Here is a 144,179-nt window from a genome sequence, read left to right on the forward strand (position 1 = left end):
TTAACGCAAGAGACAGTCGATTTATCCTGGTTTGGACCCTCAATCTTTGATCGAGTAATAGCCCTACGTCTAGTTGGCGTTAGCCTTTGCATTGGATTGATCGTAAAGTGTTGTGTCGTACAATTGTTCTCTGAACCCCCGATCTAAGGAGCCCTGCCCTCCTTTATATAGTCAGGTGGCCAGAGTCCTAGTCAGTTTACAATGAGAGTTCCTAGTAGGATTATAGAATAATACTACTACTAAGATTATAGGGGAAGAATCCTAGTTAGGCTAGTTCTTCTCCCTCCCTTGCGGGGTATCCCATGGGTCCCGCACCGACAATTACCCACTGGTTCTAGATCCAACTATTGCCGGTATGACTGTCACAAAAGTACTAATCGATGGGGGAGCCGGACTCAACATCATTTTTTCAGAAACTCTAAGGAAGATGGGACTACAACTCATCGGGATGATTACACCAACAAGCACGCCTTTTTATCGCATTAAAGGAACAAGACCAGAGCAAGACATCTTTCATCACTCCATTTGGTGCCTACTACTACAAAACCATGTTCGGGCTTCAGCGTATGCAGAACTCAACGGTTAACGTAAGAGACAGTCGATTTATCCTGGTTTGGACCCTCGATCTTTGATCGAGTAATAGCCCTACGTCCAGTTGGCGTTAGCCTTTGCATTGGATTGATCATAAAGTGTTGTGTCATACAATTGTTCTCTGAACCCCCGATCCAAGGAGCCCTGCCCTCCTTTATATAGTCAGGAGGCCAGAGTCCTAGTCAGTTTACAATGAGAGTTCCTAGTAGGATTATAGAATAATACTACTACTAAGATTATAGGGGAAGAATCCTAGTTAGGCTAGTTCTTCTCCCTCCCTTGCGGGGTATCCCATGGGTCCCGCACCGACAATTACCCACTGGTTCTAGATCCAACTATTGTCGGTATGACTGTCACAAAAGTACTAATCGACGGGGGAGCCGAACTCAACATCATTTTTTTAGAAACTCTAAGGAAGATGGGACTACAACTCATCGGGATGATTACACCAACAAGCACGCCTTTTATCGCATTAAAGGAACAAGACCAGAGCAAGACATCTTTCATCACTCCATTTGGTGCCTACTATTACAAAACCATGTTATTTTGACTCAAGAATGCTGGTGCAACTTACCAAAGAGCTATCCAAACGTGCCTTGGTGATCAGATCGGCGAAAACGTAGAAGCATATGTGGATGACGTAGTAGTAAAAACAAAGAACCTGGATACACTAATTGAAGACTTAAAGCAAACCTTCGAAAACCTGAAAAGGTGGAGGTGGAAATTGAACGTAAACAAGTGTGTATTCGGAGTTTCATCAGGACAACTACTTGGATTCTTGGTCAGTCATCGGGGAATCAAAGCCAGCGCCAAGCAAATTCGAGCCATAACAGAGATCGGCCCTCCTCGAAGTGTCAAAGATGTGCAGAAACTAACAGGCTACATGGCAGCACTCAATCGTTTCATATCAAGACTGGGCGAAAAAGGGTTACCTTTCTTTAAACTGCTAAAGAAGATAGACAAGTTCGAGTGGATAGAAGAAGCCAACGAAGCTTTCAAGAAGCTCAAGGCATACCTCACCTCCTCGCCCGTTCTCACACCTCTAAAGAAATACGAAGACATGATGCTGTACATTGTGGCAACTTCTACTATGATCAGCACAACGATTGTCGTAGAAAGAGAAGAAGAAGGGCATGTATATAAAGTACAACGCCCCGTATACTACATTAGTGAAGTACTGTCAGAATCAAAAATCCGATACCTGCATATGCAAAAACTACTCTACGCCCTCCTGATCACTTCACGCAAGCTTCGCCACTATTTTGAAAGCCACAGATTACCGTGGTGACAGATTTCCCACTCGGAGACATCGTACACAACAGAGACGCAATAGGGCGCATATCTAAGTGGGCAGTTGAACTTAGTGCTCTCAATATCGATTTCACCCCACGGAAGGCAATTAAATCTCAAGCCCTAGCCGATTTTGTTGCCGAGTGGATAGAAATCCAACAACCTATGTTGATTACATCAAAGAGAATAAGTTGCCAGCGGATAAAGATGAAGCTACCCGAGTTGTTCGCAGAAGCAAGAGCTACGTCCTAGTGGGAGACAAGCTCTATAGAAGAGCCGCATCATCAGGAGTACTCCTAAAATGTGTCTCATTTGAAGAGGGCAAAGAGATCCTAGACGAAATACACTCAGGTTGCTGTGGAAATCATGCTGCCTCAAGAACACTGATCAGCAAGGCATTCCGCACCGGGTTCTACTGGCCAACTGCTTTGAAAGACGCAGAAGAACTTGTCAAAAAATGCAAAGGTTGTCAAATGTTCGCAAGACAAGCTCATGTGCCAGCACACAATCTCATCTGCATCCCACCCGCTTGGCCCTTCTCCTGTTGGGGGCTGGATCAAGTAGGACCTCTCAAGAAAGAAAAGGTGGGTTCGAGTACATCTTCGTAGCAATTGACAAATTCACCAAGTGGATTGAATACAAACCACTTGCAAAATACAGCACAGCCAAAGCAGTCGAGTTCATCCAAGACATTATGCACCGCTTCGGCATGCCCAATCGAATCATCACAGATTTGGGTTCTCCCTTCACAGCCACAGAATTCCAATGTTGGGCATAGGACTGCGGCTTCAGCATAGATTACGCATCAGTCGCACATCTAAAGGCCAACGGACAGGTAGAAAGGGCTAATGGACTCATACTAGCTGGATTAAAACCAAGATTGTATAAATAACTAGTGGACTATGGATCAAAATGGATTGAAGAATTACCCAAGGTCGTATGGGGGCTACGAACTCAAATAAGCAGAGCCACCGGATACTCACCTTTCTTCCTAGTTTATGGATCAGAAGCCGTACTACCTGCCGACTTGATCTGGACGTCACTAATGATAGAACAATATGACGAAGGAGAAGCAAAACACACCCGAAGATTAGAACTCAACAGTACAGAAGAAGTCAGAGTAAATGCTACCCTTCAATCAGCAAGATACCGCCATGGATTAAGACGCCACTACAACAAGAATACCTAGCCTCGATCACTACAAGTCAGAGACCTTGTACTAAGAAGAATACAAAAAATTGATGGACGTCATAAACTACTCAATCCATGGGAAGGTCCTTTTATCGTCACAAAAGTCATCGGACCAGGCACATATAAGTTGATAACTGAATACGGAAAAGAAGTCAACAATACATGGCACATCAGCTAGCTAAGAAGATTCTACGCATGAAAACAACTCAAGGAAGAATATATATACAAGTCACAAGAGATCAACATTCAAGATCAATAGAGATGATGTTCCTTGACAACACATGTATTATTATGGTTTTCATTCAAGATCAATAAAGATGGTGTTCATCGACAACATGTCCTATTATGGCTTTCCCTGAGTTGATTTCACAAACCAAAAAGCAAAATGGCTGAAAAGACGCCTGAGCATACCAACCGAGAGCAAAAGAGCTGAAAAGATACTTAAGCCCGCCGATGAGGGTAGCTAACAAGCTAACACCCGAACCAAAAAGCAAAATGGCTGAAAAGACGCCTGAGCATGCCGGCCAAGAGCAAAAGAGCTGAAAAGATGCTTGAGCCCGTCAATGAGGGTAGCTAATAAGCTAACACCTGAACCAAAAAGCAAAATGGCTAAAAAGACGCCTGAGCATACCGGCCGAGAGCAAAAGAGCTAAAAAGATGCTTGAGCCCACCGATGAGGGTAGCTAACAAGCTAACACCCGAACCAAAAAGCAAAATGGCTGAAAAGACGCCTAAGCATACCGACCGAGAGCAAAAGAGCTGAAAAGATGCTTGAGCCCGCCGATGAGGGTAGCTAATAAGCTAACACCCGAACCAAAAAGCAAAATGACTGAAACTAAGCCTGAGCATAAATCAGAGCAATTTCAAGACAAGACCCTCCAGCTCCTTGTCCCAAATAGAAAGAGGCTCGGGGGCTACACTCAGAAGATCCAAAGAAACGCTACACGATTTCGCTCAAGAAAGCACTCAGACAACGCTTGTACCTACTCGGCAGGACCTGAAGGAACAAGACGAGGCTTCCAGAGCTCTACCATGAAGTGCTCGGGGGCTGGTTGTCGATCCTAGGATGTTTTCACAACTAGGGAAAGGACCAAATGATGACCACATCCTAAGTTAAGCCGAAAAGAAGAAGCTGAAGATACTTGAGATCGCCGGTCCTAAATCTTTTCAGCACTAACAAGAACACAAAGTTTGTCAAGACAATGATCTATACCGAGTTGTTTACACGACACAAAGGAAAGCCAGAAAAGCACTCGATAGATCAAGAAAGTTTGTCAAGACAACGATCTACCTAAACCGGGTTGTTTACAAGACGAAGAAATAAAGGAAAAGTTGCTTACAAGTCACAGACGAAAGCCAAACAAGCACTCGTCAAATCAAGAAAGTCTGTCAAAACAACGATCTACATATACTGAGTTGTTTATGCAGCACAAACAAAAGCTAGAAAAGCACTCGACAGATCAAGAAGACATCAACAAAAATAAAGAATCTTCATTCAATCTTCATTCAAAAAGAAGTTTAGTGTTCTATTACAGAAGCTAGAGTACAAAGGTCAATTACATCAAGCATTGTCATCAGGAGAAGAAATATCAATGTTAAGATTATCAACAATCCTCCTAGCTAAATCTTCGACCTCAGGCTCCACCTTCTCAACAGCATCCAGATATTCTTGACTCTCGGCTTCATCAGCAACCTTGGACAAAGGAAATTCCGGAGAAAGAACCCGGACCTGGGCAAGAACATTTCTGGTACACAGTTGGGCGCACCTCTTCACAAACTCCTGGAAACGGGTCGGCACTTGGGGAATAAACTGAGCCCAAGATTGACCATCATCCACTGAAGTCCGGAGAAGATCGGCTACTGACCGAAAAGATTTCCACAAATCATTCCAGTTCTCAGTAGTCGTCGCCAACTTGCCAGTCAAGGCTTCAACAGTTTTTTGGGCCTGCACAAGATCCCTGTCAGCTCCACGCCTAATCAACTTAACAAGCGCGAGTTCTTCTTCAGCTCGAGTAATTACCTCCTCATCCTTATTGTGGTTAGTACGAACAAGTGTCTTCATCTCCTCGATACCCTCCGAGAGCTTCTGCTTTTCAACTCGGAGAGCTAGACTACGCAACAAAAAATAAGTCAGCAGAAAGGCAAATTTGAATACAAAAGGAAATGAAAAAGAACTCGCGATACCATGGCAGTCTTTCTTCATGACCTCCACATTTTTCAAGGCCTCCTGGGAAGCTGCATCCCTCTACTTTTCTGCCTCAACCACCCAGGCACAGAGAGCTTTCTCCTCATTCTGATGCGTCTGATGCTCGGTCTCCAACTCAGCCCGACAGAGGTCAAGCTCTACCTTTAGGGTACTCACCTCAGAAGACAACTTTTTCTTGGTTTCAGACAAGAAAAAGAAGCTGGTATGATCATGAGAAAAAGACTGAGCAAAAAGAGAAAGAGAAAAAACAAGACATAAGGACAGAAGAAAGACGAACATCCAAAGAAAGAACTTTAGAAAAACTTACCTGGAGCTTTTCCCTGAATGAAGTCGCAAAGGTCACCAAGTTTCCCTAGGCAGCGGTCAGCTCTGACAATCGATGAGTGGCATCAAATTGCTGCACCACATCATTAGCCAAAGGCGGACCACCAGAAGCAAGAAGAGGAGAGGGAGAAGCCGGCCGATGCAAAGAAGGCACGACCAGGGCAATCTCCTGGGAAGCCATGGCCAACCCCTTAGATGAATCCACCGCCATGGCCACGGTCACCTCAGGAGTCAGCAAATCAGTGGCTACGTACTCTGTCCCCCTCACAACCACCTCGATGACCATGCGTTTCGAGTCCTGAGACTCAGTACACAAGGGCGCACCAGAGGTCTAACAAGAAGTCGACTGAGGGTTCAGGGAAGACGAAGGCCTGAAAGTTGACAAGGAAACTCGCCAATAAGAATAAGAAAAAAAGAGAACAGAAGCAAAGAAATAAAACCAGAATTCACTCACTCAACTATCTTCTTCTTCATAAAACCAAAAGAAGACCTCGTAGGTGGAACCACAGCAGCAAAAACATCACCACCACCCTGCGACGGGAGTAGCGCGGCCAGTACTAGAGCCCCAGAAGAACTCGAACCCGATGACCGCTTACTACAAGGGAACAAAACCAAAGTCAAAACAAAAAGCGGGGTTCAACAACAGGAAAACAAGAAAACAACTCACCGATGAGTAACAAGGGCGGCATCATCATCCTCCTCTTCCTCACTCTCGACCAAGGCCACCATAGCACCAGCTGAAAAAGGACAAAAGTACTCGGTCAAAGATAAAAACAAACAACAAAAGGACAGAGCGTATTAATATTCTCACCTAAGAGCATGCTAGCTACAACTGGAGTACCTAGACGAGTACTCGACTGACGAGACTTCTTGGCAGCAGATGGAGCAGAAGAAGAACAATCTGCCCGTCCCCTTTTTCTGCCACTACGAGGAGCTTGGGGAACTGGACGAGGAACATACTCTTCATATACGTCAGAAAATGTGGAAGAAACACCAGGAAGCATCATGGTAGTTTGAAACTTACGGGTCAAGGATGCCCCAGCAAGACTACCCCCAGCCTCCACATTTGCAGGGCAATCATCAAGGGGAATTGGATCAGCAAAATTACGCCCCAATTCCTATAAAAGAGTAAAACAACAAGACAAGGAAGATTAAGCAAAAAGTGGGTACAACAAAAGACACACAAAAGTACCCGCATAAGAAAAGAACAACTCACGGCAGGGGGCAGGTTGCTAGCACTGTACTCAAGGACAGCAAATGGGACAACGCTTACTCCTTTCAGCATCTTCTGAAGACGCTCGAGCACCTCCACATCAGTCAACTCAAGGGCAGGGACCATACGAGAATGGTCCTCCGCCCTAGAGTACTCAAAACCATAATTTTCTCGCTCCTTCAGAGGTTGAACTCAGCGGCGAAGAAAACTAGAAATAATCCCAAAGCCGGTCAAGCCTTGCTATTTCAGAGTACAAATCCTCTCAAGAAATGACTTGATTGCCTGGAGCTCAACCGCTATCACAGGATTCTTTTCCCATCGGTCATTAACCAAGGGACTAGATCCAGAATGAACGGAAAGAGGAGGAATCAAATTGGCGGCATAAAACCAGTCAGCACGCCAATCCCTCACAGAATCAACCAGGTCATAGTCAAAGAATTTGCTTTTAAGACCCTGGCGAAACTGAATCCCATAGCCACCAAGAACATTGGTGTTATCGCGACGGGGTTGTGGCTTCAGACGAAAGAAGTAGCGAAAGAGAGAGAGAAGGAGGAATTCCAAGGAAAGTTTCGCAAAGATGAACGAAAATAGAAAGATGAAGAACAACATTGGGAGCAAGATGGTTCAGGCTAATCCCAAAATAGTTGAGAAAATCGGTGAAGAAAAGCAGAAGCAGGAAGGCAAAGTCCGGCACGGATAAAGGAGACGAAAAGAATAATCTCACCAGGACCTAGAGTAGGGACCCGATGCTCGCCTGGAGCTCTCCAATCAGCAAACTCCTTGCTCTGGAGCAGACCATCACTCACGAGCTCGCGCAACTGGTCCTCAGTCGTGGTCGGAGCCGACTAGATCTTCTGAGCAGCCCTCATGGCCATGACTTCTTGATTTTCAATAACGGAGAGCGATGCTTCCTCGTAGACAAAGGTCGCCTGGGACTTGCTCGTCGACTTCTTCCTACCCATATACTAGCAAAAGCAATGGGGCACTAAGAATCGAGAAGACTCAGACGGTAGCGCTCAGATGACGACGGCAATGGCGATGACGGAGTTTCGAAGGCTAGGGTTTCAAGGCAAAGGCAAGGTACCAAAGAAAAGGAGGAGAAAGACCTTTAAATAGATTTTACACCAGTAAAAACGCGGCCCACCAGGCTCGTTTTAACACGGCATGAGGACGCAACGGTCCATTTACCGACGCAACTAAAATGACAGACGGCACAAATCCACACAACGGTATAGTTCAACGGACAGATTTTAGACTTATCCATCCAGCACCACGGCGGAGTTATCATATTGCTACAAAAAGAACTCATCAACCATGAAGCAACGAAGGGTTACCTCACAAGGAATGCAACAACCCGGTCCTTATAGAAAGAACTCGGAAATCTCATAAAACAATCGGGACATCAGCAGAATAAAGAATGACAGCTCAGAAGACAAGATTCTTTCCATTATAAATGGTTTCAAAAAAGAGAAGATTACACATCTTACAAGACCCAATGAACTCGATACTACGACAAGCAAGGTAGCAAAGAGGAACCCAGACACAGCTAGGCTCTGGAACAACTACGTGTTCCAAATTACTACTCGGTAGAACAAACCGCACTCGGCTACACTGTTTTCTTCAAAGGACGGACGCAGTGCATCCAAGGCAGAAATCAGCAGCACGGCAGGACAACATGGAGCAGAGAAGGCCGGCAGGCATCTGTCTACCCAAGTCCGATGTGATGCTGGATATGGTGTTAATCTACACCGGACAGTCTCAGGGTAGGCGACGAGGATCAACCCAGAACTGCCAGATGAAGAATCGCATCCCACATCACAAGACTCCCTCCAACTACCGCCATGTACTTTCAAGTACAATGCTGCTGCGGGATTAGCCTACCTCTAATCCCTATCACAAGACTCCCTCCAGCTACGGCAAGATACACAAGAACTGCAAAATATGCCCAGAGGCTGCTCTACTTCACAAACTACCATATTCATGACTACGGAGATTTTAGACCACGCAACAAAATGCTCGATGAATCAAAATAGCACACAAGGAGGATATTTATAGGCCAAAGAAGCGGTGCACCTGGACCAGAAGCACCAGCGGAACAAACCTAACAAAGGGCACAGTGAAAAGACAGAATTCAATGAAAGAGGAGTTAGGCATGAAGGAGCAGTACTCGAGAACAAGCATATTTGGAAGAATATACCAATACTGTACAACTCATGAACAAACAACATTTACTATCAACCACCACCATACAACTACATCTGACAACAGCAAACTACCAGAGAACATGCCAAGAACCTATATCCAAGTTCTTTTTGATAAAAGAACCCAGCAAGAGGCTCGGGGGCTACACTTAGAGAGTGCACTTTTTCCTTCAAAAAAGTTCACATCACTCAGAAGACTTCCTCAAGACAGTAGTTTTTCAAACAACATAAGATTCAAGACCCTCCAACTTTTTGTTCCAAATAGCAAGAGGCTCGGGGGCTACACTCAGTGAGTGCACTTTTTCCTTCAAAATAGCGCACATCACTCAGAAGACTTCTTCAAGACAGACCACTTCAAGGCCACATGACAAAAAGAACCCGGACATAGCTATATCCGAGCTCTTTTTGACAAAGAACCCGGGTATATGCTCAGGAGCCCTTCGACGAAAAATCAGGGTGATTTCAAGAGAAGACCCTCTAGCTCCTTGTGCCAAATAGCAAGAGGCTCGGGGGCTACACCCAAATGGGAGTACTTTTTTCTTCAAAAAGGTACACACCACGCGAAGATCTCATGAAGCGCTACATGGTTTCGCTCAAGAAAGCACTTGGACAACGCTTGTTCCTGCTCAACAAGACCTGAAGGAACAAGTGGAGGCTTCCAGAGATCAACCATGAAGTGCTCGGGGGCTTGTCGGTGCGGGACTTACGGGGTACCGCGCAAGGAAGGGAGAAGATCTAGTCTAACTAGGATTCCTTCCATGTAATCTTAGTAGTAGTATTATTCTGTAATGCTACTAGGAACTCTCATTGTAAACCGACTAGGATTCTGACCTCCTGACTATATAAAGGAGGGCAGGGTTCCTAGAGACAAGGGTACAATGCAACAGAACACTTACAATCAATCCAACACAAAGGCTAACGGCGACTAGACGTAGGGCTATTACTCGATCACAATCGAGGGTCCGAACCAGGATAAATCGATTGTCTCTTGTGTTTACCGTCGATTTCTACATACACTGAAGCCCGAACAAACTTCCCTGGGTACCCCCGTGGCAGGCTATCGATGGTGAAACATCAATAGGGACTCGACATGATTGGGCCTTTCAAGCTCATGCCAGACAGTTTTCGGTACGTGTATGTTGCCATCGACAAGTTCTCCAAGTGGATCGAGTACAAGCCGCTTATTTCGGCTACTGAAAAGAAAGCAGTCGAGCTCTTCGAAGACATCATCCACATATTTGGTCTCCCGAACAGCATTATCATCGACCTCGGAACTACATTCACTGGCCACCATTTTTGGGACTTCTACGAAGACCGATGCATCTCCATCAAATACATCTCTGTTGCCCATCCTAGAGCCAACGGCCAGGTCAAATGGGCAAACGACATGATCCTCGATGCCCTCAAAAAGAGACTATACCATAAAGAGGAAAAACATCTGGACAAATGGCTCAAAGAGCTCCTAGCTATGGTCTGGGGACTGTGCACTCAAGCTAGTCGCAACACCGATGTGTCTCCATATTTTTTGGTCTATGGCTCAGAGGCCGTACTTCCCACGGACATTGCCTTCTGAGCACCCAAAGTAGAGCATTATAATGAAGAGCAAGCCACAACTGTTCGGACAGAGGACGTCGATAGGGCTAAAGAAGAACACCTGATCACTTGCATCTGCATGGCCAAATACCTAGAAGGCCTGCGAAGATACTACAATCGCAATATTAAAGGTCGTTCATTTGCGGTCGGCGACCTCGTTCTCTGCAGAAAGCAGAAAACCGAAGGGATGCATAAGCTCTTCTCCCCCTGGGAGGGCCTTACGTGGTCAAAGAGGTTACCCGACCAGGGTCTTATCGGCTATGTGACATGGAAGGAGTCGATATCCCCAATTTGTGGCACATCGAGCACCTTATACGTTTCTATCCTTGAAATACTCTAGATATGTACTCTCCACTCCATGATGAATAAAGTTTTTGTCGCCATAATTTGTCTCCACTATTTCTCCACTTCGGTTTAATCTCCATTTGTGGTCTCCAGCTCTAAGCTACTCCTTAACAAACTCCAACAATTATACGTGATCTCCATAGATGCTCCGCCATGCTCCTCCATACTAAAATATCATTAAGATATTTTGCCAACCATCGGCAGCACACATTTGGCTCTATGTTCTTTGGAGAAAACCCAGTCTCTGATCTCTCCCTACACGTGCTACGGGCATCGCGCTCTACGTTATGGGTGGTTGGCTATGGTTCCTCGGTCACGTCTGTTCCTCCTATACGTGCACGAGCTCCAACGCTCGATGTTATGGAATACGGGCGAGCCAAGGCCAAGAGCCCAGTAAAGAACTAACTGCTCAGACGCTACTTATACCACGTATAAATGTGATAGGATTAACAACAAGTTTCTTTTTCACCGAAAGTGCTAGCAAGCCGCATAAACATGCACATGTCATCTACATACAACATTTATACAAATACATAAATGTTTGCTTATGCCCTCGCGCATCTAACTCTCCTCTCCATATGTCCCATATAGGTTCCTTTCCACTCAGGTTTGGCCCTCACCGTCTGCCTCACCGAACAGATCGACATCGCCGGCCAGACTCTTTGCCGCGTCCTCCACCTCATCCTTCAACTGCTCCTGCTTTGTCACACCCGTCCCTCTGGCAAATCCGACCCCTATTGCTCAAAGATTGATGGCATGGTAGTGAGACTGGACCACCGCCAGGGCACGACGGAGACAATGGCGTCGTGGTTGAAGCTCTTGAAGTTCTGCCATGCCGGTTTGCACCTATCGATGATGGCGTCTGGACGTGGTGGCCTGTCGTCGGGATGAGGCGCTACCTCCATGTTGATACAGTTGAGCACCGGCTTGACTCCGGCCACCACGGCGTCGAGTTTTCCCCTCTGGGTGTCATCCTTAGTGTGATACCTGAGTAAAGGAAATTGTGATGAAGCGTGTCATCCTCAGTGTGAAACCTGTTGCTCTCATACGGACTGTGCCTAGTGATAGCGTTGCCATCTACTGGCCAATTCCCCGCTGGTCAATGAGCGAGCAGTGATTGTTGACCCAAGAAAATATGGACCTACATCCCTGGCTTTAAGGAGCGACAAAGGCAAGAGCTGTCTTAGGGGTTAGGCATTGGAGTGGGTCTAGTCTAGGGGACAAATTCTGTACGGTCAGTGACAAGCAGCAAGGGCATGGTAGGTAGGAGCGCACATGGCGCGGTAAAGGCCCAGCGCGGCCAGAATGGGCGAAGTAGGGCAAGAGGACAGAGGCGAGCGCGCGACACCCAAGCCAATAACGGAGCAGAATCCGAGGAAGGCAAGGTCTGTGAACACAAGGCGTACCTAGTCGTCATCGACGGAAGCAAGATCCATGAGCACAAGGAGTACCTGGTCGGCGGCGGCTGTGTCATGGAGAGCCACCGTGGGCCGCAACATGGTGAGGGAAGTCACTGAGCACAGCCAGAACTACCTCTAGGAGCGCAATGCCGTGGCTGCAGGAGGAGGAGCCGCCATCGCCACAGGATCTCGACCATGTCTTGAGTGCTCAGACGGCACTGTCGAGGCGCACAAGGGCCGAGGAGTACAACTCACATGTAGACAACGTGTGTGCCACCACGGCTGACGCCACCGACTTCCTTATCATCCTCACCGGGCCCGCTGCCGGCTCACCCCTCACCGCCGCCAATGTCATCACAGATGTGTGGACGGACAAGGGGGAGAGAGATTGCAAGGGGGTCTAGAGATTGATGCATAACGGTGGTGAGAGCAGCAGGGGGTTTGTGTATACTGATGGTTGGATTTACTGGTGGTGAGGGTGGTGGATCAGGCGGAATGGGTGGGATTGGGAGCTAGCCCCCAGCGGCGAAGTTGTCATTTCGCCTGGTGGGCATCGGGAAAAGCAACTTAGGCAAGAACGAGAGAATAGTAAAGTGAAATAGTTCGTCGATGGGGTAAATCATGTTGGGGCGATAGACAAGAAAAACACAAGGGAAGAGCAGTGGGTGGGTGGAAGAGGCGAGGAAAATAAGAAAATTAATCGAGCAGTGTTCAACCGACGAAGAAGCAGCGAGCACCACTTGGCTTGAAACAGGAGGAATCGACTGGCGGTTGAACAGAGCCTCACAGATATTGATCGGAGGTTCGGAGCACAGCTAGCTTGAATCAGGAGTCACTCCGATTCAGCTAGAGGCTATGAAGATTGGAGGAGGCATAGCAGATCTGTAATGGGATGGAGGAAGGAGGATAGGAGAGGAACGGAGCCAGCAGTCCGCCCAAGGTTCGAGTAGGTTGGTTGAAAGCGAGGCAAGGCAGGGAAAGGGATGGAGCCAAACCGGAAGGAGGGAGCAGGACGGGAGGAGGAAAGGTATGACAAGCGAGAAGTGAGGGCAGGTCAGAATTCATAGGATGAAGTCTATCTTATGAAGCATGGGGTGACTCCACAAACCAAACACATCATAAATTCTTCCTTCATGGTGTGACCGGTCTCCTAGACCACTCACACGGTAGCCACAGATCCAACCAAATGTTTAGATTCTAATCATCTCTAATATGCCATATCATGCCGTTTCTCACCACGTTGATTCCTCGTAGGATGCTATGCCATATATACGACATTCTACTTCTTGGCTTTACTTGCAAGCATGTCGTTCCCGCATAGTACTTGGCTTGTAAAACTCAGGCACAAAGGGAGCCTAGATCCTGCACCAACCTCCATCCTTGCTTAGCTAACATTGCTAAGTTGAAGTCATATATGTCACGAAATCCCGGTACTCCCTCCTTCGGTCTCATCAACTTGTCTTGGCTCAACCAATGGACCTTATGTTGTCCATCCTGTTGATTCCACCAATACCGACACACCATAGCGCTTATTTGATCTCACAGATCTTTTGTCAAGTCAAAACATCAATGGCAAAAGTTGGGATCATGTGCAACTGCCTTGATCAAAACTTCCTTGCTGGCCCTTGATAGAAAATTTTTCCTTCCACCCTTCAATTATCTTCCACATGCGATCCTTCACATATGCAAAAGCATCGGATTTTTACCTCCCCACATGCAAGGTAAGCCTAAGTAATTCTCATTTGTTGTCTCACGTGCAACATTCAACACCTCCTGAACATCCTCCGTATCTCTTGCCTTCGTGTTCTTGCTGTACAGAACAACCGACTTGGCTCTGTTAATCATTTGTCCCGAGCATCATTCATACAACTCCAAAATATGTTGCAGCTGCAAGCCTCCTCCCTATATACACGAACCAAGATCAATCAGTCATGGATAAAAAGAAGGTGAGAAATGCTAGACGCTGCTTTGCAAATCTTTATTCCCAAGATCTGGCCTTCCCCTTCAGTTTGTTCAGCAGAGCTGAGAAGCCCTCCACATAAAGCAGGAACAGATATGTGGATAAAGGATCCCTTTGTCTGAGCCCTCTCTCCGGTGTGATATACCTGGACAAGTCACCATTCATCTTCACCCTAAAGGACACCGATGTGACACACTCCGTAATGAGGTTAGTCCATTTTTCCGCGAACCCCATCTTGTCCATAATGCTTCTCATAAAAGACCATTTCACACTGTCGTAAGCCTTACTCATATCAAGTTTGATCGCCGAGTGTCCCCTTTGTCCCTTACGCTTATTCAACAAGAAGTGAGTGAGCTTATGATACTATCCAAAATCAATTAGTTGGAGTCTTGACTAAAAAAATAGCTCATCTATTAGTTTTTTAGTTGGATACACTAAAGCTAATTTTTAGCTAGCTAGTAATTAGCTAATGTATCTAAACAAACCCTTATTATTGTTGATATGAGTAAATCCTACCATCACATCTGCCGCTAGTGTCATCTCAAAACATCAATGGTCATATATTGACGCAACTAGTCATCTACCATCTACCATTCTCTTTGTTTTTATACACCGAAATTTGTCCCCTCCTCCTTTGACCACATCGCCCGCTTGTTTGCCAAAGGTTGCATCAATCCGAACCCCAGAAACTTTGCTGCCAACCCAAAAAATAGGATCCGCCACCTCCCTCCACCTGTTCCCTGGAGGCCTCCGCCTGCTGCCCACATCCTCACTCGCACCGCTTCACGCGTGCCCGTCCATGACCCGTCACCTGGCTTGTACTCCCTCCATCCCTAAATAACTCAAATTGTTTGGCTGTACGAATAAGCAGCTGCTGCAGCAACCGCTTATTTTTCTCTCTCACAGTACGGTAGAAATAACAGCTGTAGGATGTCATTTTTACTTTCCGAGAAACAACTTTGACTAAATATATATATATAAAAATATTAATATTTATGGTACAAAATTAATATCATTAGATATATCATTGAATCTATTTTTTAATAAATTTATTTGAAGATAAAAATATTATACATATTTTCTATAAATTTAATTAAATTTAAGGTACGGAAACTAACTATGACACTTATTTTAGGAACGGAAGCAGTATACCAAACTCCTCTGTGACAACACCGGATGCAAACCTATTTACCGCTCCACCGCATCCCCCGCCACTCCTCTGCCGAAGCCAATCCTCTCCTCATGGCGAGCAGCAACGTCTCCACTCTCCACCGTCTACATCTCTGTCATTGATGACATCATCTCCCAGGTCCGCGAGGATTTCATCACCTACGGAGTCGGCGACGCCATCCTAAACAAGCTCTAGGCTGTAAACCTCTGATTTATCGATCCCCAGCTCTCGTCCCCTTCAATTTTTTCTTGATTTCAGCGATTTGACAGTTGTCTCTCCGATCCGGCCGAGAAAACCCTAGGTCTGGGAGATGAAAATGCTGCACTGTGGCGCGAGCTCGGGGAACATAGACCGAACCAAGGCTGCTGCCGCGTGCGCCGGAGGCACCACCGGCACGACACCGCCCGTGCACGATCTCAACGTGCCGTACGAGGCAACATCCGAGGAGTACGCCACCCCGACCGCTGACATGCTGTTCCCGCTGGTGAGATCGAATCCCTCGTCTGCTGCACCTTAATTTTTTTCCCGATTTACGCAATTGGGACACAAGGTTCTGGATGAGTTACTTGTATTTGTTTTCAGACACCATTGCAGACCCCAATCCAGATTCCTCTGCCAGGGACAGACACAGCGATGTACAACATACCCACCGGCCCTTCCGATTATGCCCCATCACCGATCAGCGATATCAGGAACAGGATGGCGATAAATGGGGCAGACCCAAAAGCTGGCCGTCCAAGTCCCTACATGGTATTGTGAATTTGTACTGTGCTGTTATGTGTGACTAGTTTTCCCCCTTGTTTTTTTTGAACTTAGTTTTCCCCCCTTGTTAGCTGTTTGTCATGTTTAGAAGTTTTTGCAGCCACCACCTTCCCCATGGATAAATCAGAGGCCGCTGGGCGATGATGTGAATGTCGGTATGTGCATGCTTATGTCCTCTGTTTGTTGTCCACGACTCCAGGTGCAAACTGCATTCCCAGTTTAGTCTATTTGGAGGTAATATCATTTGGGAAAACAATAACTAAAACGATTTGTGTGACTCATAATGTACAGCTTATGTGGAAGGCCATGAAGATCTGGACAGGGGCGTGCAGCCGTAGCCACTGACTCAGGTAAAATATGAGATCGCAGATCATTTGGGAGTATGGATAATCAGTAATGTTGTATTGGGGATTCCATCTATTATTTGTTTTGGGCTCTCATTTATTTCTATAGAACATTGCTCCCTGATGATATTGTCAATCAGAATACGATTGTGGATAAATAGAATATGTTTCCAGAGTTGAAAGTTGGTTATTGTCCCTTTTGCTAATAATACTAACCTGTTCGTTAATTTTATTATTGATTGGGTTTGTTAATTTTAGGATTTTGAGATATTTGTTATGATTTTACAAACTTTTATTTATAGTAATAATTGGTGATGGGAATTTATAGTAATAATTGGTGATGGGAAACACACTAAGAATCTTGTTCTCAAATTCTGTTTAAACAATTACTTCATGCAACACGGATGATATGTTAGGTCCTGGGTGTGTGTTTGTGTAAGTGTGTGTTTTGGGTGTCTTAAAAGGGTTCTTTACCATTCTTAATACAAAGATACACAGCTCTCCTACATGTTCAATAAAAAACTTACTTCATCTATAATGTGTATATCACAAGTAGTGTTTCTCTTTCGATGATGCCATGTATATTTGAATTTCGGATTGAATGAAGAAACAGTCAGCTTGAAAAGTCCGCTTCCTTCCAACAAGTTATTCAAAAGTGTTTAGTGGAAGTGATTAAAAGTGTGATGTTTATGGAAACTGCAGAATAAATATGCCAGCAGGATTAATTAGTTCAGTTTGTTCTGTTAGCATTATATGCGCTGGTGGTAGTCATGGTCTATTGTTGGACTTCGAGCAATGCTTACTTGTAATAATGCTGCATGGTGTTTCTTGGTAGGCATATTTTGTACTTCTTCCGTTCCAAATTATAAGACATTTTGGCTTTTCTAGATACATTTCTTTTACTATGTATTTAGATATAGTGTATATCTAAGTGCATAGCAAAAGCAATGTATCTAGAAAAGCTAAAAAGTCTTATAATTTAGAACGGAGGGAGTAACATTTTATTTAGAGTTAAACTGGAAGTTCTCATGTTTGCTTCTTTGGTTTTATGTTCTCAAATCTATGTCTCATAATTAATTAATGTACCATTTAGTTATGAGGTTTAGGCGTTTAGCATATCTTCAACATGAACTCTCTTGTGTGGAGTTCAGCTAGTTTAACCTTGGGGCGGGGGGCAAAAACCATTAGGCATTAGCAGCTTGCCAATAGGTTTGAACTTGTTTTACCTGTATTGCTGGTCCAAGGTAACTAATCCATTTGCATTGTTATATTGAGTCCTGATTGTTGCAGTTTCATTTTGGTTCGTTTGTTTTTGTAGGATTTTTTGATGATGTCTTCTAGAAAATGCAAGAGGGTTGATGTCGGGTTCATAAACCCGGGGTCTCTTGGGGTTTCATTTTGGTTCGTTTGTTTTTGTAGGATTTTTTGATGATGTCTTCTAGAAAATGCAAGAGGGTTGATGTCGGGTTCATAAACCCGGGGTCTCTTGGGGACCGGCTTCCGCGTCAAGACTCGGCCCAAGAGCCTAAAAACAATAGGCCAGAAGGACGGCTCAGACGCCTGACACAAACACTATTGTACCAGGGACGGCCCACAAGTCAAAACCACTGTACCAGGATTTACCGTACCGGGTGAACATAGCATTGTAGGGGCCGCTAAAACTGACATAAACTGTATTGTAGGGGCCACCTGACACAAACTGTATTGTAGACGCCGACATCTCCCTCTACAGTATTGTAGGGGCCGCTAAAACTCCCATATGGTAAGACCCCCCGCGTGTCTCTGGACATCGATAGCGGTATGGGCACTAGGATTTACCGTACCGGGTGAACATAGCATGACTCCTCACATGCCTCTAGGTATCAAACAATATTTGCAGGTACCGACGTCCACCATCCCTGAAAAAGGCAGCACGACCTCCCGTGTGCATCTGACATTCTACAACGATAGCAACAGTGTTGTAGGCGCCTACCACTATCTTGTACTCGTCGGTGTGGGCAACAAGGCTCGGTAGGCATGGGCAACAAGGCTCGGCAGCATACGTACCCTCACCCTCTCACTTGTAAAGTCATCCCCTTCATCTATAAAAGGGGGTGCGCTTCCTCCAACAAAAAGACGAAGTCATCCAAGCTCAGTTTCTTTAGATTCATTAGTCCAATAGCTCAACCACAGAACCGCCAGGTTCAGACCTCAAGCACCCGCTTAGCTCATAGCGGAGTCCCCATCGCTCTCGGCCTTTCTGACCAGAGCCAACCGGGCCTCTTGTACACTCCATCTTTCTCTCTCTCGTTTGTAACCCTACTGCAAACTTCGAGCACCTGGGCTCAGGAATAAAGTCACTGACCGACCCCGACTAGACGTAGGGCACGTTGCCTAAACTAGTATAAATCCTATGTCATTGAGAGCTAGGCCACCTTCGATCACAACGTACAACAAAACTACAAATATTCATTAGTTGGTCACTTTCTGCACCGACAGTTGGCGCCGTCCGTGGGAAAGACGTTGTACGTTCAACATTTTTTGGTCATCGGATGGCCCACTTTTTCGTCACCCTCGCCGTGGCAGGCTCGGGCGATATAATTCGCTTCGGCTCGTTGGAGTTTCCTACACTCTCGCCCGTCGGGATGCGGGTTCCACCCATCTTCGAGCCATCCCAGGCCTTCCTCTTCGGTAGCCTAGAATTCGTCGCCGACCGGCTCGGCGTACTCCACCTCCGCGAGGAGACTCGCGACCCGGCACCCATCGGAGAGACGTCCTCCATCTACTCCGGGATGCGCGACTTCGACAACGCGTCATCTACGCTTCTTTTCGAGCAAACTCTCTGCTCAAACCCCGCTATGAGTAATATACACGCTGTTATTTACTTACTATTATCTATCTTCCGCCGGTTACCCGGCAGAACCCTGTTGTCCCCAACGCAACTGCCGTACGGTAGATTCCCCTACGGCCTCGTGTCTTCCGCAGACGCATACACTCGGGGGCTCCAAAGGATGCCTGCATCGCCCCCTCTCGCATCTGAATTCGTGGGAATGGCGAGCTATGCTCCCACCTGTTTTCTCGACCTCTTAGATGACGATGGCGAGAGTGATGGCTCCAGCATCGGCGGTATGGCACCTAGCCACCGTCCGTCTCGGAAGTGCGCCATGGCGGATCCTCTGGGACACCCATCGGTGGAAGCAGAGTCCTCACGGACTCACACCTCTCCAAACCCTCATGCGGAGACCCCCGAGCTCACACGTGAGCACGGGGAGGATCTATGACGACAGTGGCCGCATCAGCCATCGACTGCACCAGCGCACTTAGCGCACGCCACTACATTCCGTGCACATAGACCGGCTAACGGCGCTCGGGGTCACACCCACCAGGTCCAACACAACACCCTAGTTAGGTGGACCGATCCCCCGTAGTTCGCTCGGGCCAGTCAGAACATTGCCGCCGTGGCAATGCTTCTGCCCAGCCTGTCCAAGCCGAACGACCCTCGCGAATGGGTGATCCACCAGAACCTTCGTGCACTACTAGAGACCACCGCCGTTCAACAAGCAGAGTGCTCCGTATCACAACACCGACTCACGACCTCGCTCCCTGTCCAGGGAATAGGGACGCAGCAGATGGGGCACTACACCCTATCACCACAACAACCACAGAGTGCGGCCCAGGAAGCCGCAATGGCACCTCACCTCGACTTGACAACCGCTCTGTGTCGACCGCCTATCCACGTGTGGCTTGGGCTGAACCAAGATACGCACAGCGTCGACCGGAGTACCAGCCCTGACAGCCTAGGACCACAGACCTTTGTCCAACACCTCCAGCAAGCGCTGTTCCCACCGCGCTTCAACGGAGGCCTCGACAAAGGTAAGGCCAAGCGCCAGGATCAAGACGAGGGCCCCTCCACGTAGAGGGGAAAAAAGAACAGAAAGGATCATCGCCGACCAGCCAACTTCGCGTTGGTCGTCGTGGCCAATCACGCGGGCACGCAGCCCCAGCAAGACCCTCCGGGCCAGTTCCATGATCTCATGGAGAGCCCATGCACTAACCACGACTACCCTGTCAAACACCTCTACAAGGACTGCCAGCTCCTCAAGCGCCTGCTGAGGTAAGCTAGCAGGCCAAAGGAAGAAAAAGGCGAGGAAGCAGCAACCGAAGAAGGCACAGTGGGCAAGGATCTAGATGACTGAAGGATGAAGTGATCCGACCGGACGTTTACCAACTGAAGGACAACAACAACGACGCTCTCTCCGAGCACCTTGGAACAGCTATGTCGTTTCTTCTTTTCCTAAGTTTTAGTCTTACCTTTGTTTACTTAGCGAAAGCTCCTATAAAAGCACCCCGACCTGAACACTTTTTGGCTCGAGGCGCTCGTGGGCTCCACTAAGGGGCTCTACTACCTCTCTGTTTTGTTTTTACTTTGAGTACTCTTTTACTTTCATATGGAGAAACTCCTTCCTACCTGAACAAAAGGGCAGTTCGTTCCTTTGATTTACCTTACGTAGCTTTACTTTAGAACATTCCGACTGATCGCACCCCGCTGAAAGCTCTAGTTTGGTTTTGGTGAATTAATGAAACCCTAAGTGATAACCTAGTTTATCAAGTGATCATGAGATAGGCAGCACATTCCAAGTGGTGAAGCAAATGAAGATCATAGCATGATGATGATGATGCCAGGATGATGATCAAGTGCTTGGACTTGGAAAGAAGAAAGAGAAAAACAAAAAGCTCACGGCAAAGGTATAAATGGTAGGAGTTATTTTGTTTTGGTGATCAAGACACTTAGAGAGTGTGATCACATTTAGGTTTGATAGCCATACTATTAAGAGGGGTGAAACTCGTATCGAAATGCGGTTATCAAAGTGCCACTAGATGCTCTAACTCATTGCATATGCATTTAGGATCTAGTGGAGTGCTAACACCCTTGAAAATGTTTGTGAAAATATGCTAACACATGTGCACAAGGTGATACATGTAACACCCTAGGTGTTTGGCTTCCACTAATTACATTTCATTTCATAAACATGTGCATCATCTATCTCATCATGCCATTGTTCCTAAAACATGCATATGCAACATTTTCAACTGTGTGTGTTTCATACTGGATTGTTGTGAATAGTAATGGTGTAACCTGTGGATGCAACATGAATTTCTCATACCTTGAAACATGACAACATGGTAGTAATATGACAAGTATAGAATAACAACAAAGTCATGAAACATGTGAAACATTGAATTGCAACATTTGGGTGAATTGCTTGTTTTGTTGCTTCATCACATGTGATCATTTGAAATGGGTATAGCATTTGTGTAAAGTGGTTGATTATGGTCTAATACACCTTAACTAAACTTAGGGTAATTGTTTGGACATTGTTCATGTAGATCAAAATGACAAAATTGCCCTTAAGGGGAGGTTTGACTTGAAATGATCCCTAGAGTGCCACTGTTTGACTAATTCAAAAGTCCAACTTAGGGATCTTGCATGGCTGTGCACTCTTTACCAAAGTTGTAGCTAATTTATCAAGGAACAAAAGTTGTTTTATGATCATCTCATGAAAATGGCTAGAACATGCTCAAACATGGCCCACAAGTCAGAATTCCATGCTGATTTCACACTTAGAAAATATTCTAAGTCATAACTACATTTTCAGTGGATCAAGCCAACTTTGGCTTGATGTAACTGCTGATCCATGGCGAATTAGATGATGGTCCTTGAAAAGAAGTTGTAGCTAGATGGTAGGCCTACATTTTTCATGTACACAGTTTTTGCAAAGGCGCATTGGATTAGCCGTGTTGACACGTCGAATACTCGCTGTCAGTCATCATCCTCGAGCACTGAATCGCAATTTTCAGAAAACGTTCAGTGAACGTCATGGCCGACCGGCGTAGGAGCCGCTCACCGTGTGGCGTTCATGCTCGGTCGAAGCCTCCACGTCGTGCGTCCGAGCTCCAGAAGAAGGACAGCGCCTGCCCGAACGCACTCGCCTGCTCCATTGCCTCTCTCTCGCCTCCACCGCGCGCAGCGTCGAGCCGCAGCAGCTTCCCCGTTTCTGACCGAGTGTCGCCGTCGTCGTGCGTGCTCACCACCGCGAAAACGCGTTGCCCAGCTCGTCAGTAGCTTCGCAGTGATCTCCTCTACCTCCTCCACCCCACCGTCGTGCCAATTTGGCCTTGGTAAGGGCGAAATCACCGTTTTCTTCCACCGCCGCCATGCCTGACCTCGCTGGAGATGGCGCTCCACGCGGCCAGCTGTCCTCGCGCCCTTGCCATCCCTCCTCTGCCTTGAGCTAGGTCCAGTGCTTGCCACTGATGCTCGTAGGGTCACCCATTCGAGCCGTGGTGCCGTAGTCTCACCGGAGCCGGCCATGCCATGGCCGTGCGCCGCCATGCTCGTCGCCACCCCCGGTAGCCACGACAATAGCATCGATTAAGGACACCGCTAGATGCGCACGGGCAAGGCGAACGGCGTAGCACCGCTGACCTCGCCGGAGGAGCCACCGGCGACGAGCTACGCCGCCGTCTCCTTCTCCTCCCCTGTCTGTCTCTCTATCGGGCGGGTCCCGGTTGTCAGCCGCTGAGGCCAAGGCGGGAGCCAGCCTGGGCTGCGCCGTGTCTGGGCCACGCCAGCGCCTGCGTACGCGCATGTTGTGGGCTGCCGTTCTTCGGGCCGGCCCACCAGCAGTAGAGTAGGATTCAAATTCATTTTTGGTTTTTATTCTTTTCACAGATTTGTATATAGATTCAAAAATATGTATCTCTTAGATGGTAGATCCAAATGATGTAGTTCTAATTTTGTTGAGTTCATGATAATGTCTAGTTTCTATTAAAAATATAATCCATGCCATGTTCTGTTATGAAAATGGGAGTTTCTATTTATCTCTTTTAATCATGCAAGAAATAGGGGTAATTATATCTTTTTCTAGGTAGCTCCAAATGGCATGAAATTTTTATGGTGCACTGCTCATATCATGAATAGCTTGTAGTTAAATTTTCATAAATTTTGGACACTGTTTGTAGGAGATAGAAAATTATCTTGTTTGCATGGATGGATCTTGTGTGAATTTTCATAATTTTTCTATAGATCCAGTAAAGGTAAAATTTGGTGAGTGCTATTCTTATGCTAGAATGATGCTAGGAAAAATACGAAATCTGTTGCTTGACACTTTTCAATAGGGTTTCCTAATTATGCTAAAAATAGACATGCTACCTGTTATTTTAGATACAGCAAGTTCTGCTTACTCAATGGCTTTGAAATTTTTATAGTAGTCTATGTGAAGCATGAGATAGGTACTGTAATTTTTGTAGATTTTTATGAATAGTTTTACTATATATTGCTTTAATCACCTAATTAAATAAATAAATTTGAAAAGGATATTAAATAATTTATTTAGAAGTTGGCACTATACTTTCTAGTGTTCCTCTGGTATGTGCAACAAGTTGGTAAACTTGGTTTGGTCAAATTAGGCTTTTGCATCATCATTTAAAAATTAAGTTAGTAACCCTGTCATTTCTGGACAGATTCCAGATTTACTGGAATTCGATTTGGTTAACGTAAGAATCATGTTGTGATGTTTACAATTGATTTGTAGAGAATTTCATAAGCTTTCCAGAATATCCTCATGCAAGTCATTTGGAATTATAGAACTCTGGTTGTGATTGAATTAAGAGACTACTTGTATGCATATGAAACTTTAAATGTTAATTTATGTATACCTTTACTATTTCTAAGTTTGTGGTAATGTTCCTAGGTGTGAGGCCCTTAATTGAAGATGAGCATCTTTATCTTAGGTTATGCAAGTTAGGTAAGTTGATCTTGTTCTTTAAGTTAAGTTAGATACATGCTTAAAGTGATTTGAATAGAGCTATTTTACTCGGTAAACGGGTGTCCAGTGATGTTTTCGTTAAACATTTACTGTGATTCATTCATCATGAGCATCATGTCATTCCTTATGCATCCATGATATTTATCTTGTGCATCGGCATGCAATAGGTGTACCGGAGGGAGTAACATTGCTGGAATTCGAGGAACCGAGCGAGCAGCAGCAGCCGACACCGGAGGTTCAGGAGGTGCAGCCTTCAGGAGAAGTGCCAGACGAGGTCGCCGTTGAGTGCCCGGATCACCGTCCTTGCAACTTTGTGATAGGCAAGCCCCGAAGCATATTAAGCCTCCTAATTTCTGAAATGCAGTTACAGTATTATTGTTACATATATATATTGTTGCATTAAGTTTAGGTGTTGGATGCAAACACTTGCTGCATTGGTTATCCAATCCTTGTCCAGATATTGATACCCTGAATCCTATGTAGCACAGGCTCGTGTAGTGCTTAGCCCTGCTTAAACACAGTAGAAGTTAGGTGATTTCCTATCACCTGCAAGATATAGGAAGATACATATGGCACGGTTGGCTATATTTGCTATCGTGGAAAAGAACCAGTCTTAATTTGAAATGGAGACCGGACGGAGGCTTGCCGGTTTGCAGTGACTCCGTCTGTGTCGATTAAGGACTGAATCTTGGAGCCTTTCCTGTTCATGTTGAACACATGCCTCTCTCTTAGTTGGCCGGGTCTAGAGACCGACCACGAAGCCGAGTAGCTCACCTCAGGTCGGGAGTCGATAAGTATAAAGTATGCCTCGGAAGGGAGCCGTAGGCGTGAGTCCAAGGGCAGGTGATTTAAAAGTCATGATCGTCCTGGCAGAAGGGTAATCCCTGAGAGTGCTGGCGCTGATCGAACCCGTGAATTTGGTTCCTGAGTTGTCCCAAAGGTGACCCACGGCTACCCTTGCTAAGTATGCCAGGGTGAGAGTTAGGAATACCCCCTCAACTGAGTTGTAATTCGATTCGAGTCGCCGTCTCTCCTGGTTAGTGAGAACTTGATGGGCTTATCTCCAAAGTAGATACACTAAATAACCAAATGGTTCGGAAATGATGATATGATGATGACAGTCTGATTATACCTGCTATGGTTAATATTGTTTGCTCCTAATAAGTGAGTGCTCTAGTATAGGTGCTAATCTAGTGGACAGGTAAATGATGATAAGCTTGATGCTAAGTTTAAATTGGTTACTATAATCATAAGCTCTTTTATGCAACTGTGTCAAGCTAGCCCACCTCATAAGCCTTGCATGACCCTTAGTGTCTTTTATTTCTAGTTTTGACGGGTAAGTCTAGCTGAGTACCCTCTCGTACTCAGGGTTTATCTCTCACCTGTTGCAGATGACTAGTTCTACTTTGGTTGCTGCAAGTACTGCCTTCTCCCAGCTGGGGATGAAGACTAGACCGTTGGGCGCGGTCTCTAGTTCTCGTACCTGATAATGCTTTTGTGGGACATGACTCAGACTTGGCAATGTATTTGAAAACTGTGATGTTTTGTACTAAACTATGTTGCTTCCGCACACTCAAACTTGGTTTGTAATATGTTATTTGGACTCTGATGGATGTAATTCGAATGCTACTTGTGAAATGTTGTAACGGATGATGTGTTGTGTTGAATCACTACGATCTTGGTTTGTATGTCAAGAGTTGGTTGAAATCCTTCGTGATTTCCGGACTACCGGGATTATGGGAGCTTAAGTACAGGAATTTGATCACTTCGGTGATTGTTTTTGTACTTACGTTCTTATGATTTGGTCGGTTCTGTTATAATACACTTGGTGGTTGGCACATTTGAGCAAGGGTTAGGAACTTCACCGGTGGACTATCAGCTCGTAGAGTGCAGACAATCCGATGGTGCCATCGGCGCCCTAGACAGAAAAGACGGAGGTCACTGTAAGTGACCAGATGCTGGTCTCGGTTGGACCGACGTGTTCGGTCAGTGGCAACAGAGGGTGTGTGTTTCGGTCTCATGACCGGATGTTGGGTCGCTCAGCGACTGGATGCTAGAGGCAGGGTTCAGTCCTTTTGTTGGGCAGCGCACAGAGGCTAGGGTCTCTGACCGGACGCTGGCAGGGTCCGGTCGTGCATGACCGGACGCGTCCGGTGGGCAAAATACGTTTCTGGAACCTTACTGGAAATGACCGGTGACTTAGCGTCCGGTCAGTTATAGCGCAGCATCTGGTCAACTCAAGTGACCGTTGAGAATAGGACACGTGGCTATCGTCAGGCGATTGGACGCTGAGGTCCAGCGTCCGGTCAATATGATCGGAGCGTCTGGTCAGCCCGCGTTGTGCCCAGTGAAGGGGTACAACGGCTCTATTTCATGGGGGCTTCTATTTAAGTCCCATGGCCGGTTGAAGCTCACACTCTTAGCCATTTTACATTGACATAGCAACCTTGTGAGCTTAGCCAAAGCCCTCTCACTCATCTCTATCATTGATTCATCATCTTTGTGAGATTGGGAGAGAATCCAAGTGCATTGCTTGAGTGATTGCATCTAGAGGCACTTGGTGTTCGTGTTTCACTGTGGGATTCGCTTGTTACTCTTGGTGGTTTCTGCCACCTAGATGGCTTGGAGCAGCGAGGATCGTCGAGCGGAGGTTGGTGATTGTCTCTGGCTCCGATCATGGTGATTGTGAGGGGTTCTTGACCTTTCTCTGGTAGAGAGCCAAAAGGTACTCTAGTGGATTGCTCGGGGCTTGTGTGATCCTCATCTTGTGTTGGTTGTATGGCACCCTATTGAGGGTTTGGCATGTGAAGCCAATTAGCACATGAACCTCCAAGTGAGTGAATCGCCACAACGAGGACTAGCATGCCGGCAAGCAAGTGAACCTCGGTAAAAATCATTGTGTTCATCATTGATTCCGAGGTGATTGGTCTTCATTGTTATTCATCCTTGTGATTGATTGGTTCCTTCATCTACACGGCAGTATAACCTTCTTGATCACTCTCTTTACATTACCGCAAACTAGTTGTCAAGCTCTTTAGCGTAGCTAGTTGTGAGAGCTTGCTTGCTTGGTTGGTGTGGCTCTTTAGTTAGCCTTTGATAGCACACTAACATAGGGTAGTGTCATAGCTATTGTGTGAATAGATACTATCTAAACTAGAATTATGGTAGGTGGCTTGCATTTTGAGTAGGCTAGCGCAACACTTGCTTCGTCTCATAATTGTCTAACCATTTTGTTAAGTGTTGTTGTAGAAATTTTTATTAGGCTATTCACCCCCCTCTAGCCATTAGGACCTTTCACCCGCCTTTTCCTATGGTTGTGAGCGGCTGAGCCTCACGGGCCATGCCTCGGGCTCACAAGTTTGCAGCCTATGGGACAAATGGGCAGGTATGAGAAAGAAAGAAATAGAAAACAAAATTATGCTAAGGGAGAACTAAGGATCGAAAGGGAATAAGCTTCCCCGAACGGAGCAACTCCATCACAAAGACAAAAACCGATTTCAATCATTAAAACACACAGGGGCTCCCCCATGAACTTGAACTTTTTACGTTTACTATCTACTTTTATTCTGCAAGCTATTAAACCGGCCCGGCGGCATCTGCTGACATCCTCACGGTGGACGACCTTCAGTCCAACATTATCGTGGCGGCAGATGAAGAATAGGCAAAAGAACGGAATGAAAACCCTCACCCTTCTCCTACTTAAGGAAAAGGGAACAGTGGTTAGGGAAGGATGCCTACCGACCGAAGGATGACAATGACGCCCATCTCTCTGAACTACTGGAATAGCTATGTCATTTTTCCTAAGCTTCAATCTTACCATTGTTTACTTAGTATATGCTCCTACAAAAGCGCCCTGACCCGAACACTTTTTTGCCCAGGGCGCTCGGGGGCTCCACTAGGGTACACTACTATCATTATGCTTAATGAGTACCTCCTTGTTTTGTTTACCTATGGTGGAATTCCTTCCTACCCAACCAACGGGATAGTTTGTTCCTTAGTTTTGCTTTACGTAGCTTTACTTTAAAAACATTCCGACCGATCGCACCCCGCCTTTCCCTATGGTTACGAGCAACCGAGCCTCGCGGGCCATGCCCCAGGCTCCCAAGGTCACGACCTATGAGACAAACGGGCAGGTACGAGAAAGAAAGAATAAAAACAAAATTATGCTAAGGGAAATCTAAGGATCGAAAGGGAACAGGCTCCCCCGAACAGAGCAATTCCATCATAGAAAACAAAACCGATGGTAGTCATTAAACACAGTAATATTTACACGGGGCTCCCCCACAAACTTAACTTCTACATTTTCTACTAATGCAAATACTACTACAACCGTAAGGGATCCGCTCGGTTCCGCTCCCTCGACTTCATCAAGCGCAACGGGTAGGAAGCGAAGGGACGCCCCATGTAGGCCATGCCGACTCCATCACAAACGACGAGCGTGGGTCCCGGTTGGACATTTCTGACTGAAGCTCTCCGAACCCCATCACTCAGGTCATCAAGGTTCCGGTCGGACATTTCCAACTGAAGCTCTCCGAACCCCGTCACTCAGGTCATCAAGGTGAGCATGCGTTCATTAATACAAAAACTGTTCACATAAGGGCTCACCCACGATTGATGAGTGCAGGTCTCGGTCGGACATTTCCGACTGAAGCTCTTTGAACCCCATCACTTAAGCCATCAAAGTGAGCACTACCAACCCCCTCTATTTCCTTACAATCATTTCATACATCCATACGCGCATTCATTCCATACGCCCGCGCCTCCCGGACGATTCGGGCCCTGAACCGCCCAGGGGCTTGGGAACTAAGCATCGCACGTGCAGCGAAATGCATCAAAATGCTCTGTGTTGCGTCACAAAGTGGCGGTTGCCTCATTCGACATGAGTAACCAATAGAGCTAGGGGAGAAAACTGTAGATGAGCACCGTGCAGCCCTTGCCCGGTCCGACAGACTAGGTCATCTCAACCTTCTCGTTCGATCCTGAACCTCTCGCCAGGCCCACAGAATCTCCATCGAGGGGAGGCCGTTATGCCACCCGGGCCAATCTTCGAAATGACCTAGGCATCTGCCAGGTTGTAGGTAAAGGAGTAGTGGAATGTCACAAGAGGGCTATGCCGACCCCGTCACGAACGACGGACCTGGATTCCGCTTGATCACACCCGTTAGCGAACCCACCGAGCTAGTCTTTGAGCCTGAGCGATTGGGACAAGTGATGAAACTCAGCCCTATGATTTGTGAGGAACCAGATGGGGTAACACACACAACTCACATCGACCCCCATGAAGGCCCGACAGGGCTCGGGGGCTCAAGACAAACGCCAAGGAAGCGACCTCGAACTCGCCAGATCCATGACTACGACTCGCTCGGTCCCACGACACGCACCGACGCCAGGATCCATGAGCACCGCCTTGTCCGATCTTTAACTAACTAACTACGCTTCATCTACGCTCCAAAAACCCTAGGACCATGACCCTGAACTCGCGTCGATAGGATCTACGACATCCGGCTATGGCTCGGGACCGCGACTCCGAACTCGCGTAATGGCTTCAATTCCGACAGCACTCCAAAATATCCAGGGACCACTGAAAGGATCTAGGCCCCTAGTTGGGTTTCGGTGATTAATGACAATACATGATTACTGTGACTAACGTGTGTTTTGCAGAAACAATTGAGTTAGGTCACATGAATGGAGATCGATTGGGCAATTATGGTTGTCATGCCCCTATGATGGAAATCATTTCAGTTTTCAAAGGATGGACAACAAGGTTAAGGATGAACTAGTTCTAAGTGTCGATTGGAGTTGGAGAGACACTTAGAATAGTTTAGGACTTTGTTTTTTCCTTTGGCCATACTATTAAGGGGGGGGTATGAACGGGTAGCTTGACCTAGGTGAGTCTAGTGAGTTAGGTGTGGTGCACACTTGTTAAAACTAGCACTAGGTAGCTCCATAATAGCCCTTTGATCTAATGGAGCAATCTTCATTCACATATGATCGAGAGTTGGAAGTGAATAGAGGGTCAAATACTGACCGGACGCTGGCTCCGGTGTGACCGGACGCTGGCTCAGGGTCTGATCAGTTCATTTGACCAAGGTGAAAGCATTTGGAAGTGACCGGACGCTGCGAGGTCAAGTCACCGGACGCTGAGGGTCAGCGTTCGGTCGACTCCAGTAAGGTCCTAGAGAGGGAGAATCCTGATCGAACGCGTTCGGTCAATGCTGATTGGACACTGATCAGGTTCCGGCTACTGACCGGACGCTGCTCAGCAAGTGACTGGACTCTAGAAGTCCAGCGTTCGGTCGACATCAGTAAGGTTCCAGTGAAGGGAAAACGTGACCAGACACGTCCGGTCAACACTTAACCACTGGAGTTTGGGGTGCACTGATCGGAGTGTTCGGTCAACATGACCGAAGCGTCCGGTCACCCCATAGAGGCACATAACGGTTTGTTTTTCAGCCAGTGTTATAAATACAACCTCCGCTCGTGTGTGGGGGTACTTTTGCTCATTCCAACAGCTGAGAAACATGTTTGTGAGTGCCAAGAAGAGCAAGGTCCTAGTGAGGTGATTGAGATTTGAGAATCCCAAATAGAGCCCTCATTAGTGAAGATCAAGAGTAGCAAAGTGTGCATCCACCTTCTCATTAGGCTTGTCGTGGTCAAGTGAGAGTTCATGCTTGTTACTCTTGGTGATTGCCATCACCTAGACAGCTTGGTGGTGATTACGAGTTTGGTGATCACCCAGTGGAGCTTGTGGGTGACCCAACTCAAGTTGTGAGCGGTTGTGGGTGATTCACCACGACGGAGTGTCGAAGAATCAACTCGTAGAGAGCACTTGATCCTTGCGCGGATCAAGGGGGAGCTACACCCTTGTGCGGGTGCTCCAATGAGGACTAGTGGGGAGTGGCGACTCTCCGATACCTCAGCAAAACATCGCCGCGTTCCTCCTTATCTATTTACTTTGAGCACTTGCTTTAAGCAATTCAATTCTTGTCTTTACATTCATAGAATTGCCATGCTAGAGTAGGATTGAAACTTAGGTTGCAAGTCTTTTGTGTGGTAGAACATTTAGAAACACTTTCTAGGCACAAGGGGTCAATTGGGCTAACCATAGGATTTAATTATTGCAAAGAAATTTAGAATTAGCCCAATTCACTCCTCTCTTGGGCATCTTGATCCTTTCAATTGGTATCGGAGCCTCGGGCTCACGTATTTAGGCTTAACCGCCTAGAGCAAGATGTCTCACGGGGATGGACCTCCTCCTATATTTGAGGGAGATGATTTTTCTTATTGGAAAATTCGCATGGAGGCGTACTAGAAGCTTTAGATGTTGGTATTCTTAGAGCCGCCTCACAAGGCTTCCCAAAACCTCGGGATGCTACTCACCTTCAAGGCGATGAGGTGAATTATGAGAAGTGGAATGCAAAGGCTCGAAACACCATCTTTAGAGGCCTTTGCAAAGATGTGTTCAATCGGGTGAGGAACCACAAAGACGCCTATGCACAATGGTTGAACGTTTGTGCGCTCTATGAGGGAACTAAGAGTGAGTGTGAGGAACGCTATCATCTTGTCATGAAAAATCTCAACTCTTTTGAAATGCTTCCTAAAGAATGTGCTAATGAGATGTATTCATGTTTGAATGTTCTTGTAGAGGAAGTCAATGGGCTTAGACTCACTCAAATGCAACCATCCGATGTTGTAAGAAAGATCTTGAGTGTCCTCCCCATTGACAAATATGGGCACATTGTGACCATGCTACATCAAGGTGATCTTTCCACCACTACACTGACACAAATCTTGGGAAAGATCAATGCTCATAAGATGTACATGCACATCACACCACAAGATGGCTCATCCTCTACCAAGAAGAAAGATAAGGACTTAGCATTCAAAGCTAGTCAAGAGAAGGGCAAAGCAAGACTTGAGTATGAGAGCTCAAGTGATGATGAAGTTGATGATGAAAGTCTTGCTCCCATGGTGAAGAAGACCGCCAAGATGCTAAAGAAGCTCAACAAGAGTGGCATCAAGTTTGATGGTAAGAAGAAGAAGTTCTTCACTAGCTCTAGAAGGAAGCCAATCTCCGAGATGGATTGCTTCAATTGTGGAGAACTTGGTCATCTAGCACACCAATGCACTAAGCCCAAGAAAGATAAGTTTAAGAACAAATATAAGGGCAAGAAAGATGACTCAAGTAATGAAGAAGAAGAGAAGAAGAACAACAAGCCATACAAAAAGAGAGATGGCAAGAAGAGGGACTTCCACAAGAAGAAGAAAAGTGGAAAGGCATACATTGTCGGTGATTGGCTCACGGACATTGATTCATCTAGTGCCTCATCCGATGATGATAGTGACAACGAGAAGGTGGCCACAATTGTTATCAACTCTTCATCATCTTCATCGCCACCACCGCCATCATCCTCTACACACCTATGCCTTATGGCCAAGGGTGACCGCAAGGTATCGAACAATGATGATAGTAGTGATGATGAAAATGCTAGTGATGATGATGAATATGAATACCTACTTATGATGATCTTGCTAGATTGCTAAAACAATACACTAAGATCATTATAAAAACTAGAGCTAAAAATGAAAAGCTAGAGGCTAAAAATGATGCACTTTTAGCTAAATGTGATATAGCCAAAAAGGCTAGTGTTGAGCTTAGAGAAGCTAATGATGCTATATCATCCAACTCAAGGAGCTCAAATGTTGTAAGAAAGAGCTTAAAGATAAACATGATAAACTTGAGAGGACACATAATGAGCTCATCACTAGCCACAACAAGCTAAGAGAAGAATATACTACTCTTAAGGTTAATCATGATAATCTTGTTATTGCTCAAGAATTCTTATCCAATGAGACACATGATGCTCTAACGATGTTGTTAAGATTGATATAGCTACATCATGTGATGACTTGATTATTGAGAGCATTGAGCAAAGTTCTAGTAGCAAGGGCAAGTAAGTGGTTGAGGCCGATGATTATGATGAGTTTGTCAAGCTCAAGAATGACAATGCAAAGCTCAAGAAAGATCTTGAAGAGATCAAAAGCCACAACACCATTATGCTAGAAACCCTTGATCATGATGGTAAGTTGATGCTTGAAAATGAGAAGCTCAAAGAAGAAAACAAGAAGCTCAAGGAAGAGAAGAACAATGATGCTCTTAAGGAAGAAAACAAGAAGCTTAAGTTGGAGAAAGAGCATCTTAAGATTGGATTTAGCAAGTTCACTAGAGGCAAGCATCTTCAAAGTGAGCTACTAATGAACACCATCATGAAGATGGATAGAAGTGGCATTGGGTACATGGCAAACAAAGAGAAGAAGGCTCAAGCTCAACATAAACAAAAGCCAAAGCCAAAGAAGTGTTTTGAGTGTGGACAAGAAGGCCACTTTGCTCATGAGTGCCAAACTCCACCACAACCCTTGCCCAAGCATGCTAGACCTTTTGCCTTGAATGCTCACTATATGCTTAGAAAGGATTCTAGTAGAAAGATGAAAGTGATGTTCTTAGGTCCTCCCAACAAGAATAGGCCTAAGAAAATTTGGGTTCCAAAGTCACTTGTTGAGAAGGTGAAGGGCCCTCAACAAGTTTAGGTTCCTAAAGCTTGATCTCTTGTGTGTAGGTGAACTACAAGACCGGTGGAAGTCATTGGGTTATTGATAGTGGTTGCACACAACATATGATCGGTGATCCTCGTATGTTCACCTCACTAGATGAAGAAGTAGATGGACAAGAAAGAATCACATTTGGAGATAACTCAAAGGGCAAGGTCAAAGGATTGGGCAAAGTGGCAATATCAAATGATCATTCCATCTTCAATGTGCTATATGTTGCTTCATTGAGTTTCAACTTGCTATCCGTTGGACAATTGTGTGATCTTGGCTTCCAATGCTTGTTTACCGAGAAGGAGGTTGTTGTATCCAAGAAGGATGATGATCATGTGATATTCAAAGGATTTAGATACAATAACCTATATCTAGTGGACTTCACCTCCGAAGATGCAAACTTGAAGACATGCCTATTCACCAAAACAACACTTGGGTGGCTATGGCATAGAAGACTTGCTCATGTTGGGATGAGTTCGCTCAAGAAGCTAATGAAGAATGATTTGGTGAGAGGGTTGAAGGATGTGAAGTTTAAGAAGGATAAGCTTTGTAGTGCATGTCAAGCCGGCAAGCAAGTTGCAAATACCCATCCAACAAAAGCTTTCATGTCAACCGCAAGAGTGCTAGAACTCCTTCACATAGATTTATTTGGACCAACAACATACAAGAGTTTGGGAGGAAATCTTTATTTCTTGTGATTCTTGATGACTATTCAAGGTATACATTGGTATTCTTCCTTCATGACAAATTTGAAGTTGCATCTTGCTTCAAGAAGTTTGCCAAGAGAGCACAAAATGAATTTGAAGTGAAGCTCAAGAAGATAAGAAGTGACAATGGGAAAGAATTTGACAACACAAACATAGAAGCTTATTGTGATGAAGTTGGGATCAAGCATGAAGTCTTCGCAACATATACTCCTCAACAACATGGTGTAGTTGAGAGGAAGAACCGGACATTGATCACTCTTGCAAGAACAATGCTTGATGAGTACAACACCCCCAAAGCTCTATGGGCGGAAGCAATCAACACCACATGTTATGCATCCAACCGTCTATTCCTTCAAAAGTTCCTTGGCAAGACACCTTATGAGTTGCTCAATGGGAAGAAGCCGGACGTCTCCTCCTTTAGGGTGTTTGGTTGCAAATGCTACATCTACAAGAAGCAACAACACTTAGGGAAGATTCAAAGACGTTGTGATATTGGTTTTCTTGTTGGTTACTCATCAAAGTCCAAAGCATATAGAGTATTTAACCATGCCACCGGCTTGGTTGAAGAAACATATGATGTGGAATTTGATGAATCTAAGGGCTCCCAAGGAGCACATGAGAATCTTGATGATGTAGGTGATGAACCATTGAGGGAGGCTATGAAGAACATTCCGATTGGAGACATCAAGCCTAAAGATGATGAAGATGATGTACAAGTGATTGATCCACCTTCTTCATCAAATGTGCCACAAGATGGTGAAAAAGATGGGAGAGTAGAAAATGAAGATATTCATGTCTCCCATGAACAAATGGTGGTACAAGCACAAGATGTTGATGCTCCACAACTTCCCCCTTAAGTGGTCAATAGAAGAAATACACCTCTACTTCAAGATCATCCACAAGATCTCATCATAGGGAGTCCATCAAAGGGTGTAATGACTCGATCACAAAAACTTGCTTCATTTATTACTCATCACTCTTTTATCTCTTGCTTTGAGCCTACTAAGGTAGAAGAAGCTCTTCAACATCCGGATTGGATAAATGCCATGCATGAATAGTTGAACAACTTCACCCGCAATGAAGTTTGGACTCTTGAAGAGCGACCTAAAGGTGCAAGAGTCATTGGAACAAAGTGGGTGTTCCAAAACAAGCAAGATGATCAAGATGTTGTTGTGAGGAACAAGGCAAGACTAGTGGCAAAGGGATTCTCTTAAGTTGAAGGTTTGGATTTTGGAGAGACCTTTGCACTGGTTGCAAGATTAGAAGTCATCCGTATCCTCCTTGCATATGCATCGCATCATGAAATAAAACTTTATCAAATGGATGTGAAAAGTGTATTTTTAAATGGCTTTATTAATGAACTAGTCTATGTTGATCAACCTCCTGGGTTTGAAGACCCTAGATATCCTAATCATATCTATAGGTTGTCCAAGGCATTATATGGGCTTAAGCAAGCCCCAAGAGCTTGGTATGAGTGCCTTTGGGACTTCCTCATTGAGAATGGCTTCACCATTGGGAAGGCCGACACCACACTATTCACCAAGAAGCTTGATGGGCATATCTTCATTTGTCAAGTGTATGTTGATGATATCATCTTTGAATCATCAAATGAAGATTCATGCAAAGAGTTTGGTGAATTGATGTCGAAGGAGTTCGAGATGTCAATGATTGGAGAGCTTACATTCTTTCTTGGTTTTCAAGTCAAGCAAATGAGAGAAGGGATTTTCATCTCTCAAGAAAAATATACTAATGATCTTCTCAAGAGATTCAAGATGGATGAATGTAAGCCAATCAAGACACCAATGTCAATCAATGGACATCTTGACCTAGATGAGGGAGGTAACCTGGTTGATCAAACTCTCTACCACTCTATGATTGGTAGCTTGTTATATTTGACCGCATCTAGGCCCGACATCATGTTTAGTGTGTGTATGTGTGCTAGATTTCAAGCAAATCCTAAGGAAACTCATTTAATTACCGTAAAAAGAATCCTTAGGTATCTTAAGCACACACCAAGCATTGGCCTTTGGTATCCCAAAGGAGCTATATTTGAATTTGTTGGCTATTCTGACTCGGATTATGCCAGTTGCAAAGTTGATAGAAAGAGCACATCCTGTGGCAGAACCTTCTAAATTATAGGGCCCACATGCACCTGTCACTGTCCAATGACCTCTGATGACTATGCATATGTTCCCGGTAACTTAAGAAGACTATCGGGTGTCCTCGGAGAACCCTGAATCATCCACGATTTTTCCGAGCAGGATCCATTACAGAGTCATTGCAGTATTACAACAGTTTATTCATTAATTTACATCAGAGTGAAATAGCGGAAGTCTTACAATAACTTAGTTACAAAATAGTTGTTTCAAGTTTTACAAACTAAGTACGATTATTATTACAAACCATAGTAGTGGAGTGGCATTAGTAACATAAACATGACACACAAAGAAAGTACCATGCCCAAGGGCCACACATTTACTTATCATCATCAATTTGAACAATAGTCATGCAGCACGGTCCAAAGCAGACCTGCTCATGAGGCTCACCTGGAACAAGGGTTTAACGAACCCTGAGTACAAAAGTACTCAATAAGATTTAACTAAAATAAAAACTGATAAGACTCAGGAATGTAGGCTCAGGGATTCAAGGTAAGGCTTTAGCAAGAATCAAAGTTATTTTGCGTAAAAGCTCTCTAACAATATTCTTTCTTTCAACATATAACCCTCATCATGATCATATATGAATCTGCCATGATCCGTATTGAGATCATGAACTTCATATCGAACCCTTTCTCAAATCTTCCTCAAGTTTCATTTATTAACTACGATGATGAACAGTGAGTTGAGTCTCCATAACTGAGGAGCAACGACGATTCAAACCGATTATAACCTAGCTGGGGATTCCCAACCACACGACATATGTAGGTCCTTGACCTACATACACCAACCCACCCTCAGATCCTCTAAAACAAGAACGGGTCCGCGCCACCCGAGAATACAGTACTCCACCAATCCAGCCCATTGCTACATGGGTACACGCTATTCTCGCCATCTCTCCACTCCCAGTACGCGAGCAGCCATTCTCGTAATAGAATAGCCGAGTTAAGGCTTACCGGAGTATGTGGCTAGTACTACAAAGTCTCACCTCATGCAATTCAACAACGAACGGTTCTTAATCGACATAGGTGGAAAGAACCTGCTCACAAGACATCCATGTCCTGTGGCTCTCATACACCGAGTCCGCCCGGTCGAGATTTATTACTCCAGAAGATTATACCTTATGATAGCATACATAACCAGTCATAACCAAAAATCCATTTTTATCTCGCAGGTGACAGGTAATCACCCGACTTTTATTGTTCTAAGCATGGCTAAGCATAATTAGGCATTCACGGATTAAAACGGGTAACAAGGTTGATATAGAAAAACAAGGTCGGTAATGCACCAATTAGGTTTTCACTCAACTCCTAGTCACTTAATGCAGTATTTAAAAGCAAAAGCGATATAATTTTTGTAAAACACAAGGTAGGTTTAAATGCATCCGGGGCTTGCCTTGATTGTCGGAAAAGTCAGGTTCCAAGGATGTTCCACAGATATCAAACACGACCACAACAGGTGGATTAACTTCCTCAACAACTTGGTTGACTACCACGTTCTCACTTTTGTTCACTACATGTAGTAATAATGCCATGTTTAATATGATGCGCGATATAAAACATGATGCTTGACGATGGATACAAAAGTTAGTAACTTGAATACAACTTTCCTTCGCGGTACAGTTGCAAACCAACAACTGAATAACCCTTTTCATAAACTCAAACACTTACTTTAATTGCCAAGGATCATTATATGCTAATGACCCAAGGTCATCACTCAATCCAAAAATTCAAACAAAACCTAAGTCATTAGGGTTTACTATTTATTTTTATTAATTAATAATTATGAAATAAATCAACTTTCTCGAAATGAGCTCAAAATTTTTTGTGAAGACTCATCATATGATAACTAAGTGGCAAAACAATTTTCATAATTTTTGGATAATTATTTAAGCCTAGAAAAATCATGGAAACCAATTTATTAATTAATTTGAGCAATTTTTATCACATTCAAAATATACTTAAAAGTAACATTTAATATTTTTCCTAAATAGTTTACATCTCAGAGAGGTCACACAAAATTTTTCATAATTTTTGGAGATATATTTAATTCTATACAAAATAAACAAAAATTTACACTATTCATTATTTTCTGAAAAAGAAAAATTTCCATTTCTAATTCAAACCGTCACTGACAGGTGGGTCACCCTTGTTGGCACAGTGCCCCGCGCTCACTACAGCGGCGAAGCTCGCTGACCGGCGATTTCTCGCCGACGATGAGGTCTCCGGCCATGGTGAGGGTACCAACGTGATCACCACGGGAAGGCGCACCTATTGGTGACACTAATTGCACCAGTCTCTGCTCAAACCGAGCTCGACGCCGGCCGTGGCGAACACGGCAGTGCGGCTGCGCTACGCCAGCGAAGTGAGGCCGGTAGCGGTTAAACAAAATACTTGGGAATTCTCAGTAGCTCACCCCAAACACGCTTAAGCTGATGGCTGAACCGAAGGAGCAACAGGAAGGCTTGTCGGCGATCACCGTAGACACGGCGGAGCAAGCTGTCGTCGATGGTGGCATTCCGGCAGCTGCAGTGGATGAGAAGGTCATCCAACAAGACACAGAGCATCACGGCAACACAGAGAAGATGGAACCATGCTTAACAAGGACAGAGACGCATCGTAGAGTGCTGGCCACGGTGACGCAAGCTCGACGGCGACGATGCCGGTCGCGAGGAAGAACGACGGCGAGCAGCGTATCACGGCAAAATCAGGCGCTTAGAACTAGTTAGCTGGGTTCGCAAGGAGTAGGCAGAGCTATGACTGGCTTTGCTACGACTAGGCGGACGCTATGGCGACGGCACGAGCTCGACGGAGCTGAGCAACGACGTCGGGAAAAATAGGGGAAAGGAACGGAGAAGAACGGCGACGGCGTAGGCTTTATAGCGCGGCTAGGAAGGAAGGAGAAGCCACGCAGCAGCCTTCCCATGCCAGCGTGAAGTCAGAGGTGGCCACGGGCACGACTAGAACGCGGTGAAAGATCACCGACGGTGAGGTGTCGCCCGCTGGCACTGTTCACTATATTTACCAAATTGCCACTCGATCCATTTTTCAAATTACTCTCAAATTTGTATGGTAACTCAAAAATCTTCAAAAATAAAAGTTGTTCCAAATTCAAAGTTCTACAACTTTGCTTTAACAACCATTCTCAAATTATGTCTACATTTTAAAATGTAACTTTAAAATCAAAAGGGGACACTTTAAGAACTTATCGCCTTTTCAAATTACTTCAAATTTTATATAACAACTTTGAAAACTCCAAAAATAAACTTTGTACACCTTGACAAGCTCTACACTTTTCCTTTTAGGCTCAACCCCAAAATGTACTTAGATTTTGAATTAGGTTTTCCAGTGTAGAATTAAACGCTAGAAATTAGGGTTTTCGGAATTCCAATTCAATACAAAAGTTTTGAAATTGATTCATCCATACAAATCAACACATATAACCATAAAAATAAACTTGTTTTAGTGAATGCATATCAAAGTTTTTACTAACACCAAAATGATGTGCAATACATATGATGACATGGCATATTTTAGGGTTTAAAACACCGAAGGTGTTACAATCTTTCCCCCTAAAAGAAATCTCGTCCCAAGATTTAAAGTCATAGGGTAAGTAATGGAAAAGGAAATGTGTCAAGCAAAAACATTCAAAACCTGACGATAAAACAGCTAAGGTCTCTTTATAAAATACGATTTGTAACGACAGAGCACAACTAACATTATTCTATATTGACGCAAGAAACTCCAGAAACTGTTCTAGCAAGAAATCTTTGGATTTCCAAGTAGCTTCTTCTTTGGATTGTTGATTCCATTGAATCTTGTAGAACTTGATTGTTCTCCTTCTTGTGACATGGTCTTTCTGGTCTAGAACTCGGATAGGATATTCAGAATAGGTCAAATCAGGTTCAAGTTCCACTCCTTCAATATCAATATTTTGATCCGGCACTTGAAGACATTTATTTAACTAGGAGACATGGAACACATCGTGTATAGTTGAGAGATGTTCTGGTAACTTCAAACGATATGCCACTTTTCCACATCTCTCCAATATTTGAAATGGTCCAATATAACGAGGTGCTAACTTGCCTTTAACACCGAAACGGTTGACTCCCTTCATTGGTGATACCTTCAGATATACATAATCTCCCTTATTAGACACCAATGGTCTACGTCGTTTATCTGCATAACTCTTTTGTCGGGACTAAGCTATCTTCAAATTACTTTGTATCTGCCTAACCTTCTCTTTGGTTTCTTTCACAAGGTCAACTCCAAAGAACCATCTTTCCCTGGGTTTAGACCAATTTAGCGATGTTCTGCATCTATGACCATAGAGTGCTTCAAACGGAGCCATCTTAATGCTCTCTTGATAACTATTGTTGTACGAGAACTCAGCCAAAGGCAAACATTCATCCCACTTATTGGAATAGTTAAGGACACAACACCTTAACATATCTTCAAGTACTTGATTTACCCTTTCAGTCTGACCATCTGTCTGTGGATGATAAGCTATACTATACAGAAGTTTGGTACCTAATGACGCATGCAATTGTTTCCAAAAGTTGGAGACAAACTGTGTACCTCTATCTGACACAATGGTCTTTGGTATACCATGTAAGCTCATGATTCTTGCTAAATACATCTTGGCATATTGGATAGTAGGATACATACTCTTGACTAGAAGAAAATGTGCTGACTTAGTTAGTCGATTTATAGTAACCCATATTGAGTCAAAACCTTTAGATGTCTTGGGTAGACCGACGATAAAGTCTATACTAATATCCTCCCACTTCCAAGCTAGAATAGGCAATGGCTGTAACTCTCCAGCGGACCTCAAATGTATAGCTTTTACTTTTTGACAAGTATCACACTTGGCTATATATCGAGCAATCTCTATCTTCATTTTGATCCACCAAAATCTCTGTTTCAAGTCATGGTACATCTTATTACTTCTCGGATGAATAGATAACCTAGTTGTATGTGCCTCTTTAAGAATTGACTGTCGCAACTCAGGAACCTTTGGTACCACTAAACGATTCTTGAACCATAGCACACCTGCATCTTCGATTTTGAAGCATGCTGCTTTTTCCTTCCTGACTCTTTCTTTGATATGGGCTATACCCTTGTTTTCTTTCTGAGCAGCAATAATTTGGTCTCGAATAGTTGATTCAACAATTATATTGGTCAAACTACCTTATTGAATTATCTCTATTTTCAACTTCTCCATCTCTTGACACAAAGTCAGATCCATTGTTTTTACTGTCAGGCAATTGCAATGACTCTTACGACTGAGTGCATCTGCAACCATATTTGCCTTACCAGGATGGTAATGCACCTCCAAGTCATAATCTTTAATAAATTCCAACCATGTTCTTTGCCGCATATTCAATTCTAATTGAGTAAAGATATACTTTAAACTCTTGTGATCTGTATAAATATGGTAAGTATTACCAAGCAGGTAATGCCGCCAAATCTTCAAAGCATAGACAACTGCTGCTAACTCTAGATCATGAGTTGGATAATGTTCTTCATGTTGCTTAAGTTGTCTGGAAGCATAGGCAATGACTCGGCCTTCTTGCATTAGTACACACCCAATACCAATACCCGAAGCATCATAATAAACGTCAAATGGCTTTTCGATATCTGGCTGTGCTAACACTGGTGCAGTGGTTAATAATCTCTTCAAAGTCTAGAAAGCTTCTTCACATTCAGGTGACCAGACAAACTTGGCTTGGTTCTTCAACAATCCCGTGATGGACTTGGATATTCTAGAGAAATCTAGAATAAAACAACGGTAATAACCCGCCATTCCTAGAAAACTCCGAACCTAATGAACAGTGGTTGGTGGTTCTCAATCTAGTATATCCTTAACTTTGCTTGGATCTACTGCAACTCCTTCAGCTGACAAGACATGTCCTAAAAACTGTACTTCCTTTAGCCAAAAGTCACACTTACTGAACTTGGCATATAACTGATGTTCTCTTAGGCGGGTCAGAACAACTCTGAGATGTTCCGCATGTTCTTTCTTGTTCTTGGAATATACTAAGATGTCATCAATAAACACCACTACAAACTTGTCTAGCTCAGGCATGAATACTAAATTCATCAGATACATGAAATGAGCTAGGGCATTCGTCAAACCAAAAGACATTACTAGGTATTCATATAATCCATATCTAGTGGTAAATGCCATTTTGGGAATATCTTCAGGCTTAATTTTTATTTGATGGTAACCTGACCTCAAATCAATCTTGGAGAAAACCTTGGCTCCAGCCAGTTGATCAAAAAGTAAATCTATCCGAGGTAAGGGATATTTATTTTTAATTGTCACTTCATTCAATGGACGATAGTCAACACACAATCTTAGGGTCTAATCTTTCTTTTTCACAAAAATTGCAGGACAACCCTAAGGTGATGAACTAGGTTGGATAAAACCTTTATCAATCAACTCTTGCAATTGAGTCTTCAACTCAGCTAATTCCTTGGGAGGCATCCTATAAGCTCTCCTAGAGATCGGAGCTGTTCTAGGTTTTAGATCTATGTTAAACTGAACATCCCTATCAGGTGGTAGACTGGGTAAATCTTTAGGAAAAACCTCTAAAATTCATAAACTATAGGGATATCTCTAATCTCCTTGATGGAAGTTGCATAAACTTTTTCCACTGATCTCTTTAAGATTGGAAGTTGGATAAGAAGCTGAGAATTACTATCTGGCAAACTCACCCTTATTGTCCTATTCAAACTATCTATAATAGCTTTATGCTGATACATCCAGTTCATTCTCAATATCACATCTATATCCTGATCCTTTAGAATAATCATGGTGGTGGGAAAAATGTGCCCACCTAGGTTTATGGGTACCTGGTACACTATTTCCTTAGTACACAGACATCCCCTAGGCGTCTGTATATAAAAATTCTCCTTTGTTTCCCCAATTGGGATTTCATGCTTTATGACAAAGGTTCTATTAATGAATGTATGAGATGCACCAGAATCAAAAAGCATAACTGCAGGATGATTGGTGACAGGAAACATACCCAGCATCATGAGTTCCCCTTATAGAATCTCCCCAGCTTGAATATAGAAAACCCGCCCCGTCTTCTTTTCATTTTTGCCCTTCTAAGCATTGTTGTTGTTCTTGTCTTGAGCTTGACCCTGTTGTTGATTTCCAAGAGCCTTCTAGAAATTTGGATTATACTACTTAGGATACGAACATTCCCTCGAGAAATGACCTAACCTCCCACAATTGAAACATGGGTAATTGTGGCCATGGGGTGTTAGAGCACGAACACCAGGAACATTTGACTGTTGTGAGTTTGGATAAGTCACAGCAGGACAGACATTTGGTTGTTGACCGGCTTAGAACTATGGCGGACGATAAGGAGGACGATAGTGATTCACTGGATGATAGATTATCTTCTGTCTCTTTTGATTGCCACTGAAAGACCTAGATGGCACACTCTTCTTCTTCTTCTTTATTTCCTAATGCTGTCGATATTTCTCCTCTAAAGCAATAGCAATATTAACCGCCTCATGATACATGACATTGGTGCAGGTAGTCATCATGGTCTGAAGTTTGGTATTAAGGCCACACATGAACCACTTCTTCTTCTTGGCATCTGTGTTAACATGCTCAGGTGCGTACTGTGAAAGGTGATTGAACTTGCCCACATACTGCATGACTATTTGATCACCTTGCTTTAAAGCAAGAAACTCATCAAGCTTCATGGCCATAACTCCCTCTGGAATATAATGGGCATGAAAAGCAGTATAGAACTTGGCCTAGGTTAACTGAATACTAGCTGGTTGCATAGCCACAAGATTCACCCACCAAGCACCTGCTGCACCTCTAAGCTATTGGGCAGCAAAAACAGGCTTCTAAAACCTAGTGCATGGAATGAGGTCAAACTTCTGCTCCATGGTACGAAGCCAATTGTAACACCCCAGGTGTTTGTTACTAGTTGAGCTCAACCATGACATGTTAAGTGGTGATGGAGATGTTAGGTCAAACATATGAAAATGAGCCACCACTTAAACTTGGACCATGCACCATTGCTTACATGTTGCCCTTTCTAAAAAGTATTCTTGAGTAATGTTGGATGTACTTCTTTCATGTGTCTCACATCAATATCCATCTATATTGATCCATGGAAAAGTTTCATGAAGTTTGGAATCAAGAAGTCACATGAAATGATAAGTCATATCTTTGTTGGAATTGCACTGTTAAGTGAATGGAAACATTGGTCATTAAATGAACCTTGCAACCTTGCCCAAATGACTCTAGAGGAACTCTACAACAAAAGTTATGAAAGGTTCATGTTGAGCAGATATCAAGAAAATGCCCCAATCGGTCTAAAACTCTTATTTAAGCTTTATCGTGATGCTAGTTTGACCTGTGTTGACCAATCACTTAGATTGCTTATATGGTAGTGGAACCTAAATAAAAGTTGAAGTTTGAGTAGAGTAGAACAAACTTTGTTTCTCGACCAAGAGCTAGATCATCTTGTAAGCAAGTCAAGCTGAGGCTCAAACTTTGAATCTACTGCCGTTTTCAGAGTCCAAAAAATCTGCTAAGTCTAAGTAAGTGAAAAGTAAAGTTTCAGTTTTGTGAGCCCTACTTTCAAGGTCTCTATGTTCCAATATAATCCGAGTTAGACCAAAAACCTTTAAGAAAAGTTGTAGTCCTCATATAGCTCTACAACATTTGTTACTACCGTTTGTGCCTAAACTAAACATATTAGGAGATATGAAAGGACAAAGATGGATGTTCAGTCGTGTTTTTGAGGTAGAATTGGGATTTGAATTTGATGAACAGCAATGTCTGACCATGCAGACTGCTTGTGCCATGTGGCTCGTCTGTGCTGCCCTCGCTGCCACCTTGCCGTGCACATGTAAAGGACCGACACCCTGCCTTCTCCACTCTCTCCCTCTCCCTTTCCCTTCCCTCACCAGCTCTCTCCAAGCCGCCGTTGCCGCGCGCCGCTGCCGTGTGTACTGCCGCTCGTGCTGGCTGCGTCCATGCAGCTGCTGGCCAAGCTAGGGCCCCAGCGCGGCCACGGCCTCCTTCTCAACCGGCCGGCCAAGCCTCAGCGCGCTCGTCCTCGCCTAGCTACGGTCACTGGTGCGCCACTCTACGGTCGCCTTGGGCCACTGCCATCGTAGCCACGCCGCTGCTGGCTCCAGCCGGCCGGGCTAAGGTCATAGCCGGCCATGGCAGAGCCGACCGACCCTTGTCCTGCCCTGTCTGGCCACCGCAGTCGGCCGATGCAGCCGCTGGCCGGTCCTGACGGCCGCAGCTTCCCGCTGTCTCTCGTGTGTTCGGTTTGAAGAAGACGAGGGACGCTGTGCAGTAATTCAAGAAAAGCGAAGGGTCTAAGTGCAAAGCCATGACTCATTTAAATAGTGCCTGAAGGACATCTTCACCGACGTTTAAATTATATTTTTTGCAGGGACCCCGATGCGAGATCTACGTCCCTTTTCTTTTGATTTTGGCAGATTTGGATGATCAAGTTTGAAAATTCATAGTAATTAGTAGAAATATCGTAAAATAGTAAATGAGTACTTTTTGGAATCCTGGTGAAATTTTCTATGCATTAGATCTATAATATCGCATGTTTTAGTTTAAAGTTTTGGATGCAAAAATAGATTTGTGCAGTAAGGTTGTAATGCTAGTTGAATTTGTTATTTTCCATAACTACAGATCTAGGGCTCCAAATGAAGTGAAATTTTTGTGGCATGCTACTCATGTGATAGTTGATGTGTGGTAAAAATTTCATGAGTATTTGATCAAGTATGAGTGAGTTTTTGGTTTATCTCGCTCTCACATGATTTCTTGCAATAGCAAATTGTCTTTTTCATAGAGGCAGCTATACTTATGCAAATGATATGAAATTTGTACAGTAGGCTATTCAGGGGATATGTGAGCAACTGTAATTTTTGTAGAATTTATTGTGCATTTTTGGTATATGTTCATAAATACACCTTGATGTCTAAATAAATTAAGAAATGCTTTAAGAAAATTTATTTAGAGGTGAGCACCATGCTTTCTGGTGTTCTTTAGTCATATGTGAAATGTTGGTAAAGTTGGTTTTGCCCAATTATGTGCTTGCAATATAAGTTAATAATTATTTTCTTGCCGATGTGGTTTATGGACAGATCTGGGAACCTAGCAAAGTTCTTCATGATAATGTGCTTTGTTGTGAAACTTGTTTATACAAAAAGTTGTAGATAATTCATGTATCTAGCTTTTGTTAAAATTTGATGTCATTTGGCCAAGTAGTTTGTGAGTTATGCCTGTTTAAAGTTGGGTTTGAGAAATGGCTGCTCTCTATCAATTGTGGACCAGTTTCTGTAAATGGGTATATTTGACTTAGTTAACTTGAGAATCATGCTAAGATGATTAAAGATGAATTGTAGAAAAATTCATAAGATTTTTAGAATATCTTGTTGCATGGCTATTGGATTTGTATAACTCTAGTTATGATCCAAACATGAAGCTGTTGTTTCCAGTCCAGAAATAGACATATGCTAGTTGTGGTTGTTTACACCATGTGTTGCTAAGTGTGGCTTATGCCCTTGTTGATGGTCAAGTTATGATACTTGTGACCTTGTTAAACTTGTGTCATGCTTGATGTGCTTGCTCTCTATAGTAGTTGTGTGATGTTAGTTAAATAGCTATTGGTGTCTATGTCTTGCATAATCTTGTGTTTGTCTTGAATGCTTATGTGATGCATCTTGTGTTACCATTCATACACATGCATCTTGCATCTCATTTAGGTACGCTAGATGAACCACGTGAAGGACGTGATGTTGGAGCCGAACCCGAAGACAACGTATGGTGGACCTATCCCGAAGGTGGAAGGACTGGACAAGTGCTAGGACGAAAGATGCTCACCAAGCGAGTGTCGTCTAACAAACACTATCCTAGTGTTGGATCCCAGGCAAGCCCCAGAGCATTCTAAGTCTCCCATGTTTTTACAAATATCTTGAGTATCTTTTATTGTTGATGATGCATTAAGTATAGGAATTGGTTGGAACCAATTGTTGCATTATATCATTTCCTTGTCCAGATAAAATCCTGTGAATCCTAATTAAGTGTAGGATCGAATGATGCTTAGCTATGCATAGACCGGTAGAAGTCAGGTGATTTCCTATCACTTGCGAGATGTAGGATGAGCTCTGGTCACGGTTGGCTATATTTTCTATCATGGGAAAAGAACCATGTGTTAATAATGAATGGAGACCAAACGGGATGACGGTAGTGCAGCAACAAGGCATGGAGGTCTTGGGTGTGAATCTATCCCTGTCTGTGTCGTTTAAGGATCGATTCGTTGTATGTCCTCATGTCATGTTGAACGCAGCCTAACACTTAGCTGGCCGGATAAGTCGTTTCGACCGTGAAGCCTAGTAGTTCGACTCAGGCCAAGAACCGAGGGGGACGTGCACATTCTGGAGCAAGTAAGGATGTGCTTGGGGACATTGGCGTGAGTCCAAGGGGTCAGGTGTTTAAAAGTCCTGTACTTCCTAGCAGAGTGTCGCCCTTGAGAATGTGGCGCTGTCCAGACCCATGACTTTTCTTTTTTTTCTCCTGAGTTGTACCAAAGGTGACTTGATTGTGACCCTAACGGGGGAAGCAGGGTTTGTGTTAGGAATACCCCTCCAGCTGGATAGAATCGATTTGAATCATTGTCTCTCCCGGATAGTGAGAACTTGACTGAGCAGCGGCAACGTAGATTCACTAAATTTAAAGATATGGTTAAAGGATGATGATTATGATAATGATAATGAGCCATGAAATACCTGATATGGTTATTATTGTTTGCAACTTAATCAAGTGATTGATTAGTACAGGTGCTAATATAGATGGTAGGTAATGGCTAAAAGTCACTGCTAGTACAGGTGAATAATGCTAATGGTTACTCAAGCTTTTATGCAAAAAGGTTGTCCAGCCAGATCCACTAAATTAAGCTATGCATGATCCTTGGTGTCATTTGTTTTGGTTTCCAATGGGTAAGTCTGGTTGAGTACATTCGAGTACTCAGGGTTTATCCCACCATGTTGTAGGTGGAGTTCTCGGCCTGTTGAAGATGGTGGCTAACCGCCGGTGGGCTCGGTGATTCTATAGTTACTTCTCATCTATATGCTTTTGTCTGATGATGTCACTTATGCTAGCAATGTATTTAAAACTTATATTAATGTAATCATTTGAAAGCTATGTTGTTTTCAATAATCGGTTTTGAAACCCAAACTTTTACTATTATTTGTGAATCCATTTGTAATATTATTTCCGTTGTAACTCTACATATGTGATGTGTATTTGCTTAATCACGCGATCTTGGTTGTGATGTTGATTTACCGAGGTATTTCGGGGCACTCGATGGACTACTAGGTTTATATGAGTGAAAGTATGTGTGTGTCAACGTGTTAGCGGGAATAACCATACTTGATCTTGTATAAATTGGGCGGTTCTGTTACAGCTGCCATCAGAGCAAGATTAAGCATAATACTATCATGTACGTCGTTTTAAAAACAAAGTTTTGGTTTTAGAAAACCTATTTTGACTAAAACTTTAGCTACAGACAAATTTGTCAAAAAAAATTAATTTGCAAAACTATGCTAGCGACATCCTCCTTTATGCCCAGTTAAGGACTATTAGGTGGCTATCTAAGTACTAACATGGGGGTTTTACTTTCATCATCCATACGACCTGCTATTGTATGGATGCCATTCGCTTGAATGATAATGTATGGATCAATTGCCTCTACGCCCAAGTAAGTGTGAGTTGTGAGAGCATGACCGTCCCACTATCGGTCTAGGGGAGAGTTAGCTTTGGTTACTAGAATATTTATATGTTACACACATGTATATATGAAGGTACTTAATTGCGGGTATATCTGTAGGGTAGCTATGGATACCGAAGTATATATATTTTGGGATGTATATATGGAGAGTATCTTAGTTTACTGCTTTCATTGTGTGCTTATTTATTTCTTGTCGGAATGGGCTGCAATGAATTTGCCTACAGGTACGCTAACCACGAATGCGTAGATTGAATGTAGCTAACGACTAGCTATATATCGAGAGAGTACGTGTTATGCCACTGACATAGAACATGATTGCTACCTTAGGCTGGCAATTTCGTGAGGACGAATAGGACGAGCATGCATCATGATTGTGCTTGTGCATAAATATGCTTCCCTCAATTTATTCTAATATTAAGTAACTTGTGATCAATGTGATGTTACTATCTTCCCCGTGTGGAGTTAAATAAGAATGCCTTGTTCCATGTTGCTCGAATAGGAAGTGCTTGAGAAAAGTGTGTGCTTAGCCTTGCTAGAAATAATTGTGGTTACATGCTTAAACCTATAAATGTCCTCTAGTTTAGCCAAGTGGTGGGTATGTTGCTCTTACAAGCTTTTGCAAAAGCTTTAGGCCTCACTTAAGTACTTGTGATTCTTATGACTAAAATTAATTTATTGTTGGTCTAAGGTAACAATGTTTATAGCTGCTAGAATAACATGTTTGTGTGCTCTCTTGTTAAGTAGAACAAAGGCAAGTTTTGCTTTGTTTGTGGGACGTTGGCTGCTAGAACAGTTTCTATAGTAGTGATGTTTTCGTGGTCATAACGGTGTTTGCTATAGTTATGGAGAATACCAAAGTCATAGCTAACTTTCGTATCTTGCTTGTCCTAAAATTTCATGACCCCAGGCCTTATGGTTTAGGAGTTATGAATTTTAGAAGTTTGTTGTTAGGTTTTGCTTATGTTCTGAACAGATCTGAATATTTGGTTTGTTTTACCTATGTGCATATAGAATTATTGCTTGGAATTAGTAGAAGAAGTATAGTAATTTTTCTAAGCTTTCCAAAATGTCTAATAGCACTGCTTTTGGTGATCTAAATCTCTAGTTATGAGCTTGCAAAATGGAATGACAGAATCTGTCCAAATCTGGGCAGAGATGTCTTCTTTGTCTTGTTTGGTCTTGTTAGCTGTAGGATCATCTTAATATGATAATAAGAAAGTTATAGACAACTTAATAAGCTTTACCTAAAGTCTAGGATCACCTTTGTTTGATGCCTACAACTCCAGTTATGCTTGAAACATGTGCCTACTGTACTGCTGTTCCATTTTCTGTGCATATACTAAGTGGATGCTTTAGCTTGCTTTGGTTTTGGGCCAAGCTTGTAGTTAAATCTTGTCTGGTAAATGCTTGTTATGTGTGTGAGCCTGGGGCTTAGTATTTGTGCTTAAGCTAATTTGATTGAATCTCTCAAATGCTTGCTTGAAACTATGATGTGGTATGTATGCTTGTTATCTAATTAGTGCCATAGTTGTCACCTCGTTTGTCCTCGGTAAGCATATGAGTGTCAAATAGCTTTATCCTAGAACAACACTCAAGTTACGTAATCGCACGGTTGTCGTCTCCAATTAGGTTCTCTCTTGGGAGCCTGAGCCTGTAGACGTGGTCACTAGCCCTTGAACGTTTGTGTATCTATGCCTTGCTTGAACCGTAGGCCCAAGCTTAGTTCCCTTGAATGCTTGCATGTTCGAGGTTGTCCCGCTCCTGTGTGGGAGGACCCTGCTACAAAAATCCTTGTTAAATCTCATTGCTCCTTCTTTTACAGATGATCTGGTGCAACGCTAATCGCTATCTACCCTGGCTTTGGAACCTTTTCCTTGCAGATCTTGTCATTGCTTTATCAACTCAATCCCTAGTCAGTGCATTGGCTCTGTCCCTCGAGTCTCGTTTATTTTGTCTCTAACTCTTTCAAGTCTTTGGATGTTTAACAGTCTTGACCTCATGTTGTTGCTCGGCAAGACCAAATCTCATATTAGTCTTTACCTGGTAATCACCATGGTGGACACAATGTGTTTATGGAAATTAAGCAAGAGTCTCCTGCTTAGTTGCCTTCGGCAATTAGGCTATGTTCTTTTGCGCTGTGTTTTGATCTTCTGATCGCCTCCTTGTTGAGTCCTTACCTTGTGACTACCTTTGTTTGCTATCCCTCCTTTTCATAGTGCTTGTTCTTATGACCCAATCTGTGCAACTTGAAAATTCACTTTGGGTGTGTGATCAGTAATGGTGTTATGAGTAGCAACTATGGTGCTGCAACAAAACCTAGGGCCTCCTTGTGGCCGGCTGGCACATGGTTGTGCTGCTGGGTGTGTGCTGGTATCGAGGTTTCTAGTCATGATCCATTGCCGAACTGCACCGATGTGTTATTTTCACATGAGCTCTTCCTTGGTTATCTCTCCATATCTTATCGAAGATCCATATATCAGATCGAAAGTAGTAGAGCTTCCTTTTGAAGTCACAAAAAGGATAACCTTTGAAGAACTAGTCACTGACATAAACATTAACAGACTACATGAGGTGGTAGACAAGTGACTCCACTTGGTTGTTCCTATAATGATGTCAGTCATCTAGTGAGCAACTTATGTCATTCTCATTGGATCAGAAAGGCACACAACACTTAATGTTGGACAAGTTGTTAGTCAGATAAGAATCGAACGTCACATTATGATTATGACCTGGCTATCCAAGTCTCGATCATTATGTGCATGCGGATCGCACAGTCGAGATCAACCATCTTTAGTGTGACCCCTTATCTGCTGACTTCGATGACGACCATCTATTATGCGTCAATCACAACTATGGTTGGCAAGAGTGAAGATTTAGAACTTTTAGTGTGGAGAGACAACTGATTACACTACTACAGGATTGATTAACCGCGACGGTGTCCCGGAGGCCTCCAGTGGCGGGCTCAATTTTTTCCCGCCATGGTAAATTCCATGATTTACCATGTGGCGGAACATTTTTTATTTATCGCGGCGGGCACTTTTGCTCGCCTGCGGTAAATCGATTTACCGTGGCGGGCGTCTTCCGTGGTGGGTATCTTAAGACGCCCGCCACGGTAAATCGAATTTACCACAGGCGGGCATAGTATAAGGCCCGCCATGGTAAATTCGGCCCAGCTCAGAGCCCTAGGTGAAAGCCCATATATGTTTTCCTACCAGGGCTAGTATATAAAGCAGACTTAGGTCATCTCCACTCTGACTCCCACTCTGCTCCCTCCACTCACCCACCACACTCGCCCGACTCCCTTCACTCTCTAGACGGTGGTGCTCCTCTCCCCTCTCCCTCCACTCTCTAGACGGTGGTGGGCCTCCACCTCTCCGTCCACCTAATGGTGCCTCCCCTGCTCCCCTCCCCTCCCCTCCCTCACGAAGCAGATGGCGGCACGGCAGCTCTCCTAGTGGCGCCTCCACCAGATCCGGCTCCACCAGAGTGGCGGCGCGGCGGTGGCCATTCCCCATCCTCTGCGTCGCGCCTCCCCTAACTCAGGTAGGTTGCCCTCGCTCCTCATCTCCCTCTCTTCCACTCCCTCACTCTCTCCCCTATATATGCATGCAGGTCCGGTCTAGGAGCGCCGCTGCCTTCCCTTGGGCCGCCTAGATTTGGTGCAAGGATATCTCGGCCACCACGGTGGCTGGTCCAGGCGGGTTCGCGAGCTCTGGCGGCGCGAGGAGGCGGAGGCCGGCGAGATCCATATGCACAAGGACGACGACCGCGAGCAGGTCTACGAGCTCCATTAGCAAGAGGAGGCGGAGGCCGGCAAGATCCACACACAAGGATGACGACAGCGAGCGCGTCTGCAGCAGATTCGATGCACCTGGCAGTGGGCTCGATTGGGCCTGGTGATGGGCTCAATTGGGCTCGCTAGGGTTTTTTTGTTTTTTTCCAAACCATTAACCTGCGGCGGGCATCCTAACCTACCCGCCACGGTTAATCGATTAACTGTGGTGGGCAAGTTGGCCCGCTACTGGTAAAGCCAGTGATTTCCCGTGGCCTTTGAACCACGGTGGACAGCTTTGCCCACCGCGGAAAACCGATTTCGCCCACTATGTAAAATCATTACTAGTAGTAGTGTTAGTTACTAGTCGGAAGCTTAACCACTAGCTAGGTGACAACTTTTTGCCAATTATGAAGGCCATGTCTCGCAGGGCAATGTTAAGTAATGAAACAACAAGCCGTTTAGCAATGCAACTACTGCTTTGTTTTCCAAAATCTGTGCTATCAAGTCAATTCCATCTTGGACAATCACACAGATAGTACAATACGTTGTATCGGCTACGTAAGGAGCTAGCGAAAGCACATCCCTAGTTTCAGTCAGCATCTTTGTGCCCTAGATGCCACTAACACATTGTGTCCGAACTCTAGTGGACGAAGTGCCGAAGGATATATAGGAATGGTTCCTTATCTCTGTAGGACAGTCCCTCCATGAAGAGGATGCTTTGTGTCCTAAAAACATAGCCACAAGTCCAATGCTTGTGCGTCATCAAGTTGGTGTCTAAATCAAACGATTTAAGTTGTTTCCTGAGAACCACATATGGAAAACCTTAGTCTACATCCTCAGAGAAAAGAGTTGCTGCTGCTGCTGCTGCTATACAAAGAGATCGAGAGTATAGAACACACACCTCAATGTGTGAAGCAAAGAAAAGGAAGAACAAGAAATCTGTCCAGCTTTTGCGACACTAAAATTGGTTATCTTCAAGCCGGCAATTAGTGACTCAAACGTGGTTGGATTAGCCCCAAACTTGGTGATCTCATTCCTCGCTTAGGACCCTTCAATGTATTAAGTTGGTTTGAGTATTGGTTAAGTAAAACATCGGATTTGAGAGATGTCTTGTCAGCTCGGTTTGCTGCCATTTCAGAACAGAGCAGTTTTGGTAGATGAATTGTTTGGATAGTCAAACGGTGTCCGGTTGAGTTGAATTTTGGTGAGTAGTTAGAAGACCCATGGATATACATGCCCACCAAAAGTTGTGCATATTGGAGCAGTAGTTTGTGAGATATGAATAGAAAACAAAAGGGTACAGAATCTGCAATTTCGCTGTGACTGCGATCATCCTTTGCATTAGACGGTTGTGTTTGTAATTCATGCCAAGAAATTACAACTTAGTAGGTGTATTGCTGTTAGACAACCCTCCTTACTCTTGAGAAGATTAATTGCACCCCTATGTGCCTTGCTTTTGCCCTCTTAGATCAGCAATGCGTGAGCAGTCAAGGTGTTCTAGAAGTCAAATTGTGCCCTTGCAATTCGAAAGTAATTGAAAAGGTGTCAAACCATAGATTTTTGGATTATGGTTTTTGAGATATTGATTGGCCTAAGAATGGAAGCCTCGACGTCAAATATAGTTTAAGAAAGCTGGTTTTGCTACGATACAAGTCAACCCAACTTGCTGTGCAACTACACCACGAAGGCAAATTGTACTCAACCTGCTTGGTAGTGAACTAGTCCCTAGTTTCGTGATTACTTGCAACTTGTGTTGTCCTCCAAGCCTTGCTAACATCCTTCTGCGTCAATGGTTCTCCAATGCTGACATGCCTTTGGTACCTTATATGTGTTTTTACCCTAAGAGGTTGCATCAGATTCAACCCAGATCACTGTTGCAACTTGGATCCAAAGGCTCCCTAAGGAATGATCATCAAGAACGTTGAGCCAATAGAGTCAGCTATTATGTTACCACTCACTCGGCAGACTCAGAACATACAATATTGTTATCAGAGAAAGAGAACTACACACATGGAACCATTGCAACGAGTATCCTTCAGAAGATTATGATCTAGTGCAAAGTCCATATGGTCTATGCTATATCCACTAGGGAAGTAGATGCTAAAAGTATTTAGTCTATGTTTGTATCACTCTTCGTACATCGAGGACGAAGTACGCAGGACAGTGCTATCTTGGATTCCTCCCAATGTAACAATGCTTTAGGGAAGCCAATCAACGAAATCCTTTTGACAAAAATTTACTACAAAGACCAAGTATAGAAAGTTGTCTCGACCAATTTGGTCCCTCTGATGCTTGAAGCTATGTAGCCTAAAGCTATCGCTAATATTGGAAACTGGTAACATGTCTCTCTTCCATAAAAGTCTTTCGTCCTGAATCTCGGGACGCAATTCCTTTAAGGGGGGAGGGCTATATCACCCCATGTGTTTGTTACCAGTTGAGCTCAACCATGACATGTTAAGTGGTGATGGAGATGTTAGGTCAAACATATGAAAATGAGCCACCACTTAAACTTAGACCATGCACCATTGCTTACATGTTGCCCTTTCCAAAAAGTATGCTTGAGTAATGTTGGATGTACTTCTTTCATGTGTCTCACATCAATATCCATCTATATTGATCCATGGAAAAGTTTCATGAAGTTTGGAATCAAGAAGTCACATGAAATGATAAGTCAGTATCTTTGTTGGAATTGCACTGTTAAGTGAATGGAAACAATGGTTAGTAAACGAACCTTGCAACCTTGCCCAAATGACTCTAGAGGAACTCTACAACAAAAGTTATGAAAGGTTCATGTTGAGCAGATATCAAGAAAATGCCTCAATCGGTCTAAAACTCTTATTTAAGCTTTATCGTGATGTCAGTTTGACCTATGTTGACCAATCACTTAGATTGCTTGCATGGCAGTGGAACCTAAATAAAAGTTGAAGTTTGAGTGGAGTAGAACAAACTTTGTTTTTTGACCTAAGAGCTAGATCTTCTTGTAAGCAATTAAACTGAGGCTCGAACTTTGAATCTACTGCCGTTTTTAGAGTCCGAAAAATCTGCTAAGTCTGAGTAACTGAAAACTGAAGTTTCAGTTTCGTGAGCCCTACTTTGAAGCTCTCTATGTTCCAATATAATCCGAGTTAGACCAAAAACCTTTAAACAAAGTTGTAGTCCTCATATAGCTCTACAACATTTGTTACTACCGTTTGTGCCTAAACTAAACGTATTAGGAGATATGAAAGGACAAAGATGGATGTTCAGTCGCCTTTTTGAGGTAGAATTGGGATTTGAATTTGATGAACAGCAATGTCCGACCATGCAGACTGCTCGCGCCGCGTGGCTTGTCTGTGCTGCCATCGCTACCACCTTGCCGTGCACATGTAAAGGACCAGCACCCCGCCTTCTCCACTCTCTCCCTCTCCCTTTCCCTTCCCTCTCCTGCTCTCTCCAAGCCACCATTGCCACGCGCCGCTGCCGCGTGTACTGCCGCTCGCGTTGGCTGCGGCCGTGCAGCTGCTGGTCGAGCCAGGGCCCCGGCACAGCCACAGCCTCCTTCTCAACCGGCCGGCCAAGCCTCAGCGCGCTCGTCCTCACCTAGCTACGGTCGCCTTGGGCCACTACCACCGTAACCACGCTGCTGCTAGCTCCAGCCGGCCGGGCTAAGGTCACAGTCGGCCATGGCAGAGCTGGCCGACCCTTGTCCTACCCTGTCTGGCAACCGCAGCCGGCCGATGCAGCCGCTGGCCGGTCCTGATGGTCAGTAGCTTCCCGCTGTCTCTCGTGTGTTCGGTTTGAAGAAGACGAGGGACGTTGCGCATCAATTCAAGAAAAGCGAAGGGTCTAAGTGCAAAGCCATGACTCATTTAAATAGTGCCTAAAGGACATCTTTGCTGACGTTCAAATTATATTTTCTGCAGGGACCCCGATGCAAGATCTACATCCCTTTTCTTTTGATTTTGGCAGATTTGGATGATCATGTTTGAAAATTCATAGTAATTAGTAGAAATATCGTAAAATAGTAAATGAGTACTTTTTGGAATCCTTGTGAAATTTTCTATGCATTAGATCTATAATATCACATGTTTTAGTTTAAAGTTTTGGATGCAAAAATAGATTTGTGCAGTAAGGTTGTAATGCTAGTTGAATTTGTTATTTTCCATAACTACAGATCTAGGGCTCCAAATGAAGTGAAATTTTTGTGGCATGCTACTCATGTGATAGTTGATGTGTGGTAAAAATTTCATGAGTATTCGATGAAGTATGAGTGAGTTTTTGTTTATCTCGCTCTCACATGATTTCTTGCAATAGCAAATTGTCTTTTTCATAGAGGCATCTATACTTATGCAAATGGTATGAAATTTGTACAATAGACTATTGAGAGGATATGTGAGCTACTGTAATTTTTGTAGAATTTATTGTGCATTTGTGGTATATGTTCATAAATACACCTTGATGTCTAAATAAATTAAGAAATGCTTTAAGAAAATTTATTTCGAGGTGAGCACCATGCTTTCTGGTGTTCTTTAATCATGTGTGAAATGTTGGTAAAGTTGGTTTTGCCCAATTATGTGTTTGCAACATAAGTTAATAATTATTTTCTAGCCAATGTGGTTTATGGACAGATCTGGGAACCTCGCAAAGTTCTTCATGATAATGTACTTTGTTGTGAAACTTGTTTATACAAAAGTTGTAGATAATTCATGTATCTAGCTTCTGTTAAAATTTGGTGTCATTTGGCCAAGTAGTTTGTGAGTTATTCCTATTTAAAGTTGGGTTTGAGAAATGGCTGCTCTTTGTCAATTGTGGACCAGTTTCTATAAATGGGTATATTTGACTTAGTTAACATGAGAATCATGCTAAGATGATTAAAGATGAATTGTAGAAAAATTCATAAGATTTTTAGAATATCTTGTTGCATGGCTATTGGATTTGTATAACTCTAGTTATGATCCAAACATGAAGCTGTTGTTTCCAGTCCAGAAATAGACATATGCTAGTTGTAGTTGTTTACACCATGTGTTGCTAAGTGTGGCTTATGCCCTTGTTGATGGTCAAGTTATGATACTTGTGACCTTGTTAAACTTGTGTCATGCTTGATGTGCTTGCTCTCTATAGTAGTTGTGTGATGTTAGTTAAATAGCTATTGGTGTCTATGTCTTGCATAATCTTGTGTTTGTCTTGAATGCTTATGTGATGCATCTTGTGTTACCATTCATCACATTCATACACATGCATCTTGCATCTCATTTAGGTACACTAGATGAACCACGTGAAGGATGTGATGTTGGAGCCGAACCCGAAGACGATGTATGGTGGACCTATCCCGAAGGTGGAAGGACTGGACAAGTGCTAGGACGAAAGATGCTCGCCAAGCGAGTGTCATCTAACAAACACTAACCTAGTGTTGGATCCCAGGCAAGCCCTAGAGCATTCTAAGTCTCCTAATGTTTTTACAAATATCTTGAGTATCTTTTATTATTGATGATGCATTAAGTATAGGAATTGGTTGGAACCAATTGTTGCATTATATCCTTACCTTGTCCAGATAAAATCCTATGAATCCTAATTAAGTGTAGGATCAAATGATGCTTAGCTATGCATAGACCGGTAGAAGTCAGGTGATTTCCTGTCACCTGCGAGATATAGGATGAGCTCTGGTCACGGTTGGCTATATTTGCTATCATGGGAAAAGAACCATGTGTTAATAATGAATGGAGACCGGATGGGATGACGGTAGTGCAGCAACAAGGCATGGAGGTCTTGAGTGTGAATCTATCCCTGTCTGTGTCATTTAAGGACCGATTCGCTGTACGTCGTCATGTCATGTTGAACGTAGCCTAACACTTAGCTGGCCGGATAAGTCGTTCCTGACCGCGAAGCCTAGTAGTTCAACTCAGGCCGAGAACCAGGGGGGACGTGCGCATTCTGGAGGAAGTAAGGATGTGCTTGGGGACATTAGCGTGAGTCCAAGGGCTCAGGTGTTTAAAAGTCCTACACTTCCTGGCAGAGTGTCACCCTTGAGAATGCGGCGCTGTCTAGGACCCGTGACTTTTCTTTTTTTTCTCCTGAGTTGTACCAAAGGTGACTTGATTGCGACCCTGACGAGGGAAGCAGGGTTTGTGTTAGGAATACCCCTCCAGCTAGATAGGAATCGATTCGAATCACCGTCTCTCCCGGATAGTGAGAACTTGACTGAGCAGCGGCAACGTAGATTCACTAAATTTAAAGATATGGTTAAAGGATGATTGATGATGATAATGATAATGAGCCATGAAATACCTGATATGGTTATTATTGTTTGCAACTTAATCAAGTGATTGATTAGTACAGGTGCTAATATAGATGGTAGGTAATGGCTAAAAGTCACTACTAGTACAGGTGAATAATGCTAATGGTTACTCAAGCTTTTATGCAAAAAGGTTGTCCTAGCCAAATCCACTAAATTAATCTATGCATGATCCTTGGTGTCATTTGTTTTGGTTTCCGACTGGGTAAGTCTGGCTGAGTACATTCGAGTACCTAGGGTTTATCCCACCATGTTGCAGGTGGAGTTCTCGGCCTGTTGAAGATGGTGGCTAACCGCCGGTGGGCTCGGTGATTTTATAGTTACTTCTCATCTATATGCTTTTGTCTGAATGATGTCACTTATGCTAGCAATGTATTTAAAACTAATATTAATGTAATCATTTGAAAGCTATGTTGTTTTCAATAATCGGTTTTGAAACCCAAACTTTTACTATTGTTTGTGAATCCATTTGTAATATTATTTCCGCTATAACTCTGTGTATGTGATGTGTATTTACTTAATCACGCGATCTTGGTTGTGATGTTGATTTACCGAGGTCTTTTGGGGTACTCAGTAGACTACCGGGTTTATATGAGTGAAAGTATGTGTGTGTCAACGTGTTAGTGGGGACAGCCATACTTGATCTTGTATAAATTGGGTGGTTCTACTACACCAATCATCAGCTTAATGTGGTTCATCAGCCTTGGTAAATACTGGTGGTCGTGTATCCATGAAGTCAACATATGTAGCTTCTTGCCTTTGATAATTACAACCACTGGTTCCCTTGCATCATATTCTGATTGCTTTGAGCTAACTCCCGAAGCAACCGAGCATTATCTACTATCACATTGACCAGCGCCGCAATAGCATCAGCCAAATTTGGTGGAAGCTAGGTGGGGGATTAGGAATACCATCCTCATCTTGTGAAGAACCAGGAATAGTCGAAACCCCGTGTACGACGCATCTGTTCATGACAAACCAAATTTTTACTCACAATCATTTATTGAACTATTAAAAGAGCTTACTACAAACACATTACATTGGGTTTACTTATTTATACACAAGTCTAGCACTTAAGCAAGACTACCCAGCTTAACTAGAACTCACTATATTACTAACTCTACTCTTCTCCTCGATCACATCAAACCTCAGTGATCGGTATCCATTCCAGAAACATTTCCACCTTTATTATCACTTTCGTTGACCATCACTACTTCTTCTGGATCTTCTTCCTCGTCCTCTTCTAGGTTCATCATCATCTGCTATGATGACACCTGGGTCCATTGCATCTACCTGAGGCTCTTAGATTTGGATTTAGGAGATTATTCAGCCTATGGACTTCTTCATGCAGATTGGTATAATATTCTTCTAAGTCTTCTACATAGAACTCTAACTCATGAGCTCAGGCTCTAGATACATCTTCTCTATGCCAAGCTTCATTTCTTCCTTCCACCATACGAACTAACATACGCTCATAGTTCTTATGAGCGGTGGTGCGACACCTCAATTGATCCTATAACTTGCTCACCTAGATGGCATCCAAGGTCCTATCTCTAGTAGCCTATGCTAAATTTGCTGAAAGCCTCTGTATCTCAGCCTAGGGATCAGGCCTAAAGCTGCTACTGCTAGCACCATCACTCCTAGGGGCAAGCTAGTGACAAGGAACTCCTTTGGGTCCAACGGACTTACAGGGTGTTACCTTGGTACAAGCCATACTATAGAAAGCAAGATTTCAAAATAGTAAGATGATTAGATAAAAGTCTAAAGAGCAGCAAGGATAGATTACACTACTCAACCCAGACTAAGAGGGAAAGTAAGTAACAAGTGGATTAATTATGATGCATGAATCGTCCGTACAAAACTTAAACATCAAAGCTCCTATAGTATATAAACAATAGTTCTTGTTATATAGGGCATAATAAGATTACTACTCCACCATACAAAGCCTTTTTAATCAAATAAGGAATGGCGAGAATGAATTAAGATAAGTCGGAAGCAATTTGGACCAAATTAACATGTTAAATTTATTTGTCCCAAATTGTTTTGAAGTTTTGTAAAACAATACTACAAAAACCTTTGTAATGGTCGCTCTGATACCATTTTGTGGCAGAACCTCCTAAATTATAGGGCCCACATGCACCTGTCACTAGTCCAATGACCTCTGACAACTATGCATATGTTCCCAGGTAACTTAAGAAGACTGTCGGGTGCCCTCGGAGAACCCCGAATCATCCATGATTTTTTCAAGCAGGATCCATTGTAGAGTCATTGCAGTATTACAACAGTTTATTCATTAATTTACATCAAAGTGAAATGGCGGAAGTCTTACAATAACTTAGTTATAAAATAGTTGTTTCAAGTTTTACAAACTAAGTACGATTATTATTACAAACCATAGTAGTAGGAGTGGCATTAGTAACATAAACATGACACACAAAGAAAGTACCCTACCCAAGGGCCACACATTTACTTATCATCATTGATTTGAACAACAGTCATGCAGCATGGTCCAAAGTAGACCTGCTCATGAGGCTCACCTGGAACAAGGGTTTAATGAACCCTTGAGTATAAAAGTACTCAACAAGACTTAACCGAAATAAAAACTAATAAGACTTAGGAATGCAGGCTTAGGGATTCAAGGTAAGGCTTTAGCAAGAATCAAAGTTATTTTGCGTAAAAGCTCTCTAACAATATTCTTTCTTTCAACATATAACCCTCATCATGATCATATATGAATCAGCCATGATCCATATTGAGATCATGAACTTCATATCGAACCCTTTCTCAAATCTTCCTCAAGTTTCATTTATTAACTACGATGATGAACAGTGAGTTGAGTCTCCATAACCGAGGAGCAACGACGATTCAAACCGATTATAACCCAGCTAGGGATTCCCAACCACAACCACACGACATATGTAGGTCCCTGACCTACATATACCAACCCACCCTCAGATCCTCTAAAACAAGAATGGGTCCACGCCACCCGAGAATACAGTACTCCACCAATTCAGCCCATTGCCACGTGGGTACACTGCTATTCTCGCCATCTCTCCACTCCAAGTGTGCGAGTAGCCATTCTCATAATAGAATAGCCGAGTTAAGGCTTACCAGAGTATGCGGCTAGTACTACAAAGTCTCACCTCATGCAATTCAACAACGGAAGGTTCTTAATCGACACAGGCGGAAAGAACCCGCTCACAGGACATCCATGTCCTATGGCTCTCATACACCGAGTCCACCCGGTCTAGATTTATTACTCCACAAGATTATACCTCATCATAGCATAAATAACCAGTCATAACCAAAAATCCATTTTTATCTCGCAGGTGACAGGTAATCACTTGACTTTTATCGTTCTAAGCATGGCTAAGCATAATTAGACATTCACGGATTAAAATGGGTAACAAGGTTGATATGAAAAACAAGGATTGGTAATGCACCAATTAGGTTTCCACTCAACTCCTAATTACTTAATGCAGTATTTAAAAGCAAAAGCGATATAATTTTTGTAAAACACAAGGTAGGTTTAAATGCATCCGGGGCTTGCCTTGATTGTCGGAAAAGTCAGGTTCCGGGGATGTTCCACATATATCAAACCCTACCTCAACAGGTGGATTAACTTCCTCAACAACTTGGTTGACTACCACGTTCTCACTTTCGTTCACTACACGTAGTAATAATGCCATGTTTAATATGATGCACGATATAAAACATGATGCTTGACGATGGATGCAAAAGTTAGTAACTTGAATACAACTTTCCTTCGCGGTACAGTTGCAAACCAACAACTGAATAACCCATTTCATAAACTCAAACACTTACTTTAATTGCCAAGGATCATTATATGCTAATGACCCAAGGTCATCACTCAATCCAAAAATTCAAACAAAACCTAAGTCATTAGGGTTTACTATTTGTTTTTATTAATTAATAACTAATTAATAATTATGAAATAAATCAACTTTCTCCAAATGAGCTCAAAATTGTTTGTGAAGACTCATCATATGATAACTAAGTGGTAAAACAATTTTCATAATTTTTGGATAATTATTTAAGCCTAGAAAAATCATGGAAACCCATTTATTAATTAATTTGAGCAATTTTTATCACATTCAAAATGTACTGAAACGTAATCATTTAATATTTTTTCCTAAATAGTTTATATCTCAGTAGAGGTCACACAAAAATTTTCATAATTTTTGGAAGCTCTATTTAATTCTATACAAAATAAACAAAAATGTACACTATTCATTATTTTCTGAAAAAGAAAAATTTCCATTTCTAATTCAAACCGTCACTGAGAGGTGGGTCACCCTTGTCGGCATAGTGCCCTGCGCTCACCATGGCGGCGAAGCTCGCTGACCTGGCGATTTCTCGTCGACGGTGAGGTCTCCGGCCACATGGCGAGGGTACCAACGTGATCACCACGGCAAGGCGCACCTATTGGTGGCACTAATTGCACCAGTCACTGCTCAAACCGAGCTCAACGCCGGCCATGGCAAACACGGCGGTGTGGCTATGCTATGCCAATGAAGTGAGGTCAGTAGCGGTTAAACAAAATACTTGGGAAGACTCAGTAGCTCACCCCAAACACGCTCGAGCTGATGGCTGAACCGAAGGAGCAATAGGAAGGCTTGTCGGCGATCATCATAGACACGGCGGAGCAAGCTGTCGTCGACAGGTGGCGTTCCGGTGGCTGCAGTGGATGAAAAGGTCATCCAACAAGACATAGAGCATCACGGCAACATGGAGAAGATGGAACCATGCTTAACAAGGACAGAGACGCACCGTAGAGTGCTGGCCACGGTGACGCAAGCTCGACGGCGATGATGCCGGCCACGAGGAAGAACGACGGTGAGCAGCGTATCATAGCAAAATCAGGCACTTAGAACCGATCAGCTGGGTTCACAAGGAGTAGGTGGAGCTATGACTAGCTTTGCTACGACTAGGTGGACGCTACAGGCGACGGCACGAGCTCGACGGAGCTGAGCGACGACGTCGAGAAAAACAGGGGAAAGGAACGGAGAAGAATGGCGATGGCGTAGGCTTTATAGTGCAGCTAGGAAGCAAGGAGAAGCCACGCAGTAGCCTTCCCATGCTAGCGCAAAGTCGGAGGTGGCCGCAGGCGCGACTGGAACACAGTGGAAGATCACCGATAGTGAGGTGTCGCCCGCTGGCACTGTTCACTATATTTACCAAATTGCCACTTGATACATTTTTCAAATTACTCTCAAATTTGTATGGTAACTCAAAAATCTCCAAAAATAAAAGTTATTCCAAATTCAAAGTTCTACAACTTTGCTTTAACAACCATACTCAAATTATGTCTACATTTTAAAATGTAACTTTAAAATCAAAAGGGGACACTTCAAGAACTTATCGCCTTTTCAAATTACTTCAAATTTTATATAACAACTTTGAAAACTCCAAAAATAAACTTTGTACACCTTGACAAGCTCTACACTTTTCCTTTTAGGCTCAACCCCAAAATGTACTTAGATTTTGAATTAGGTTTTCTAGTGTAGAATTAAACGCTAGAAATTAGGGTTTTCGGAATTCCAATTCAATACAAAAGTTTTGAAATTGATTCATCCATACAAATCAACACATATAACCATAAAAATGAACTTGTTTTAGTGAATGCATATCAAAGTTTTTACTAACACCAAAATGATGTGCAATTGCATATGATGACATGACATATTTTAGGGTTTAAAACACCAAAGGTGTTACACATCCAGAGGGTGCCATTTGCTTGGTAGATCACTTGTGTCTTGGTCCTCCAAGAAGCAAAATAGTGTGGCTTTGTCCATCGCCTGAAGCAGAATACATTGTCGTGGGTGCTTATTGTGCACAAATACTTTACATGAAACAAACTTTGCTAGACTATGGTGTAGTTCTAGATAAAGTACCTCTATTGTGCGACAATGAAAGTGCGGTAAAACTTGCAAATAATCCGGTTCAACACTCTCGCACCAAGCACATAGATATTCGCCTATCACTTTCTTAGAGATCATGTTGCTAGAAATGATATATCACTAGAAGGTGTAAGGACCGAGGATCAATTGGTGGATATCTTCACTAAACCGCTAGATGAGGCAACATTTTGTAGATTGCGAAATGAGCTCAATGTGCTTGATTTTAGTAACTTCACTAAAAATTGATCTTGTGTTGTCCCTTGCATTGCATTGTAATATACAACATGTTTAATGTTTCGTAATACATATAGGGCTTGTCTAGCATGGTTAAGATAACCGCCGAAAAGCGTGTGAAGAAGCTTAACCTTGGATCAAACTTGACAAGCAACTAGATTTACTTACAAGTATTGCATTGCATATGCATGAATGTTGTTTTGTCGTTTGTCTTCAAATTGCCCTCTTATTGCCTATTTTCTTAAAAAGAATTATAGCCTAAGGCAAAATATTTTGAAAAACTTGAGGGTTTGAGAGAGGTCACTCACATCAGTCCCAATTGGTGTTTATTTGGATCTTATTCAAGTTGGGACTTGATTGGGAACAGGTAGCATGAAGGACTTTGAAGATTTGCTGAAGAAAGAGTGACCGGACACTACACCGGACTCTGGAGTCCAGCGTCCAGTCAGTTCATAGGAGGTGAACTTGCTGCGAAGGAGTGACCGAACTCTGGCTTTCAGCGTCCGGTCAGAAGGCTTTCGGTGTCTGGTCGTGAGGAAGAAGACGAAGGCTGTATTGATCGGACTCTAGCTGCGTCCAGTCGGTGTCCACCGAATGCATCCGGTCACGATTCCAGAGGAATTGGACCTCTCTGGAATCGATCGGACGCTGGGTGGCAGCGTCCGGTCGCTGCCACCAGAGCGTCCGGTCAGTAGATAACATGCGGTTTTAGGACTCTTCTCTGTTTCCTTTTCTGATCCATGGGGGATCCCTTTATATCGAGAGCCGCCATGTTTTTTCGCATCAGCATCGCCACCTCTCCCTAAGCCGTCGGATGAGCCGCGCCTGCCAACCCTAGCCGCCATGCTCGCCTTCACCGCCTCCCACGCGAACACCGCCGCCGCAGCACCTCTATGCGCCCGTGCATCGCCCGGCGCAGCGCCCTTGTCCCCGCGCTACCGCATGCCTGCCTACGCCACTATTCCCGCACACCACCGCATCACGATGTGCCACCGCTGCTCTTGCCCATGCATTGCCGTTGCTCTTGTCCCTGCGTCGCCGCTGCTCTTGCCCCCTCGCCGCCACAAGTCCCACCATAGCAAAACCACCGCGCCTCCACTGCCCTAGCTGTTGCCGATTCACAGCAGTAGCACCACCATTGGATCTCCAATGCCACTGCCATACCCTAGTGCCTACATTTCTTCCTCACTGGAGAGCCTCCTGCGCTTGGCTAACCCTAGCTAATTCAGTGTCCCCCGATCCGTTCCTCTTCTCGCCGTTTCGCCGTTTCAACGGGTAGCAAGCCTCCATTTCAATCTCATATCTAAATTGCTTGCTTCCTAGGGTTTCATATCTATTAGATATATTATATTTATATGTATATCCTATCTATTCCATCGTGCAGCGAGTCGGTTCCGTTGAGGTGTCAGTGGCAGTTGTCAGTCAACTCGGGGCCAAGCTCACGAGTATGGAACGAGGCCAAGCCTCGAAAGTGACAGTTGATCTTTGTCAGCGGCAGTTGATTCTTCTTTGATCCATCAGATGGCTCATACGAAGAATGTCGGAGGTGATCCCGATGACGAGGATCCGAGGCCCCTGCCTCGCTAGCCTGCAGATCTGAAAGGCAAGGCAACAAAGAAGTTGGCAGTAAGGAAGCACAAGTATCTAGATGTAGATACAGCAAGAGCCACCGCAGTTGCTGAGGCCACAGAGCGTGCCGAGAGAGGAGGTGCTCGTAGTGGAGTCTGGATTGCTGATCAGCTCTCACCTGAAGCGATGGCTTCACTTGAGCGAGTTGAGCACCTTCATGGTGGTCCAGCTGGGACCCTCATGATTGGAGGATGGCGTGTTGCCATTGATGAGGTTCAGCTCAAGGGGAGCCACAACAGTAGCCTCAGCAAGCACAGCAGACTTAGGAGGCTCAACCAGTGTAGCAGACTCAGGAGCCAAAGCCAGCATAGCAGTCTTAGGAGGGTGAGCAGGTCCAGCAGGCCGAGGAGACAGAGCTGGCACCACAACCACAGTTACGCCGCTCTAGTCATACTTGTGTGCCAGTCACGCCAAGGGCCAACACTTAACGGAGGGGTTCTCGTCCACCGCCTCATCCACAGGGTCCGCCTCTAGTGACCCATCTTGACCTAAGGACCACCACGGCCAAGCAGGTGCAGTAGCTAAGATTCATGGACTTTGAGGTGTGGTTTCCACCCAGGAAGGATGAGAGAGCATCAGAGGGATTCTATACACCCCTACAGGAGGACTTCTATAATGCCTATCTGAACAGCGGAGCAGTTTTTAGATCACAGAGGGTGTGCAACATCGAGTCTATTGTTGCAGTAGCTGGAGAGCACATTCGCCCCTACCTTGCATATCTATCAGGGGCTGAACAGATTTGATTGGACAGACCAGATTATATGTTCCATCTTGGGTTCGTTAGTTCTATGCATCTCTCTGGATTGACCCCCTAGCATAGGTTCATTCACTTTGCATTCGGTGGTAGAGACTATCGGTTGACTGAGCACTAGGGTTAGGGAGATTCTCAGGCTTTCAGGAGCAGCCAGTCAGGCTTCATGAGGTAGTGCTATGGATAGACCTGCACCCCCCTAGACACCCGCATGATGGTATGGTACCTCCTACAGACTTGGTTCATCACTGCTTCATAGAGCCCTTTGGCGATGGGTCGCAGAGGAACCCCAGTGATCTCACTCCCACTGCTCGAGTGATTAAGGCTATCATGAGGAGGACTTTACTTCCGTAGGATGGGATATAGAGAGGGATTGACTCGGATACAGTTATGGCTTCTCAACTCTCTGATGTAGTAGACAGTTTTTTTATATTTGGGATCTTCTTCTGTTAGAGATGGAGGACACTATAGCTGAGGGCTTCAGAGGTCATAGGCAGCTACCCTATGCTCACTGGATCACATTCCTTATCTATAGAGCAGTTATAGTTAGGTCACCTAACATAATTGCTGAGTATAGTGGTGCCACGATAGAGTTCCCTACTTATAACCTAACTCAGATGATCCACCACAGTACTCCATAGGCACCTAGTTAGTCGTGCTGTTGTCTAGAGGTGCCAGAGACTACAGCCTAGTAGGACAATATTATCAAGGGTATTGCAGCCGCAGAGGAGGAGAAGCTTGCTCAGCAGGAGGGGTTGGTCACTAGCGAGCCCAATGATAGTTCTGATGATGACTACCAGCCCATTCCACAGATGCCTCCACGACAACATGATGCTGAGGCCGGTAGCTCTAGTTCAGCGCCACCTGCCCCGCAGACAGACCCCACTCTTCTAGCTATACTTGAGCGAATGAGGCAGGACCAGGCACGACAGGCTCAGGAGACAGCAGCTACATTTGCTCAGTTCTAGACTCAGGTAGGACAAGTTCTAGCGATAGCAGCTAGTTATTCAGTAGCAGACATAGGCTCTATAGCAGCAGCAGTAGGCTATGCATCAACAGTAAATCCTCATGCAGCAGCAGTTTCTTGGATTCATGCAGCATATAGTGACAGCGATTGGGGCACCACTGCCACAGGCTTCGCCCTAGCTTGGTTAGCCTGCCACCACTTCGATGACTCTAGCAGTTACAGCCTAGTGGGCTTTAGAGTCAGGGACAGCCACAAGCATAGTATGCTTCACCGACAAAGTAGGTGTCCTAGTGGTTCGCTTTGCTAGTGGTAGCCCCGCTAGTTCACACCACTCCTAGACAGGCTTCACACCTGGCATGGACATCGTCGCTGCTTGAGCCAGACACTCCAGTCTTCAGGAGTCTTGGAGCCTCCTTCAGTGAGTTGATAGGGTAGCCCACTCCTCCATACCTGCATGTTCTAGGTCCTTCTATGGCTGCACCTATCATAGCAACGACAGAGACACTCCCCTCCTCAATGGCATCATTAGAGCCGGCTACTTCAGTTATACTAGCATAGCCAACAGCAGCACCAGTTCCTGATCCGACCTAGACTGCTTCAGCATCACTACCAGCTACAGAGGGTTCAGACTACTCAGAGCTTAGGATCAGACGATGATGGCACCCTAGTTCCACCTCGCTCCTCGTACCTCAGGCGTCCGGCTCGTCTGCTACAGCCCCGCCGACCTGACCCTTAGGTTTTGGTGTTTTACGCCAAAGGGGGAGAGGGTTCGAGTATGTTAGGCTTAGGGGGAGCTACATATCTAGGGGGAGCTTAGTTATTATATTAGCTTATCTACTACACTTGGAGTTTTTATGTGTGTGATACATTATGCATTCATGTTTACTACTATATTTATGTGACTGTGATATCTACGTGATCGTGATATGTGACATGTGTGCTCTCTACTTTGAATTCTTTATATGTCATATCACTTGTGCTATGCTCATTTTCCTTTGCTTCCGCATGTTTACTCCGATGCAAATGAGCTTCATTACTTGTACTCATGTTTATTTCATATCTTTTGAGTACATCATGATGGCTTGGGTCATATAAGCTTGCCTAACACCTTTGTTCTTATTGCCAAAAGCTTATATGAACCAAGCATGTTAAAAACCTCATCTCTTTCACATACTCGAGGTAGTATTGTCATCAATCACCAAAAAGGGGGAGATTGAAAGCATCTAGGCCCCTAGTTGGGTTTCGGTGATCAATGACAATACATGATTACTGTGACTAATGTGTATTATGTAGAAACAATTGAGTTAGGTCACGGTAATGGAGATCGATTGGGCAATTATGGTTGTCATGCCCCTACGATGGAAATTATTTTAGTTTTCAAAGGATGGACGACAAGGTTAAGGATGGACTAGTTCTAAGTGTCGATTGGAGTTGGAGAGACACTTAGAGTAGTTTAGGACTTTGTTTTTTTCCTTTGGCCATACTATTAAAGGGGGTATGAACGGGTAGCTCGACCTTGGTGAGTCTAGTGAGTTAGGTGTGGTGCACACTTGTTAAAACTAGCACTAGGTAGCTCCATAACAACCCTTTGATCCAATGGAGCAATCTTCATTCACATATGATCGAGAGTTGGAAGTGAATGGAGGGTCAAATACTGACCGAACGCTGGCTTCGGTGTGACCGGACACTGGCTCAGGGTCCAGTCAGTTCATTTGACCAAGGTGAAAGCGTCTAGAAGAGACCAGACGCTGCAAGGTCAAGTCACCGGACGCTGAGGGCTAGCGTCCGGTTGACTCCAGTAAGGTCCCAGAGAGGGAGAATCCTAATCAGACGCGTCCAGTCAATGCTGACCAGACGCTGATTAGGTTCTGGCTACTAACCGAACACTTCTCAGCAAGTGACCAGACTCTGGAAGTATAGCATCCGGTCAACATCAGTAAGGTTCCAGTGAAGGGAAAATATGACCAGACGTGTCCGGTCAGTGCTGATCGGACGCTGCCAGCGTCCGGTCAACACTTAACCACTGGAGTTTAAGGTGTACTAACCAGAGCGTCCGGTCACCCCGTAGAGGCACATAACGGTTCGTTTTTAGCCGATGTTATAAATACAACCTCCGCTCAGTGTGTGGGGGTACTTTTGCTCATTCCAATAGCTGAAGAAACTATGTTTGTGAGTGCCAAGAAGAGCAAGGTCCTAGTGAGGTGATTGAGATTTGATAATCCCAAATAGAGCCCTCATTAGTGAAGATCAAGAGTAGCAAAGTGTGCATCCACCTTCTCATTAGGCTTGTCGTGGTCAAGTGAGAGTTCATGCTTGTTACTCTTGGTGATCGCCATCACCTAGACGGCTTGGTGGTGATTGCGAGTTTGGTGATCACCTCGGCGGAGCTTGTGGGTGACCCAACTAAAGTTGTGAGTGGTTGTGGGTGATTCACCATGACGGAGTGTCGAAGAATCAACCTGTAGAGAGCACTTGATCCTTGCGTAGATCAAGGGGGAGCTACACCCTTGTGTGGGTGCTCCAATGAGGACTAGTGGGGAGTGGCAACTCTCCGATACCTCGGCAAAACATCACCATGTTCCTCCTCTATTTACTTTGACCATTTACTTTGAGCACTTACTTTGAGCAATTCAATTCTTGTCTTTACATTCATAGAATTGACATGCTAGAGTAGGATTGGAACTTAGGTTGCAAGTCTTTTGTGCGGTAGAACATTTAGAAACACTTTCTAGGCACAAGGGGTCAATTGGCCTAACTATAGGATTTAATTATTGCAAAGAAATTTAGAATTAGCCCAATTTACCCCCCCCCTCTTGGGCATCTTGATCCTTTCAACCACAGCCCCAAACTCGCGTCGATAGGATCTACGACATCCGGCTATGACTTGGGACCATGACTCCAAACTCGCGTAACAGCTTCACTTCCGACTATGCTCCAAAAACCTTGGGACTGCGACCCTCGAACTCGCATCGACAGGATCTACGACATCCGGCTACGGCTTGGGACCGTGACTCCAAACTCGCGTAACGGCTTCACTTCTGACTGCGCTCCAAAAATCTAGGGACCGTGACTCTGAACTCACATGAAAACTAACTACCTCAGTCGCCCAGGCTGCGCAGAGGCTAGGATCCACGACTCTGACCCGCTCGGTCCCACGGTGCGCACCGATGCTAGGACCCATGGTCTCGGTCTCGTCCGACCCCTAAACTAACCATTTCAAAACCATGGCGTGCACCGATGCCAGGGTTTGTCCAAACTAACTCCCTCACCCGATCCCACGGCGTGCATCGATGCCAGGGTCAGTGAGCTCTCTCATGACCGAACTAACTCCCTCACTCGATCCCACGGCGCGCATCGACGCTAGGATCAGTGAGCTCTATCTCATCCAAAACACGACTCCAGCGAGCTCCGGCTCATCCAAAACACGACTCCAACTCGCTCGATCCCACGGCGTGCATCGACGCCAGCATCAGCGAGCTCTATCTCGTACAAACACGACTTCGACTTGCTCAATCCCACAGCGCGCATCGACGCTAGCATCAGCGAGCTCTGGCTTGTCCAAAACACGACTCCGACTTGCTCGATCCTATGGCACGCATCGACGCTAGGATCAGTGAGCTCTGGCTCATCCAAAACACAACTCTGACTTGCTCGATCCCACGGCGTGTATCGACACCAGCATCAGCGAGCTCTGGCTCATCTAAACATGACTTTGACTCGCTCGATCCCACGGCGTGCATCGTCGCCAGCATCAGCAAGCTCTGGCTCGTCCAAACATGACTTTGACTCGCTCGATCCCACGGCGTGCAACGACGCCAGGATCAGGAGCTCTGTCTCGTCCAAAACTAACTACCTCCCTCGATCCCACGGCATGCATCGACGCCAGGATCAGTAAGCTCTATCTCATCCGAAACTAACTGTCTCACCCGATCCCACGGCGCGCATCGATGCCAGGATCAGTGAGCTCTGACTCATCCAAAACCCTTGACTGACTCTCTTGCTCGATCCCATGGTGCGCACCGACGCCGGGATCCACAAGCTCCCTCTCACCCAATCTCTCAAAACAAACTAAAAACTGCCTCAGCTGCACAACGACGCCTCGGGCGACAAAATTCCATCTCAGACTAAAAACATGCGCACACGCCCACCAGAACAACACCCCCAGATAGTTCTGCCCAAACCGCCCGAGGGCTCAGGGGTACACCCGCAGGTGCGCTCGCGCGCACTCGTCGGCAAGACAAAAATCCCCAGAACGATTCAACCCAAAACGCCCGGGGGCTCGGGGGCTTCTATCGGGTTCATAAACCTGGGGTCCCTCGGGGACCGGCTTCCACACCAAGACTTGGCCCATGAGCCTAAAAACAACAGGCCGGAAGGACGGCCCAGTCACCGACCGGAAGGTCTGGACTGAAAGGAGTGGCGCCCGCTCATCGACCCCTTGGGCCCACCACTTCAATCGGAGCACTCGCTTAGGCCTCTAGCCGCCCTCTCCAATCAGAAGGCCTGGCCCAAAGCGCTACTTCCAACTTCGACCCCGCGTCCCTCCGACCGGGGCTCGTAGGAACCCTACTCACCGCTCTTCTCTGACCGACGCACTCAGAGCCGATTGGAGCCATCCAACCGGGGACGCCCACTTGGTTGGAACCAGAAGACGTGCGGAGAAAGGCAAGGCAAGGCTCATAAGTCAAAACCACTATACCAAGGACCATACCCTGCACAGAACAGTACTCTACAGCCACCTGACACAAACAGTATTGTAGGTGTCGACATCTCCCTCTACAGTATTATAGGGGCCGCTAAAACTCCCATACGGTAAGACCCCCCCCCCCCGTGTCTCTGGACATCGATAGCGGTATGGGCACTAGGATTAACATACCGAGTGAACACAGCGCGACTCCTCCCATGCCTCTAGGCATCAAACAGTATTTGCAGGTACCGACGTCCACCATCCCTGAAAAAGACAGCACGACCTCCCATGTGCATCTGACATTCTACAGCGACAGCAACAGTGTTGTAGGCACCTACCACTATCTTGTACCCGCCAATGTGGCCAACAAGGCTTGGTAGGCGTGGGCAACAAGGCTCGGCAGCATACGTACCCTCACCCTCTCACTTGTAAAGTCATTCCCTTTCATCTATAAAAGGGGGTGCGCTTCCTCCAACAAAAAGATGGAGTCATCCAAGCTCAGTTCCTTTAGATTCATTAGTCCAATAGCTCACAACCGCAGAACCGCCAGGTTCAGACCTCAAGCACCCGCTTAGCTCATAGCGGAGTCCCCATCGCTCTCGACCCTTCCGACCGGAGCCAACCAAGCCTCTTGTACACCCCCATCTTTCTCCCTCTCGTTTGTAACCCCACTGCAAACTTCGAGCACCTGGGCTCAGGAATAAAGTCACCGACCCACCCCAACTGGACGTAGGGCACGTTGCCTGAACCAGTATAAATCCTGTGTCATTGAGTGCTAGGCCACCTCCTATCACAACGTACAGCAAAACTACAAATATTCACTAGTTGGTCACTTTCTGCACCGACAGATGAGTATCCTGGTCAGCTCCCTTCTGGTTCTTTTGTACCACAGCAAGATGGAAGTGCTGATCAGATAGTAGAATTCGCTGTGTCAAAGGTAACTATCAGTGATAAATTCAATTCAATGTCTGTGCTTCCTTGAGTTATTTAGTGCTATGCTAGCCTTGCTAGGACTGGTTGCACAGTTTGAGGATTTGTTCCTCATCCCCCAGTTTACAATGAAACGAGTTTTCGGTTCATAGCCATGCCTTATTTAGGATGGAATATGTCTAGTTTTTGTTTTATACAAGTAACTTTGGTGTTCCACTCTTTCTTTTTGCATCTGACCCACCAATCATACATCCATGTTTTTCCCATAGTTTGCACACTAAATCCATGGCATGCCATACTTTAACACGGTATTTGTGATGTGAGTACAACAAGACACAACTAGTAGCTATTAGATATCTGGTATGGTCTAATGGAGTTAGTATTGTTTTAAAAAAAACTAGACCAACCTTGGAGGAACTAGGTGGCATTCAATTAAGAAGAAAATAGGCACCCAAAGCCTCGACGAGGACTTGAACCTGGGTAGCGTGGGTATGCATCCACCCCTTGACCAACTGAGCTAGTCTAGCTTCCTGAGTCAGCTTTTGTTGTGCATTAATTAGTTGACCGCTCACTCAAATCTGTTGCTGTCATGTATAGCCAATTTAGACACTAACACAGTTGTAAAGCTTGTACTTCTAGTGCAGTGTGCATCCTCTTTATATTTAACATTTAACGATCGGGTCCTCTGGAGAAGTAACTAAATCATTCATTTTGTAAGCTAAGAATATGTTTCTATCATAATGGAATATATTGAGTATGTCCAACTAGAATGACCTAATTTTTTTCCATCTAATTGATTTATGTAGTATTCCTCTGTTTATGAAAATTCTTTGAATGTTCAATATCTTGTGTGTTAAGTCCTCAGTTCTGTTAATCAGTGTTCAGGAAAATGCAAACCAACTTTGGAGTTCCATCATCAACAAGCTTGAAACACCAACCAAGACAATCACTCCAGTTATTCCCCAGTGTGATGGGATTCAAGATGACTACAATGATGTATTATTCTAAAACTAATGGGTTCACATAGATATTTCAGTACAAACTTACTGTGATATTTCTTTTTCCAGCAATTTTTCTTTCCAGGAGCTCCAACTGAATATTATAATACCCCTAGAGAATCTGGTAAATTGTCATCAAACTGTGCAATTTTATGTTTATTGTTGAATCATTATTTTGTGTTACTTATACATATTTTTGTTATGTTTATTAGCGGAGTATCGAGCTCCTACACCTGCTGTTGGAACACCAAAACAAAGAAATGATGCTGGAGATGAGGATGATGATGAGCCTCCTCTTAATGAAGACGATGACGACGACGACAAGTTAGATGACCTTGAGCAAGGGGAGGATGAACCTAACAACATCTTGTACTTGCACAATTTGACAAAGTAGGTGCACTTCGTTTAAGTTAATATTTGCTATCCATGCTTAAGTTTCCCTCTAGTTTCAGTCCACTGTCTTACATCCTCTTCAATGATAATAGGTGTCAAGGACCAAGAATCGTTGGAAGTGCACTTTGAAGGATGTAATCATGCATTTGAATGGCAGGGATGTTCTATTTAACAACGTGGGTAACATTATCTTTTTTTGGTCAAGTTTGTGAATATGAACTTTGAGTCTCAAACTGTATTATGTTTTTACCATAAATAATAGCTAAATCCCTTGACATGTTTGGAAAATTATATTATATTATATTAGAGGATAGAGGCAGCTATTTTCAAGCTAATTGACCACATAATAATCATCTTAAATTGTGATCCTGGCACAGAAGACATGCAGAGTAGGTAGGTAGTTGGAAGATCCTGGTGGATTAATTTACAACTTCCAAATCATGGACTAGCTTTGGTGATACATTTTTTTGCGAAGGGAAGGGGGATTACAAGACTCATAACACAATACATCGTTGAATTACACAAGAAAAATTCTGAAATAAAAAATACATAATATTCTATCTAGGTTCTTCCATCTGTCTTTTTCCCTAGTGGCTTTCCTCAACGCAACCAATGCTCTAGATGAACAGAGCCTTGTTGAACGTCAGAGCCAAACTGTAGTCTTTATGTTGAATCCAACGATCAACTCCCAAACATTGGATATGCCACAAGATCCAGCATTTTAGAACCAGTCCAAAATACATCTGAATCGATGAAAGAATATTGGCAGTTGCATCGTCAGATACAACATTGGATGTAGATTCATTACCACCAATCCTTGATTTCCTCTCCGCAATCGTCAACGATGAGATTTCGACGCCTGCAATAACGATCTTATTGTGGAAGTCATCGTAGGAAACAAGATCCTGACTAAAAATCATATGATTTTTTTGGTAGATTTATTTGGGCTAAACCCTAAGCAACTAGATATAAAACTATGGAAAAGAGAGATCCTCTCTTCTTATCACCGGAAGATGCACCGGAGACGAAGGAGAGAGGCCCTACGCACCAACGCTAGCGCGGAGCAAGAGCTACGGCGAGCATCCTGGTTTCCTCGGTGTGGAAGGCGTGTAACTGATTATGTTTCTTTTCATTTCTTGATTAGCTTTGGTGATACAGGTAGTCCCAAGTTTGTTATAGATATTGCACAAATGGCTTGGGACAAACCGTGTTTCAAGGAAGGAAGTATGTGTTTCAACCCAAGGAGATAGGAACCAGAAATACACGCTACAAAACCCATCACGACGAACACTGCGAGAAGGGGGGGCACTGCAGCTCGAGGCTAGCTCCGGCTAGATTTCCTAGCCCCTTCCCCTTCCTCCTCTCATCAATGTATCGACAACCTTCTAGTATATATTCTAGAAAGAGTTAAATGAATCAGCGGTCTTTAAACTTGTAAGAGTGTGTCATTTAGGTCTATGAACTTTGAAAATACATTTTTAGGTCGCTAAACTTGTTAAGTGATGCACCATAAGTCTATGTCAGCCATGTGGGCATTTCTTGCTGATATAACAGGCTAGCGTGACATGTATTTTTATATTTAACGCTTCAATTTTTTTCCTTGAAAAGTAGACCCTCCCTTCTCTCTCTCCTCCTATGCTCGTCAGTTTCGCATGCACATGGCACCTACATCGGTGATGATGTGGGCAAAGCTTGAGGCGTTGCCCACTGCATGGGTGAGGAGGCGCCTCCATGGGGGGTGAGGAGGCAACTCCAGGAGCCACGTGACCTTCTGCAGCAGCAGAAAAGCGAGGGGCAAGAAAGAGAGGAAGGAGAAGGGAGACTGGGAGAGTTTGTCTTTATAGGAAAAAATAAACACGAGGGGTTAAAAGTAAAAATATATACATGCCACGCTGGCATACCACGTCAGCGAGAAATGTCCACGTGATTGACATGGACCTATGGTGCATCGCTTAACAGGTTAGGGACCTAAACATATATTTCCGAAGTTCGTAGACTTACGTGACACACCTTTAGGGCTGTCGGTGCATTTAACTCTTACAGAAAACCAAGTTGCTCCTGTATACATCAGTTCGGTTGTACCAGCATTTGGGTCTAACACATGATCATTCTTCATCCACAGACAAATGGGTTCGTATAGCCAAATTTTGTACAGCTTTAAGCGTTCCTATTCCAAGAGTACATCAAGTCATTGGATAAAAATCACGTAGAGGATAATTTGGCTCTCCTTGTTTTATTCATCATCCACATACACTGTTTCTTGTTTGAAGAGGCCACCAAACACTGGCCTCACTTCTGGTTTGGGATCCGGCTGCTTCAATTGTGGCTTCACTTTCTGCGCTGCTGGCTTCACAATGGCAATCCGCGGTGCCAGCTTCTTTGCTTTTTCCTGGCCTCGCACAGTGGCTATCTGTGCCTTTGGTTCCTTCTCTAGCGAGGTTCGAGGAGTCGTCACTTCAGCCAGCTGTGTGCTGAACTTCTCCCAAAAGAAATCCGTACTGATCACTTTGGGTATACTCAAGAGGTTCTCTAGAGAGGCTTGGGCCTCGTTCACCGGGCTAGCAGCAGCTGCTGCATCTTCTAAGGGTGCCTTCTTCATGTCGGCTTCAAATTTACTGGCAGCTGCTTCAGCTTCGTTAGCTCGTTTTGAGGCCAAGGTTTCCTCTTTGGCTTGTGCTTTCGCAGCAGCATCTTGGTACTCCGTTCTTCTACTGTCTTCAGGGATAGCTCTGTAGAGAGAACGTACATGTGTTGTACAAAACTAAGTAATGAATCGTAAGATGATGTTGAAGTTTCACGTAATCATGAATTTCAAACACCTAAGAACAGATAATTGTCAACTGGTCAATCAAATAAACAATTCATGAATACAACACTGCAATTATGAAAGTGCAAAGCTAACAATTATTAAACACTTAACGAGAATAATTCAAATTTTGTGCCACAATAAGGAAAGGTAACAAGTAAATACAAAAGAACATTCGTGAAGGTTGAATTCTTTATAAGATTAGAGATTGTATCTTAACTTTAGACGTTCCCATAAAATCAATACCCTTATTATATCCACTATGAACCAAATAAATAAGAATTAAACCATTGCCTCTAATATTTTCTTAACCAAATTTATGCTCGTAGGGCCAGTTTGTTTTAGCATGCAGATTGTGAATTGTAGGTATTTATAATCTAAAAGCCGAGATAAACAAGCCCCAGCTGCGAACGGATGCCTAGCCGAGTTGGTTAGGTGGCTTTAGTAGCACTCCTCGGGTCGACTCCGAGTAAAGGCTAGGATTGAGGTTAAAAAATCTCCTCGTTTATACCACGCCAAAGCATAGGTCTAAGGACCGGCCCAGGTTCTCACATGGGCAACGGTGCCACTGTGTATGGGTGGGATAGAGGTTCGGGGGTTTTCTCAAGCTGCATGAGAATGTTACTTTCTATCTTATAAGAAGAATGCCTGGGGCTATCTTACCCCGAGTTTTGTTTAACAGGCCCCACCTTCTAATCAGATTATAACAATCCACAGGCCAGATTGTTACAATATAACAATCCACTTTTCCACACCTTGCAGATTGTGAATTGTTTCAATCAAGAAACTAATTCTCCTTCCATGATCCCAGTTCCTATCAAATCAAGTTGTTGTTCTTCCTCTGAATGGTACTCATTTTTTCTGTGTTAACGATCACAGCTGCTATGACGTCCTTACATCTGTTTTTAATACCACATACCAAGGTGTTTTAACAACGGTTTCTTTTCATAATTAAAATGCATGGTAAGGTCTTTATATAATCCAAGACACAAAAAACAGTCTATCCATGTCAGTTTCCTGATCTGTTGAAGGGGATGAAGGGCAGAATAGAAGGGGGCACTTAAAGGGAGGAGAAGGAGTGGCGGCCCTAGGGCTGGCAGCACCTAGGATGAGACAAGGGGCGGTGGCAGAAGGGCTGCTGCCAGAGGCTTGCTGGAGGGCCAACGGGCGCCGCAGGTTAGAGAGCTTTAGGTTTTATCCTGTACCCTCCAACCAAAAGTCTAAGTCATACAGCCCATGGCACCGTGACGAAGGAGGGCTCAAGGATCGCCATTTTTCATTTATTCACCACCGCTCCCTTAAGGCACCGGCGTCCATTTGGTTTCTCGGGATCCTAAACACAGGCCAACGCTAACACAGTTACCATGCCTGGTATCGCGTGCTCACCTCCTGTTCCCAGCCTCTGCATCCATTTTTGCCAGCCGCGCTGCTTGTTAAATTTCCTGCGACCCCTCCTGCTCGGGTTTAATGTTCCAGGAGTCTGTGGCCACACCGAAAATTAGCGGAGGTAAGACCAAAAATTAGCCATGATCTCCTGCCTGCCACTTCTCAATTCATAGGACCAAAAATAAAAGTTTCAGTGCCATGGCCTATATAACTCGCCATGGAGAGAACTATGTCCACGAAATACCAGTGAACTGTTCTCTCTCTCTATCTTTGATTCATGCTGGAGTAGAAAACCAATGCCCGGATTAGAGATCGACTTAAACCAAGAGCCACCCAAATCAAGTCAAAACCATTCAATAGATTGGGATGACATTGTAGAGTGGGATGGCCCTGCCCATGAACTAGATTATTACATGGTTTGGGATGATGAAATTCACTGTTCTCATTTACTCATCTTCTGTTTTGCTATGTATTCATTCTGTTTATGATCTCATTTCTCTGTTTTTTGTTTGATGTCTTAGGTGATGAAGATCAAGGAGCCGATGGAGTGAAATGATGCTGCTGCAGATGACGTTCATGTTTCTTCTGATGCAGCAACAGATGGCATTGGCCATGTGTTTGTCATATTTATCGCAAGAGTCCATATCCCAATTCAAACCTCACACAAGCTCCACCTCCACTGTGCCCCCCACCCCCGGTATCCATCGCAATGGCGGGTGGCGCTACGGGGCTGGGTTGCGGCGTGGTGGCACGGGCACGATGGGTGAAAGTATAAGTCTTGTGCCTATCTACTTAGGATTTTTATCTAGAGTAGTTGGTGGCTGTGTCAGCCCTTATCTTATCATACTTTAGCATCTACTTTAGTATCTCTAAAATATGGTGTAATCCTTTCTTATGGACCAAGCAAGCTACCCTATATGTATCCCCAACCTGCCATAGTTATGGCAAGGCTAATGAAATCTGAATCTAGCCCCAAACCTGTGATTTGTCTCCAACAAATGGTATCGGAGCCTAGTTATCTTTTATGTGTTATTCCCATCCCAATCCAGCGCCATGGCCAGCCACTTCCTGCTCCCACTCTTCCCACTCCTCCGTCGAGAGCTCCACCTCTGCAGGGCGGCGCCAGCAGGCTGCTGCGCGGGCGCAGCACGAGGAGGACGCGCAGGGCGTAGCGCGAGGCAGACGCTTGGACCCAGCGCCAGGCAGACGCTCAGGTAGCGGCCTAGGCCAGCAGCGGACCGACAGTGACGAGGAGGCGGCGGTCCGAGCGTAGGTGGCCACTCGAGGTGGAGTGATTGGCGGCCGCCGAGTTGGTTGCAGCACGGATCACCCAGGTGGCCGCGGAAGTAGCTACTGCTGGCTCAAGCAGCTGGTAGCAGAAACTGCTGCCTTGTGCGCTAAAGATGATGGTGCGGACGCGCGCGCAGGGTGCGGGCAGTGCGGACATGCAGGGACCAGGCTGCAGCGACTGAGCGGGACTAGGCGCGATGAGCAGTGCGACCCATAGGTCCAACGGGAGCTCGCGGCTCAGGCGGAGCGGGAGCGCATCGCATGGGAGCGGGCAGCCCGGGACTTCTACGGACGGGACCGGGACGAACGTGGCTTCAACGCACGTGACGCCCGCAACACCGGCAGGATGCTGCACCGACGAGCGTGACCTGGACGACTGGGACTTCGACGGATGGGATGCTGGCGCGCAGAGCCCTCATAGGTGGCGTGCCTCCCCTTCCCCGAACCAGCGCCGTGGTCGCCGTGGCCGGCCCTGGCTCCCCTCCTGTTGTGCAGACCGTCGTCAAGGACGCTGGCGCCGACAGCGGGTGGCCCATGCTCACCAAGACCAACTACACCAAGTGATCCATGGTGATGAAGGTGAAGATGTAGGTGCGGCGCATGTGGGACGCGGTACGGTACGGTGACGCCGACTTCGACGAGGATCGACGAGCGCTGGAGGCGCTTCTTGCTACTGTTCCGCCGGAGATGCACTCCTCCCTCGCGAACAAGGAGACCGTCAAGGACGCCTGGGACACCATCGCTGCAGCACGTATTGGCAGCGACCGCGCTCGTAGATCCACGCTACAAAAGCTGCGTTAGGAGTGGGAGAACCTGGCTTTCAAGCCGGGTGAGGACATCGATGACTTCGCTCTTCGCCTCAACACCCTGATGCAGCAGTTGGCGCGGTACGGCGATGACGACATCGATGAGGAGAGAGCCGTCGAGAAGCTCCTCCGCGTCGTCCCCAAGAAGTACTCGCATGTCGCCATTGCAATCGAGATGTTGCTGGGCTTCTCCGAGCTATCCATCAAGGAGGTGACGGGTCACCTCAAGGCCAGTCGACAACCACGAGCAGCTATCTCCCTCAGAGCCAGTCACCATCGGTGGCAAGCTTCTCTTCACCGAGGAGCAGTGGCTCACCCGCCAGTGGGAGCAGAAGAAGGGGGAGGCTTCGGGTTCGACAAGCAGCCGCAAGCGTCGTCCGCGCAAGCGGGACAAGGCTCCCCAGGCGCGGGGTGGCGTTTCTATCGGCATCGACGGCGAGCGCAAGGCTATCCACGACGACACCTACAAGAACTGCGGCAGGACCAGCCACTGGGCCAAGGACTACCAGGCAGGCGAAGCGCGGCGGTCAGGCACACGTCGCTCAAGCAGCAGGAGGGTGACGAGCTAGGCTGTATTCTTCGCACACGGGAGCATCGAGCCGCACTCCTCTCCCACGGGGATCGCCGCCGCGCTCCGCCACCTCGATGACCCGCGGGCCCATGTCTTCCTCGGCAACGAGTCCGGCGGCGACAAGATCAACGGATGGTACCTCGACAACGGCGCCACCCACCACATGACCGGCCGGTGGGAGTTCTTCTCTGAGCTTGACTTCGGCGTTCGAGGCTCTGTCAAGTTCATGGACTGCCTCAGCCGTCGAGATCAAGGGCGTCGGCCCCGTTATCTTCACCGCCAAGACCGGCGAGCACCGGCTGCTCACTAGTGTCTACTACATCCCAGCGCTGAGGAACTCCATCATCAGCTTGGGATAGCTAGATGAGAACGGCTCGCGCGTGGAGATCGAGCATGGGGTCATGCGCATCTAGGATCAGCCATCGTCGCCTTCTCGCCAAGGTGACAGAGGCACCAACCGCCTCTACGTCCTCCACGTGCAGATAACGCAGCCCGCCGCGACGACGACGCCTGACGGTGGCACAAGCGCTTTGGGCACCTCAACTTCAATGCCCTGAAGCAGCTCGGCAACAAGGAGATGGTGCAGGGCATGCCACGAGTCGAGCACATGGAGCAGTTCTGCGACACCTGCATCCTCATCGAAGCAGCAGCGGGTTCCTTTCCCCTGCTAGGTGAGCTTCTACACCAAAGAGAAGCTGGAGCTTGTGCACGACGACCTCCGCGGCCCCGTGACACTGGACACACCTGGAGGCCAGTGCTTCTTCCTGCTCCTCGTTGACGACGTGTCATGCTACATGTGGGCAGTCTTGCTCGACACCAAGGTGGCAGCTGTGGACGCCATCAAGTGCCATCAAGCTGATGCGGAGGAGTGCGGCCACAAGCTTCGGGTGCTACGCACCGACAACAGCGGCGAGTTCACGACTGCTGAGTTCACAGCGTACCACACCGGCGAGGGGATCCAGCGACACTTCTCCGCGCCGTACACCCCGTAGCAGAACGGTGTCGTTGAGCGCCGTAACCAGACAGTGGTGGCCACTGCCCGCGCACTCAAGCAGAGAGGGATGTCGGCAATCTACTGGGGGGAGGCGATGATGACAGCCGTCCGTCTCCTCAACAGCTCGCCCACCAAGGTCCTTGACGATAAGATGTCGTACAAGGCCTGGCATGGGCGGAAACCGATGGTCAACCACCTCCGCGTATTTGGCTGCCTTGCGTTCGCCAAGGAGCTCAACCACGTCGGCAAGCTCGACGACCGGAGCACGCCAAGGGTCTTCATCGGCTACGCAGGAGGGCATCAAGGCCTACCGCATCCTTGACTCTACGACACAATGCGTCCGCATCTCCCATGACATCAGTGTTCGACGAAGGGCGAGGCTGGACCTGGGACAACGCTGTTAACAATGGCTCGACTTCGACCCTCAGAGACTTCATCGTCGACTACGTCCACTTCGAGGGAGTGGGGGGAGCTAGCAGCTCATCTTCATCGAGCTCGTCCACCTCAGCACCCGGCTCGCCATCAGCTCCGACGAGTCCATTGCCTACGTCACCAGCGAGTCCACCACCTGCACCACCAGCTGCGCCCTACTCTCCTACACTAGCAACCCACTCTCCTGCACCGGTGCTCACACCTCCGAGATCGGCACTAGCAGCTTCGGTCCATGATGAGCAGTGCACGGTGGAGTTTGCCACTCCGCTGTCCAACGACGAGGACCGCGTCGATGCCTACCATGATGATGAGCCTCTGTGCTACCTGCACCTTGGACAACATCTTCAGTGATCAGCCCGTCCCTGGACTGGTGATGCACGATTTCGAGGTAGAGCTGCACCTGGTGCACGAGGACGGCGAGCCCCGCTCCTTCGCTGAGGCGGAGGGAGACGCGGCATGGCACGCCGTGATGCAATAGGAGATGGACGCGGTCGAGCGAAACCGGACGTGGGAGCTGGCAGATCTTCCTAACCGACCACCACGCCATCACCCTTAAGTGGTTCTACAAGCTCAAGAAGGATGAGGCCGGGGCGGTGATCAAGCACAAGGCACGTTTGGTGGCACGCGGGATTCGTTCAGCAGGAGGGAGTCGACTTCGACGACACCTTCGTGCCCGTTGCGCGGATAGAGTCCGTTCATCTCCTTGCGCTGGCGGCCCAGGAGGGTTGGCGTGTGCACCACATGGACGTAAAGTCCGCTTTCCTCAATGGTGCCCTAAAGGAAGTCTACGTCCACCGGCCATCGGGATTCATCATCCTCGGCAAGGAGAACAAGGTTCTCCGCCTACGCAAGGCCCTCTACGGCTTGCGGCAGACGACACGAGCTTGGAATGCCAAGCTAGACTCCACCCTCAAGCAAATGGGTTCCAACAGAGCCCTCACGAGGCTATTGTCTACCGGCGGGGCATGGGAGGCAATGCCCTGTTGGTAGGCGTCTACGTTGATGACTTGGTGATCACCGGTACCAACGAAGAAGAGGTGGAGGCATTCAAGGCTGAGATGAAGGCCGCCTTTTAGATGAGCGATCTTGGGCTGCTCTCCTACCTAGGATCGAGGTCCACTAGGACAGCTCTAGCATCTCCATTCGCTAGACCGCCTACGCCAAGCACATCGTCAAGTTGGGCGGGCTCACCGGCTGCAACCCAGCCCACACTCCCATGGAGGAGAGGCTGAAGCTGAATCGCGACAGCACGGCGAAGGAGGTTGATGCCATGCGGTACACATTGTGGGAAGCCTTCGCTACCTCGTCCACACGTGGCCAGACCTAGCATTCACCATTAGCTACATCAGTCGGTTCATGCAGTGGCTGACGATGGAGCACGAGCAAGCCGTCAAGAGGATCATCCGCTACGTCGCGGACACCTTCGACTACAGCTTGCACTACCCGACGTGCCCTGGTGCGGAGCACTTCATCAGGGTACAACAACAGCGACCTCGCCGGCGACATCAACACAAGCAAGGGCACCAGCGGCACTGCTGTTCTTCCTTGGCAAGTGTCTGATTAGCTAGTTGTCGGTCAAGCAGCAAGTGGTGGCTCTGTCCAATTGCGAGGCGTAGTACATCGCTGCCACTACCGCTTCGACTTAGGATCTCTGGTTGGCTCGGCTGCTGGGCAATCTCCTGGGCAGAGACACAGAAGCAGTGGAGCTCAGGGTGGATAGCAAGTCTGCCTTGGCCTTGGCGAAGAACCCTGTCTTCCATGAGCGCAGCAAGCATATCCGCATTAAGTACCACTTCATCAGGAGATGCTTGGATGAGGGGAGCATCAAGGCCGGCTACATCAACACCCACGACCAGCTTGCCGACCTTCTCACCATGTCCCTTCGACAGGTCAAGTTCCATGATCTTCGCACCAGGATTGGGATGGCTCAAATTCCCCATAAGGCGCCACACAAGACCTAGGGGGAGAATGAAAGCATAAGTCTTGTGCCTATCTACTTAGGATTTTTATCTAGAGTAGTTGGTGGCTATGTCAGCCCTTATCTTATGTTATCTGATCTTGCTTTAGCATCTACTTTAGCATCTCTAGAATATGTTGTAGTCATTTCTTAAGGACCAAGCAAGCTACCCTATATGTATCTCCAACCTGCCATAGTTGTGGCAAGGCCAATGAAATCTGAATCTAGCCCCAAACATGTGATTTGTTTCCAACAATGGGGCTGTGCTTTTGGCGCAATGGCATGGCGGCGTTGCAGTGCGGTGGTGTTGTGGAGTCTTGGCACTATGGAGCGGTGGAGTTGTGCCATCAGTTAGCCGAAAAAATAGAGCTGATGGAGTAGTATATGATATTATGATGTTAACGAAGAAGTCACGCTTGAAGGAAACTTCTAGAAAATGAGATTTTTCTTATACCACTTAGACTTTTGGATAGAGGGAGTATTTCTTAGTTCCAAACAATTACATCTTCCCTTATTTTATAGGGAGGACCAGACTTCATTTAGAAGCAAACCTGATTCTAAACCGGTTGCTAACCCTAACCTAGATGCACTCTTGGCGGTTGTCTATTGGTCAAAGGCCAATGACATCTCCCCTTGCGTTTCTAAAGGGTATATGTCCTTTTGCTGTAACCTATCATTTGCGCCTTGACGGGGTGATGTTCTCTTTGTGTTACCTCAGTTTATGTTAATGTCATAGTGGCTGCTTTCTATTAATGTGCAACGTCTGAGCTCTATTGGTAGCCGTGGTTGTAGACTAAGTTAGCCCCATGGTGTGGACAAACTGTTGCTTTGGTCGCATGCCGGTTTCATCATCTCCCTGTGGAAATACAATGGCACACCTATTGTAGCAGGCTGAAGACGACATAACAGATTTATTTAGTTGATTTGTCAACGTTGGGGAAGTTGATGATGATGTCTAGAGTAGTGTGTAGGCGAGGCATTGTCGATGATGTGGTTGCTTTCTTTGTTGTTGTGGCTTAGACGGCTCGAGGTCTCCCAAAACCCAGTATTGGTCAACATTGCTATGATCGGGGCGATGCAGACAACAGACTTGGATGATGGCTCAATAGGATCAGATTGGTTTCAAAAAAAAATTCTAGCTTAAAATGCTCATTGTAGATCCTCTCCTTTGATGTACCTATGCCAATGATTGGACCATTGTGCTTGGAGACACCAGGTTGGTTATGATGACCCCAATGCGGATGGCACCTAATTGCTTATGATCCGTGATTGTCGGTGATTGTGGATGAAGAGGGCAGTTGGACAATGTCATGGTAACATCTAAAGCTATTGAGGTGGTGCGTTGACATGCTGCTACTGGCGACATAAAGAGAGCGATGCCATGGCACACGGGGATGATTGCAACCATGGCGGCTTCAGTTGCCATTGACATTGAGGTTGCCTAGGGGAAGATGTTGAAGGGTGATTAGATCTGTGATTCAAGCAGTGGCAAGCCTAGTACATCTGATTGTTGAAGGGGATGGTTGTCGAATAGGGACCAATGGTTGCTATCGAGCAAGCGCACGACGTGGACCGAGAATCAATCCGTCCACTTGTGTTAGAGGAGATGAATCGTCCAACTGGTCCTCATATCAAGGATGATATAGGAGATCTTGATATCCATCTTGAAGGTTGCATCCTAGAAGCGAAGTACATGGGGATGGTGATGTGGTAGTGGAATCAGTCGTCATTCTAGTGCCTCTTGCCCAAGGCATCTTCTCTGGTTTAGCCATGGAGGGCAATCCAGAGGTCATTGTAGTTGTTGGTGTATGCGATGAGGACATGATGGTTTCACAAACGGGGTCGCAGTCATCGTCACATTGTAGTTATTGCCAGGGACATCATCCAACGAGGTGGCCACAGCCAGAGTCGACCGCAATCTTGTCAATTATCACATAGAATTCAGATTCGGGGAGCTTTTGGATTGACAATGGGAGCCCGAGGTATTTGCAAGGAAATTCCTGGACCTTGCACTGAATTGATGATTGTACAGTTTCAATATATTGTTGATGGCACTGAATTGGCTTTTACTAAATATATGCTTAATCCCTAGTAGAAAAGGTGATTGGTGAACTGCCACTAGATCTGGCAGAGCAGACTCCAGGTGCCAAGAGGAAGGCTCAAACCGGTAGACCCAAGGTGGAAATATGGATGGTGGCTAGATCCTGCAAAGGAATTTGTGCAATGCATATTCTGTAAGAAGATAGTACCTTTAGGAGTTAAGAGTTTTAGCAGCGCCTTGCTAGGGGTTATCTGGATGCTGAGAAATGCCCAAATGCACTTGAGTTAATGAGGAAAGAGATGCATGTGTACTTGAAGAAGAATTCAAGGACAGTGCTTGCATTGTGCAAGTACCCTGATAAAGGTGGTGAAGAAGATGCAAATAAAGAGGATGACCAAGAACAAGTTGCTGAGTAGTAAGAACCAGAATCAATGCCATGTTCCAGGACAAAGATAAAGCAAGCAAAGAAGTGACTTATTGACGACTAATCATAACCAACCACCTTATCAGTGCCATGGAGACTAGGGTCGATTAGGCAATTTAAAAACATTGGGCCCATGACACCATAACAAAGGAATCAAGTCAAGTAACAAATCAGCGAATTAGGAAAGGTGATAGCTACTGACATGAAAGCCTCCGCTATGGGCTTCGTTGTTGCTGATGAGCTAGTTGAAACTTCAACGACCTAGAAAATAAGAAAATTATCCACCAATTTAAGTGCAAATTGAGTAAGAAGCACCAAGGATATAAATAAAAAGAAAACCGAATAGGCATACTCAATTTCTCTAGACACTGCAGCTGCATATAATGGGTACACAAATCATAAAGCGGAAACAGAAAACAAGTTCAGTGATAAAAGAGAAGCATATTTGTCATCGTGAAGCTAGAAAAGATTTAGGAATAATAGTTAGTTTGACTTTCCTCTGAAATAGCAAGTCGACTTAAGAAAGCACTATTGTACGTGAATAGAGCAAAAGCAGATCCTCTTAGATTGTGGTGATGTATGCAAATGCAAAATAAATAAGACTACTCATACAAATTGTAATATGAATATTTTTCATGTGTTTGCAATTTCGAGCATGATGTTACTACCGATTTCAAATACTAAAATGGGATATCGTAATATTTTCAAACTTCAACCTGCAACACTAATGATTTAGTGAATCCTAAGGAATTAAGTTCCAGACAGAAGAAATGCATTTATCTTTTTACTTGTGTAACATATATATATCTATCTGCTGCATGCCTTCATTTGATTGCTTCTCACTCATCAATGACATTTGACATTCGACAGGTTGACACAAGCAAGTAGGACTTCCATTATCGCTCCATCTGATAAGTATTACTTTTAAACCATTATGACCATGCACAAGCCCTGGATTTAAATGCTCGATGTATATAAATATTAAATATACCGTATAAAAATCACTAAGGGCCGCAGCAAAGAAATTGCATATTAAATTTACCTAAATTGTGAGTACTTGCAATTTGCAAGACTACCACATTACTACAGTTAGGGACATATTGATATAGTTTCCTTACTTTGTTCTCAGCGACTGCCACATTGGAGAAGACATCAGCTACAAGGGCTGCAATCTGTGACCTTGATACCTAACGAAACACAAAAATGAACAGAGTAATGCACGTAAGCAACAATGAATACCTTTAAACAGTGAGCACTGGGAAAGACATCAATTCTATAAGCTATATACTTTGCCGGTGATGCTAGGCGATACTCCCTCCTTGGCCAGTACCAGGGCGTAGGAGTTCTCAGGGTTGTAGTCGTCGGTGAGTGAAGCCTTCAGTAGTGTATACCTGACATCGGTCTCCACCACCTTGGCCAAGAACTGGCTCAACGTCAGCGTCTGCACTCGCGAGAAGAGGTTGGAGAAGAAGGACGTGAAGCCGTCGAGCACATTGTAAGTGGACCCACCGCCACCGCCACCGAGGCCGCTGGCCCCCTCGACGTCATACACGACAACCACGTGCGCCACGCTGGCAAGGTCTGCGGCCTGCACCACCCGAAGCGCGTCGTCGGTGGTGACGCCTCCGCCTTCTGGCCCCTTCTCGGCCGGGCCAACGGTGACCACAACCTTCGCAGCGGGCCCGATGGACTTGGCTATCGCCTCGGGGTCATCGAAGTCCGCCGCTACCGCGTTTAGCCGCCGCGCTTCCGCTGGGGAGATGAGCCGGTAAGCTGCTGCGAGCCGCGCAAGCTCCTGCGCTGACGCTAGGTCCGGGACGCCAGCGCGCACGGCAAACCCCTGCCGCAGCAGGGTCTGCGCGATGCGGACCCCGGCCTGCCCTGTGGCGCCGGCGACGAACACCATCTGCGGGTCCTTCCTGCCCCTGCCACCGCCCGTGAACAGAGACCCCGCCGCAGACGACGGGAACGCCGGTATGAGGGAGGTGGCATCCGCCAGCTTCCCTAAGTCCGCGAAGAGGTTGGGCCTCTTCTTGGGGGCAGCATCATCCACCGCGGAGTCCTTGCCGGGCTTACCGACGCGGCAGAGGACGGTGGCGGCACGACGGCGGAGTGTGGAAGAGAGGGGACGGAAGGAGGGCGGGTTGGAGGTGAGCGCGGGAGCCATCGGGTTGCGGCGTCAGGTGGTCGAACAGGAGGGTGGCATGGGCGCCGTGGGATGAGGAAAGGTTGCCGCTGGGTGGACAGGACGGCATCTTTGGATTGAGGGAAACCCGATGAAGTGGCGGAGGAGCCTATCAGAAGTGGCCAGGTGGGTCGCCCTTTATCTCCTCGTGGCAAATCGATGGGGAGTGCGCTCGCGCCGCGTCCAAATCCTGGGCGCATGCCAGACCTAGCTAGTCTGCTGTGTCCGTTTTAAAAGGAATAAAAAGAATTTTAATTTTTTCAACTTATCTAATCTATATCTATCAAATTGTACCTATCTATTTATATACACTAATAAATATGCATGCTATCAAAAAAATTTATCAAGATAGATGAATACAAAAATTAAATGTTTAACAAGTACTTCTTCTATTTTAAATTATAGATCACTTTGACTTTTTTTATACACCAATTTTATTATGTATCTAAATATAACATAGTTCTAGGTACAAGTCAAAACGATTTATAAGAGCAACTCCAGCAGGGGCAGCCTAAATTAGGGCCTCTACTTTGGATTTGGGATGCTCACCTCTATTTTTGTTGGTCCAACTTTTTCCTTCTACTCCAACCGCAACACCTCATATCTGAGCCCCCAAAATCATTCCAATAGACAATGGCCCCGTTCAACTTGCTGAAACTTAGCTGAATTGGCTAAAAAACACTGTTCTGGCTGAATTGTTGTGAGAAAAAAATATTATTTCGACTGAAAAAACTGAGCTGAATAGTGTAGATTATAAGGTAAGCCAAACGGGACCAATGACTAAATCATTCCAGTAGACAATAATTGTAAGAAAAATGGACCCTAGGTCCATTTACTTTGAATTTTGGTGTTTGATGACCAACACAACTAAATTAGACTAATTAATTTACAAGTAATTATTTTATAGTTTAATAGGGTGCAAGACGTGACTTGGACGAAGGCGACATGATGATCCCACGATCAACACCATAAGCATGACCCTTGAAGCACAAGAGAAGACCCAAGATATCAAGCAAAGTCCAATCATGAAGATAGAAACCAAACCGGATGCAAGATCGCGAAGAAACGAGCTTGACAGAGGTGACCGGACATGGCCCTTATAGGGACCGGACACGTCCCATCAGCTGTGCGGCAACAACAGGCGTCAATAGCTATGACCGAACGCAGAGCAAAACAGTGACCGGACGCACTGATGACACTGTTCTTCGTCATGATAATATTTTCAGTGTGACCGGACACACAAAGTGTTGCGTCCGATCGAGTATAGAGAGGTTTCAGAGCGGCGCCAGCGCGACCGGACACGTCCGATCGAGTGAGACCGGAATTGGTCCAGAGTCCGATCAACGCGCGCGCTCCAACGGTCGAGGCGACAACAGCGTCCAGTCAGTAGCAGAAAGCTGAGTTTCGCCCCCAACGGCTATTTTCTCTATGGGGCTTATAAATAGACCCCCAGCCGACCATTTGAGTTGTGGAGAGCTGAGAAAACATACCAACGGTGTTGATACACCATTTTAGTGATCTTCGCTTGTATAGTGCTTAGTGATTCATTAGGTGATTAGCATAGGTGCTTTTGTGAAGTGCTTAGGTTGATTAGAATACCACTTATGCGCTTGCTCTAGGTTTAGGCCTAGTGTTTAGTGAGGTTTATATACCTCTTATCACTTGGTGCTTGCATGCACCATTTGTTGTACATCGGAGGTGCTTGTAGTCTTGCGAGATCACACCTACCGTATTTATGGTGTGGCCGCCACTGTGTACCAGAGGAAACAAGGCCCGTGGCGTTTCGGCCAAAGCTTGATACTGAAGACGGCGAAGAGCGGTCCGGGAGAGGCTTGCCGGAAGGCACACCGGAGACCCACTTATGCGTAGAGAAGGCCCGAGGCTATCCACGGAGTTACTCAACCGGAAGCTTGGCCCTTGCGAGGGATTCCTTATGAGGGGCTCCAACGAGGACTAGGGAAAAGCTTGCGCGCTTCTCGATACCTCAATAAAAATACCAGAGTCGTCGATGGGACTTTTTATATCTCTACCTTACTCTTTACCTTCCGCATTTACATTGTTTGCATAACTCATTTTACGGTAGAGATAGCAACACACTAGCAAAATCGTAGTTGCATATTTAGATAGTTTATCTTTTGTATTGGTTTTTGCTAAGGTTAAAAAAAGAGGCCATAGTTTAGAGTTAGAGTTTTAAGTTATCTAATTCACCCCCCCCCTCTTAGGCGTCACGGTTCCCTTACAAGTGGTATCAGAGCCGGTTGGCTCAATTTAGATCTTTGGCTTCACCGTCGTTGAGCCGACCCTATTTAGAGTGGTTGGGATGGATATCTTTAGGCCTCCTGCACTTTGACGTCACTAACTTTCCCTACTATAAAGCTAGAATGACTTGTCACCTTTAGGCGATAGATTTAAGTGTTTGAAGAGTCACTCATGACGGGATGAAACCCATTAAGAACCCCGATAAACCCACAAAGAGTGAAGAAAAAGAAATTCATTTCAATGCTAGAGCTAAAAATTGTTTGTTTGAATCTTTTAGCATGGATGTGTTTAACCAAGTGTTCACTTTAAATACAGGCATATGAAATTTGGTTAAAACTCCAAGAGCTCTATGATGGCACAACTAATGTCCAGTGAGCAAAAATATTATCTAGCTAAACAAAATTATGATTCCTTTAAAATGAATGATGATGAGCTTATTCATAATATGTATTCTCAGTTTCAATCTAATTATCAATGAGCTCCATTTAATATGATTAATGAAGCTAGATGATGCGGACATCATGAGGAAAGATCATCTCTATGCTACCATAAAAGAAATATGCAAGCATCGTCACCATCCTTCACAACATGGAGGACTTTGAGCACCATGACCCCGGTCATAGTCATTAGCAAGATAGTAGCATTTGAAATGTCATGCAAGATGGGTCAAGAAGAAGCCCCTTCATCAAGCAAAGGCGAAGCTTTCGCATATAGTGAGAAAAAAGAAGATAAAGGGCAAGCAAGTTGAGACAAGCTTAAGCTCAAGCTTCTCAAGTAAAGATGAAGAAGAAGATGAGGATGATGATGATGATAATGATGATTCAAGTGATGATGATCAATCTTCCTTCTCCACCTCCGACCTTGATGAAGAATCTATTAAACTTATCAACAAATCAAAGAAGACGTGCAAGGACAAAGCCCTAACATCAATAAAGTCATGGGATAGTTCTTTAAGTGAAGAAGACCATCACAAGAGGCGAGGGTACAAGCACTCATCATCAAACACCTCACGTGTGTGCCTTATGGCATGAGGTAACAAAAAGTATATCCCTAGTGATAGTGAAAATAATAGTGATAGTGATGATGAGCTACCTTCTTATGATGAAATTGTGCAAAAAAAATCTTAACTTTGCTAAAGTTTGCACTAGTAAACAAAAGAAGCTTGAAAAAAATAAAAGAAAAACTAGATAGCTCACAACAAGCTTATGCTACTTTGCTTGAGCAATATGAAACTTTTGCCAATCTTAAAATGGAGCTATCTACTAAAATTGAGCAACTTGAAAACTAGTGCAAACACAAATAATTACACAATCTATGATGAGCAACTTGTAAAGAAAAATGAAAAATTAAAGAAAAAGTTAGGTAGCTCACAAGATGCTTATAAAAGTTTGCTTGCTAAAATGAAAACTATGTGCAAACATTGTGATGAAGTTAACTAATAAATTTGCTAATCTTAAAGCCGTCGGTACTACCCCCACCAAGGCAACTAAAAAGAAACGTTCTATCTTTGACATGCCTAAAAAGGATGCCTCTACTTCTTGCAATGATTTATGTTTATACTCACCATTGTGCAACCAAGTTTGTGTTGAGAAAGTTGTTGTAGATACATGCACATAAGATGTTGCAATGGAGAATGAGCAACTCAAGCAAGAAGTGGCTCACCTCACCAAGTACTTGACTCAAGTGAAAGGCAAGACGGAGCAAGCCCAACTTCATCAAGATAACACCGTCAAGAGAGTGAAAAAGCTTGATGAAGGATAAACCGTTGTTTGTTACATATGCCACAAGGAAGGCCACAAGTCCTATGAGTGTAAGGCGAAGAATGAGGGAGGAGAAAAGAAGAAAGAGAAAAACAAAAGCAAACAAGCAAGCTCTCTAACACCTACACCAACAAGGTGTACAAGAAGGCATCAACACCTTATCTCTTGAAGAAGAAGAAAAATGACAAGGTGGTGGCCATCAAGGTGAACAAGCAAGCCAATAATGGGGCCAAACGCATTTGGGTGCCAAAGGAGATCATTTTCAACATGAAGAGCATCGAGAAGGTTTGGATCTCAAAAGGGAAGTGAGAAGTCCGATGGACTTTGGGGAATTTGGAGACTTGGCAAAGTATGAGTCTATTTTATGGGGTGCATCATAGTGGACAAGGTAATTGCCAAGTGGGTTAGTGAATACTATGGACCCAAATTCCCCTTCCCATGTTAGGTAACTAGATTTAGTTTCTTTCAATTTCAATTAGCATCTAGTTCATTTTCATGCCTAGGTTTGCATTTGCATGCTTAAATCTTTTGTCATGCATACACTAGGTATATCTTTTGGTCGGCTTGCTCGGTTTCACTCTTAACCCTTGGAGCAAACCTACATGGTTTAAATTGTTTAGAAGTACAACACATAGCTTGTTTTACAATTGTTCATCTAATATGTGCCAAAGTCCAAATTGTAGATAATTTCTCCCGAATATCACTTTCGAAAATAATTCTCACATTCATGTGATGTTATCTTTTAAGTGGTATTTTTTTATTGTAAAATCAATGTGCATGTCTCCTACAAGTATTCCATACTTATGTGCATAAATTTAGGGAGAGGTTACTCTACAAGTTGGATGCTTTGACACTAACACCTTTTCAAGCTTATCATGTGTGTAGTAGTCTCATTGTAAGGAAAATGGAGTCCCCGGAGTTAAGCATCATACTTTAAATATCCACCACCTATTGCAAGTGGTATAAATCAAATTGGTTTCCACATATGGTATTTCTAAACCGATATCATCATGTTGATTTCACTTTGGTATTTATGTGCTTTCTCCATGCATTATATAGATTAAACTCCCTTGAGCATTAATTTACCAATTATGTATAAACTACATTCTCCATCATTTATATGCATATATTTAGGGGGAGCTTAGTCTATGTAATATGAGAGTCAAATTTTGTGACTTATTCCACTCCACATACAAAGGATCACAAAGTTTGACCCTCTCTTGTGCTACTAATATCTTCTTTTTCGGTGTTTGATTCCAAAGGGGGAGAATTTGTAGGACTAAAAGCAAGCCTAATTATAATAATTTACAAGTAGTAATGCTCTGAGAAAGGGAGGATAATGGATTATGGAGTTAGGGGGAGACTTAAATCCTCCACATGGGGACATTTGTAAGGGTAAGATAAGTTTCCAAAAATGTTTACATGTGGAATCTTTTAGCATCATATAACCTTACCCTTTGCATTGCATCCTAGCAAGTAGATAGTTTTTTTAAATTCCAAAATTCTTATTATTTGCTTGCTTTAGTCGTGTTGTCATCAATCACCAAAAGGGGGAGATTGTAATAAAAATGGACCATAGGCCCATTACTTTGGATTTTGGTGTTTGATGACCAACACAACTAAATTGGACTAATGAATTTCAAAGTAATTGTTTTGTAGTTCAATAGGGTGCAAGATGTGACTTGGACGAAGGTGACATGATGATCCCACAATCAACACCATAAGCAAGACCCTAGTAGCACAAGAGAAGACCTAAGATATCAAGTAAAGTCCAAGCACGAAGATGGGAACCAAGCCGGACGCAAGATCACGAAGAAATGAGCTCGGTAGAGGTGACCGGACGTGACCCTTATAGGGACTAGATGCGTCCGATCAGTTGCGTGGTAACAACAGGCATCGGCAGCTATGATCGGACATTAAGCGAAGCAGTGATCGGATGCACCGATGACACCATTCTTCATCACGGCAATGTTTTCAGCGTGACCGGATGTGGTGGCACTAGATGATCGGATGCACAAAGTGCAGCGTCCTATTGAGTCTAGAGGTTCTAGAGCGGCGCCAGTGCAATCAAATGTGTCCAATCGAGTGAGACTGGACTTAGTCCAGAGTCTGATCAACGCGCGCACTCCAACGATCGAGACAACTTGACACGTCCGATCAGAACAACAGCAGCGTCCAGTCAGTAGCAAAAAGCTAGGTTTCACCCCAATGGCTACTTTCTCTATGGGGCTTATAAATAAACCCCCCCAACTGGCCATTTGAGTTGTGAAGAGCTGAGGCAACATACCAAGGGTGTTGATACACCATTCTAGTGATCTCCACTTGTATAATACTTAGTGATTCATTAGGTGATTAGCGTAGGTGCTTTGCGAAGTGCTTCGGTTGGTTAGACCACCGCTTATGTGCTTGCTCTAGGTTTAGGTCTAGTGTTTAGTGAGGTTTGCATACCTCTTATCACTTGGTGCTTGCACGCACCATTGTTGTACATCGGAGGGGTTTGTAGTCTTGCGAGATCACACCAACTCTGTTTGTGGTATGGTTGTCACCATGTACCGGAGGGAACAAGGCCCACGACATTTTGGCCGAAGGCTTGACAGTGAACATGGCGGGGAGCTGTTTAGGAGAGGCTTGTTGGAAGGCACACCGGAGACCCACTTGCGCATGGAGAAGGCCTGGGGCTATCCACGGAGTTACCCGATCGGGAGCTTGGCCCTTGCGAGGAATTCCTTGCGATGGGCTCCAACAAGGACTAGGAGGAAGCTTGTGCGCTTCTCGATACCTTGGTAAAAATACAGTAGTCATCGACGAGAGTTTTCATATCTCTACCTTACTCTTTAACTTTCACATTTACATTGTTTACATAACTCCTTTTGCGGTAGAGATAGCAACACACTAGCAAAATCGTAGTTGTATATTTAGATAGTTTATCTTTTGCATAGGTTTTGCTAAGGTTAGAAAAAGAGACCATAGTTTAAGTTGCCTAATTCACCCCCCTCTAAGGCGTCACGGTCATTTACAATGACAAGTGGAACCCTGTCATCATTCTCTATTTCTTCTTCCTCTCATCTCTCTTCTATCTACCATGTAAGGAGTCTAGATGGGCAGGGGGCACACCGGGATGAGCTCCTGCCAGGGAAGGGGCCGTACCAGGAAGGAGCGCCATTGAGGAGGAGGCTGCTCTAGAGCAAGGGCCACGCCGGGGAGGAGCGGCCATGGAGGGCTTTGCCGGGAGCTGAGTGAAGGGGGTGCGTCGTGATTTGGAGGAGCTCGCACCGAAGTAGGGGAGGAGGCCGAGAGGGTGGAGATCTGGATGGGGAGGTGCTCGATTGATGCATTGGGAGGAGCTCCCACTAGGGCAAGGGCGTGGTAGAGGGGAGCACGACCAGACTTCTCCATGGCTAAGGCCACGTGACAAGGAGAGGAGCTGCCAAGGCCTAAGGATACGACTGCCGGAGGGGTGCTACCATGCTGGGGTGCATGGCCACGGAGGAAGACGGAGCGGAGGCTGGAGCAGCATGTAACACCCTAGGTGTTAGCCACATGCTAAGCAGTGGGTTTGAGCTCAAACATGATAGATCAAGAGCTAATCAAGAGCTTTAGTTCCTTATCTCTGAAATGGTGATGAAGGTGTTGAGGTCAAATCAATGAAAATGAGCCCAACTTAATTTTGGACAGCACACCATTGCTTACATGTTGACCCTTTTCAAATGTATGCTTGAGTAGTTTTAAACATGGCTCTTTCATAAGCATCACCTTAACATCTATCTATCTCCATCATTGGAAAAGTTTCATGAAGTTTGGAGCCAAGAAGTCACATGAAATGATAAGTTATAATCTTTCTTGAATTGCTCCACCCGATGAATGCGAACATGGAATGTCTACCAAACCTTGCTACCTTGCCCAAATGACTCTAATTGGACTCTACAACAAAAGCTATGAGGGGTTCACGTTGAGCAAATGCCCAGAAAATGCTTCAAGGGATCAAAAAGGACGATTTAAGCATATTTAAGATGTTTTGACCAAAGTAAAACTATAAGTTCTGTAGTTATTTTGGTGTTTGACCCTAAATGAAAGTTGTAGTTTGGCCTCTAGGGAACAAACTTTGTTTAAAGGTCAAGAGGTAGTTTGGCCACTAAATTAGTCAAACTGAGGCCTCAAAACTGAACCCAGTGCTGTTTTCAGGGTTCAAGAATCGACTAAGTTTGGAATTTCAGTGGCAATGATGATCGGCATCCCGCATTCTCCAAAATTTGTTAAGCATCTTGAGTTGAGCCAAAAATAAGAGTTGGAGATAATTCCATGAAGAAGGTATAGGAAGAAGTTGGATCAAATTTGACCACATTTTGACCAAGTAATTCGAGCTCAAACAGAGCAAAGCTTAACCACTGTTAAGTCATTGACACTATCAACTTGGGACTTAATTAGCCGCTAATAGAGAGCTCTAATTTCTAGACACCCTTAATAAGTTTTGTAGATCATCAGGTGGGCAGCAATTTTGCTAGAGGCGCCCAGGTCCAAATCCACACGAAATATGCTAAAATAAGAGCTCAAACGTGTCCACAACCGCGCCCACCACGTGTTAGACATAATGTCCACACGTCCTCCATGCGCGGGCCGTGCCCCCACCATTGCTGCCATGTGCCCTTGCTCCTCTAGAGCGGATCTCGAGCTCCTCCACGCCTCCATGCCCTTGCTCTCTCCTCCTAGCGCTCTCGCTCGCCCTCCTTGGCCCTCTCCCTTGCTCTGCTCAGCGCCAAAGCGCGCGGACGCCATGGACACCGGAGCAGAGCTCCAAGCCACTCGTGTCTCCCTCGCCTCCGTGCCACCTTATGTCCAACCAAGAGCAGCCCCACGCTCACTGCCTTCTCCTAGCCCCTCCAGCACACGTTGCACCTCCCTCCGCCGCTGCCCCTCGCCGTGCCGCTACTGCACATGCTGCCCTACGGCCATGGCCACCACCTATTGGTGTGGCCAGCAGGCCATGGACTGCAACTGGCCGAGCCATGGGCTAGGCGTGACCATGTCCTAGCCTTGCCGGCCCTTTCTCGCTGCTGTCTCAGACCACCGCTTGCCAAGGCCGGTCGACCCCGATCCAGTCCTCGTCGACCATCGAGCCACTGCTGCCGTGGCCGAGCCACCTCTGTCCACCACAAGGCAAGCCGCGAGCACCTGCTAGTGCATGTAGACCCCTGGCACTCCGCTACCACCGCTCTCCGTCGGAGGTCGACCACCTCCCTGAAACATCGAGCCGCCATCGACCTCCTCGGCTCTGCCCGACGAGAAGAAGAGGAGGGACCTCGCGCATGAATTCAAAGAAAGGGAAGGGCCTATCTACAAAGTCTATGACTCATGTGAATAGTGACTAGAAGGACCATTTCACTGGAATCGGTATTTGAGTAAAGTTCAGGGTCTCTGATACAAATGTGTTTCTCCTTTATTGCTTTTACTTTAGCTAAAACTTTGGAAAATCATAATAAATCGTAGAAAAATCATAAAATAGCAAATGAAGACTTTTTGGAATCCTTGAGAGTAGATATATGCAATGGGTCATAATATGATATGTGTTAGTAGAAGGTTTTTGCTGTTTTTCTTTATCTAGGTTAGTTAGGATTTTTTAGGAATAAATTCATATCTAAAGTTGTGGTACTCCAATTGCTGTGAAATTTTTATGGTAGGCTATTGATGATATATGTGTGTTGTGGTAAAAATTTCATATTCATTAGATACGGTATGGTTGAGTTATTGATTTAACTTGATTAATGCTTGATAAATGGTTTTAAATGGTTTATAAATAATTTATATATGCAAAAATGTGAAATGTGGTTCCTTTGCCTTTGCATGGTGATATTGTGGCCTGAGAAACCCTAATATGGCTATATGTTTATAGAAAATAATGATCTTTAGATTTGTCTTGTTTTCACATTTTTATTAATAATTAAGATTTGTCTTTTTCATAGCAATTAAATTCTAAAACCTGAGCATGTAAGATTTGTATAGTAATCATGTTTTGTCATCATCTATCTCACATAAAAATTTGATATCCAAATGAGATGTTTGCAACATCACCTATAATTAATATATAATTTTTTATATATTGAAAAACTAATGAAAGTTTGTTAGTAGATGTTTGTGTTTATGCCATATAATACTTCTAATAATTGGGGCTAGATAATGTGATTGCTTGGTTATGGTTAGGAGTTGCATGGAGCTGCATAGGTAGCAATAAAATGTTAGTTGTTAACAACATAAATGGTAAATGCATATAGTTGTATCTTTGCTGTTATGGCTGCATGTACAGTTTTTGTGGTGGTGATATTTTCATGATGTAAATGATGTTTTATGTAGATAAGCTGAATACAAAAGTTGTAGATAATTTTCTTATCTTGCTTGTCCTAAAATTTCATGATTTAGGTCTGCTACTTTAGGAGTTATAGATTTTACAAGTTTGCTATCAGCTTTTGCATGTCCTCTGAACAGATCTGAATGATTGTATTGTTTGACTTATTTAAGCATGGATTATGTCTTGGTGATAATAGTATAGTTAAAGTGCTTTTTATATGCTTTCCAAATTATTAAAGATCACACCATTTGGTGGCCTAAATCTACAGATATGGCTATCTCAAGTTTAATGTTAGAATCTGTCCAAATCTATATAGAGATGCCTTCATTATGTTGTTTGGTCTTGTTGGCTGTGAAATCATCTTAGGACGATAATGAGAAACTTATAGGTAACTTAATAAGCTTCCATAAAGTTAAGAATTATGTTTGTTGGATGATTAGAACCCCAGTTATGTATTTATGAAGTTCATCTCAGTTTTCTATCCTAGTTTGTGCAGATATGCTTGTTAGTGTCTTTCAACCTTGTTAACCTTTAAATCAAATCTAGGTGTAAATAACAAAGTTGTAGAGAATTTCCTAAGTTTTCCGTAAAGAAAGGATCACCTTTATTGGATGCTTATAACTCCATTTATGGTTAAATTGAATGGCTGCTATGTTGTTGTCCAATTTTTGTTCATATACTTGAAGTTGATTGCTTATGCTTGATCTTGATTTTGTGATTGCTAGGAGTAGTTGGTGCTAGATGGTTGCTTAAAGTAGCTTAACTTGAGTGCCTCATTGGTGAAAGCGTGGTGTTATTTTCTTCTATCATACCATGATAGGTTTGTGCAATAATTAGTTAAACGACTTGCTCTCTAAGTGCTTATGTCTTGAGGTGTAACCTGATGCTGGTCTTGAATGCTTTTATATGATACATCTCATGTTACCATTCTTCGCCTTCATGCACTTGCATTATTGCATCTCATCTAGGTACGCTAGATGCACAGTGCATGGATGTGAAGGACGGTGTTGGTGGATAAGTCCCGAAGATGATGTTTGGTGGACGGATCCAGAAGATGGAAGGACTTTGAGAGTACATGCCTGAATAGGAGATGCTTGTCAAGCGAGTGTCATCTAACAAACACTGACCTAGTGTTGGATCCCAAGCAAGCCCTGGAGCATTCTAAGCCTCCTATGTTTTTTACAAATATCACTTGCATCCTTTATGTTTGATGCATTAGGTTATAGCAGTTGATTGGAAACACTTGTTGCATATACTTTCCTTGTCTAGACAAATATATCTTGAATCCTATGTAGGTCTAGGATCAAATATATGCTTAGCCATGCTTAGTCTGGTAGAAGTCAGGTGATTTCCTGTCACCTTCAAGATATAGGTAGATATCTGGTCACGGTTGGCTATAATTGCTTTCGTGGAAATAACCATGTGTTGATGAATAAAAGAAGATCGAGCAGGATTGTGATAGAGAAGCAACAAGGCATAGAGGTCTTGGTGCCTATTTATCCCTGTCTATGTTGGTTAAGGACCGATTCACTATACGTCCTCATGTCATGTTGAACGCATGCCTAGCACTTAGTTGGTTGGATAAGCCGTTTCGACCGTGAAGCCGAGTAGCTCAACTCAGGCTAGGACCTGGTAAGTGAAAGTGCACACACTAGAGGAAGTAAGGATGTACGGGGAGCCAATGGCATGAGTCCAAGGGTAGGCCGGGCCTAAACTTTCTAGTAGACTGGTAGTATCCCTGAGGATGTGGCGCTAATTGGACTCGCGACTGTACCTGAGTTGTACCAAAGGTGACCCGACGTGACCCCAATGGGGAAGTATGGGTTTGTGTTAGGAATAACTCCTCAGCTGGTTGGAATTTCTTCGAGTCACCATCTCTTCCAGATAGTGAGAACTTTACTGAGCAGCGACAACATAGCATTAATTGATAGAACTTAATGGTTACGATGATGCTCAAATTAATACCCCGTATATGGTTACTAATGCTTGTTAGCTTAATCAAGTGATTGCTCTAGTGCAATGCTTAATTGAATAGGTATTCAATTTGATGCTAAAGATATTAAATCTCCAAGTTATGTTACTTAAGCTTTTATGTAAAATGTTGTCAAGCTAACTCCACCGATAAAGCCTTACATACTCCTTGGTGTCACTTTATTTTTGGTTGATGATGGGTAAGTCTAGCTGAGTATCTTCTTTTACTTAGGGTTTATCCCAGCATGTTGCAGGTGAAGTTCTCGGACTACTAAAGATGGTGACTAACTGCCGGTGGGCTCGTTGACTCTATGTAGTGTTCTTATATATATGCTTTTGTTAGAGGATGTCACGTATGCTAGCAATGTATTTGGAACTTACATTATTGTAATCATTTGAAAGTTATGTTCTTTTCACTAATCAGTTTTGAAACCTAAACTTGTATTATTATTTGTGAACTCATTGTAAATATTATTTTCGCTACAACTCTGTGTATATGATGTGTATTTGCTTAATCGTGCGATCTTAGTTGTGATGTTGATTTACCGAGGTCCTTCGTGACACTTGGTGGACTACCGGGTTTATATAAGTAAAAGTATGTACGCGTCAACATGTTAAATGGGGATAGCCATACTTGATCTTGTATAAATTGGGCAGTTCTGTCACATAGCATGTGCACGTAGAGGGAGGGAAGGAGCAGCGCCTGCGCGAATTGGGGCCGGGGTATTGGGCCAACAGGATGGACTAGTTCTAAGTGTCGTTTGGTGTTGAAGAGACACTTAGAGTAGTTTAGGACTTTGTTTTTCCTTTGGTAGTACTATTATGGGGGGTATGGATGGGTAGCTTGACCTAGGTGAGTCTAGTGGGTTAGGTGTGGTGCACACTTACTAAAACTAGCACTAGGTAGCTCCTAAAAAGCCCTTAGATCCATTGGAGCAAACTTCATTCATGTACGTTCGAAAGTTGGAAGTGAATGGAGGGTCAAATACTGACTGGACGCTGGCTTCGGTGTGATCGGACGCTGGCGCAGAGTCTGGTCAGTTCATTTGATTAAGGTGAAGTTGTCTAGAAGTGACCAGACGCTGAGAGGTGAAGGGACCGAGCACTGAGGGCCAGCGTCCGGTCGACTCTAGTAAGGTTCCAGAGAGGGAAAATCATGACCAGACGCGTTCGGTCACACTTTAAACACTGGAGTTCGGGGTGAACTGACCGGTGCATCCGGTCACCCTGATCGGAGCGTCCGGTCACCCCACAGAGGCACATAACGGTTCATTTTTCAGCCGATGTTATAAATACTTCCTCCATTCATGTGGGGGGTACTTTTGCTCATTTCAACAGCTGAGAAACACATTTAAGAGTGCTAAGAAGAGCAAGGTTCTAGTGAGGTTATTGAGATTTGAGAATCCCAAAGACAGCTCTCATTAGTGAGATCAAGAGTAGCAAAGTGTGTATCCACCCTTCTCATTAGGCTTGTCGTGGTCAAGTGAGAGTTCGTGCTTGTTACTCTTGGTGATTGCCATCACCTAGATGGCTTGGTGGTGATTGGGAGCTTAGTGATCATCCAGTAGAGCTTGTGGATGACCCAACTTAAGTTGTGAGCGGCTATAGGTGATTCACCATGACGGAGTGTCGAAGAATCAACCCGTTGAGAGCACTTGATCCTTACGAGGATCAAGGGGGAGCTACACCCTTGTGCGGGTGCTCCAATGAGGACTAGTGGGGAGTGGCGACTCTCCGATACCTTGGCAAAACATCGCCGTATTTCTCCTTCTATCATTACTTTGAGCATTTAATTTGAGTAATTCAATACTTGTCTTTACATTCATAGAATTGTCATGCTAGAGTAGGATTGGAACTTAGGTTGCTAGACTTTTTGTGTGATAGAATTTTAGAAACACTTTCTAAGCACAAGGGGTTAATTGGGCATACAATAGGATTTAATTATTGCAAAGAAATTTAGAATTAGCCTAATTCACACCTCCCTCTTGGGCATCTTGATCCTTTCAATTGGTATCAGAGCCTCATGCTCACGTATTTAGGCTTAATCGCCTAGAGAAAGATGTCTTATGGGGATGGACCTCCTCCCATCTTTGAGGGGGATGATTTTCCATATTGGAAAATTCGCATGGAGGTGTACTTAGCAGCTCTAGATGTTGGAATACTTAGAGCCACCTCACAAGGCTTCCCAAAACCTCGGGATGCTACTAACCTACAAGGCGATGAGGTGAATTACGAGAAATGGAATGCAAAGGCTCAAAACACTATCTTTAGAGGTCTTTGCAAAGATGTATTCAACCGGGTGAGGAACCACAAAGACGCCCATGCACTATGGTCGGACGTTTGTGCGCTCCATAAGGGAACAAAGAGTGAGCGTGAGGAACGCTATCATCTTGTCATGAAAAAGCTTAACTCTTTTGAGATGCTTCCTAAAGAATGTGCAAATGAGATGTACTCACGTTTGAATGTTCTTGTAGAGGAAGTCAATAGGCTTGGACTCACTCAAATGCAACCATCCGACGTTGTAAGAAAGATTTTGAGTGTCCTCCCCATTGACAAATATGGTCATATTATGATCGTGCTTCATCAAGGTGATCTTTCCACCGCTATACCAACACAAATCTTGGGAAAGATCAATGCTCATGAGATGTATATGCACATCACACCACAAGATGGCTCATCCTCTATAAAGAAGAAAGAAAAAGATTTGGCATTCAAAGCTAGTTAAGAGAAGGGCAAAGCAAGGCTTGAGTATGAGAGCTCAAGTGATGATGAAATTGATGATGAAAGCCTTGCTCTCATGGTGAAAAGAATTGCCAAGATGTTAAAGAAGCTCAACAAGAGTGACATCAAGTTCGATGGCAAGAAGAAGTTCTTCACAAGCTCTAGAAGGAAGCTAATCTCGGAGATGGATTGTTACAATTGTGGAGAACTTGGTTATCTAGCACATCAATGCACAAAGCCCAAGAAAGACAAGTACAAGAACAAGAATAAAGGCAAGAAAGATGACTCAAGCAATGAAGAAGATGAGAAGAAAAGGAACAAGCCATACAAGAAGAGAGATGGCAAGAAGGACTTCCACAAGAAGAAGAAGAGTGGAAAGGCATACATCATCGATGATTGGCTCACGGACATTGATTCATCAAGTTGCTCATCCGATGATGATAGTGACAATGAGAAGGTGGCTGCCATTGTCATGACTCTTCATCATCTTTACCACCACCACCATCATCATCCCCTACACACCTATGCCTTATGGCCAAGGGTGATCGCAAGGTATCAAATGATGATAGTAGTGGTGATGAACATGCTAGCAATGATGATAGCGATAGTGATGATGATGAATATGAGTCACCTTCCTATGATGATCTTGTTAAATTGCTAAATCAATACACTAAGATCATTAGAAAGAGTAGAGCTAAAACTAGAGGCTATGAATGATTCACTTTTAGCAAAATGTGATATGGCCGAAAAGGCTAGTATTGAGCTTAGAGAAGCAAATGATGCTATATCATCCAAACTCAAGGAGCTCAAATCTTCTAAGAAAGAGCTTAGAGATAAACATGATAAACTTGAGAGGATACACAATGAGCTCATCACTAGCCATAACAAGCTAAAAGAAGAATATACTACTCTAAAGATCAATCATGATAATCTTGTTATTGCTTAAGAATTCTTATCCAATGAGCCACATGATGCTACTAACGATGTTGTTAAGATTGATATAGCTACATCATGTGATGATTTGATTATTGAGAGCATTGAGCAAAGTTCTAGTAGCAAGGGCAAACAAGTGATTGAGGCCAATGATTATGATGAGTTTGTCAAGCTCAAGAATGACAATGAAAAGCTCAAGAAAGATCTTGAAGAACTCAAAACCACTAAGTCTATAGCGCTAGAAACTCTTGTTCATGATGATGGCTTGATCCTTGAGAATGAAAAGCTCAAAGAAGAGAACAAGAAGCTCAAGGAAGAGAAAAACAATGATGCTCTCAAGGAAGAAAACAAGAAGCTCAAATTGGAGAAAGAGCATCTCAAGATTGGATTGAGCAAGTTCACAAGAGGCAAGTATCTACAAAGTGAGCTACTTATGAACACCATCATGAAGATAGATAGAAGTGGTATTGGGTATTTGGGAAACCAAGAAAAGAAGGCTCAAGCCCAACAACAACACAAGTCAAAGCCAAAGACAAAGAGATGCTTCGAGTGTGGACAAGAAGGTCACTTTGCCCATGAGTGCCAAACTCCACCACCACAACCCTTGCCCAAGCATGCTAGACCTTTTGCCTTCAATGATCACTACATGCTTAGAAATGATTCTAGTGGAAAGATGAAAGTCATGTTCTTAGGACCTCCAAACAAGAATAGGCCTAAAAAAATTTGGGTCGCAAAGTCACTTGTTGAGAAGGTGAAGGGCTCTCAATAAGTTTGGGTTCCTAAAGCTTGATCTCTTGTGTGTAGGTGAACTACAAGACCGGTGGAAGTCATTGTGTTATTGATAGTGGTTGCACACAACATATGATCGGTGATCCTCGTATGTTCACCTCACTAGATGAAGAAGTAGATGGACAGGAAAGAATCATATTTGGAGATAATTCAAAGGGCAAGGTTAAAGGATTGAGAAAAGGGGCAATATCAAATGATCATTCTATCTTAAATGTGCTATATGTTGCTTCATTGAGCTTCAACTTGCTATCCATTGGACAATTGTGTGATCTTGGCTTCCAAAGCTTGTTCACCGAGAAGGAAGTTGTTGTATCTAAGAAGGATGATGATTGAGTGATATTCAAAGGATTTAGATACAACAACCTATATCTAGTGGATTTCACCTCCGAAGATGCAAATTTGAAGACTTGCCTATTTACCAAAACAATACTTGGGTGGCTATGGCATAGAAGACTTGCTCATGTTAGGATGAGATCACTCAAGAAGCTTATGAAGAATGATTTGGTGAGAGTGTTGAAGGATGTGAAGTTTGAGAAGGACAAACTTTGTAGTGCATGTCAAGCCGGCAAGCAAGTTGCAAATACTCATCCAACCAAGGCTTTCATGTCAACCACAAGAGTGCTAGAACTCCTTCATATGGATTTATTTGGACCAACAACATACAAGAGTTTGGGAGGAAATCTTTATTATCTTGTGATTGTTGATGACTATTCAGGATATACATGGGTATTCTTCCTTCATGACAAATCCGAAGTAGCATCTTGCTTCAAGAAGTTTGCCAAGAGAGCACAAAATGAGTTTGAAGTGAAGCTCAAGAAGATTAGAAGTGACAATGGGAAGGAATTTGACAACACAAACATAGAAGCCTATTGTGATGAAGTTGGGATCATGCATGAGGTCTTCGCAATATATACTCCTCAACAAAATGGTGTAGTTGAGAGAAAGAACCGGACATTGATCACTCTTGCAAGAACAATGCTAGATGAGTACAAACCCCCAAAGCTCTATGGGTGGAAGCTATCAACACCGCATGCTATGCATCCAACCGCCTATTTCTTCAAAAGTTCCTTGGCAAGACACCTTATGAGTTGCTCAATGGGAAGAAGCCGGACGTCTCCTTCTTTAGGGTGTTTGGATGCAAATGCTATATCTACAAGAAGCGGCAACACCTATGAAAGTTTCAAAGATATTGTGATATTGGTTTTCTTGTTGGTTACTCATCAAAGTCCAAAGCATATAGAGTATTTAATCATGCCACTGGCTTGGTTAAAGAAACATATGATGTGAAATTTGATGAATCTAACGCCTCCCAAGGAGCACATGAGAATCTTGATGATGTAGGTGATGAACCATTGAGGGAGGCTATGAGGAACATTCTGATTGGAGACATCAAGCCTAAAGATGATGAAGATGATATACAAGTAATTGATCCACCTTCTTCATCAAGTGTGCCACAAGATGATGATAAAGACGGGAGAGTAGAAAATGAAGATACTCATATCTCCCATGATCAAATGGTGGTACAAGCACAAGATGTTGATGCTCCATAACCTCCTCCTCCTTCTCCTCAAGTGGTCAATAGAATAAATACACCTCTACTACAAGATCATCCACAAGATTTCATCAAAGAGAGTCCATCAAAGGGTGTAATGACTCGCTCATAAAAACTTACTTCATTTATTGCTCATCACTCTTTTGTCTCTTGCTATGAACCTACCAAGGTAGAAGAAGCTCTTCAAGATCCGGATTGGGTAAATGCCATGCATGAAGAGTTGAACAACTTCACCCATAATAAATTTTGGACTCTTGAAGAGTGACCAAAAGGTGCAAGAGTCATTGGAACAAAGTGGGTGTTCCACAACAAGCAAGATGATCAAGGCGTAGTTGTGAGGAATAAGGTAAGACTAGTTGCAAAGGGTTCTCTCAAGTTGAAGGATTGGATTTTGGAGAGACCTTTGCACTGATTGCAAGACTAGAAGCCATTCATATCCTCCTTGCATATGCATCACATCATGAAATGAAACTATATTAAATGGATGTGAAAAGTGCATTTTTAAATGGCTTTATTAATGAACTAGTCTATGTTGATCAACCTTCCGGGTTTGAAGACCCTAGATATCCTAATCATGTTTATATGTTGTCCAAGGCATTATATGGGCTTAAGCAAGCCCCAAGAGCTTGGTATGAGTGCCTTCGGGACTTCCTCATTGAGAAGGGATTCACCATCAGGAAGGTCGACACCACACTATTCACCAAGAAGCTTGATGGGCACATCTTCATTTGTCAAGTGTATGTTGATGATATCATCTTTGGATCATCAAATGAAGATTCTTGCAAAGGGTTTGGTGAATTGATGTCAAAGGAGTTCAAGAAGTCAATGATTGGAGAGCTTACTTTCTTTCTTAGTTTTCAAGTTAAGCAAATGAGAGAAGGGATTTTCATCTCTCAAGAGAAATATACAAATGATCTTCTCAAGATATTCAAGATGGATGAATGTAAGCCAATCAAGATACCAATGCCAACTAATGGACATCTCGACCTAGATGAGGGAGGTAACATGGTTGATCAAACTCTCTACTGCTCTATGATTGGTAGCTTGTTATATTTGACCGCATCTAGGCCTGACATCATGTTTAGTATGTGTATGTGTGCTAGATTTCAAGCTAATCCTAAGGAAACTCATTTGATTGCCGTTAAAAGAATCCTTAGGTATCTTAAGCACACACCAAGCATTGGCCTTTGGTATCCCAAAGGAGCTAGATTTGAATTAATTGGCTATTCCGATTTGGATTATGCCGGGTGCAAAGTTGATAGAAAAAGCACATCCAGAGGGTGCCATTTGCTTGGTAGATCACTTGTGTCTTGGTCCTCCAAGAAACAAAATAGTGTGGCCCTATCCACCGCCGAAGCGGAATACATTGCCATGGGTGCTTGTTGTGCACAAATACTTTACATGAAGCAAACTTTGCTAGACTATGGTGTAGTTCTAGAAAAAGTACATCTTTTGTGCGATAATGAAAGTGCGGTAAAACTTGCAAATAATCCAGTTCAACACTCTCGCACCAAGCACATAGATATCCACCATCACTTTCTTAGAGATCATGTTGCTAAAAATGACATATCATTAGAAGGTGTAAGGACCGAAGATCAATTGGCGGATATCTTCACTAAACCGCTAGATGAGGCAACTTTTGTCGATTGCAGAATGAGCTCAATGTTCTTGATTTTAGTAACTTCACTAAAAAATGAGCTTGTGTTGTCCCTTGCATTGTATTGTAATATACAACACGTTTAATTTTTGGTAATGCATATAGGGCTTGTCTAACATGGTTAAGATAATCGATGTAAAGCGTGTGAAGAAGCTTAACCTTGGATCAAACTTGACAAGCAACTATATTTATCTTCAAGTATTGCATTGCATATGCATGAATGTTGCTTTATCGTTTATCTTGAATTACCCTCTTATTGCCTATTTTCATAAAAAGAATTATAGCCTAAGGCAAAATATTTTTTGAAAAACATGAGGGTTTGAGAGAGGTCACTCACATCAGTCCCAATTGGAGTTTATTTGGATCTTATTGGAGTTGGGACTTGATTGGGAATAGGCAGCACGAAGGACTTTGAAGATTTGCTAGAAAAAGAGTGACCGGACGCTGCACCGGACTCTAAAGTCCAGCGTCCGGTTAGTTCACAGGAGGTGAACCTGCTGCAAAGGAGTGAGTGGACGCTGAAACAGTGCTCTCCCAGCATCTAGCCAGAAGGCGATCCAGCGTCCGGTCGATCAAAGACGATGATGGTAGCTTGCATCGGACTCTGGCTACATTCGGTCAGTGTCCACCGGACACATCCGGTTGCGATTCTAGGGGTTTTGGACCTCTCTGGAATTGACCGGACACTGGGTGGCAGTGTCCGGTCGCTGCCACCAGAGCGTCTGGTCAGTTGAAAACGTGTGGGATTCAATCTCTTTTCTCTGTTTCCTTTCCCATCACATTGGGGGCCACTATTTAATCGCAGCGCTATTTGACCTAAGGCCACAACCGCGCCGACATCGCCACCTTGCTCCCATGCCCTAGCAGCCGCAGCGCCACCGCGACCTTCAGTGCCCGAGCACCGCCGCACGTCGCCCATGTGCCACCACATCTCACGTTGCCATATCCACCCTGCACCCACGCCAGCGTCGCCTGCGCGCCTCCCTACTGCATCACCGTGCGCCAGAGCCACCCACACCGCCGCAACCCGAGCCCACGCGCTGCTGCATGACTTGCACCATGCCCTAACCATCGTGTTTGCCAGTGTCGTGCCTGCCTATGCCCTCTGCTCCACCAAATTGAGCTGCATTGCAACCCTAATCTTCAGTTGCCGACCCGGTGGTTCCCCGATCCGTTTCTCTTCTCGTCGCTTCGCCGGTTCGTCAGGTAGCAAGCCCTCATTTCCAATTTCATACCTAATTGCTTGCTTCCTAGGGTTTCATATCTCTAGATGAATAATAATTAAGATTATCTATATATCCTCTATTCTATCATGCAATGAGTCGGTGCCGTTGAGGTCCTATTTGTAGTTGTCAGTTAACTCGGGGCCAAGCTCGTGAGTACGGATCAAGGCTAAGCCTTGGAAGTGACAGTTGATAGTTGTTTCTTATTAGTGGTAGTTGTTCTTTTTAGATCCATCTGATGGTTCATATCAAGAATGTTGGAGGTGGTCCCGGTGATGAGGATCCGAGACATCCGCCTCGCCTACCTGTAGATCTAAAAGGCAAGGCGATGAAGAAGCTTGCATAAAGAGGCCAAAGTATCTAGATGTAGATACAGCTAGAGCAGCCACAGTTGCAGCAGCAGTAGAGCGTGCAGAGGTAGGAGGTGCTAGGATTGGAGTCTAGATCACAGATCAGCTCTCTCCTTCTACTAGAGCTGCACTAGAGCAGGTTGAGCACCGTCATGGTGGTCCAGCTGGGACCATCATGGTTGCGGGATGGCGAGTTGTCTTGGATGAGAGTCAGCCTTAGGGAGGTCATAGCATGAGCCACAGCCAGGAGTGTAGACTTAGGAGGGAGAGCAGGCCATGGAGACAGAGCAGGCTCCTCAGCCATAGCTTCGCCGCTCTAGACGTACTCGTGTGTCAGTCACTCTGAGGTCAGAGACACAGCAGAGGGGTTCATGTCCACCGCCTAGACCACAGGGTCCTCCTCTAGTGACCCACCTTGATTTGAGGGCCACCACGGCCAAGTAGGTTTAGCAGCTCAGATTTGTAGATTTTGAGCAGTGGTTTCCACCGAGGCGGGATGAGCGTGCTTCAGAGGGTTTCTACACACCTCTGTAGGAAGATTCCTATAATGCATATCTTAACAGTGAAGCTGTATTAAGATCTCAGAGGGTGTGTAACATTGAGACCATTGTTGTAGCAGCTGGAGAGCACATTCGACCCTACCTTTCTTACCTGCTCAAGCTGTCAGATTCATTTGGATGGATAGGCTTATATGTTTCATCTTGGGTCCATCAGTTCTATGCTTCTCTCTGGATTGACCCGCAGCACAGATTCATACACTTTGCTTTCAGTGGCAGAGATTACAGGTGATGAGCACTAGGATCAAAGAGATACTCAGGCTTTAGGAGTAGCCCGTCCGGCTACATGAGGTTTGCTATGGACAGATAGCCCCCCTAGATGCCCTCATGGTGGTATGGTGCCCCCCTATAGATCTAGTCCGCCACTGCTTCACAGAGCCATTCGGCGAGGGGTTTATCAGGACACCCAGTGATCTCACTCCCACTGCTAGAGTGCTTGATGCTATTATGAGGAGGACACTACTTCTAAGGATGTGTTATTGCGAGGGCTTGACTCACATATAATTATGGTTACTGAACTGTCTGATGTAGCAGACAATGTTTGATATTTGGGATCTCCTTCTATCAGAGGTGGAGGATACTATTACTGAGGGGTTTAGGGGTCATAGGCAACTATCGTATGCTCACTGGATCGCATTTCTTATTCATAGGGCAGTTACAGTGAGGCCACCTAAGATGCTAGCTGAGTACAGGGGTGCTACTACAAAGTTTCCTGCATATAACCTGACTCAGATGATCTGCCATAGTACACCAAGTGCACCTAGCCAGCCACATCATCGTTCAGAGGTGCCAGAGACTACAGCCCAGTAGGATGATACTATCAGGGGCATAGCAGCTATAGAGGAGGGGTAGCTTAATGCTCAGCAAGAGGGGATGGTCAAGAGTGACCCCAGCGATAGCTCAGATGAGGACAACCACAATATCCCTCAGATGCCTCCTCAATGACATGATCATGAGGCTGGTAGCTCTAGTTCAGCTCCATCTGCACTGCAGACAGACCCTGCTCTACTTGCCATACTTGAGCGGATGAGGCAGGATCAGGCTCGCTAGGCTCAGTAGACCATCGCTACTTTTGCATAGTTTCAGACTCGATAGGATGAGTTTCAGCGGCAGCAGCAGGCCATACAGCAGTAGCAGTAGCAGGCCATGCATTAGTAGCAGCTCCTCATGTAGTAGTAGCTCCTTGGATTTATGCAGCATGTAGTGTTAGCTATTTGGGTTCCACCGCCACAGCCTTCACCCTAGCTTGGTCAGACTGCCACCACTTCTATGACTCTAGCGTTACAGCCTAGTGGACTTTAGAGTCAGGGATAGCCACCAGCACAGTTTACTTCACCTATAGAGCAGGTGTCCCAGTGGTTTGCTTTGCCCGTGTTAGCCCTGCAGTTCACACCTCTCTAGACGGGTTTCACACTGTCTCAGACTTCCTCGCTACTAGTGCCAGACACTTCAGTCTCTAGGAGTCTTGGAGCGACTTTCAGTGAGTTGATAGGGCAGCTGAAAGGTCCTAATTTGGCTAGAGGGGGGTGAATAGCCTATTAAAAATCTACAAACCAACTAGAGCAATTTGATTAGTATGACAAATAGCGAAATGCAAACTTGCTCTAGCTCTACAAGGGTTGAAAGCCACCTATCCAACAATTCTAGTTGCTATGATCACTAGACACACAATTTACTTTGTTACTACTCACTAAGAGCTCTCACACTTGCTACACTAAAGAGCTCCACTAGATGAACTTAAAACAACAAAGCAAGCTCTCAATTCTAATTACACTAAAGAGCTTACTATAACTAGTTTGTAAGAATATAAATGAGTAAGTAGAGTGATTATACCGCCATGTAGAGGAGTGAACCAACCACAAGATGAATACTAAATCAATCACTAGGAGGATACCAAAGGGCAAGACACAACCAATTTTTCTCTCGAGGTTCACGTGCTTGCCGGCACACTAGTCTCTGTTGTGTAGACCAACACTTGGTGGTTCGGTGGCTAAAAGGTGTTGCATGAACCTTGTCCACAAAATTGGACGCCGCAAGAACCTACCCACAAGTGAGGTAACTCAATGACATGAGCAATCCACTAGAGTTATCTTTTGGCGCTCCGCCAGGGAAGGCACAAGACCCCTTACAGTCACCACGATCGGAGTTGGAGACAATCACCAACCTCCACTCAACGTTCCTCGCTGCTCCAAGTCATCTAGATGGCGGCAACCACTAAGAGAAACAAGTGAATTCCGTAGCAAAACACGAATACCAAGTGCCTCTAGATGCAGTCACTCAAGCAATGCACTTGGATTCTCTTCCAATCTCACAATGATGATGGATCAATGATGGAGATGAGTGGGAGGGCTTTGGCTAAGCTCACAAGGTTGCTATGTTAATGCAAATGGCCAAGAGAAAGAGCTTGAGCCGGCCATGGGGCTTAAATAGAAGCCCCCATGAAATAGAGTCATTGTACCCCTTCACTGGGCACAACACGAGGTGACCAGACGCTCCGGTCATATTGACCAGACATTGGACCTCAGCGTCCGGTCACGTGATGCGTGCCATGTGTCCCCTCTCTTCAAATGTTGATCGCTTGATCTCAATGGTCAAGTGATGACCGGACGCAGTAGCTCAAAGTGACCAGACGTTGAACCCTAGTGTCCGGTCATTTCCAGTAAGCATCTAGAGATGACTTTTCATGACCGAACGCGTCTGGTCTTGCTTGACCAGACACAGCCAGCGTCCGGTCAGTCACCTTCAACACTATGTGTTGCCACACCAGCAGGACCAGACACAGGCTTCCAGCGTTTGGTCAGTTTGTGACTCAGTGTCTAGTCAGAGACCGATGTTGCGCGCCCTCTGCTGCCACTGACTAGACGCGTAGGTGCAACTGAGACCAGCGTCCGGTCACTTACAGTGACCTCCGTCTTTTCTATCTAGGGCACTAGTGGCATCGTCGGACTGTCCGCACTCCGCCGGTGAAGTTCCTAACCCTTTCTCAAATGTGCCAACCACCAATTGTATCACCTTGTGCACATGTGTTAGCATATTTTCACAAACATTTTCAAGGGTGTTAGCGCTCCACTAGATCCTAAATGCATATGCAATGAGTTAGAGCATCTAGTGGCACTTTGATAACCACATTTTGATATGAGTTTCACCCCTCTTAATAGTACAGCTATCAAACCTAAATGTGATCACACTCTCTAAGTGTCTTGATCACCAAAGCAAAATAGCTCCTACTATTTATACCTTTGCCTTGAGCCTTTTGTTTTTCTCTTTCTTCTTTTCAAGTCCAAGCACTTGATCATCACCATGGCATCACCATCATCATATCATGATCTTCATTTGCTTTGCCACTTGGAATGTGCCACCTGTCTCATCATCACTTGATAAACTAGGTTAGCACTTAGGATTTCATGAATTCACCAAAACCAAACTAGAGCTTTCAATCTCTCCCTTTTTGGTAATTGATGGCAACCCTTTCACAAAGATATGAATTGAAATTCAATCTAATCCATGTTGCTTGTCCAAGCATATTTACCATGTCTAAAGGATATGGACAAGTTTCATGAACTCCAAATGGTAGCAATTGCCCCCCCCCCCTACATATGTGCTAGGAGTTTGGATTGTAGCTTGCACATATGCTTAGATAGGAAATATAGGAGACAATGTCTACCCAATGATGCTAAGGTATAAAAGATGGACCTTTGAAGCGTGATACCAATCGGAGTGCACTATTATACCATCCTTAGCACCATGGTTAGCTCGATACCACTTAGAAACACTTTGGAAATGAAATCACTAGATAACCTATGCATGCTAGATTTTTATTTCATCATTCAAACCTACAACTAGCATACACCACACAAGCATGAATATTGAAATTTAAAACTTGTGCCATGCAAGCAAAACATATGAAATGCATATTCAAATGCACCATACAAGTTCATGAGCTTGCTCCCCCTACTTGTGTGCTCAAACTTTTAATTGACCCCTTTCCTTTGCCATATTTCTCCCCTTATGTCAAGTTCTCTCCCTATCACTTGTATCTTTATTTTTATCCCCATTGTGTTGTCTTTTCACTATCTTTGTGCACTATTTCTCCCCCTTTATCATCAATGACCACAAAGGTTCAAAATGTAGATAGGTTGAGATTATCAATGTCAATCAATGGGGTGGGGATCATTTTCCCAAATTTGGTCCAATCTAGATCATTTGCCAAAGATATTTAACTCGGTTTGATCCAAGGACAAGCTTCTTCACACCTCCAAATAAGGGTTATCTTGTACCATGTTGAGTTCAACACTTAGAGCTCATTTTCTAGATTAAACACTAGGTTTACAAGCCCACAATCATGTCATATGCTACCACTAGATCAAAATAAGCATAGAAGCAATAGTTGTACCATATAATCATCAAATTCATTTGATTTTCATGAATGAGCCTATTAAATGTGAAAGATGTCTAGATGCACTAAACATGTCCTTAGTAAGGATGTATGCCATGCCAATCAACTTTTACCTTGGATTGCTCAAAGGAGAGGCATGTCATATAAGTGGGGGGTACATCAACACATATTTGAGAAATCTCATATGTTCAACTCATTCCTTAGCTTGCAAAACCTTTTCTCATCCAATGGCTTGGTGAATAGATCGGCAAGTTGATCCTCGGTGCCTACACTCTCAATGCAAATGTCCCCTTTTTGTTGGTGATCTCTTATGAAATGATGGCAGACATCAATGTGCTTGGTTCTTGCATGTTGAACCGGATTGTTGGTCAACTTGATTGCACTCTTATTGTCACATAGCAATGGCACTTTCTTGAACTTGATTCCAAAGTCACTCAAAGTGGCCTTCATCCAAAGTACTTGTGCACAACAACTACTGGCCGAAATGTACTTCGCTTCGGCGGTTGAAAGTGCTACACTATTTTGCTTCTTTGATGGCCAAGACACAAGTGATCTTCCCAATAGTTGACATGTGCCCGATGTGCTCTTTCTCTCAACTTTGCATCCTGCATAATCGGAGTCCGAATATCCAATCAACTCAAACCTTGCTCCTTTGGGATACCACAATCCAACATTTTGTGTATGCTTCAAGTACCTCAATATTCTTTTTGTTGCTTTCGAATGACTTTCTCTTGGTGAAGCTTGGAATCTAGCACACATGCATACACTAAACATCACATCTGGCCTTGATGCGGTCACATAGAGTAGGCTTCCAATTATAGACCAATATATCTTTTGATCCACCATGTTGCCACTAGCATCACTATCCAAGCTTCCACTTGTCCCCATTGGTGTACTAATAGCTTTACTATCATCCATTCCAAACTTCTTGAGCATGTCCTTGACATACTTGCCTTGACTCACAAATGTGCCATTCTTCATTTGCTTGATTTGAAGACCAAGGAAGTAGCTAAGCTCTCCAATCATGGACATCTCAAACTCACTTGCCATCATCTTGCCAAACTCCTCACAAAAATCTTGATTTGTTGACCCAAAAATGATATCATCAACATAGATTTGTATTACAAACAAGTCATTTCCAAGCTTCTTGGTGAAAAGAGTGGTGTCAACCTTTCTCATCTTAAATCCCTTAGAGAGTAGGAATTCTCTCAATCTCTCATACCTTGCTCTAGGTGCTTGTTTTAATCCGTACAAAGCCTTTCTCAACTTGTAAACATGGTTGGGTTTCTTCTCATCTTCAAAACCAGGAGGTTGCTCAACATATACAAGCTCATTGATGTACCCATTGAGAAATGCACTCTTCATATCCATTTGGTACAACTTAATGTTGTGGGCACAAGCATAGGCTAACAAGATCCTAATTGCTTCCAATCTTGCAACCGGGGCATATGTTTCTCCAAAGTCAAGACCTTCAACTTGAGTGTAACCTTGAGCCACTAATCTTGCTTTATTCCTTATTACTATCCCATCTTGATCTTGCTTGTTCCAAAAAACCCACTTGGTTCCAATTATATTATGATCCATGGGCCTCTCAACTAACTCTCATACTTGATTTCTCTTGAAGTTGTTTAGCTCTTCATGCATAGCATTGACCCAATCAACATCCTTCAAAGCTTCATCTATCTTCTTAGGTTCAATGGATGACACAAATGAGAAATGTTCATAAAATGATGCCAATCTAGATCTTGTTTGTACACCTCTAGAAATATCACCAATTATAGTATCCAAAGGATGAACTCTTGCGACATTGGTTGGTTGGAGCACTTGCACTTGATTGCTTGCATTTGATCGATCATTTTGTTGGGATGATGAGCTACCCACTTGTTGTTGATCTTGTACTTTGTCAACACTAGCACTTGCTTGACTTTGATCTTGGGAACCACTAGCTTGTACATTTGAGTTAGAGAGCACTTGATTCTTATCATCTTTAACATCAATCATGTCTCTAGGTCTTGTATCACCAATGTCCATGTTCTTCATTGCATTGACTAATTGAGTGCCTCTCACATCATCTAGATTCTCATCTTCCTCTTCGGAACCATTTGTTTCATCAAATTCCATCAAGAGTACCACTATCCAAATTCCAAACTCTATATGCTTTGCTAGTAGTTGAGTATCCAAGTAGGAATCCTTCATCACATTTCTTGTCAAACTTGCCCAATCTAGTTCCTTTCTTCAATATATAGCATTTGCATCCAAAAACCCAAAAGTATGCTATGTTGGGCTTTCTTCATTCAATAGCTCATAAGGTGTCTTCTCCATCATGGGGGGACAATAGAGTCAGTTGCTATATTAGCAAGCCGTGTTGATTGCTTTGGCCCAAAATGAATGACTCACATTATACTCACTCAACATTAATTTTGCCATGTCAATCAAAGTTCTATTCTTTCTTTCAACTAGGCCATTTGATTATGGAGTGTACTTGGTCGAAAATTGATGCCTAATTCTAAATTCATCACACAAATCATCCACTCTTGTGTTCTTGAACTCACTCCCATTGTCACTTCTCACTTTCATGATGGTTGTTTCAAACTCATTATGAATTATCTTGATGAATGTCTTGAAGATTGCAAACACATCACTCTTGTCAACAAGAAATAACACCCATGTGTATCTAGTGAAATCATCCATAATCACAAATCTGTATTTGTTTCCACCAATGCTAGTGTATGTGGTTGGTCCAAACAAGTCTATGTGCACCAACTCGAATGACTTAGATGTGCTCATCATGCTCTTCTTAGGATATGTGTTACCAACTTGTTTTTTGGCTTGACATGCACTACATAGCTTATCTTTCTCAAATGTGACATGTTTCAAGCCTCTAACTAAGTCATGCTTGATCAACTTGTTCAATTGTTTCATTCCAACATGACCAAGCCTTCTATGCCATAACCAATCCATGCTAGACTTAGTGAGCAAATATGTTGACAATTGAGTTTCTCTAGTATTGAAATCAATCAAGTATAAATTCTCATATCTAAATCCTTTGAATATCAAGTTTGAGCCATCTACACTTATGATCTCTACATCATCCACACCAAATATGCACTTGAAACTAAGATCACACAATTGAGCTACCGATAATAGGTTGAAGTTCAAGCTCTCTACTAGTAGCACATTGGAAATGCTCAAGTCATTGGATATTGCAATCTTACCAAGCCCTTTGACCTTGCCTTTGCCTTGTCTCCAAATGTGATACTATCAATCCCATTGCTCTTATTTTCATTGATTGAATTGAACATTCTTGGATCACCGGTCATGTGTTATGTGCACCCACTATCAAGCACCCAATGCCTTCCTCTGGCTTTATAATTGACCTATGAAAAAGGATCAATTCTTTTTAGGTACCCAAACTTGCTTGGGTCTTTGAAGGGTAGTTACCAAGGTCTTTGGTACCCAAATGGCCTTCTTCTTTGGGCCCACAATTGGTTTACCAATGAACTTATCCTTCACACCATTGGCACCCTTAACAAGCATGTAACAAGAATCAAATCTAATTGAGGATACATTAGGTAGCTTGTTCTTGTTAGTCTTGCAATATTGCTCTATATGCCCAACTTGCTTGCATCTATTGCAAAACTGACCATTGCCCTTCACAAAGCTAGCTTTGAGAGTGACAAATGTCATCTTGCCTTTCTTGGGGGTGTAGCCCAATCCCTCTTTGTTGAGAGAAAACCTTTGGCTACCCAAGCACTTTAGCAAGCGGTCATCTCCACCATAGGCATTGCCTAAGGCATGAGTGAGCTCATTCAACTCCTTCTTGAGGGTCTCATTTTCCACCATTAGTGAGGCATCACAAGTGAGACCATCACTCAAAGGTGAAGTTGAAGTAGAAGTGCTACAAGAAGGGTTAGTGGGAGCAACTACAATGGGCTTATAAAAAGATTCATCAATAATATCACATGTTAGTCCCACATCACAAGACACAATTACTTGCTCCTTCTTAGCTTCCTCCATTTTGACTTGCTCAATGAGAGAGGAGTAAGCCTTTTCAAGCTTAGAGTGTGCTTTGCCAAGCTTTTCATGAGTGGCATTTAGCTCATCAATGGATTGTTTAAGAAATTTGACTTTCTTGCTCAATTCTTTGCACTCCTTTCTCTTCATCTCAAAGCAAGTGTGCACTTGCTCACACATGTCCATAAGCTCCTCCTTGGTGTACTCATCATCATCATCATCACTCCTACAAGCATCACTTTCACATTCATCATCATCACTCACATCATATTTTACCTTGGTAGGCTTTGCCATGAGACATGTCGATGGAGTGTCGAAGATGGAAGGCTTGTTGTTGATGGCGATGTTTGCTAGTGCTTTCTTGATAGATTTCTTGCCATCATCACTAGAGCCATCACTATCCGAAGAGCCATCACTATCCTAAGTAACCACATAGCCTCCACCCTTCTTCTTTTAGAAGGTCATCTTCTTCTCCTTCTTCTCCTTCTTGTGCTTCTTCTTCTTATCCTCATCATTGTCACTATTGTAGGGACAATCCGCTACAACATGATGGGGACTATTGCAATTGTAGCATCTTCTCACATATTCTTTGTTTTTGGTGTGATCTCTTCTCTTTCTAGCACCATAGCCCTTCTTCTTCATGAATTTGCCCATCTTGCACACAAATAGAGCTATGGCTTCATCATCAATGTCACTAAGATCCTCATCATCACTTGATTCTTTCTTGGACTTGCCCTTGTTCTTGGACGATGAGCTAGCCTTGAATGCTACACTCTTCTTCTTCTTGTCTTTGTTTTCCTTATTGTCATCCTTGTCAACCCCTTCCCTTTCCATATGGTAAGTCTCTTGTGTCATGACATCACCTAGTACTTGGTTAGGGGTAATCTCCTTCAATCCTCCTCTTATGATAAACAATCTCAACATCTCAAATCTTAGAGGTAAGCACATCAAGAACCACTATGAGACATCATAATCATTGATCTTCTCTCCTAAGGCCTTCAAGTCATTAACAATCACTTGCAATCAATGGAACATCTTTGGAATGCTCTTATCTTCCTTTATCTTGAAGCTTGTCAACTTGTCCTTGAGGATGTACAACTTGGCACTCTTCACCGCCGGTGTGCCCCCATATGTTTCCTCCAATCTCTTCCACACCTCATTAGCTCTCTCACAATCCTTGATTTGCTCAAACACCTTGGAATCAATGGCATTATATATGGTGTTGAGAGCCATTGTATTGCATTACTTGTTGGTCTTGTCTTAGTTGGTGAGATTGTCGGGATCAATGGTAGCATAGTCACTCTCGGTCACATCCCATACTTGATCATTGATTGAACCAAAATATATCCTCATCTTTCTCTTTCAATAATCATAGCATGTACCATCAAAGAATGGTGGTTTGCCCCCACATGGTTGAACACAACTTGAGCCATAATTTGACACTGAGGTTGTTAAGCCTTCAATCAAATAGTAACTAGCTCCAATACCACTTGAAAGGTCCTAATATGGCTAGAGGGGGCTGAATAGACTATTTAAAAAAATCTACAAACCAACTAGAGCAATTTTGATTAGTATGACAAATAGCGAAAAGCAAATTTGCTCTAGCTCTACAAGGGTTGTAAGCCACCTATCCAACAATTCTAGTTACTATGATCACTAGACACACAATTTAGTAAGTCACTACTCACTAAGAGCTGTCACACTTACTACACTAAAGAGCTCCACTAGATGTACTTAAGCTGCACAACAAGCTCTCAATTCTAGCTACACTAGAGCTTACTACAACTAGTTTGTGGGTATGTAAGTGAGTAAGTAAGGTGATTATACCGTCGTGTAGAGAAGTGAACCAATCACAAGATGAATACTAAATCAATCACTAGGAGAATACCAAAGGGCAAGAGATAACCAATTTTTCTCCCGAGGTTCACGTGCTTGCCGGCACGCTAGTCCCCGTTGTGTCAACCAACACTTGGTGGTTTGGCGGCTAAGAGGTGTTGCATGAACCTCATCCACACAATTAGACACCGCAAGAACCTACCCACAAGTGAGGTAACTTAATGACACGAGCACTCCACTAGAGTTACCTTTTGGCGCTCCACCGGGGAAGGCACAAGACCCCTCACAATCACAGCGATCGGAGCCAGAGACAATCACCAACCTCCGCTCGATGATCCTTGCTACTCCAAACCATCTAGGTGGCAGCAAACACCAAGAGTAACAAGTGAATCCCGCAGCAAAACACGAACACCAAGTGCCTCTAGATGCAATCACTCAAGCAATACACTTGGATTCTCTCCCAATCTCACAAAGATGTAGAATCAATGATGGAGATGAGTGGGAGGGCTTTGGCTAAGCTCACAAGGTTGCTATGTCAATGCAAATGGCCAAGAGTGTGAGCTTGAGCTAGCCATGGAGCTTAAATGGAGAGCCCTCACGAATAGATTCGTTAGCTCTCTGTTCCTTGAAAATCAGAGCGACCGAACACACTGGTCGGTTTGACCGGACGTAGGACCCCAGTGTCTAGTCCTCAAATTTTTGCCACATGTCCCCTACATTAAATGTTGATCACTACTCCAAGCTATCTAGGTGATGGCAACCACCAAGAGAAACAAGTGAATCCCACAGCGAAACACGAATACCAAGTGCCTCTAGATGCAATCACTCAAGCAATGCACTTGGATTCTCTCCCAATTTCACAATGATGATGGATCAATGATGGAGATGAGTGGGAGGCCTTTGGCTAAGCTCACAAGGTTGCTATGTTAATGCAAATGGCCAAGAGAAAGAGCTTGAGCCAGCCATGGGGCTTAAATAGAAGCCCCTATGAAATAGAGTCATTGTACCCCTTCACTAGGCACAACACGGGGTGACCAAACACTCTGGTCATATTAACCGGACGCTGGACCTCAGCATCCAGTCATGCGATGCGTGCCATGTGTCCCCTCTCTTCAAATGTTGATCGCCTAATCTCAATGGTCAAGTGATGACCAGACGCAACAGCTCAAAGTGACCGAACGCTGAACCCCAGCGTCCGGTCGTTTCTAGTAAGCATCCAGAGATGACTTTTCATGACCAAACATGTCCGGTCTTGCTTGACTGGACATAGTCAGCGTTTGGTCAGTCACTTGGTCAGTTTGTGACTCAACATCTGGTCAGAGACCGACGTTGCATGCCCTCTGCTGCCACTGATCAGACACGCCGGTCCAATCGAGACCAGCGTCCGATCACTTACAGTGACCTCTGTCTTTTCTGTTTAGGGCGCCGGTGGCACCATCGGACTGTTTGCACTCTACGGGCGGGCACTCCATCGGTAAAGTTCATAACCCTTGCTCAAATGTGCCAACCACCAAGTGTATCACCTTGTGCACATGTGTTAGCATATTTTCACAAACATTTTCAAGGGTGTTAGCACTCCACTAGATCCTAAATGCATATGCAATGGGTTAGAGCATCTAGTGGCACTTTGATAACCGCATTTCGATACGAGTTTCACCCCTCTTAATAGTACAGCTATCGAACCTAAATGTGATCACACTCTCTAAGTGTCTTGAACACCAAAGCAAAATAGCTCCTACCATTTATACCTTTGCCTTGAGCCTTTTGTTTTTCTCTTTCTTCTTTTCAAGTTCAAGCACTTGATCATCACCATGGCATCACCATCATCGTGTCATGATCTTCATTTGCTTCGCCACTTGGAATGTGCTACCTATTTCATGATCATTTGATAAACTAGGTTAGCACTTAGGGTTTCATCAATTCACCAAAATCAAACTAGAGCTTTCAGCAGCCTACTCCGCCATATTTGCATGTCCTAGGGCCTTCTATAGTTCCACCTATTACCGAGACTATAGAGACGCTCCCTTCCTCAGTGGCATCATCAGAGCCGGCTGCTCCAGTCATACCTGCACAATCTACAACAGCTCTAGTTGTTGATCTGACCCAGACTGCTTCAGCGTCGCTTCCAGCTATAGAGGGTCAGACAGCTCAGAGCTCCGGGTCAGATGATGATGGCACTCAGTTCCAGCTTGCTCCTCGAACTTCAGCGCCCGACTCATCCGCTATAGCCCCACTGACCGACCCTTAGGTTTTGGTGTTTAGCGCCAAAGGGGGAGAGGGATCGAGTATGTTAGTCTTAGGGGGAGCTTAGTTTACCTATTAGACTATCTGTTATATTTGGTTTTTATGTGTGATACACTATTATGCATTCGTGTGTTTACTTTTATGCATCAAACTATATCTATGTGATAGTGATATCTATGTAATTGTGCTATATGACATGTGTGCTCTCTACTTTGAATTATTTATATGTCATGTCACTTGTGCTATGCTCATTTGCTTTGCTTTCGTGTTTCACTCTGATGCAAATGAGCTTTATTACTTGTACTCATGCTTATTTCATATCTTTTGAGTACATCATGTTGGCTTGGGTCATATAAGCTTGCCTAACTCTTTTGTTCTTATTGTCAAAAGCTTATATGAACCAAGCATTTTAAAAACATCAACTCTTTCACATACTCGAGGTGGTATTGTCATCAATCACCAAAAAGGGGGAGATTGAAAGCATTTAGGCCCCTAGTTGGGTTTTGGTGATTAATGACAATACATGATTACTATGACTAACGTGTGTTTTGTAGAGGCAATTAAGTTAGGTCATGGTAATGGAGATCGATTAGGCTATCATGGTGATCATGCCCCTATGATGGAAATCGTTTCGGTTTTCAAAGGATGGACGACAATGTTAAGGATGGACTAGTTCTAAGTGTCGTTTGATGTTGAAGAGACACTTAGAGTAGTTTAGGACTTTGTTTTTCCTTTGGCCATACTATTAAGGGGGCTATGGATGGGTAGCTTGACCTAGGTGAGTCTAGTGGGTTAGGTGTGGTGCACACTTGCTAAAACTAGCACTAGGTAGCTCCTAAAAAACCCTTAGATCTATTGGAGCAAACTTCATTCACGTACGTTCAAAAGTTGGAAGTGAATAGAGGGTCAAATACTGACCGGACGCTGGCTTTGGTGTGATCGGACGCTGGCGCAGAGTCTGGTCAATTCATTTGATTAAGGTGAAGTTGTCTGGAAGTGACCGGACGCTAAGAGGTGAAGTGACCGGACGCTAAGGGCCAGCGTCCGGTCGACTCTAGTAAGGTTCTAGAGAGGGAAAATCACGATCGGACGTTGGCCAGCGTCCAGTCACACTTTAAACACTGGAGTTTGGGGTGAACTGACCGGCGCGTCCGGTCAACATGATCGGAGCGTCCGATCACCCCGCAGAGGCACATAACAGTTCATTTTTTAGCCCATGTTATAAATACTTCCTCCATTCGTGTATGGGGGTACTTTTGCTCATTTCAACAGCTGAGAAACACCTTTGAGAGTGCCAAGAAGAGCAAGGTCCTAGTGAGGTGATTGAGATTTGAGAATCCCAAAGAGAGCCCTCATTAATGAGATCAAGAGTAGCAAAGTGTGCATCCACACTTCTCATTATGCTTGTCGTGGTCAAGTGAGAGTTTGTGCTTGATACTCTTGGTGTTGCCATCACCTAGACGGCTTGGTGGTGATTGGGAGCTTGGTGATCATCCGGCGGAGCTTGTGAATGACCCAACTCAAGTTGTGAGCGGTTGTGGGTGATTCACCACGACGGAGTGTCGAAGAATCAACCCATAGAGAGCACTTGATTCTTGTGAGGATCAAGGGGGAGCTACATCCTTACGCGGGTGCTCCAACGAGGACTCGTGGGGAGTGGTGACTCTCCGATACCTCGGCAAAACATCACCGCGTTCCTCCTTCTCTCATTACTTTGAGCATTTACTTTGAGCAATTTAATACTTGTCTTTACATTCATAGAATTGCCATGCTAGAGTAGGATTGGAACTTAGGTTGCAAGACTTTTTGTGCAATAGAACTTTAAAAACACTTTCTAGGCACAAGGGGTTAATTGGGCATACAATATGATTTAATTATTGCAAAGAAATTTAGAATTAGCCCAATTCACCCCCCTCTTGGGCATCTTGATCCTTTCAGGGGGCTTGGTTCTAATCAACTAGACTTAATATTTTTTTGGGTCCAAGACAAAAACACAGAGACGCGGATGCATGTAGATGCGTTGCTTAATGTGGCTTTGGAACACGCATCTATAGTAACTTGAGTTATCACAGACACATGTTGACCCCCGCTGACCCTTTGCCCTTGGTCGGCGAAATATTACAGGCTCGTGTTTGGAACACACATATGTGAATTGACATCATCGACGCGTGTTGGTCTGGCGTCACTAGGTGGCGCTGTCTGCTATTTGAGTTTTTTACATAATGCGTGTGGGCTGAAAAAATTATATAAGTTGAATGTAATGTGGGCTGAAAATTTATATGGGCTGAATGTGACGTGGGATGGATTGTGTATAGCTGGGCCTAGGTTGATTTGCGAAAAATGGCTTGGTTGATTTGAGAAAAAAATGGGCTGATTTGTGTCATAGAATCGTCTAATTTTTAAGAGCACAAGTACAATGGCAGCTGTCGAGTGTTGATATTTCTTATGACTATTGGATTGATTCCACAAGCGCACAGAAATATTAATGCAGCACTTTACCCTAGAGTATTTCGAGTACTGTATTTATATCCTCATGGAAAGCATATGGCAAAGATATTTGATAATATAGTTTCTGTGATTGAACCATGAACAATCACCTCTTATAACGGGGGGGGGGGGGAGGAAGAATTGTGATATAGAGTTGTGATTGGGTAAAGGTCAAAGATGAATGGCATAGCTAGTGGGAGATCACGGAGTGAGTGTAAGACTCTTAAGTAATTCTCAAGCACAACCTTAGTTAAAGAGAGGTGTAACAAGTCTATCAAGATTAGTTAAGCAAGTCCCAAAAGCACTTCTTACCCTAAACTCACCCGAAGGTTGATTAGGCACAACAGCATAATGAACCCTATGATTTAAGAACTAGTTCTATCGTAGTGGAATACAGAGGATGGACATGACTATCACCACTTGCCACCTACCACGAACTATCCGGAGAACTAGCCATAATCCAAGGTACCCTATAGTCTAAGCAGCACGCTTACACTATTTGATACTACTTTAACCTTGGGCAAAGATTAAAGCATCTGCTAGTGATGAGCATCCCGCACTATTGGAAACTTACTAACTAAACATGATATACTTACAATAACCAAAGTACAACTAACCTCAAGACTAGCTTAATAAGCAACTAGGAATGAGAGAAGTACTTAAAGGAAATAATAATATATTGAAAATGCACAAGTCTTACAAAAGAAGATACAAGAGCTTATACCAGAGACTCCGAAGACTTCTCCTAAGCTCTGAGCTTGACTCACTCTCACTCTCACTACTAGCCTAACCAAAGGAGAGACTAATAGTGGCTACTACTTCTCTCTTGAACTTGATTCTTCACTTGTTCACTTACAACTGAGCTAAACACCTCTATTTATAGTACTAGAGAGAGGGGGCATCTGTAGGCGAAGGAGAGTCGGTGGAGCTGCCAAGTGGGGTTGGGCCGACGCCCGCTTGGATGCACCGCCTCAACATCCTATGGCTCTGGTGGCTCCTCCATGGCGGTTGTGAGCTGTCCCAAGTTGGCAGTTTGGCGGTTGCATGCTGCTTCTCTCATGTGTGGACCTAGGAATCCAAGTGAAGCTCCATGGTGGCCCTTGGATCAAACCGACTTGATATCAATGTGTGGTGTGGTGTTGCACCATTTTGTGTTTCTTGGCTTGTCATGTGGATGGGTGACGTTGGTGGGGCCGACAGACCCCACTAGTCATCCCCTGGGGCCCCTATCATGCTTGGTGAGCTCCCGGGTGTTTCTCTTTTTCATGTTTTCAGTATTTCACCTACATTCAAATAATTCGTAAGTACAAGTGGAACTTCGTTAGCTCAAAACCAAATTTTCCATTTTTTATGTTGATTTTCCTCTTATTCTTTGCACTGTTGATGGATAAAATAAGCATTTTGTGGCCATCAACACCGAGAAAGTCGCTCTCTTGTACTTGAGCACATATAAATCCGATAGTCCGTCGAGTATCATGAATGATCTTGAATAAGCCACGTGCAAGCCAAGACCTTACATGATTCAGCATACACATATCACATATTACATAAAGTTCACAAGTACTTCAACATACATTGGAGTTCAAATAAAATTTTTTACAACACCAGGTCCCAATTCAGTAAATCCAACCACATAGTTCAAGTACAAGCCTTACTCATCATCCACGGCTGGAGCGAAGCAATTCTTACAGTACTCATGATAAGCAATGCCCTACAATAAGTGGGAATAAACCCTAAGTATGAGAATGTACTCAGCTAGACTTACCCGTCATAAACCAAAAATAATTTGACACCAAAGAGTATGCAAGGCTTTTCATGGCGGAGCTAGCTTGACAACAAGTTTTGCATAGAAAGCTTTACTAACATGAGTCCTTCACTTTCAAGTTTTAGCATCAAATTAAATAGAGTTATTTATAGCTAAGTTTACATCTATCTTGTACAATAACTTGATTAAAATAAATAAGCATCATAATAGCAACCATATCCAATTTGCATAAATAACATAACCATCATGTTCCGTAAGTTACTACGATGCTCGACAGTGACAAGTTTCTCACTATCCGGGAGAGACGACGATTCGAATCAATTGCCACCAGCTGGGCAGAATCCACATCACACATCCATGCAGACCTAGCCAAAGGTCAACATTAGGTAACCTTTTGCCCTATTTGGGGAATAGTTCGTGGGTTTGAGCCGAGCTACACACTCAGGGGGCAGCCGGAAGCCAGGTCGCTCAGGCTATGCCTGCTCATGGTCAATCCCTGTCCCCCACACATATTTTCTCCCCTCCAGTGTGCCTAACCAACGTCCCAAATTTCTAGCCCAAATCAAGTTACTTGGCTTCACGGTCAGAACGAGGTGTGCCGCCGTTATGTGAAAAGAACATTCAATCTCAACCAATGGTCTAGACAATAATACGGTCATTAACCGACATAGGCGGGATAAAAATGAAAGCAAGCCATGCCTAGAACAACCAAATCATACTGGATCCCACCTAGTGTCTAGTTATTCATTAACACATGGTTCTTTTCCAGGATAGAAAATATAGCCAACTGTGTCAGAGTAGCCACCTAATTCTAACAAGTGACATCAATCACTCGGCTTCTACCACATCATCACAAAAGCATGTTTTTTCGCCACAAACTAACCCTTGTGGTGACTTTTTAAATCGCACTAGTGCCACAAATACTCGTCTCACAAATACTCTAGTGATGATTTTTTGTTCCCCACAAATGGTTGTACTCATTAGTGACGAATTGTGGTGCCACTAGTAAATTGGCCATTTGTGGCTCCATTTGTTGTCACAAAAAACATATGTATTAGTGGCAAAAAAATTGCCACTTATAGTGTTTTTCGTGATGAAGTCTTGACACGACTATAGAGTATTTATGGCAATTTGTTCGTCACAGTTACCATTACAAAAATGACGAATTATATGGTCACTAGCGACTACATATCAGTGACAAAAAGTTTCGCCATTATACATATTTATTGTGTCGATATTTGTTCTCACCGTTTTCGTTACAATTGTGTCAAGCTGATCACCACAATTTATATGGGAAAATTGGCACCTTATCAACACAAATACATTTTATTTGTGATGTAACTCATCCTCACATATATATTATAGAGGCAAAACTTTTCCTCACAATATGATTTTTTGTGATAATTGATAAGACATGTTGTGTCGATAATTTCATCACCAAAAAACATAGCATTTGTGTGAAAACATTAGTTATGACATGTTGTCACAAGGTAAAGTCTCAGTTGTGTGGAACAATAGATATTGTGGCAAACGATTTATCATTATCACCAATGTAGTGACAAAAATGGCTTAACAAATATACATTGTAGCAATACAATTCTCGCAAATATAGACTAGAATATTTATTTCAATAATTCTTTAACCATGATAATGTTGCAATCAAGCAATACACAAAAAAATAATTACACTTGGAACTCTCAAAATAACTCAAACTGTCACTGCTTTCAAATCTCAAATAATTTAATCAACTATAAGTATTAAACTCATGGTGGACACTGCGAAGCACCAGAATGAATGCGTGCAAAGAAATCAGCCATTTGGTGATACATGTTGTGGCCTTGGCTTGTTGTTTCGGAAAGCTTGAAGCAGACAGTAACGTCGATTATTATAATGACTCTCTAGTTGTTTTATGCCACAATCTTTATCTTCTTGCTCATGAGACTTTTGCTGTACAACAAAGATATGATGTAATAAGCAGCCATTGAATGCAGTGATAACCTATGCATGCCAAATATATTTATTTCATAAGAAAAGTAGGTCACCTTTAGTTTTTTCCAAACAGATGCCGTAGTACCAGCATGAAACTTATCCATGCCCCTCCACTCACTTGGAGTGGTATAGTTCTTATAAGAACTGTGATCTCACTTTTAAATAAACTAGCATGTTCTCCCCACACACTACAAGAGAAATAGACCTCTCACAATGTGTGCCTATGTTTTAATTATAACATCAGCACACAACCAACGCAATTTGCAAATGAACATAAGTACAAGTAAGCAGAATTTTTTATACCAACAAGCATACAAGCCACAAGTGTTCATAGTTGCTCCAGTTCATACGTATGGACAAGTCATGGTGCATTCAATTGTATGAGAACTAACAGGCTTTGGTTAGCTTACAGTGCAATTGGTGGAGATTAATGTAATCACTGTCAATATTAAGATACCGAGTCCCTCGTAACAAGAAGATACAGCTTATTACCTTGGTATGAGATGATGTAAGTTTCCTAAGTATAATTGAAACATTGGACTATAAACATGGCTGCAGAAAATTCTACCTTCCTAGTTTCTCTAATGTAACATGCTACAATATATCAGATTTTTTTTATGCAGAGAATATTTAGTGGGGAACTGAATGTATGAATCCTATACCAGAGGTGATCAACTGCACCCTTGGATTAGATAATCTAATAAACAATTTGATAAACATGCGATTAAACAAACAAAACTAGCTGTGATATGTTCTCTGTATGGCCTGGGCGAATCCCTGGTACAGTGTTGCTAATCTCTGCAGCTCTGTTCGCACGAGGCATGACGACCGCATCCACATCCGCATTACGAAATCAGGCCTGATTTTAGAGATGAGAGATCAGTAGATCACAGATGAGAATGATTGCAAGAGACAAAAAAAAAAATGTACGATGCAAGAGAAATAACAAGATGATTATTCCTAGCTACAAATTAAAGCGCAAACCTCTTGCCACAGCCACAGCCATAGTCGGCATCGAACAGACTGACCCATCGGCGACACAGCATGCCAATGTGCGGATGCGGAACGACAGACGGTGTGGTCGATTGACATGCAGATGGCCGGACGGGCGGGAGAGTGTGTTCGGCGTTGCTGCAGACTCGCCGACCACAGACAACGAGATCGCGAATGGGATTGAACGATCACGGCGGCTCTTGGATCCGTCCCTCATGGATGCAATGCATCTTGACGGATCGAAGGCCGGGGTGTCGATGTAGAGTTGAGGCGTCGCATCTTCACATAGGTGTGAGGAAAGCGGCGAGGAGATGGGTGCAGCGGCGATAACGACAGTGTGGATCAGGGGATGTGCAGCGGCATGGATCGGAAATTTGGGGCAGGTGAGTCGCAGCGGCATGGAGATGAGCCACAGAGGCGTCCGACCGTGAGGATGCCGAAGCCCGGGCGCACGGCCCTGGCGGTTGCTTTGACCAAGGAGTAATCATCGGAGGCTTGGTGGCTGGCGGAAGGTTAGACGGGAAAAAAGAAAACACTAGTACTCTCCTTGCGGACTTTATGGTTGCCAATTTCTCTCTCACGGAATGGCTTGGCTTATGGCGGGGAGTGAAATTTTCACAGAATTATTGGTGTCATTGGTGAATGGATAGGGAAGCGGCTAAATTACGGCCGGCCGCATTTTGGCTTATCGCACGGCCTTTCCCTCTTTAGTAAAAAGTGCAATCATTCTGTTCCTTTTTTTTTTTTTTTGGAAGATGCTAATAGCCCGTTCGCTTCGCTGTCCAGTTCCAGCTAATTTGTTCTGACAGAAAAACACTGTTCCAGCTAAAAAAGCAAGCTAAAAATTACAAATTACAAGACAAGCAGGGCCAATAAACAACGTCCAGACATGTACTTCTAGATTTTCTCACAAATATCACTTTCCGCATCACCCAAACAAAGCTTGCTGCTCTAGATTTGCCAGGCATTATTTAGCCCACATCTGAAATATTACAAAATTGATACGTTCACCCAAGCTAGACGAAATTAAATATAAATTGTTCATGACACATGTCATTCTGGGCATCTTGAGATCTTTTCTATAGCATCTCAGGCATCTTAAATTGCCTAACACATATCAGCCCATCGGCAGCTGAAGCTGTTTATGTGATGATAGCAAGGTACTGCACCATGGCTGCCAAAACAGCTCTTCAATCGGCGGCCAAAACAGATTTATAGACGAAAAAAAAAGATATTATGAGCAACTCAGATAGAAATACATTTTGCTACACTAAAACCTCCTTGTGTTGCTAACATATATACTGACGCACCATATACACCCCACTTGCTGCTGCACATGGTTCCCTTTGTTCATTTGATCCCATGTTGATGCTTGAGACCGTCACACCTGCAATTTAAAATGTTAAAAGATTCAAGGTTGCAGCAATCAGATGTCATATATATATCATATAAGCATTGAAACTTGGTGTATGTAAATATATTGAAACATGAGGCACACAAATAGCATGTTACAGAACGAAAAATTGCATAAACTTGTGGTTTTTTTTGCCTAATTCAGTACAGTATTATTGCCTAATGAGTTTGACTAAGTTGCCTACATGTCATGATATAGCAGCACACATTTATACTTATTGCTTTGCATGCAAAATAGGTGTCAAATATAGATCTTAATGAAATACCTCCAGATTTGCAACAAAAAGGATAAATTGCCTATTTAGTAGCACATTGTTGCCTAACAAAATGACTTAAATTGCCTAACAGTTGCATAATGGTCCACCTAATTATCTCTGGAAATGGTAAGTTGTAAACATTAACAATCAGCACTGAGTCTGATATCATGCTATGGTTCGCATCTCTGATGAGAATAACTTGCCTGGCACAGACACATAGAATCCAATCCTGTAGTCAGTTTCCATGTTATGATGTTTACACAGATAAGCAGCTTGTCCCATGTACCCAAGGATCAATGCTGGATACACCATGCATGTAAAAGCAATCTGCCCAAGAATTTTTTATCAGAGAATAATTCTCCATATACTGCTTCCAGGATGGATCAGAAAAAAGTTAGTTTGCAGCAAACATTTCTTCACCTGTATTGACAGCTGGTTTTTTTTTTAGCATTGTATTGACAGCTGGTTGAAATGCCCCAAATCAGCAAACATTGCTTCAGAACCTGAAAAGAGCAAAAGGGTCACCTTGTAGTAAGAGACACTCCAAAGATCAAAAGGCAAAAGGTTCAAAAAAATGGTTTGCTGAGCACAGTACCAGTTACGCATAACAGTATTCCTCCCAGTGACATCCAAACCTCCTCTCTGTCTTCCTCAAGAACTTGTACATGTAATACAAAGATAATGCTCGATATACAGTGGGTTCCCAGTGAATAATATTTGTAAATACCGATCATGCTTATACATGAAGCATATATGGTAATGTTGTAGTGGATTGCATTTTCTTAGGCAATTTAAGTGTCATTCATTAGGCAACAATGTCTTCTTAAAGAGGCAATTTATGTATTCTGGAAGAGCAAGTATAGTGTCAGTGTTCATTTACAACCCACAGCCCCAGATGACTAGGAAACTAATAAAACAACTCCACTAACAGGAAACTAGGAAAAAAGACAGGAGTCACATGGCTACTCATGGTGAGACAAATTAACACACATCAATACAGTCCCAGACTGTGATCTAAAAAATTCATTACTACAGATATCAGGTTGCGTGTTATTTAAATTAACAGGTTTAGATACTTGACATATGCACAAATATTATCATCCTCCTATTAGATATGGTTTGATGAAGTAGGCACTTGAAATGGCGACAATAAAAAAAGAAGCTACTACCTGCTAGCTGCAGCTCATGGCCAAACTCTGAATTGCGCTTGACTTGTTTACAACAAGTCCAAAGGATTGCAATACCCCACAAACAAGTCCTGCAATAGTTTATAGGTTAACATGCTTGATACTCTCTACATAGTAGTACATAAACAGAAATTCTGAGACAAGCAAGACACTTGATTAAGATAGTGGTTTTGAATAATTGAGATAGTACTTTGCCTAATTCATAGAAGATTATTGCCTATATTAAATCATATTATTGCCTATATTGAATCATATTATTGCCGAATTCATAGAAGATTATTGCCTAATCGTAAACAAGGACCATCAGTAACGTGATCAGAAAGCTGTAGAAATATATGCATTTATGCTCACTAGATGAATGCCTTGTTCCTCAGCGAACTAGGATGACATGTTGCTGCTGCTGCTGCTGTTCCTGACCACTGCTTCCCTCCAGCAGAACAGCCCCCCAACGATATTTATTCAGAAGTGGCAATCGATGGACTAACCTGGAGCAGCTGCAGGTGGTACTGCTTCTGTCCCTGCTGGATCACAGAGATAAGCCTCATGACAACGTAGATACAGAAGCAAGATCCCGCTCGCCCGTAGCAAGTATAAATTCCATTCCAAGCCAAGGAAGAAATTCAGATTTTCGTGCGAATCGAAGAAGCATTCATTCATCCATTCAAGTGGAGTAGGACTACTCACTGTGAGGAAGCTGAAGGCGAACTGGTTGGCCGTTCCGACTGTCACCACAGTGACCATGTGCCTCAGCAGCAGGACGATCGTGAACTGTAGGGACAGGCAACAGAATGCCCAAGTTTCAGACAAAATGCAATGCAATGCACGGTGAGTGTAATGTGATAAATAAATTTCACATACCTTGTGCCATGGGTGAGCTTTGATATGAGGAAATCCAAACACGGTGTAGTTTCGATTCATACATTGGATTTCCTCACGTGTTGGAGTACCAAGAACCTGTCAGCAAAAAGCAAATCCATTCAATACATGGAAAATAGAAAAACTCTAGTTGGCACATTTCTTTAGAACTAATATAGTGCAGTCCGCAGAACAACCAAGTACTTTTATTATCTTAACAAGCTGATCCACACACTTTCACCAGGGAAGATAGGCTGATAATTTTAACCAAAATATGTTTAGTTCTAAGTTTGTTGCCCAGACATACATAACCACAGGAAATCTGTGGGAAAAGCAGAGAAGGGGAACTAACTCAGGAAATCTGTGGGAAAAGCAGAGAAGCAAAACTAACCCGCAATCTAAGAACAGAAAAAACAAAGAGAGATTAGAGAAAGAATGATGTAAAAATTGCCTAATGTTTTGAATTATTTTGCCTTGATCTTGCCACAATATTGCCTGGTTAGAGTACATTTAGTTGCTTATTCCCAATGAAGTTCAGTAACTAATCAATGCACATGCACATTTAGTTGCTCTAAAAATGCTGATTATTGACACTCACACGCGCTAGCATTCAGTTCATGGAAAAACAGCAGTGGAATGACTGCAGGCATTTAGATAACTCTCACATGTTCGCACACAAGCATTCATGTGAAATGAACTGAAACTTAACAGTACAAGGTAGCATTCAGGTATCAAGGTAGTATCATTCAGGTATCAGGTAACTGGAATTTAACTGAAACTAAGACATCAATGCAGTAAGTAGTAGCATTCAGGTATCAGGTAGTATTCAGGTATCAGGTAGATCACAACATCAGCTAGATCACAGCATCAGGTAGCCCATAATCAGAAAAAATAGCACTGAAACTGAACTGAAATGAGCACAAAACAAAACTGAAATGAGCACAAAACTGAACTGAAAATGAGCACTGAAATCTCTCTCACGTAGCTACTAATGTGACTGGTAATATGCACATGATGCACATGATCATCAAGCATGTCACTCCGTAACCTCTAGCAATGCACATGATGCACATGATCTAACCCAGGCCACACTACTTAGTTTAGCAGTGACAGATCTAACCCTATTATCTCAACGACCCACAACCCAACAAACCAGATCCAGACCAGCAGAGCACGATCATGAACAGATCAGAAGCGACATAGTTCAGATCCAGCGCGCTAACCCTGTCTCCGGTGAGGTACAGCGCGAGCAGCTTCACGGCCTGCAGCGAGGTCACGGCCGACAGGTCAATCTCGCTGACCACCAGCTGCACAAACACAGAGAGGCACGCGCGCGTGCCCTACCTATCAGAGCCGAAACCAACTGCGGCGAGCTAGCAGTGAGGCGCCTGACGCCGAATGAATTCGCACCTAGTAGGAGCCGAGGGCAATGTAGAAGCGGAAGATGATAGCGTCACGCTCGGCGGCAGCGTCGGCTTCGAGGCCCGGGACGTCGCTGTTGTTGATGGCCGCCTGGTAGCCGCCCAGGTAGAAGAGGTTCCGCAGATTGAAGAGCAGGTCGGGGGAGCCCATCGCTGCGGCGCTCGACGGCGGTGACGAGGAGCGGGTGGGAGAGAGATCCGGAAGGGTGCTCGCGGGAAGGATGCCCGCATGGAACAGAGGAAAAGGGGTCGCGGGGGAGGGAGGAGGAGTAGTAGGGTGAGGCGGGCAAGGGAGGGGTGGCCGCCGACGCCGGAGAGACGGCCGACGGCTGCGGCGGTGACAGGGTGGTGGAGCTCGTCGCGGCTAGGGTTGTTGGCGCGGCGGCCGGCGCAACTAGATCTGGCTGCGGGGGAAGGACGGTAGGGAAGGGGGAGCACGGGCGGGGTAGGGGCCGGTGCCAGCGGTGGAGGGGCGGCCGGCGGCGAGGTGGAGCCCGTTAGGCTTGGGGTGGACCGCGGCGGGGGTTGGGTGGCTGTGCGCATAGGTGGCATTTGGATGGAGCCTGGGTTAGACGGTCTCCAACAACCAATCCACACGAACCCAAAATAAGTAGATCCAAAATCAACCTTTAGCATTTTAGGTTGCATGAGAGACGCTAAAGATGACAATGGGTATGTTACCCGTGGATACAAGCCTTACAAATCTGTACCCGCGAGAGAAATTATGCGACCGCACCCACGCCCACCACGGGTAGCATTCTGTGCCCGCACCCGCTATCCGCGGGCATGTCTTGCCCGTGGGCATGCCTGCATGCCCGCCAACGCGACGGGACAGCGACCTGCACGGTGGGGACGACGGCCTAGGTCGAAGCCTCGAATGCTCCGAGCGGGGAGGATGGCGGCCGGCGGCCAGCGTCGGAGTCTTGGAGGATGGCGACCAGCGTCGGAGTGCACTGGATCTGGAGAGAAGTCGCGCGTGGAGACTGGAGAGGAGGTGTGCGAGGTCGTCGGAGTGCGCTGGATCTCAGAGAAGTCGCGCGAGGGGGGGGGAGGCGCCACGACCGCGAGTGGGAGCCTTAGAGCGGGAAGGCCGGCGTTCGCTAGCTGTCAGAGTAGGGAGGCCGGCGTCGAGGTGGCGCGAGTGGGGGAGGCGCGACGCCCGTTTGAAGGAGCCATGCCGACGTCGTGAGTGGAGGATCCGCGCATGGGGGAATGGGGAGGCGGGGTTGCGGGTGACGGGCTTGGGCGTTAGGGGTAGGCGGCTGGCCAGGGACGAGAAGGGGCGGCTTGGATGGGCGGCAGCGGTCACGCAGGAGCACCGCCCTCGTGGTCGTGGCCTCGCCCGCGTGATGGCTCGAGGCAGCGAGGGCGGCTGCCGACCGAGTGCAGCGCGAGGTGAGAGTGAGAGACCAAGACGAAGGGGCGGCGGCGGGGATTGGGCCATTAGGGTGGCTGAGTGGGGTGGGGTGTGGAGGAATAAACCATAGAAATTGTGTATATATACATATATTTGCTTGTAGGTCCCACATGTCAGACCTATGGAGCGGGTCTGGCGGATACGCGGGCGAGGATAGCAAATTTCTTTACCCGCAAAGAACTATCCTCTGGGTTCAGGATGATGTCCGCGCCCGTGCCCACGGGCAAGAAAGTGGTGCCTGTACCCTTGCCCATCGGGTTCCATGCCCGCGGGAATGCAGACATTTTGTGCCTGTTGCCATCTTTAAGAGGCACAACCCAAATATGAACACCATCTCTCATAGAAACCCATTTACAGAAAGAATTCTCTTTTAGATCTTGTTGTTGGAGAAGATGCCGAATAGATATTGAACATTTTGCCTATAGTGCTACCCAAAGAACGAATGGGTCTTATATTTTAGTTGTTGTTGTTGGAGATAGCCTTAGAGATAGGGAAATGGGTAGAAATAGGAAGAGGTGGGTATGGGATAGGAATATAATACTATAAACCCATACTCTTGTTTCGTATGAGTGGAATAGGGAATGAAAATAAATTTTTTAGTGACCAAAATACCCGTATTCAGGACAAAGAATAAACCATCACAAAGCTATAGCACTTTTGGTCAATCGCCTGACATGTAAACAAAATAAAAGCACAAAGGTTAAAACAAGTTTTTGAAGTATCGATTTATTAAGGCACACATGTGTACACTCCATTTGTATATATTCCAGTGCCAATAAATTTCCAGCATGATGCCAAGTCTCTGGAAGCCATTTTCTGACTTTAGCAACAAAATATACAGCTTAATAAAATATATAAACTTTCAGCAGGACTCCTAGTAACTCGAAGTCACCTGTGCTTCTGACTTCACAGCACCAAAATATACAGCTTACCACCATGCTACCACCATGCAGTGAGAGCACAATCTCCACTGGATTCTAAGTGATTGCAACTCACTTGGAATTTTTTACTACACATATCAAAATATACAGATGACCACCATCCAAAAGGAAGTTTAGCGTGCTACTTATATACTACACAAAAGAGAGCACACGATCTCCACATGCATTTCTAAATTATAGTTTATTTTTAGATTTTTTCAGGACTTGCCGAATAAACTCAGGTTTAAATTCATCTGGAGTAGTAAAGAAAAGTTTCCGCCTTTCCTCATTCTAACCAATCATTAGAGCAGCCTTCACGATTTGATATGACGTAAACTCAGTAAACTTTGTAAGCACAATGAACAATTTCTCCCTCCTTTCAGCAGTCCGCTTTTAAGCCTCAAGTTCTTGGGTAAATGCAGACTGCAGTGCATTTATAGCCTCTGCATTGGCTGCTTCGACTTGCACAAGACTATTGAGTGCTTTAGAAATATTAGAGAACTCCGATGCAACCATGACATCATTTGCAAACACCCTCTTACGGTAGGCTGCAGATTTAATTCCACTTGCTGGGATGCTACCATGGGATGATGGTTGTGAATGGGAGTCAACTGTATTTTCGAACCAGTGGGTTGCTTCAGTCACATTTCCTGAGGATAGTTCTTCATGCATTTCAAACTGATCTCCAGGGCCAGCTGTACTAAACGGTAGTAGGACATTTTGTCCATCTCGATTTTTAGGAAAAATATGATATCGCCTCTTTCATAAGTTAGTTCACCTTTCTTTGAAAAGGCATCCCATGATGCATCAAGATATTGATACACCCCTGGAGCCATTATATCACTGTATTTGTGAAGTCAATGTTAGGTAAAAAAATTGATCGATGCATAAAATATTTTATAGTTCATTAACTATACAGAGAAAATTGCATATCCCTTTGGATGCAGGCTAATCAAACATGTGAAGATATATTAGCCGAAATGACCACCGAAAAGAAGTGGCGTAATGTACGTACTAGACATTGGTAAGCAAGACCAAAAGCATGCCTATATCCAGCGCGTTCGCTGGTTGGTTTCTAGGCTGGTTTAGGCTGACCGGTGCTGGTTTGTTATGAAAGAAAAACATTGTTGGCTGATTGAATAAGCCTGGCTGAAATCAACAAACGAATAGGATGATCATATAGAAGAGCAACGCAGTAGGCTAATGAAGTAGGTAACAGAGCTAGTACTTATTATATTAGTTAATCTACGAGGCATATCCGCATATGGGAACAAACCAACCAACGGTGATTTTTTTCACCTAATTTTTCTATACATGAAACTTTAGATTCGTGCAAGATCCAGCAGACTAGGAAGTTCCGTTGGACAGGATGGACAACCAATCATCAAGCATGGGAGAAAGGAGAAAATCGGCTATTTGCCATTGTAAATAATGGGCTTCGTAAAATTGCCATTTAAAAAATTGACTTCGCAAAATTGCCAGTATAAACATGTACACTTGTTTTTGTTGCCATAATCCCTATTTAGCTCCTTTGTTTCTATTTTTGGATTGTCCTCCATGTGAAAAGACATTTCTGTCCTTGCTGTTGGGAGACGTCCGTTCGCACCTTGACTGCGTCAGACGTCAGAAAGATAGTTCACATCCGTATCCACTCGCAAACGAAGAGATCTCCGCAAACGAAGAACGTTCGCGTGCCCAAGACGTCCAAGATGCAGGGCGGCCGTGACGCGGCACCGCTGGAGGACGCGCTCGCCGCTGCCACACAACCACCCGTGCTTAGCGCCGCCACGTCGTCACCCGCGTTTGCAGCGACCACGGTGGCCGTCGGCACGACCACGGTGGAACTCGGAGCGACCTCACACGCCCCTCGTCGTGGCCCCGACAGCAGGCGCGCTCAGCTTGCTGCAAGCGGTCGACATGCTTCGCAGGCTAGATGCAGCCCCAACGTCGTCACGCGCCTCACCGAATCCTAGTCCGTCCCTCGTGGTGGACGCGCCCTCGCTGACCGGCGTTGACGCGGCTTCACTGGCACCTGCGCTCGACGGAGACTCTATGCCCTCGACGCTGCCTGACATGGTGCAACATGCATGGCCTCCGAGGTGTGGTGATGTAGCCTTTTTGCTTTTTTGTTTCGTTTTTTTCAATTTTTTGTGTAAACCATAAACTGCAAACGATATTTGGTTTAGGTTTGATATGGAGGTTGATGATCCTATACCACAAGTTGACTGGGATAACTTGCAGATAGTAGAGTCACAAGATGAGGAAGGAAGAATTGAACTTTTGAGTGAAAATCAAATATCTGTGCTTTTAGGGCTTAGAGATGAGGAGAGTGCACATGTGGCTGCACCAAATAATCGATCAAAGGACTTGTACTTGTCTTGAATGGCAGCACACTGGCAATCTATGTCAACATGTATTGGCCTTTGTAACCTCTCGACGGGGAGTGGACCTTGAACAATTTGTGCATGACTACTACTTAGTGGATAGATTAAAGACTGCTTATGGTAGAGAGATTGAGCCAATGACAGGTAGATCACAATGGCCACATGTGCAGCTACCATTTGTTGTTGGTGCACCTCTTAATCCTAGAGAAAGTGTAAGACAAATAAAACTTAGGATAAAAGGATGTCTTGAAGGTGGACACAAGAAGAGAGGTAGGAAAGATGGTGAGGGTACCAGTAGTGCTACCAATGCATGTGACAATGTTATTAATGCAGGTGATACTACTCCAACCAACGTTAAGGGAAAGAAAATGATTAGAGGCCCAATGACTTGCAAGAGATGCAGTGAAAAGGGCCACAGGCAAGCTAGTTCCAAGTGCCCACTCAATGGGACAAAGAAAAAAAGGTAAATCTTTGTTTTTACATTCAATCCTTCAATTATAATGTCATTATAAAATTTAATTCCCTTTTTCTTATAGAAAGAGGCAGCCTAGAAAGAATGTCACAAAGGCTAAGCCAGGTGAGTTAGCTCCCCACAAAGATCAACTAGAGAGCAAATACTACGGGATAGTTCTAGAAGGGTGACTAGAAGGTAAGAAACAGTCACACAAATAATCTATGTCATTTTGATGTACAAATCTAGTCCAAAAATATTTATCTAAGTGTAGTACTATCTGTGTGTAGCCGTCTTGCTTTCTTACTGGGAGAGGGCGGTTCAGCAAAATCTATGGCCACTACTCTAGAGAGAATGCCTACTACAGTTGCACCAAAAAAAGTTGACGCCAAAGAGAAAGCTACATATTGGATGAACTCGTTTAGACTTAAATTATAGATTTGCGAGATGAACTCATTTAGGCTCAATTTATGCATTTGTGAGATGAACTCATTTATACTCAGCTTATGGATTCGGATGTGCTCATTTTATTCTCAATTTATGAATTTGTGTGACAGACATATGCGTGCATGTTTTCTAATTATATTGTCCACCTGATTGTTTTTTTTTCAAAAACCGGCCAAATACATGCACAGTAGCTCGTATAGAAGCATGCAGGTCATTTGATTCAGATATCAGATGATCTTTCTGACATCTGACGCAGCCAAGGTGCGAACGGTGATCCGCCCGACGTCTCCCAGCAGTGAAGGGCAGAAATATCTTTTCGTGAGGGTAGAAATGTCTTTTCGCGTGGAGGACAATCCAAAAAACAGAGACAAGGGAGCTTATGGCAACAAAAACAAAATGTACGTGTTTAGGCTGGCAATTTTACGAAGTCAATTTTTTGAATGACAATTTTGCGAAGCCCATTATTTGCAATGGCAAATAGCCAA

At 44.4% G+C, this 144,179-nt stretch overlaps 1 protein-coding gene, 1 long non-coding RNA gene and 1 pseudogene across 7 annotated transcripts; 1 reads left to right on the forward strand and 2 right to left on the reverse strand.

Annotated features, from left to right (window-relative positions):
- Positions 1–15,556: 15,556 nt before the first annotated feature.
- LOC136515617 (uncharacterized) lies at positions 15,557–76,426 on the forward strand (annotated as a pseudogene).
- A 1,825-nt stretch (positions 76,427–78,251) lies between these two features.
- LOC136518694 (protein PLASTID TRANSCRIPTIONALLY ACTIVE 16, chloroplastic-like) lies at positions 78,252–91,165 on the reverse strand. Its single transcript, XM_066512379.1, has 4 exons — positions 90,210–91,165; positions 90,040–90,108; positions 89,124–89,182; positions 78,252–78,943 (listed from the first exon to the last, which is right to left on the reverse strand). Exons 1-4 carry the CDS (start codon positions 91,086–91,088, stop codon positions 78,448–78,450), a joined length of 1,503 nt encoding a protein of 500 aa, XP_066368476.1. The 5' UTR covers positions 91,089–91,165; the 3' UTR covers positions 78,252–78,447.
- A 40,400-nt stretch (positions 91,166–131,565) lies between these two features.
- Positions 131,566–138,671, reverse strand: LOC136517104 (uncharacterized). Of its 6 annotated transcripts, none has more exons than XR_010774221.1 (11): positions 138,065–138,671; positions 137,878–137,961; positions 136,658–136,753; positions 136,285–136,567; positions 135,782–135,870; positions 135,208–135,270; positions 135,033–135,115; positions 134,816–134,939; positions 134,253–134,329; positions 132,003–132,808; positions 131,566–131,907 (listed from the first exon to the last, which is right to left on the reverse strand). It is a non-coding gene; the product is annotated as an uncharacterized lncRNA (long non-coding RNA). The 6 variants fall into 6 exon arrangements; XR_010774222.1 differs by having other exon boundaries at positions 131,566–132,137; positions 132,693–132,808; positions 138,065–138,666; XR_010774220.1 differs by having other exon boundaries at positions 131,566–132,808; positions 138,065–138,664.
- Positions 138,672–144,179: the final 5,508 nt, after the last annotated feature.

Source organism: Miscanthus floridulus, chromosome 17 (genome assembly GCF_019320115.1).
Source record: "Miscanthus floridulus cultivar M001 chromosome 17, ASM1932011v1, whole genome shotgun sequence".
Classification (NCBI taxonomy): Eukaryota; Viridiplantae; Streptophyta; class Magnoliopsida; order Poales; family Poaceae; genus Miscanthus; species Miscanthus floridulus.

Coding starts and splice junctions, on each gene's coding strand:
- LOC136518694 (XM_066512379.1), bottom strand. CDS start 91,088: ATGGCTCCCGCGCTCACCTCCAACCCGCCCTCCTTCCGTCCCCTCTCT. Junction 90,109..90,209: donor CGCCTAGCATCACCGGCAAA/GTATATAGCTTA, acceptor GTGTTTCGTTAG/GTATCAAGGTCACAGATTGC. Junction 78,944..89,123: donor CCCATAGCGGAGGCTTTCAT/GTCAGTAGCTAT, acceptor TTCTCTCTACAG/AGCTATCCCTGAAGACAGTA.